The sequence below is a fragment of the Copidosoma floridanum genome, unplaced genomic scaffold (assembly GCF_036245765.1).
Source record: "Copidosoma floridanum isolate Cflo_tuat_1 unplaced genomic scaffold, Cflo_Japanese_pri ptg000030l, whole genome shotgun sequence".
Lineage (NCBI taxonomy): Eukaryota > Metazoa > Arthropoda > Insecta > Hymenoptera > Encyrtidae > Copidosoma > Copidosoma floridanum.
The window spans coordinates 13,134,389-13,278,567 of record NW_028321907.1 but is presented as its reverse complement, the minus strand read 5'-3'; the positions used below and the strand labels follow the sequence as shown (position 1 = coordinate 13,278,567).

General features: G+C 39.3%; 8 protein-coding genes across 11 annotated transcripts in view; 4 read left to right on the top strand and 4 right to left on the bottom strand.

Annotated features, from left to right (window-relative positions):
- The first annotated feature begins 39,588 nt into the window (after nt 1-39,588).
- Nucleotides 39,589-47,025, top strand: LOC106642836 (cationic amino acid transporter 4). The gene is made up of 10 exons (XM_014357729.2): nt 39,589-39,664; nt 40,373-40,516; nt 40,587-40,835; nt 41,356-41,682; nt 41,766-42,012; nt 42,421-42,883; nt 42,966-43,212; nt 43,299-43,469; nt 43,575-45,716; nt 46,496-47,025. Exons 2-9 carry the CDS (start codon nt 40,375-40,377, stop codon nt 43,775-43,777), a joined length of 2,049 nt encoding a protein of 682 aa, XP_014213215.2. The 5' UTR covers nt 39,589-39,664; nt 40,373-40,374; the 3' UTR covers nt 43,778-45,716; nt 46,496-47,025.
- Nucleotides 47,026-47,760: 735 nt separating this feature from the next.
- Nucleotides 47,761-56,117, top strand: Sra-1 (Cytoplasmic FMR1-interacting protein Sra-1). Of its 2 annotated transcripts, XM_089596290.1 has the most exons (19): nt 47,761-48,666; nt 48,750-48,929; nt 49,077-49,258; nt 49,342-49,866; nt 49,953-50,157; nt 50,231-50,445; nt 50,525-50,655; nt 50,733-50,903; nt 50,972-51,054; nt 51,278-51,346; nt 52,076-52,149; nt 52,229-52,634; nt 52,733-52,932; nt 53,005-53,534; nt 53,607-53,701; nt 53,776-54,014; nt 54,098-54,245; nt 54,467-54,502; nt 54,956-56,117. In XM_089596290.1, exons 1-19 carry the CDS (start codon nt 48,457-48,459, stop codon nt 55,166-55,168), a joined length of 3,912 nt encoding a protein of 1,303 aa, XP_089452416.1. In that variant the 5' UTR covers nt 47,761-48,456; the 3' UTR covers nt 55,169-56,117. The 2 variants fall into 2 exon arrangements, with proteins under 2 accessions (XP_089452416.1, XP_089452417.1); XM_089596291.1 differs by lacking the exon at nt 54,467-54,502 and having other exon boundaries at nt 47,762-48,666.
- A 4,209-nt stretch (nt 56,118-60,326) lies between these two features.
- On the top strand, nt 60,327-63,940 carry LOC106643090 (protein SPT2 homolog). The gene is made up of 5 exons (XM_014358079.2): nt 60,327-60,787; nt 60,873-61,002; nt 61,217-62,662; nt 62,750-62,962; nt 63,055-63,940. The coding sequence occupies exons 1-5, from the start codon at nt 60,590-60,592 to the stop codon at nt 63,150-63,152; spliced, it is 2,085 nt and encodes a 694-aa protein (XP_014213565.2). The 5' UTR covers nt 60,327-60,589; the 3' UTR covers nt 63,153-63,940.
- A 515-nt stretch (nt 63,941-64,455) lies between these two features.
- Nucleotides 64,456-70,017, bottom strand: LOC106642717 (Ionotropic receptor 76b). Its single transcript, XM_089596488.1, has 12 exons — nt 69,984-70,017; nt 69,535-69,607; nt 67,225-67,320; nt 67,088-67,151; nt 66,837-67,013; nt 66,183-66,409; nt 65,982-66,091; nt 65,701-65,894; nt 65,509-65,614; nt 65,235-65,424; nt 64,959-65,153; nt 64,456-64,889 (listed from the first exon to the last, which is right to left on the bottom strand). Exons 1-12 carry the CDS (start codon nt 70,015-70,017, stop codon nt 64,577-64,579), a joined length of 1,779 nt encoding a protein of 592 aa, XP_089452614.1. The 3' UTR covers nt 64,456-64,576.
- Nucleotides 70,018-84,607: 14,590 nt separating this feature from the next.
- Nucleotides 84,608-108,190, bottom strand: LOC106643601 (insulin-like peptide 3). 3 transcript variants are annotated; one of them, XM_089596692.1, is made up of 3 exons: nt 108,074-108,190; nt 87,572-87,779; nt 84,608-86,865 (listed from the first exon to the last, which is right to left on the bottom strand). In XM_089596692.1, exons 2-3 carry the CDS (start codon nt 87,777-87,779, stop codon nt 86,657-86,659), a joined length of 417 nt encoding a protein of 138 aa, XP_089452818.1. In that variant the 5' UTR covers nt 108,074-108,190; the 3' UTR covers nt 84,608-86,656. The 3 variants fall into 3 exon arrangements, with proteins under 3 accessions (XP_089452818.1, XP_014214291.2, XP_089452817.1); XM_014358805.2 differs by lacking the exon at nt 108,074-108,190 and adding an exon at nt 94,426-95,699 and having other exon boundaries at nt 84,608-86,859; XM_089596691.1 differs by lacking the exon at nt 108,074-108,190 and adding an exon at nt 94,426-95,678.
- A 4,700-nt stretch (nt 108,191-112,890) lies between these two features.
- Nucleotides 112,891-128,946, bottom strand: LOC106643096 (protein O-mannosyl-transferase Tmtc3). Its single transcript, XM_014358091.2, has 14 exons — nt 127,936-128,946; nt 121,706-121,842; nt 119,057-119,138; nt 118,806-118,905; nt 118,387-118,502; nt 118,102-118,274; nt 116,750-117,005; nt 116,531-116,679; nt 116,055-116,364; nt 115,690-115,980; nt 115,431-115,613; nt 115,077-115,361; nt 114,591-114,993; nt 112,891-113,485 (listed from the first exon to the last, which is right to left on the bottom strand). The coding sequence occupies exons 1-14, from the start codon at nt 128,125-128,127 to the stop codon at nt 113,247-113,249; spliced, it is 2,916 nt and encodes a 971-aa protein (XP_014213577.2). The 5' UTR covers nt 128,128-128,946; the 3' UTR covers nt 112,891-113,246.
- Nucleotides 128,947-135,691: 6,745 nt separating this feature from the next.
- Nucleotides 135,692-137,958, top strand: ND-39 (NADH:ubiquinone oxidoreductase subunit 39). Its single transcript, XM_014362275.2, has 7 exons — nt 135,692-135,867; nt 136,137-136,348; nt 136,437-136,730; nt 136,789-136,955; nt 137,025-137,153; nt 137,237-137,426; nt 137,507-137,958. The coding sequence occupies exons 1-7, from the start codon at nt 135,828-135,830 to the stop codon at nt 137,681-137,683; spliced, it is 1,209 nt and encodes a 402-aa protein (XP_014217761.2). The 5' UTR covers nt 135,692-135,827; the 3' UTR covers nt 137,684-137,958.
- Nucleotides 137,959-140,893: 2,935 nt separating this feature from the next.
- Nucleotides 140,894-144,179, bottom strand: part of LOC106643846 (uncharacterized) — a 7,491-nt gene continuing 4,205 nt past the window's right edge. The window contains exons 2-4 of the mRNA XM_014359132.2: nt 143,390-143,943; nt 141,959-142,232; nt 140,894-141,159 (exon numbers count right to left, since the gene is read on the bottom strand). Of these exons, the coding sequence (XP_014214618.2) occupies nt 140,917-141,159; nt 141,959-142,232; nt 143,390-143,943 (1,071 nt within the window). The 3' untranslated portion in view covers nt 140,894-140,916. The remainder of the gene's footprint in view (nt 141,160-141,958; nt 142,233-143,389; nt 143,944-144,179) is intronic.

Here is a 144,179-nt window from a genome sequence, read left to right as displayed (position 1 = left end):
GAGGCAAGTCTAAGGTATCTAATTCGCGCAAGACAAAACACTCTGCCTTTCAAACAATACAAAAGCGTAACTAGTACAGGTCCCTTCCATCGATCTTTCACGTACAGCACTCGTTCCTCAACTTTTTGTATACACACACACACACACACACACACACACACAGACGCCCAGCAGTACAACAGAAGAAGCATCAACCGTAGTAGAACAACAGCAGGAGAACGAGTGGGTATAACATATATCGAGGGGAACAATCAATTCTGGTACAGCCAGTTCTGATGCCGCTGTATGGTTGGAAGCTCTCCCGCTCTTTCTCGGGCGCAAACTCGTTTACCTGTATATTTATATATCTATACGTGCCACGGAGCACAGACTGACAGGCCAGTCACGCTACGCCGATGACGTATTGCGAAACGTAGTTCGGAGGTACATATAGCGATGGCCGAGGTGATGCATCATCGGTTAATTTGCAACTGAATCGGTGAAGCAGCGGCGAATGTGAGAATGCAAAAGCGTCCGCGCGTACGTACGTGCAAGCAATGGAATCGGGTTGGCTTCCTGTTCTTTCATGTTTCCAGGGGGAGAGAAAGAGAGAGAGTCTCCCCTGACTCTGATTTCTCGCTAATTATCTTTTGATGATTCTTCTACCGCTCGATGCTTTTTTTACTTATATCCGTGGGAAATTTTCGGGGCTTTTCACCCCTTTATTGAATATTCGGGGCACAGGGAAAGATTTCATCGAATGGGTATGCATCACCTGTAGTTTTACCAAAACCATCCAGCAGCCAGTAACTTCAGAGACTCCGGAAATATGCTTGGTCGAGCAATCGTGGTAAAACAATTTCACGCGCAGCGATCCTTTTTCGCGTGGGTATAAGTACTTGATGCCCATGTGCCCACTCACCTCTAGGCGTCAGAAATCCGGAAAATCGGTCGTTCTGCTGGCAGAGTTACAGTACGACTTCTCGTCATCGTGGTAGTTATGTATTGCAGAGCAGATCAGCGACGCTCGAGAGCAGTCAAGTTGACGGAGATTCGTGTGAAGTGTTCCGAAGCAAGACGGCTTTGTTCCCAGAATAGAAAGAGCTTTATGTGTACGAGCGTGCTTTTATCAATAACCAACGTAGGAGTCGCTCGACGCATGAAGTTACTATACTGGCGGGTGGTATTTTACAGCGCACTCGAGTTGACAAAACTACAGTTTGCACTTCTGTTCCTTTGTTTGCGCACACGTTGTTGGTGCGGTATTACAGTATGTCTCGGGTGTTTGTGGCAGTCCAAATTAAAACGAAATTCATTTCAAGTGCTCCAACGAGTGAGAGTTTCAAAGAGCCCCTCAATTGACTTTTGTCGGTTAAAGTAGTCGATGAAGCGGTGCACCGCCCAAATGAGCTACCATCACTCTATCTTACGAGCTGCTGTACTAAAATGCTTTTAAGAAGCCAAACGTCTTCGCGTTGATGAAGTTCTCGTAGACGAGCACACATCACGCGCTGTTCGCTTGTGCCACTTACCTCGTACGATTACGGGCACCCACCAGCAGCTGCCGAAAGACATACAGCGGCACTTAATATTAATCGCGAGCCCCGATCGATATTAAATATCGACTCGCACGCACATCATTTTGTGTATAGCCCCTTTTTCCTCGCACTCCCCTACTCCTGTACCCTTCCTTCCGCGCATCTCGATATATTTCACTACCCCCGCTCGCTCGCGGAGAGCTCCATAAAAGCGCCCGCGGCACTTTTTCAGCGGGGCCACGGAGCACATAGCAGCTGCTGTCGCTGCAAGCGCATAATTTATCCTAAGCTCCGTGCCATTACTCTCGGGGCCCCCGATAAATCCCGATCCTAATCTTGATTTATCGTCCGGCGATACACTTATCGCCTCGCGTGCATACGCGCTTCAAAGCCGTGCACCTCTTACCTATACACGTGAACGTGTGTTATTGTACGTATAAGGGGAGGGGGGGGCAGTTTCCAGGTTTTGTGGTCGATTTCGCTCGTACCCGTGTATAAAAGATCCTTTTTGAAAAGGTGCAGCATTCGGAGCTCAAGAAGCACGTAAAGAGCGACTCAATGAGAAGCTTGAAAAATTGTTAATCATCATATGGGTAGATGTGGAGCTCTAACGGCATTATATTTCGTTGTCCTTTACCAGCCATCGTGTAATTGGCTCGAAAGACACGCAACATGTTAACATGCTCGTGCATAACATACACCCATACCTAATAATGCAAATCACTCGAGATTACAATCCATACGGTGTATGTGATATGAGTGATAGTTTATTTCTCTCCGGCGTCGTATATGTATCTGAGATTGAAAAAGAACATCACGAGTAAGCGGAGTTGACGTCGGTACGAAGAACATGAATATTCAGATCGGCCGGGACACTCCATAGCGCTGCTAATAGAGCTCGGATTTACGTCGATGAAATTATACACGGCCAATTACGTTGATCATTTCCACAACACCGTGCGCCTCATGTTGCACGCGAGTTATTGTTTTATTCTGTTGTACAGATACTTATGAGTATACACGTAACCATAGTCAGGACGATCGTTTACTTCCACTTTCTCGTGATGAACAAGGATGCCTGTGTACATGTAAATTGATGCTCTAACGATCGACTTAATCTGCACCTGAGCATCATCATTTAGTCGACGGGTAGCTACGTGTTGTGAGTACACTCTATAAACTTGGCTCGCTCAAATTGAAACCTTCTTCTTCGCGCTCTCGAGCATAATAATCATAATAATAATAATAATGATAACGAGAGTAATAATAAAATGACGAAGAGTAATAATGATGACGGGCTGAGTCCTTGGAAACTCGAAACTCAGTCGTTACTTCCCCTGTATATGTGTAATAATACCGCCAACTACGCTGATCCCGTAATTACACAACATCGCTCATCGAGTGATAGAAGCGCACGTCCGTGGTGCCGACGACGATGTATCTGAGTACCGGTGATGATCGATTGCACCCTCATACGGTGCGCGTATGCACACAAATACCCACACGTATATTTCTCGGATAATCGTTCGGTGTCTCGTTGCCGAGAACTCTACTGCACACCTGCCTCGGATACCTATATGTATACATACATATACCACTTAATTGCATTACCATATACTTTTCACGCATATATACGCGAAGAGACTGACAATGTGTATATGTGCACGCGTGTATATAACATGGGAGCAGCTCTCTCGCAACGGACACGTTGTAATTCCACGTACAAGGAAGAACCAACACCCGGAGAACGCCACCGGCTCTACTCTGATGCTGTTTGCCGGCAATTCGTGTTATATCGACACCGTAATAATTATCCCTCCTTGCGGCGTTGAGCTATGGCCTGCAGCGCAAATGCCGTAATGAACCCACGCCTGCGACAAACAGCGTCTTGGTGCTATACCTCACCTGTGCGCATGGTGTATAGATGGATGGTGTCAACTTTATTTACAAACTTTGAGTGCAACTACGATCTGAGGCTGGAAGGCGGTGCAGGGCTTTTGTGAATTATCATTGTAATATGCCTTGGGAAAGGTATCCATTGCCAAAGACGCACCTTCTTCGATGATGTATGAATTCCCAGAGAATCTTGACGATTTATACAGCTTCGGACGAATCTTGATTATACAAAGAGTATGCTCAGCTCGTTATGAGGCTCTTGCGTGAATTTACCATCGTAGCTTTCACCCAACAATCTTGTATCATGTACAGTCGTACAGTTTCCCCAAGTTTACAATGTTCTTCAAAAGTTGGACGTGTACAATTACTTGCGACTGATTTTTCAACTTTCCGAAAATCCGCCAACACTGTGCGAAGATCCGATGATCAATCAGACACTCGATCTCAAATTAGTAATTTGCGTAACCGTTTTTAATAATAATAATAATTTGCAGTACCGGGTCCGTCATGAGTCGATGACGAGATATACGCGGATTTAATATACATCTGTATACAAAACATACCATATAGCACGTATGGGTGCCGCAACGCAAGTCATTAAGAACAGATTTTCAATCTCGTTAATCGGAGGCCCGTCGTTAATAACGAGTAACAAATGGACCCGAGGGACCTCACGTCCGTGGCTGCATGGAAATTAAATAATGATTTTCTAGCCGCTTCACCGAGTGAAAGCTCGCGTGTGGTAAAACCGAGGACTGTAGTTATTATAAACACACCTGTCCCACCACTCCTCTATACTCGCAATCGCTCGAATCGTTGGATTGGCTGGACAACGCGCTTAGCTCGCGTGAAAATGCATGTTATTCATCGCACCAGCTTCCCCGTACCTGTACTATCGTTTTTCCGTGGCTGGCCAACGCTAATGTCCATTCGCCCCGAGCGATTCGATCGGAAAAGAGATGGGCTATCGAGCTCGCGCGGAAAGTACAAGCCAACGAGGGGAAAGAGAGATGAGGCACTTGCTCGTTAGTTTGCAGCCGAGCTCGGGTGAAAAGTATCGATTACACGAACGGAAACCCCCACCTTCTTCTTTCCCCATCGCAAAGGATAGGAGTTATTTGGCTCTTTTTCGCTAAAACTGCACTTTACGGATGCGTGGTATCACCGCACGGCTGAACATTATTTATACTGTAGCGTTTTGTTGTTATTGAGCACCAAAGAAATTATTGCCACATTAGCCATGTTTTGTTGTATCACACAAAAAAAACCTACATCAGTGATAAAAAGTCGCGTGTACCATTAGTTGTTGCGACACGCTGTCGCTTATATCATGCGTCGGCGTTTGTTTCGTCGATTCGTTCTCTCTTTTCTGACAAATTGTTATTTCCAGAGCTTGAGCCGTTCAACGAAAACGAGACCACTACCGGTGCTGACCTTTCAATTGTTAGGTACCCCCCGTCCGAAAACAATCAATTACCCTTGCCTCGGGTTACAGAGGCCGAGGAACAAAAAAAAGGACAGTAGGGTTGGATCGCGAAAACTCAGAGTTTCATTTCATCGTAGACCGTCATTATCGCTCGCGCAGCGGCTCAAGGAAGAAACCCTTCGAGGAGGATCAGGGAAAGGAAAAAAAAAAAAAAGAACATCCATCATCCCCGAGTCGGCAAACAAAAATAACATGTACATCGCCCGACTCGTTCTAGTTTCTCGTCTCCCGTTCACCCTGTAGCCTATGTATACCTGTATGATCCACACGCGAGAGCCGGCGTTATTATTATTAACGCAGGCATGCGCGTACAATGGTGAGGCACGCTTTGAAGTACAACCAAAAAAGAAAAAAAAAGGAAAAAAAAAGGGGTCAACAAATAGGGACCGGTAGGTACACGGGGAGCCGCACAAACGAGCCCGAGAGCGTTTATTGGAGGCGCTCGGCGTAAGATTACATCGTGTCAGTCGACAGCACTGCGCTCGACGTGTCGTGCAAACATGTACCTATATACACACACACGCCACTCGCGCGTATACGTGTATCATCGTACACATTCAACCAAGTGCCTCTCTCATAGTCTCATCTCATTCCGTACAATATATGTACTCCACGTATGGGTGTACGAATACAGAGAGATACACCTATATATACCGAGGGGATATAGACGAAAGAAGAAGGAGGGAGGGAGGGTGGAGTTCACAGGCGGCAGCGGCAGTAGCAGCCGTCTAGTCGTCCGTCCCGAAAGGGGAGCGGCTGTCAGCGTTGTCAGCGATTAGGCACGCATTGTCAGCCGGTGAAAAGGGTTCATTAGATTACGGAACACTTGTCGGCCCGGTCGGGCATGAGCCGAGCCCGTGAGGCTGCAGGCGTCGCCGTCAGCTGTCCCGTCCGCGAGCACCACGACAACGCTGATGGTGCCTCACGCTCGCGTCCTCCACCTCTTCTTCTTCTTCTTCTTCTTCCGTCGTATTTCTCCTTTCCCGGCGCTTTGGGGCTGCTGCTTGCGTCCGCGAGATTTCGTGCCGAGTGAGCCGAGAGGGACGACGAGTGTAGTGCGCGCTCAATCGCACCCCAGACTGGTGTGATTATACACCCGCTTCCCTGACCGACGGCACGTGAAATCTCATGGTTACACGAGCGTGTATTATTATGGTGGTTGTTATTTCATGATTTTGAACACACATCCGAGTGAGGAGGTGGAACTTTTGGGTGTTTGGGGTGTTTAAACGACGGATGCAGCTGCTGATGTCGAATGGGATCGCTGAGGATGATCGTTCATTTTGTTTTTTACTCTCACGGTATAGGCATACGTGTGAGATTTTTAAGTTTCGTTAGATCAACGTCTTTCATAGGTTGATCATCATTTCAGTACAATCTGTCGCCTAAACAGAGCACAGATTATTTATTTAATACCGCCATATTTCAGTTCTCGCATTTCATATGTGCGCACACACGAATTCTGTATTATACCATCAAATTAACCTCTAGATTTATTCGGTTGCATTGTATCCATATTTTACTCTTTTCTCAAAACGAGTAATGCATTCCAGTCGCGTCAATCGCTCTTCTTGACTCATCTATTGATAATAATATACCCTCGAGTATCCAATTTAGAAATCATACGACGCGTCCGTGGTTAAATGCGAGGTTAAATGATAGATCACGCGAATCTGGACTCACGGACAGCCCCTCGTAAACTATGCATCCTCATTTTCTATTTCGATAAGCGACAGATACCCATCCGTCGGTGTTGCCAACCGCGGATCGATTAAATAATAAACCTACTGTCGCGTGCACAAATATATACATCCTTGATTTGGCCACTATAGGAGAAATAAAATGTAGGAGGAGGTATTTACGTCTACACGTTCCACTTTTCACCTGCCAGAGCATCGTCTGGAGTCAAGGAAACGAATTCACGGCGAGATCATCAAAGCTTTAAATTATATACATGAATTGACGGCTATGCTTTTCGTCGTCGTCTCGTTGCGTGTGACGATTAATATTTCCCGATCCTGCGTTAACACATGCACAAGTAAGTCTGACGAAACGTCAGCATCTCTGTAACATGGAAATAAATGGGATACCTCGAAATTTGTCAGTGTCACGCGCATACAACATGTACTCTCACCCTTGGCAGTGTCACGCACGCCTTCTCCTCTCTACCTCTCGGAAAAACGCATTTAAACGAGTGCCAGAAAGAAAGTGAAAAAAAAAAAAAAAAAACGAGAGAAACTTGACAATCGTAAGTCAATCTTCTCTCCGCACGAGCGAGGAGGAGGAGGATGAGGAAGCTCTGGCAGCCGCCCGCCTGCATGCAAAGAGACCTTCGGGCGCGTGACTGACATATGAATCCGCTGCGAATTCACTTTGGCGTTGACTGAAAAATTTCTTCTTTTAAAATACGTACACCGTCCTATCCTCGATCCATCGCTCGTCTATCCGGCGTACGTATAGAGGGGGCTCCATACGTGTGCAGGTTGGTAGTCGTGTCGAGTGTGCTGTACAATGTGGACGGGTCATTGCAGATTTACGCTGCTGTCACGTTCACCGTATACCGCCTCGTGGCTGCTCCGCGGGACTCGCCTATCCCATCGGATGCAGAAATTGCGAGGCGTGCATCGAAAGTTCTCGTCCGCTTTATGCACTCGCGCCATGTGGAAGTGTTATTTATTGGCTTCCTTTTGATGCTAGAGATGGAGGTTTTCCGAGTTTTTAGATATACTCCAACAGCCGGAGGGATCATTTTACCCAACGCACAAATCTACTTGAAACGTTTTAATATTTTACAGATTATTTTGCTTTTAATACCTTGTGTTCAACACTCACTCAGGAAGAAACTCTAAATTACTTTATTTTATGGGACAATTCGAATCTTATAACGCAACTGAACACTTCCAACATAGTTGGCAGCCATTTAGAGTTTATCGTCTGTGTAAGCCCATTCGTGTCTCGTATGACTAGATTTATCCATGAATTTTTTTGACCACAATATGCAACCGTGAGGTATATCAACTTATGAGTGTCCCCATGAACGATTATATTGCTCTTTTCGATAAATTTTTGTAACACACGTTGCAACTGTAGGACTTACACCCGTGTATGGATATACTCATGCCTCTTGAGAGTGTCATTTGTTCTGCAACTTTGACCGCGTCAAATGTGTCCCATATTATTTTTAGCGATGGGAGAGATATTGTTAATAATTTATTGATAGATATTTGTTGAGCTCATGGAGCTAAACAAGTTAGAAGTTTCTAGACAACGCTGATTTTACGAAAATAACGTGCTATTTCGGATGAAAATAAGTAACCAATGATTTTTTTATAAATCCATTGTGATGATGCGTCATTGAATCTTCTTTACACAGTAAATATTTAGGTGCCATCGTACAAGCTAATAGAAGAAATGTAAAAAAAAAAAAAAAAATTCAGTCGACATTCTTTTGTCATTCTACACTTTTTAATTAGATTCATCAAAATAACAAGCACAACATCAGCATTGCACGAATGTCACGTGAACCAAGACCCACTCTGCGTATCCTATTTAAGTACATCATGCACTTCGACAAAAGAAGATTTGATAAAAAAATGTAAACAAAAAAATTTCCCACGCCACACCCGATCCACACTTGCACACTCGATCGCCGGCTAATACTTTGACGTATTCCTTTCAGTCAACGTGAGTACGACAGAGAGGAAGAGAGAGAGAGAAAGGAAAGAGAGAATCCAGCTATCCGACACATTTACCTGAGGACCGTGTCCCGTGTCGCGAAAGGGAATACATAAAAGCTTCTCCCTCTTTATTTCTCTTTTATCAAAAGCTTCGGATACGAAACGTGTATGGGCACCCAGCACGGTATATACATACCTAGGCGTGAAAAAAGATACGTGCAGCGAAGGTGCGCCTAAGCGGGTTAAGGTATCCCGAGCTGTTATATGGGCACACCCACTCGATAACGCGGGTACCTTTACACCAGCACTTCACGAGCTCGTGTATACATAGCGACACTGTATTATGTTGCACGTTGTATAGGTTAGCGAGTATACCTATAGTGTATACATAAGTACAAGAAGCGCATCTGCTTGCGTTGCCATTGGCAGGTCGATATGGCACATACACGGCAAAGTGTCCCGGGGATAGTTCCGCGTGACAGACGCTGCCGTTGACGTTTATGAGCGATACAGGACCAAACTTCTCCAACCCCGTCCCTCTTCCACTCCAGTTTTCCCTCCCGATCGGATGTGTATCTGAAAATAAATACACCCAGCGTTGTCGCTCGTCCTCCCTTTGTGGCGAAGTTACAGCACGCGAGCACCCCTCCGCTATCTTCCCGTTCCAGCGCTCACGTTTTACGTTTCATCGGCATCGTGATACCTTTACGGCTCTTTTTTTTTTTTTTTCTTTTTTTTTCCCCCACCAAAGAACCTTTCGACCTGTCGGCTCTGCTGATACTCTCCTTTTACGATGTTCGCGACCCGCAATGCTCTTAGAGTAAGTGTTTTTTTTTTCGCCCTCCCATCGGGGTAGAAGGTGGCTGTGCGGGTTTTAGAGCGAGCTGCGATACGGCGAGGTGGCTCCATCGCCCAGGGAGAGGGGGATGTAAATTATCCGAGTGCCATGAAATTGGGATTGTGCCACCACTCGGCGGGCGGGAGGGAGGTAGATAGCGGCGTGTGTTTTATGGCCGTGCGTATACGGGTGTACTCGTGTCGTTTCCAATGTACCAGGGGATTATCTCTCAATCCAGGTGATGTAGCTTTCAGATCACTTGGAACGAAAATCACCGCACAGGGTATACGTGCATATACGCTCAATTGATAATCACCCTTGTCTTCACAATCGCCCGTTCAAATGTTACTTTGTTGAGTTCTCTTTCAAGTGTGATTGGAATTTAATTTAACTTTACTTTGAAAATCTTTCAATTCGACCGCCAACACACTCTAGTTTTACCTATATACAGCTATTTTTTGTTTTCACATTTTTTGGTGTATGATGTGCACTTATTGTAAGTCTAGTGTTGCTGCCTCGGGGTTATAGGGACCACAAGTTTGTTGCCAATCAATAATAAACACTCGACTCAGCTCAAATTTACGTGATGTAGTACGACTCGAATACATGAATATTTTCTACCCAGCCGGGAGTATCGAGCGTACCGAAGCTCTTTGAGCCGGGGATGATTCAATTGGCCAACTCGAGATGTGTCTCTTTCACAGCGCACAATAGCCACTCATCTCGAGGAAAAAGCGATAGTCCCGAGCCTGCATATACATCCACTGCAGCTGGTGGCTCGTCTGGGTCTTTGATTAGGTGCTCGAAAGCTGGGACAAGGCTCGAGTTACCCCCTTCGGCTTGACGGTGAAGCGAAATAAAAAGCCAAAGCGTACAAAGGAGAGGGGTGAAAGTTGTTCCAAGAGACGAAGGGGATAAAATTTGAGGGGAGACAGTCATGGATCGAGGAATGAGTTATGTGCATGTTGAGTATAGCTTTTCCCAAGAATGGAAATGTGAATTCGAGCCGCAGTTGTTGAAATCAACGATTCAAGCCGGGTTGGTGAAGAAAACTGTAGACTGGTATAATTGGCTCTGTGTACCAATAGCCACTGTAATTCACCTTCGAATGAGCAAATACTCAGAGTTGGATGGTGGTTTTATTTTTTTCGTTCTAATATATCTCAAATTAAGGTGGCAAGGAAGTCGTGGAGCTGGAAGGAGATAGAGAGAACGAGGTCCGCAGTGCCGCGCGGTAGCGGCCATAAAACAACGGGTCGCGCAGAGTCTGCTTGTTACCCCGGCAGTAGCCGTAAACTCCGGGTATGAATCTGAATTATGGAATTATATGGCGCAGTAACTCATATCCTTGGCGCGCGAGCTCGCGTCTGCTCGCCCGCGTACGTATACCACTGCCGGAATGAGTGGGAGTGGGCGACGGGCCATGGGCTCACCTCGCAGGAGCACCCCCTCTTAAATCATGGGCTACATTCGTTTGCAGGTGCTGTGCGTCTACTCGCCCTCGCGTGTGCATGTAGAGGGATGGATGGATGCAAGGGTGGGCCGGCTCGAGCGGACGTCGGTACGGAACGTTGGGAATCTCGAAGTCACCACCTTTGTATGCACATGCAGGGTCCATGCAGGATAGCTTTGTATCCCCGTTACCATTTACGTCCTTTTACTCTTGCATAATAATATTTCGTTATTGGGTGCATACGTACGGTTTGGATTTTTTCACGCCAGAAGTTTTGTGAATTGCTGCCTGTTCAGTTGGAAATATTTCCAATTAAGAGTACAGATTGCATTATTGTTGCATTTGTATAGGTGTTTTTTTTAAATTCATAATATAATTTTGTTTTTTGAGGTCTCAATGTGACAGTCAATATATTTGCACTGTGTAAGGATTTGATGATGGTAATGTAAAATAAAATAAGCACATACACTTTCAAGAAAACATTTTTTAATGTACACCAATAAATCACAAAGTTGCAATAGCTTGTTGAGTATCTGAAGAAATCCATACCGTGTATATTACCAATCGATAAAAAGTTATTTCACCCGTGCACGCGAATTAAAATACACAGTACAAGTCAGCATACGCTGTCAAGTTATTTATCATCTCAGATGTGTCGATTATGATGTCGGCAACTATCGTAATGGGATCGATTGTTCTACCCCGCGTGTATTAATTATCCATAATATTACGACTGCGAAAGACTCGTTGATCTCGTTCTACTTCAACTTGCACATACATACGTATGTATAATTTGCTGCAGCGTAGGCATAGTCATAAACAGTTTTTTTTTTTCGTCCAGTTGTTAATCAACCGATTCAGCTTGGATTTTCTTGAGCAACGTAATGCCTCTCGTCAATCAAAAGTCCCATTAGACGGAAAAATAAATAACATTGTTATTCAAACTCGAGATTGCCAACCCGAGTTCGACCCACGCGGAGCAATCAGCATCACGTCCTTTCCATCGAGTTATTAATAATCTTCCAAAGTGTATATGTACTCACATATACCTATACGTCCCATCCCCTGCATTGTTACAAAACTATGAAATCAGCTCATTTTTCCTTCGTCGTTCAACTTGAAGAATCGTGAATAATACTATGCCGTATGTAGACGTATCAGCACCAGTTTCGCACAAAAATGAGGTGCCTCGCAGAGGCCACGCTTCCCCATAATTCACATCCCTCGGCCATTTCGGCCGATCCAGCTCCGTGTTCCGTCGACGCATGAGCGGTAAGGCCGACTCTGCTCTGGACATTAATGGTTGCCATAAAGATGCAGAGGTCCAGTTCTCCGTACACGCGCCTGTACGTGCTATCGCACATGTGCCGTGGGTACGCTCTGCGCCACACATACAGCTGGGCGGAGAGGGCAGGGATGATGCATGTGGCCGCCGTGTTTTCTGGCTTTGATAGGCCCGGTGATTCACGAGCTCGCGCTGGATGATCGAAAAGTACGAGACCCCCTCCCCCCCTCTTTTTTTCCAGGGCTGCGGTGTTTTGCTTCGAGCAAAAAGAAAAAGGGAGGCCTCCTGTGTGCAGTACGTGCTTTTGGCGGCCCTCTCCTCGCGCAAGACATTCCCGGGATAAATTAGTGGCCTCTGCTTTGTTTTGCTTTGTCCCTATCCTCGTGGATAGAATGGTTCGCGCGAGAGCCTGCAATTTTTACCGATTGTTTCCCCCATGCGGGCTCGGCTTTTGTTCGAAACTTCCGGCGGTGAAGTTTTCACATCCACGCTGGTATTCCGCAATCGCCTGCAGCTCGTTCATTCTGTAGACCAAGGCGTTAGAACAACAAACGCATAATGTACTTACCGTAACGATCGCACGCAGATTGTTAATTTGTTATTCCGCTCCAACAGCATTTAACCCACGACAGGCGTGTAAAATCGATGAGAAGTGCACCGTGGAACAACTGGTCCTCGTTTATCTTCCCTTGCCGTTGACTGCCTACTCCTTTTTCGTTCGACTCAATGGCACTCAATTACGTTATGTGTATACACTTGTGCTTTTTTTTTACATTAAAATTTAAAAAAAAAAAAAAAAAAAAAAAAAAAAAAAAAAAAAAAAAAAAAAAAACGAGGAATCCGGTGCTATTAGCACGCAGGCGTGCCAACATCTAATCTCGATAAACCACTGCGCAGCAGTAGGTGTATCAATAATGCCAGGAGGTTGCAAACTCGCCATAAATCATATACTACCCTGGCTTATACCCATTACCACTTGTATGTACTCTGGTGTGCAGAGGTTTTGAAAAAAATCCGCTGAGAAGTTACGAAGCTGCGACGCCCACGCGCCTCGAACGAATATAATACACCTGCGCGTTCTTGGGACATCACCAAAGGCTCCTCTGTATGCGTATCGTTTCATCATATCTCATCGTCTGTTGACTGATAATTTGCCGTTTGGCGTAGAGTTGTGACTCCATCCGCGTTAAAAGCCAACACCCACGAGCTCGTAAACGTGCAATTTTCTCCGTCTCGCTGGTGTTAATTTATAGATTTGTTCCCCGGCTTTCTGTCAATAATGTGCGCGTAAACATGTGTTGATGGCTACACGATCGAGATAATAATATTATTTCCTTCGTTGGTCCGTACCGGCACAGTAAAGTGAAGTTTATGAATTCTATTGTCACGATTGAATGAGTCGCACCACCCGGCTGGTGAGAGCTCTACCCGTGATTTGCATATTGTAGTGTCTATTCAATTGTCTTTTTTTTGCGATAGGCTAACATGTTGCGCGATGAACGTAGTCTTGCGAAAGAAAATATGAAATCACCCTAATGAGGATGATCGTGTCTAAGTGATTACTGTCGACAGCTGATGGGTTCTACGTACCTTATTTGGATGAACTGTGTACTACTCGGGATGAGTGTATGGTAAATAATAATTTATAATTGATAAAAAATAGATTTCCATCATTTCTCATCCTAACAATCATTGATATACTCATTCATATGTTTTCCATACCTGATGACATTCACGTTTTAGTCTTCTATCTTGCTGATAAACAACTGTGTTACTTATAATGCACATTTTTACCATCAAAAAAGTACAAATCCACTTTTGGCGGTGTTAAACAAAAATTGCTAGTTTATGAAAAATATTGAAAAATTTTTTTTATCATTGAGTTGTTATTTAGGTTTTAGTCCCTGGTCACCTATTTCTGAGTATGAAAAAAGGTTTGTGTGCTCTATAATGTTGCTATTGCTGTTGGGGTTATAATAACTCGAAGGATTACACAATTAGATGAAACAAAATACGTTACTTATATACATCAGAATCATCCTATATATACCATGAAAAAAATTTTAAAGTAAAATTCGATTGTTCGCGTAACGTACATCATCAATCCATCAACAGAAGGCTGTATTAATCGAAGTATTAATGCCTCTTATTCTGTCGTCAACTTGGAAAAAAAAAGAAAAAAAAAAATGTCCTAAAAATAATCGGGCTGTAAAGTCTCCACTCCACGTGTGGATTCATGTATACAGCAGAGGTTGCATCTCAATATTGCAATGTTGACGACACACGGGAATGTCGTATGTATTCCCAAGCCAGCGGGCATAAGCCTGTCGCTCGTAAAGATACAGCCGTCTAGACTCCGCTCCGAGTGGGCGAAAGGAAGGAAGCCGTGAAAAAGAGAAACATCGAGGGATGCCGTACAGATATCCGGCTACTTTTATGCCGGATATATTCGCAGTTTGCACGTTACTTTGCATCACTTTATTTCTATATTTTAAAGCATACTTTTCTTACACTATTTATTAAAATACGCAAGACTTTTTCTTTCATGAAAAAAATCGTTGTATGACAATTTTACAGATGACCATTTGCTGTTCAATCGGTCAGGAATCGTTTTAACGTGCCAAACAAATTTTTCAAGATCAAGAAAACAAGGGAATAAAAAACAAAGTAGAAGAAAGCAATCAGTGAAAGAAACCTCTCGACTTTTCTTCCCGACACGAACCGTATAGTCTTAGCAGCATCAGCAAGCTCATTTCATTCTTGCCTGGCAGTATACGTATATTGTATACCTATACGAAAGAAAACGAAGAAAATAAATAGTGACAAACAAGAGGAGGATTAAGAGAATGAAAGTAGGAAACGTCAGGGAGCAGGGGAGCCAGCTATAGGTGAAATGTAAGCGATAGGTCGGGCGTGCGGGCCCCGGAACGGTCTGAGCGACGGAGCGTCCTTTATCCTTGTCCGCGTTTGCCCAGCCGAGTTGCCTCCTCGTAAGCTTCTTCCCCGTCTGCGTCTCCGCGCGAAGCGCCAGCGGAGGTGGGGGATGAAAGTGATGTATGGGCCGACGATTGCAGCCAGACTTTGACTATAAATCCCTGCCCGGTCGCTCTCTCCCTCTTACACACTGCGCGCGCGCCTCTTTCTCTCTCTCTCTCTCTCTCTCACCCTGAAACTGTACTCCTACGCGCGGCAGCCTCGCGCGCGGAGATAAATAGATCGGTGCTAAAAGATCAAGGAACGCGTGGTAATGTAAGAGGCTGCCTCCATTGGCTGAGCCTTTTATTTTCGACCCACTTAATCGTTTTTTTTTCCAGCTTCAAGATGAGGGTATCCACGTTTAATGACCACCTACATGTACAGGACCTACATGAAATTTAATTTTGTTGCGAGCACGAGATTTCGACTTGTACAACTGCAATGTATGTCAGTCTACGGGATCAATCTCAAGACGATTACACGCGCCGGTGACAAGATACAAGATACAGAGTACAAGGTAATATAACACTAGTTGCGTATTTAGTTGCACGTGTGCAACTTAGCACCAATGAATTTTTAAACATTGAACAAGATGATGATTATTTTTTTTTGTCGAATAAAGCTTTGATTGGTATTGTTTAAGGCGATTTTTGTAGTTATGTATAAAGTAATATTAAACAAGTAAATAGTTAAGAGACAGTTTTTTCACAAATAAGCAACTTGTCAGTCCAAATAATTGAGTGACAAGTTTAGAAATTACGTGCAAGCAGACGTTTAAAAAATATGTCACTATTTTTATCTCTATTAAGTACGATATCTTGTATCTTGTCACCGGAACATGTGGACCCAAAGTACAAAGTAGATAATGCCAAGGCAAGTCAGACCAAAAATAAAGCATTATCACGAAGACCCTTTTATTTTCAATCTGCAGTCTGCAGCATCTTTCACCAATTACAACGAAATACTCGAGCCAGCACGACAAGGGCAAAATCGCTTTGAGAAAATGAAGCAAAATAAAAAAGAGAGCGAACACAATGCGTTTCACCGAGAGAAGAAAAAGCATCAGCTATCTGGGACCCGTAAAATGAATAATTAAGGAGCTGTTTGAGTAGGTATGCACATCCACACACTGATTAGTACGATACGACTAATTTTTCTACTAAAGGCGCATCTCTTTTCTTTTCTTTTTTTTTTGTAAACTTCTTTCTTCCAAAACTCATTATCCCCGAAAAATCAGTAACCCAGTGTTGTGGTACATTATATATCAGGTAGAGGCTCAAACTTGAGAAGAAAGATCGAACTTTCCGAGGGATGATCGATGTTCTTTATTCCTCCGTTGCACGTAACATATACACGAAGCTCTTGCCCGTATAACGAGAACAACAATCGTTAGAGCCGCACACATAGGACCGAGGAGCGAATCCTTCGTTGGGATCGCCTTTTCTTTTTCTCCCTCCGAATGGGTACAACAACCGACACGTGTACATATACGTGTGTGTATATATATACGGCAGGTGACAGCGGGCTGTCGGATGGAAACTAATGGGCGGGCTGTCCGGGTGCGGAGGTCATCCATCCATCAAGCGCTACCACCGACGCCAGGGGTACGTAAAGCACACAACAAGCCATGGGAAGAGGCGAAACGAACTACGTGTATGTGTCTCTGTGTTTACTCGCGAAAACGAACGCCCCATTGTCGGAGCTTTTCCGCGTATAGCGTGTGTACGTAAGCGAGTTGGTTCAGACTCGTGTGGAATACGGGACAATTTTTTTTTTCCTTAGGTATATATACGATCGCGCTGAGGTAAGAAAAATTTGAGACAGTCTAGAGGATCTTTTTTGTTTTTTTTTTTTTTTTTTTTCCTTTTCTTTTTCACTTCAGACGTCAATCGCGCGTATCTGAGACGAAAACATGAGCGGCAATTCATTGCAGCTGTCACGGTGGCTGTCTTTCCACCTGTTGGTCGGTACGAGTGCGTCTTACGTGTTACGTGATGTATTGATGGGATTTACCATTAGAAAGCAACCAAATGACGCATTTTCTTTTACCATAAATGGATGCCCTTCGAATAATTTTAATCAACCCTGCAGTGTCTATTTACTTTTTTGATTCATCGCGTACAGGTAATTTTGGGAGTTCCAAATCGTTCCCTATAATACTCACACATCTTAAAAATTACAAGAATAGGCGTTCTCCGTCTTCTTCTCCTTCAAACGTACGTTCAAGAGCGCGTTTCGTTTCAATATTCGGATCGTAACTCAGACGCAGAGCTCGAATGGAACAGCACACGCGTAACACTAAATTTCTCACCTAAAGTCAATTATAAGCGATATCGAATTGAGTCGTTCCCCCTGCGCTGCCTCTCAGCAGGGGGTGGTAAGCATGAAGATACTCTAATTCACGTGTGTGCCCTTTCTTCCTCTGGTAAGCTACTCGACGATGATGTATAAGCGCTTCTTCTGGCCCAATGTGTATGTATACATGTTGCGTTTATATTGCTGTGTTGCGTGGCGGGTGAGTTTTTTGTATCATAGGCACTCGTGTTTTTCCTGCATTCTATACAGCAGTGCAAGAGAGCCCAGTGCGTGGAAAAAAAAAAGGAGGGAGTAAGGACGAACTGTGTACATCTCGTTCTCCCTCGCTTTTCTCTCATGCATTCATGCATGCGTGTAAGTGAGTGTGCCGCAAACAGGAGCAAGAGGCGACGGCAGCCATCGTATCGGTACATGGGTACGTATAGGGCGCGACAACGCTGCATCGTACTCTCTTGTCTCTCGGCTACCTATGGTGATACGCTGCGGTATAATAAGAATCCAATGCCCCTGCATGTGGCACGGTATATGCATGAGCGGTGTATAACGTCACGAACCGAGTGTGCAGCACCGCGCCACTTAGCGCGCAAATAAATCTCTCTCTGCGCGTCTCTTTCGTTATAAATAATTTATAGGGAGAGCAAGCCGGCGCGCACACGCGCCACACAAGATGCAGCAGGGGCGCGTATAATAAACGCGACGCGATGTCTCGTTTGCTCGGCTTTGCTTTGGCCTCTTGCAGCGGCGATGCTCCTGTGACCGGGATCGATTGCGTTTTTTCAACAAAACCGGCTTGTATACTGCGAGCACGCAGTGCGGACAGATGGGGATTTTTATGATCGTTAGCGATCGACTGCGATTGGGATCTGTTGGTGCTGTATCGATGTGCAAACAGAGTACGGCTCTCTGGACGATTGTTATTGATATTTTATTAACGTGATTATTTTGGTATATTGGTAATTACGTATCGTCCAGCTAGGCAATTACTACACTTTGCTTGTTAATTTAATCCGATCGGAGAAAAAGCCAATCGTGCATACGCTCTTCCTTTCTCCGAATCCCATGCAGTCACCTTTTGCACAGCTATACCCAAACGTCGATGACAAGAAAACGAGAGCGAAATCGCGGAAGCGTGCATTTGGCATCGGGCCCCGTGAACCGCAACGGGTGCAAGAGAGATCTCGCGAGGGCACTCGTGCACGTACAGGGCAAGCGAGAAAAAAGATCATCCGTGGCACAATGCGCTCGCACCCGAGCGAGCGGAAAGAAAAGGGCAGCTCTCTCTCTCGGGGGCCAATGAATGATTAACAAGCAAGATAAAAGGCAGGACACGATGTTAATGCGCCGTAACGAGCGGCCCGAGCTCCGCGTTAGTTAGACTCGGGCATCGGGACACCCTCCTCGCGTGCATTGTAAAACGCCTCGGGAGCGAGAAGAGCAGCGAGAGATAAGCCGGGGGACTCTCCCCGTCGAATTACGCGATATCCATCGCGATTCGTGGCTCGCGCGAGGATTCAGCCCGTCTGTGCGCGCGTGGTGTCGAGCGTGTGTTCCCTTCTTCTTTGCATCCCTATTTTTTTTCTCTCTTCTCTTTCGATCTCTCTTCTCTCGTTTTGTTCTGCTCGGAGATCCGAGATCTCGGTTTGGTGGACCGAGTATTTATTAAGAGCCAATTGTACCGTGTACACACTATGACATTCTTGGTACTTATAGCCCCAGAAAAGCCATCCAACCTCGGTATCTTTGGCTTAAATGCATAAAACTTTCAACTTTCCGCTTTAAATATTCAATCGTTCAAGTACAATAATTATTTACACGCGAGTATCGTAGAATATATACTTTTATTTTTCACCTGTTCATTATTTCTTTCTTTTTTCTTGTTCATCATACAAGCGAGGATAATACGAGTCATAAGTGCGAAAAGTACATCATTAAAATTCGCATCATATGGGGGTACGTAGAAAAAATTCATTGCAAATAACTCCTCGAGAGCGTTATTAAACTCTTATAAATATATAGCAGCTGCACCCCCTCACCCCACCCAATAACCACCACCACCATCACTGCCTACACCACCGCGTACGATCTCATAATTTCATTAAGGACCACATTACGAGCCTATAATACACACCCGAGAGCGCTTACGTACTACGCTCCCCTCGCGTTCCCGGGGCTATAATCCGAAGCTGCCGACAATCGCCTCCACCTCCGCATGGTACCTATATAGTTTGCCGTTGCTGTTTTCCTCGCGTCGTTATCTGTTCGTACCGTCGCTTCGTTAAGAGCCATTTTAATGCTACGCAGAGCCGCTGCACGCAAAGGGCCAAAAGCTCGGGCAAAGGGGATAATAAGAGAGCGAGAAAGCGAGCGAGGTTGGAGGGAGGGGGGAGGAGAAAATAAACGGACGAGCGGGTGTAAGCTGTTGGCTGGCTGGCGGAAAAAAAATAATGCCCCACGAAGATAATTGGCGGTGGCGCGCTGTCCTTGTTTTTTTCCTTCTCTCGTTCGAGGGTCTTGAGCTTTGCGTGCGTGCCCATCGAGGGAAGGACTTACGGGGCTCCGAAAGATGCTGTGTTTGCTGCTGCCGTGGTGATGATAAAAAGGGGGACTATATCTCTCTTTCATGAACTTGCGTGTAATTTTGTATTCGTTTGCTAGTGGAATTTTGCGGTTAATTAATCTTTTTTTTTTTTTTTTTTTTTCTTCTTCTTCTTTGGCTGCTGGTCCTCTTGGAGAGAGTATACAGTTTCACCGAGTTTCTCGTTTTTAGTCACGATTATGAGTCGCAAGATGTTGGAAAATACCGTCACTTTTATTGGTAAGCTGACATTTTGAGATTTCGCAAAAGAATACAAAACTACAACTTAGCGAGTGAAATGATTTCTGATTCGTCTGTACCTAATTTACCTCAAAATCTACAATCAGTCACATTTGTAAAGGACTTTTCGAGTGTAAAAATTATACAAATCTATAACTTTAAAGACTCCAACTATATGACATAAACACATGCTTGGAATAAATAACCTGACGATTAAAAAAAAAAAGTCATGGCTGTTTAGCGAAAAAAAAGACGCAATAGCATATACGTGTAACAAATTAACCGAGCAAACGTAAAGAGAGACAACACGCGTTGAGCTTTCCCCCCTTCGGATGACCCGGATGCCATCAGTTGACGGCACTGCACCCCCTGGGCATAAAGAGAGCGACGTAATTTCGTCCGTACATGTCCGTACAACACACATCACCAAAAAACCGACCAAAAAAAAAAAAAAAAAAAAAAGATAGATCGAGCGTCCTGGCTTTTAACGAGGGACTCCGAGCTCTTCCGCGTACGATTAGGAAATTAATCATCCTGACGCTCCGATGGACCGTACGAGAAGGAGCGGGAGGCCGTAGGCTGGCTTTTTCTTGAGCGATCGTTTCTTGTCGAAAGAGCGTGCTGTTGTATACTACACGGGACACCCTCACGACACGACTACATACTCATGCTGCGTGACAAGACAGTGGTGTAGGTATCATTGCACTTTCGAGCTCTCGTTAATCAATTTTCGAGGTGTATCGTGACAAGGGCACCATTTACGTGGATCTTCCTCTTTCTTCTTTGCTTATTTTTTAATTAGCTCTGTTTTGATTTGGGAACGAGAAAATTGCCGATCGAGCTAGAACGAATAAATAGCCCTTATCGAAAAAATTTGTTCTGGTCGATTGGTACAAGCTATAGTGGGTTGTTTTCATGTCGTCGATTCGTTTTTTTCGAACCCATGGGTCTTGGGGAGAATTTTTCATCAAAGAAATGGAATTATTCATCGAGCTCTTAACTGACAGCAGGGGGTGGGGGGTTGTATTTTGAGAAAAGTCGAGTTGATAAATAATTGTAATTTTGCTCGGGCACAGTTATTTCATGGATTTTAAAACGCTTTAACAGAAAAGTTTTATTTTCTTTAAATAAAATGCATTCTTTTTGTTGGCAAAATTTTTACTAAGTACTATTCACAGTACAGTACTAAGAAAAAGATTTTTCTGATCTTAGGTATGTGCGATACATTTTAAATATTTAAGTTGATCGTTAAGTGTTTTAAATCAAATATTTGAATGATTTTTCATATATCTTGAATTTCTTGTCTACATTGATTTTTCATTTAAACTGCCATGCATTCAATTTGCTGGAAAACATTTTTTGAAGCACTGTATTATAAGTTGTGTTAAAAAAAAAAATTTTTTTTTTTTTGCATACATAAAGCTATTTTTAGCTAAAAATTATTTAAAAATAAAACTTAAAAAAGTATCCGTGTCCAAGTCTAATCCCGACAAATCGTGAACCTAGAATAATGTAGATGCTTTGAAGTACTGTATCCATGTCTGGAGTTGATTCGACTCACGTCACTCCGAATTTGATCTGTTGGATTCACTGTTTTATTCAAGAAGTTTTAAATACAGTTTATATCTTTAGGCACCTCGTCAAATATTTATAATCCACACCGAGACTTTGTAATATTTTCCCTTCGATGTAGATGAATTAAAAATTCAAACATCCGATGCATAAAGACAATAATGAATAATTGAGGGAACTCTTAATCCCATACCCTTATTTTATAGTATCGTGCTGTACAACATAATTATGAACTGATTCATCCATTATAAGAAATTACTTTTTTCATCCTCATGATATGAAAACAACAAATACCCCAAAGTGTAATATACAATATACCCAAAGCTATATCTCTACTTTTTCAGCCCCCAACTTTAATACAACCATGTACACCCACAAGTTGCTCACTTAATCACCTAAAACACAATCCACCAGCCCCGAGAGCTTTCCCCTGTATTATACGCATGTATACAGGATATAGTTGAGAGCACAGGCGCTTGAGTGTAATATACAACACGAGTTGCAGTTCAAAAGCTTACCAAGTGCTTTGTACATACATTAGGTAATCACCAACCACATCGCGAACTTGAAAAGCTCAAAATTGATCGTCGAGCTTTGCGAAGTGCAGCTCTGGTACATATATTCACTTGTATATTACCACCTAGCAGTTCGGCTACACCCAAGGTTTTGTCCATGGGTATGTACATTGTTGGGCGAGGCATGTAATTCTACCACGATCGTCGCTGGTTCCGGCCTGTTGATCAAGCAGCACGCTGCTAAGCGGTCGATCACGTTTGGCGTGCACGCCGGCGGCCAACCCTGTTGGCGTTCGCTTTCTATCTCTGCATCCCTCTTTACTTTTTAGTTTAATCAGAGTTTTATCTAGAATTGTATGTGTACTCTGGTAGAAAATTACCATACATAAGCTGGCTGGAAACTCTTTTACGTGTAGGTAAATGACCACGTTGACGAGTTTTTTTGTGAGTTTATGTGGTAACGTTTCTACAAGGGTGCTTTTATTTGGTGATAGTTCATTCTTCTACGCATCCTAGTAATGATTTACCCAAACGTGAACGAGTAAACATTAGTATGCAGAAACGTTCTTAAAAAATATTGTAAAATGTAATGAAAAAAAAAACAAAATAAAATGCTACCAATGACGTGTCGCTGCATAACGAATTCACTTTCTCATGGATCAATGTATTCTAATGTACGCACGACGAGTTTATTTTGACGTATGTCACCATGTATGCCAAAATGATCATTATTCATCATCACTACTCAATTGTCAAAAATCTCCTCAAGTTTCCTCATTATTGTCTACTTTTGCGTAAAGAGACGGAATATCGAGGCAAAAATCAGCACTAGCTAATCGACAAGTAGGAAAAGCCCCAAGTGCCAGTACTTACACGTAGGTGTACACATTCTCTCTCAGAGCTGGCGTAAGCTCTCACTTGCTCTCACCGTACACACTCGTTACCCTCGCACTCGATTCTCTCGGTCATTAAGTACAGAGTTTACACTTCCCTTCCCACCAATGTTTTCCTCCGCGCACCCCCTCTTCCACATCCTTTTCCCTCTGGATTAGCGCAGCTTAAACCCAGCAATATTGATTTCCCGCCCGAGATTAACGTGTATCATATTCCTCGCTCGAGCCCCGGTATTTTTGGCGAGTCGTTTGATGAATCGTTAAATTTGCATTGCCAGCAGCAGGTGCCACCGCTGTCGCCGTACAGCCCGAGATTCCAGAGGCTTATCGCCGAGATTTAGGGCCGCTCTCGCGTTCAACGCAACTCATGAATAATTGAAGGCCCGAAAGCTCGCGCTTTGGAAACGCCGAAAATTAACGAGCCACGGATTCTTAGCTCCGACCAGACCAAAATAGAGGGATGGCTGACACCACCGCGACGGGGATTATATGGCCGGGTGAATTATACATATACATACACACAACAGCCCGTCAAATGATAATAATCCAGCTGACGGGGCGTTTCTCTATTAGGAATGACACGCAGACGGATATGCGGGATCAGGCGGACGAGAGAAAAAAAAAAAAAAGGAAAAAAAAAAGATAGAAGTGACGCGGAGGTCGCATTAAAAATGTGCGCCAGCTCTACCCCGGGGTTAGTTGGACTGCGACAGTGAGTGACGCATGGCCTCGATATAATGTATTATGTGTCGCGAGCGCTCGCGTCGACGTCAACTGCTCAGCGGGAGGCTAAGGGTTTATTTTCGGGGTGGATCGACCCTCCTCTCTCTCTCTCTCTCTTCCCCCGTCGTTTCCTATCCGATGCATGTAGATACTTTGGCTTTGCGTACACACGAGCGGCCCACGCGTGGATCTCATTTTAATTTTCACTTTACGAGTCTATATACTTGGCTCCATTTTTTTCTTCTTCTTTAACTACTTGCTCGAGCTTTTCAATGCTTTTTCTCATCGCTTCTGTATACTTTCTACGGACCCGCATATTTTACCAGACCACCGTGAATCTTGTTTTCATTTTCTCACAACCCAAACCATCAATTTACACCACCATTACGTCGAAATTCATCAAAATTAAAAGTTATCGCCTAAATTCATTGGATCCCCGGGTCTAACACAATAATCATCCGAGCCATGCCCTTTGCATCAATCAAGAACACGATGTCCATTTGTTCCATTAGAAATCCACGTGACACGTTTCCCGGCTGTAACACAGCTACTCTTCAAAAACATACTGTAATAAGTTGGTGTATACTCTACACATTACCCGTAAGAGTACGATGGTGGTCCTGTGTACTTAAGTATAAAATAACGAAGGGCAGCCAACGCGCAATCAGGACCCCGATAAGAGTATATACTCATGCGCGCGCGTGTGATGCTTCCTGCTGGGACTTTGTTACGCGGAGACACGCGTATGCGCCTCGTTATTTTCACGAGACTTTGCGTATATATGTATAAGCGAATGAGGAAGAGCTGTAACAGTGATCGGCCGATGTGTATATACTTTACAAGGCTCGCGTGTCTGTGTAGAGCATAAGTGGAGGGTGGATGGCTATTATACGCGCGAGAAGGTTTCACGCGGCTTTGCCGATTGTGCGTATATAGACACGAGCGTGCGTGCGGGCGGTTGGTTGGCTTAACGATATGCGCCGCTGAAAGGAAGGAGATGGGACTCGGCTCGTTGGGATTTTGAATTATTGAAGAGTTATTATACCGTGCCTATTGGATGGGCCATGTATATTTTACCAGAGGGGATGTGTGGCAAGGTACTATTAGTTGCAGGGATTATTTATAGTCCGGGATAGGATTTAGGGGGAAAAACGAACTTTGATTGTTAGAAACAAAGAAGATTCTTTGAATAAGTACTTTTTTTTTTAATTATTTATAAATACTGTTGCTGCAAGGGAAACTTTTTTTCAATCTGAAGCTATCGTGCATTAATATTAATCATTAACTGATAAACAAAAAATGTTTTTTGAAAACCATTTCTGATGGGGGTTAAAAAAGTCGAGGGATATAAATAAAGGTATATAAGAACGTGCCCACTTGCAGACAGACAGTCATGCAGACAGATGCTTGCTTGCCCTCTGCGGATGTGCATAAGTATCATAAAAAGTCACATGTGCCCTGAGCATAACATATATATATACATTTTTTTTTTTATATTATAGTGCTCTACGTCCCGCTCCTTTAATAAGGGCTCCCGCGTCCCAATCCACGACCTAGCCGACTGAGCCACCACGCGCTCATATATATATATATATATATATATATATATATATATATATAAAACATATATATACGTGTATGCATCGAGGTATGCATGTAGAGAAGGTACCTACACACACATACTTACCCGCGCACACAAAGAGCGGGTGCGAGCAAGCAGGTCCTGCCGCAGAAATTAATGTCCCGCCGTAAAGACAATTGCCGCTCGTTAATCTTGTCGAGGCTGGCTGTGCACGAGTCGGGCGGGCAAACAGCGGCAGCGCGGAGAGACTCCAGAGAAGTGTGGAAGGGAAAGGTGCCTCGTAGTACACCTACCACCTAGTACCCCCGTAACATCTCAACGTATGTACGTATATACGCGTATATAAATGTATATATATACCCATACAAGGGACGGCCCAGTCAGCCAGCGAGGCATTCGCGCTCGTGCGTGAGCAAATCTATAAATTCTGAGCTCCCGCGCGGAGAGACACGTACAACATGTGCACCGTGTCCGTGTGTGTGTTTGTATATGTGGGTACGTACACGCGCTCCGTAATTACGGCGTCGCGAGGCCCATTAATCTCCGCTGGGCCTCGGACTTTATTAATTAGTCATCATTTACACTCTCTCCCCCGGCTGCTCCCCTGAATCGCCGGATCCTTTTTTTTTTTTTTTTTTTGCTTTTCTCTTATCTCTACTTAATCTTTTCCTCCTCCAGCCCTACGGCGTACAAGCCGAGGCGCTTGTCCTCTCTCTCTCTCTTCCCATCTGCTCTGCAGTTGTTGCGATTGTCAAAGGCCATTAATAACGCTCCGGTCGCGTAATTATGACAGCCGAGCGGGCGGCTTTTCTCTCCCCTCCCTCCCTCTATTCATCTTTTTGCGTAGCGCTGCTGCCTTTATTGAATTCCCGATGATCCTTTTCTCTCTCCTCCAAAGCTCGATTACTCATCCGCGATTCGGCGTCGCGGGGCTTACACTTGTTCGGCTCTCCTTTCCGCGGCTCGTAGATCACCACCTCCTCTCGTGCGCACGTATATAGCCGAACGGAATGCGATTGTCGCGCCGCGTTCGGTATGCGTTTGCGCAAGCCAGATCTGCCTGCTTAATTAAACCTCCGTGATGTTTGCAATATCGCGTCCTTGGCGCGAGCGTGATTTATGCTTTCTCCCCCCCCCTATACGCGTCCGATCTCGGCTTCGCGTGTTATACCGTTAATGGCACGCTGTTACTTTCGGAGTCGCGTGAAACGTGGGCATTGGTTTCTTTGCACTTTGTACAAAATTACGCGAGACAATTCTACTAGCTGAATCATTTGGAGTTCGATGGGTTCCGGGTCTATTATTTGCCCATTAGACGCGCGACAACCAAAGGAACTTGATCAATTTACGGCATTCGAAATGATTTGCGAAAAACGATAACATGAGTTGCAAAAAATGAAAAAGAGTATTTCGAAAGATACCTGTTCGGGCTTATTACTTGTACACAACGATTTCCTTGCTGACTGAGGAGAAAAAAAAAAAAAAAAAAGAAAGAAAAAGAAACTACACGTGTCTATCTCGGCTTACAGTTCCGAGATTGGAATCTTTGACTCCATTATGATTATGAACACGCATTTTCTACACTGGCAATTAAAAAAAAAGCTGCGAGGGAGCTTTCCCCTCTTGGGGCGTTGGCAGACTCCTAATGAATTCTTCACTATCAAGATCTCACTGATACTCGTTGTACATCGTGATTGTTATTTGTGTGTATACGTGTGGGCAAAAGAATATGGGTATTTGTGTAGAACAACAGCTAATGTGGATTATTTTAATGCGCACAAAAGGCGTTAATCTCGCGATCGGAGATCTGTTGCGCTCGAAATTGATAATTACGCGAGTATAACGTATAGTAAAAAAAAAAAAAACGCACAACGTAATTGTTGCCCTCGCACGATTTGTAACACGTAGAGTGAGTTTGATAAATCGTATACGGGGAGCCAATGTAAAGCAAGCTTGGCTTGATTAATGGCATTGAAAGGGGCGTTTGTATATTTTGTAATTTCTAGAATAAAAGGCATTATGGCGATGTATACGTACACAGATTCACGACTCGAGCTGAACTACTGCCACCCAGTGAAATCACAAGACCGCAACTTCGGGTCCCCCCCCGTCAACCGGTCCACGGGATTAGGCGACCGCAAACCCTGAAAGATGCGACGGTGGACAACTTTTCCGACAAGCTGTCCCTCCCTTACTCTTTGGTCCGCAAAAGTATTAGGGAACGAGGGTCACTGCCTGTTTCGTGGTTTACCCTCTTCTCTCACTCCCTTTCTCTTTCCTATACGTTTCGCAGGTTTTTTTTTTCTCTTTTCCTTCTTCTTTTTGCTTAGCATGCACGTCGTACGCGTCGGTTTAGCGAATCCCCCGCGTATCCAATATAAGCAGCTGTGATTTATTATCGTCGCAGAGCTTGCGGAAGCAACGCAGGGGGGAGTCAGTTCAATGTGGCCGACAGTTTTTGGTGAAAGAGTCTTTGTCGGTGGATAGATTTTTAATTTTTGAAATTGTACGATAAAGTCGGGGTGACACAGTCTTTACACAAATTATGCAAAAAAGTGACAAGTCTCCGAGTATGTCGATAAGTACCGATGATCGTAAACTTGGAAAAATAAAGAAAGAAAGAAAGGGAAAAAAAAAACAATTTTTTTATCAACAAAAGCAATTCATTAGCAATGGATCTTATCGCACGAAGACCACGATCAATCAACCGCCATGCCTAACGCAGTATCTGGAAAAAAGCTCCGCCACGCCGAAACACAGAGCTATAAATTACAAAGCACGTGCACCACCCACTCGATCAAGTTCACTTCCACACCCTCGCGTGTCTACATACCCGCAACAACGCCTTCAATCGATAAATCGCGGGCAGGGTGGGGAAGGGGTGGCTCGTGCTGTCATTTCTCAAGACGGGAAAGCTCGCTCGATCCCGAAAACCCACCTGCCAGCCCGAACATTATTAATACTCGAAGCGTCGATCCCTTGCACTGGAAAATCGCAGTGTCGGATCAAGCGTTAATAGAGAGAAGGAGAAAAGGGGCAGAGCCTTGAAAGTGACAAGTTCAATTCGAGTAGACGTGTACGGCGAGACCACGATGATGATTCCTACTTCTTTCTATACCCAGTTACTCAACATCAAGGGTGTATTGACGCGGTTGTCGGGACGCGTTTGCCCGGCCATTATTCGACCCGGAAATGCCCGAAAGTGTTTGCTTCCTCCGCTCTCTCGTTCTTTTTTTTCCTCTCCTTTTTCCTCTCTGGGAGACAGGGAGTGTAGGGGAGTGATTTATTCGAGCCAACTTCCAGCGCGCCCAGTCGGTCCGTTCCGGGACGTCTAGCTCTGTTCAACTTCTTCCCGGCTCCTTTGGCTTGGATCCTTTTACTCGCGGGATTTCATTTGCTCCATCACCTACGTACTAACGAGTGTCAGTGAAATCTCCGACCCAACCAATTGTTTCATAACAACAATAATATATGTAATGCCAATTAGGACCCGTGTCTTGCCGATTGTCACATTTTCCACTTAATTTCCGTCCCGTAAGATTGCACTTGTCAACTATTTCGGCATAATTTGTAATTACTTTCACCAGTGGCTCGCGAACCTAAGTTTATCACCACCCACCAACAGTTGTACGTATACATGTATACAATACATTAGTGGAGAGACAGTCAGGCACGCGGAAGCAATCGATATAGCCTCCTGTCTCTTTTTTTCCCCCTCCTACGTGTTCAGCAGCTTAAATTTCGGAAGAGTGGAGCAGAGAACTGCCTCGTGTGTGTTTATGCAAATTCATTCTAAAAGGCTGTAGTGTACCTAAGTATCCCCGGCCGGGCCGTCGGCGTTGATTATCGCACCGTGTAAGCCCAGAGAGAGAGAGAGAGAGCTCGCGGTCCGCTGCCAAATCGTGCGCGGCTTTTTGCTCACGACATCGCGAGGGGGCTTTGGCCATTATATGGGTGCACGGCCACGTAACGCTTTTTAACGTTGCTAAATGGCGTGCAAGAGGCAATGAAATGCCGCGGCTGTGTGCAGGCTCAACTTTGCTTGCTGCAGCGTTGGCAAAGCGATGCTGTATACGGAAGTTATAATTAACTCTTCCCTCCCTCCTCCCCAGCTCTGGGCTCTCCTTCTCTTTGAACCCTTGATCATTTTTGCTCGTGTTACTCGTGTATATTATGTACATAGGTACGTTTACGCTTGCACCAAAGTATTTATATTTGTGGGCACGCCACTGCAAAATTTTCTCTCTTTTTTTTTTGGTAAGGGATGTTTGATTGAACTTCACGTGACGCCGATCTAACTTATACTATTAAATGGCGTCTCCAAAACTACAAAATCTCTTGACAAATCAGGCAGCAGTACGGGATGACTCTATTTGTGTTTTAAATTCCGTTAGAAAAAAAAATATTAACAAGTTTAAAATAGTACCGCAGTGATCGTACACGTTTCATTTTTTTTCTGGTTATCATCTTATTCAAGTTTTATCGAAACACCACATAGTTTTTACAATCAATATGCAATGGAATGTATCAATTGAGCTGGTACGTGAATCTGTCGTTAAATAAGATCGTTTTAAGATAATTACCATGGATGTAGAACTTTTTTTACCGTAGACGACATTGTAAAAAATGTTAATTCTACCCACACGTTATTTTCTTCTTATGATACAATCAGTGTAATTCAAAAAATGTCCATATGATTGGACTATCTCTCAATACTGTGAGTTTACAAGTGGCCTTTACAAAATGCGCGCATTAATCGAAAAGAAAAAAGAAAAATAAAAACATTTTTTTCTCCTCGTTTAGGACGTAACGTATAATCAAGCCAATCAAGAGGTATTAAAACGTCAATTATGAAAGGCGTTATCGAATAAATAAATTTTTTTAGCATCTCATTTGCGTCATTGCACACAAAAATGATTGAGTAAAGTTTTCTTTTGTTTTTTCTTCTCTTCTCTCACTCTTTAATAATGCATCCATTCACAAACTTCTGCCGCAGTCACTCTTTCTGTTTTTCTTCCTCGAGCTTGAAACGCTTTTCACAACGCGAAATGTGCCAACTCGACGTTACATTATTATTTCTCTCCCTACGGTCCGCGTATACATTATGTATGCATAAAATATACATACACTTCGTAGCCTTTGTTCGCGAAAACAGTTGCGTATAAATGCACTGTGCATCGAGTATTTCATACGTATAGTAGTTCAGCCGATGTAATGTACTTCGTTTACATGTAGCTCTCGCTATGGATACCCATACGTTGCAACAGCAACAAGAGAAGTATAGGGGAGAAGAGGAGAGTGACAGATAAATTTATTGCACGCGAATGCAAGCGATGATTATAATGATACTTCACGCTAGGGACATACACATTTATGTACGTATACGTACACACAAGGGCGCGCATGTACACGTCGTACAAACGAGCTGCATGGAAATCGTGATAGATACCATGTATGTATCGTGAAAATCGTGCCGATGTTTTAACTAGCTCCTCCAACGAAATGCTTTCTCTCGAATGTGTGTTTGTACGTTTTAGCGGTTGAAATTTATACGATACGCGAGCTATTTTGATGTATTTCGTACCAGTTTCTCGGAGTAAATTGCATAACTTTGCGCGACTTTTTGAAGAAAAATAATAGTACGTAACGATCCGACCCCGTGAAACTGCGAAATTACCCATCGGGAGAATCATCTCGACAATAGCCCCGCGCTTTCACCGCGTACCAATCATCCTCGAGCCGCGCGTGATTTAGCACAAGGCCAATTTATCCCGCAGGCGCGTAAAGTACACACAAAGACAGCGCTTGCGTTGTAATCACGCCTCCGTTCGCTTATATATTATATGTACACATTACACACTCGTACACGTGCTCCATGCGCACATAATCCAACTCACAGTGCACGAGCGCTACGATTTACAAGCTTTCAACGGCGTCACGAGCAAATCATTCCGGTATGTGTGTGTTTTTTTTCTCCACTATAGGTACGTTTCGTTCGCGAGTGAAAATACATAGAGGCGGAAAGCCTCTTTGTAGGCGCCGGGGCACGTACAATACAGGCGTTATAGGTTTAATCATTTGCGCGGGTCGAGATTACCGAGGGCGGGGTTGGTTCGTTTGCGTTTCAGCTAAGCGCGGACCCGAAGGAGGGGTGCAAAGTTTTTTACATCTCCGTGGCGACTATCTGCCCCTACCGGTTATTCGAGTTTTACGATTTTGACCCACTTGCCCCGGTGGGCACTCGTTTATTGATTTCGCAGTAAAATCGCGTGGTAAGTGTGTGTGATAACTATTGCGGTCGATGCTCTCTGTGCTAATGCCTCTCGCGTTTCGGGGATTTATCTCCGCGGACACTGGGTGCCCGTGGAAATAAAAGAAGCCAATATTTGTTTCGACTTTGGGAGATTTATGCGCCCGATAAATTCGTTAACAGCATTTAACATAAAACAAAAAGGGAAACGAGATAAGATTATCGTTAGGTTTGAGTGAGTAATCGTGTGTGCATGTTTTTGTTATTTTTTTTTTTTTATTTATTTTTATTTTTTCAAGTACTTGCGTATACTTCAATAAATAAACAGATATGAAGGTACAAATTGTTTGAAACTGTTGCTACGACATTTTTTTTGCTGAACACTTGTTTTCCAATAAACAGAAGACGAACCATCTGGTGTACGGATGGCCAAGCTTTTTCAAAGCTGTACCGAGGGTAACTACGAAACCTGCATCAAGCTTTTGTTGTAGAGAAAATATTTTTAAGCCGTAAAAAACACACTCAATCCGAAATTGTAATGTATCGTTTTTTATCAGCTATCGTAACTACCAACCCGCGTGCCATGTAATAGTAATAAAAGAATCAATAGCCGTTCTTTCAAAGAGTTGATATAATTCGATTGGGGAAGTTCGACTCGTAAATATATATATATATATACACACATACGCGCGGTAAGTAGTCGGCACGTCGAAAGTTTGAACAGAGGAAATATGACAAAAGGATGTTAACATACTTGGTTGTACGGTTGCCAGTGCGCGGCCCACGTGCCTTCGTGATTTACTGGGAATGCTCGGAAATGTAAGGAACGAAGGGTATTTCTGACCGACCCCTCTTCGATTAGTTTTGGCTCGCTACAAGAGAGAGAGAGAGAGAGAGAAAGAGAGGAGCTTGCTCTTCTGATGCTGCACGACCGCTGGGTCGTATACCTTATACTATTACTTTTAATTAAAATAGTTGATGTATATGAGGCAATAAAAGTACTTGGCGGGCGCGCACGCCATCGGTCCGACACATATATGTATATATAACGGGCTATAAAAGTCAGCGGTGAGTGATTGTGTGTATAGGCTTGCGTGTGAGTGTGTGTTACTCGTGTAATTGAAATTTGTATCACTGTATATACGTTCGATAAACTGCACGATTGCTCTATCGGGCTGTGCAAGTAGAAATGGTACGATTTAGACTTGAAATGGTTTTTTTCTTCATACTCACTTTCAAGCTCTAAGATCAGCTTAAAACGAAATTCGTATGATCGTCAAGTCAAGAAATGATAATAATAAAAAAAAAAAGAGTTAATAGTATTTGGTAACTCGATTCGTGATTGGGAATAACCTGAGATCAACAAGTAAATGGTTTATACCTCTCGATGCCTGAAATCAAACTAATATGTACAAGTTCCTTGGCACACATATATATCAAGGTTTACAATACTGTACAGCACACTTTCCTGCTTTTAGGCTCTGAGACATTGTGATACGTACATACTCGTTTTATTGTTATGGCAGGCATTGTCGGTACCTACAGCACACATTTAGATCTCCATCTCTCCTTCAACTCGGTGATTTGGAGTCATCTAGAGCAGCCACAAAAACACTCGTTCTCTGATTGAAAAACAAACATGTAAGTCTCGGATCGAAATAGATTAGGAGCCATCTACAGAAAACCAACTGGACTTTGGCTCGTATTGAGATGTTGACTCGGAAAAACTGACAACATTACGCAGTAGTAACGATGAAAATGAGCGAAATAAATGAAACAGCCTGCACCAGATTCCACCTTTTGCGGCGTTATAACGTACACTTATGCGTATACAAATGCGCCATAATCGTGTGCATGCCGCATGTAAAAGGGCCCCCATATCTGCGTGGAACGGCAGTGGCAGAAATAACGTCGGATGACCCGCAGAGTGCGTGTGCAAATGTACACGCTCTCGCGTGCAGGTCATATTTAATATCTTAATCTGGGCGCGATCTTATCGGCGCGGTATTAACTTGGCTGCGATATATCATATGTATGTATATATATGTACGTATGAACGCAGCAAGCGGCGACGTAGGATGGTTTTAGTGGGACATAAATTAAGATTAGTCAGTCGGCACTTGCCATTAACATTTGCCATTACGGCTATTAACATTAATTATGAGCCGGGGACTTCCAGGCAATAAACCACGGTGAGACGATAGGCCTGCAGCAGCAATATCACCTCGTATCTTGCTCCTACAGCGTCCCCTTGACTCTACGACGATGACAATCGCGGCTGCTTAACTTCCTCCAACTCATCCCCTTCTGTTTCTATATAGTTTCTTCTTCTTGTAGCTGCTTCATTATTTTGGACCATCGTTTGCAGCAGCGTCAATTATTCTGGTGATGGTTTTTTTATTGCGCACCGAGGCAACGTCGTATACTCGCTTTCGTGTGAATCGATGCTTGGGTATTGTGCACGTGGATCAAGTGAGTCATGTCGTATGGTTGATCATGCCATAAAGTGCGTTGTGAATAGTGTGGGATCGTAACTAAGAATTTTGCATCGATTTTTTTTTTCATTGCTGTAAGTATAAAAGAAAAAAAAATGGACGTGTACATATCGGCGTTGACTCGTGGGTCGTGGGATCGATTGTTATTAAGATTGTACGTGTACTATTAGCTGAACTACAAAACTATCGATGCAAGGAAAAATATCAACAACCGAGTGCATGGATCAGAAAAACTTAATAAATCGCGGTCATTACTGTTTATCTAGTTTGGAAATAAAATTACAATTAGTCAAGGGTATCCAGCGAATGATCTTGGTATGTTTTGCTTTATTTCGAAGAGAAACGAAACAAATTGCTGCCATAAATTCATTGATACCATTTATCAAGCCATTAGCTCTAATCTGAGATTTTCCATTTCTCGGTCATGTAAAAAAAAACCAAGCATCAACGACTTGAAATACTTACAACAATTTGTATTTCGATAAAATTAACAGTCTATTATTAAAATGGCGCCCCTTTTTTGGATGGTTGACGTTAAAACGACGACATAGATTCCTCGACATTTTCATCATTACTTCCTGTTACAGCTGTTGGATATAGATTTGAAAAAAATTCCCTTGTACGTATCTACATACCACAGTTGCACAAGTTAAGTTTTTTTTTCAAAAATCAACAGGTTTTTATGTCTTTGGAGAGCAATAACAAAAAAAAAAAAAAAATTGCTTTTTAAAACTTAACGAAACCAAATAAAACCAAATAAATTTGCCGGCATGATATCCATCAGCCACGTATAGACTTTACAGTGTATGTATACATATGTACAGGTGAGTATTACCTATACAGCGCGTTATCGCGATCGCGGATGCCCGCGTAATAAAGTAATAAATAACACATCTTGCGTGCACCCTCCTTCCCGTGTGTATATGTGTGCGCGATGCCGATAATTATCGCTCGTCGCTCCGTACGAAGGGACCCATTAGAGACCCATGCGGTGCATTGGTATTATGTTATATGTACACGTTACATGCGAGTGCGTGTCGCGCACACGTATTTCTTTTTCGCAAACGAGCACAAGGGGAAATAAGAAGAAGAAGAAGGAGATGAGGGAAGAGGCAAGGTGTTTTTCTGGTCCGCGGTGCACGAGGGTCAACTCTGCGGACGCGGATCATTACTGGTTTTACGTCTTCGTCGGTGTACAGTAGCAGCGGCAGTCCTTGTTTGGGACGATCGGCCTTTTATTTATTTTTTTTTTTTGGTCTCCTTGCCGGCAGAGTTTCCTGCTGAAGGCACTCGCTCCTTTGACCCTCCCCCTTGTCGCGAGCCTGTTCCGAATTTTAAAAGCACGCGTATACTTTATGCCCTTCGTCCAGCCGCACGTGGAATGCGTTATGAGGTATACGACATGTATACGTGCATATACACCGAGGGATAGTTGTTTTTTGTTGCTTCTTCCTTTCTTACACTGGTGATGAGCTGCCGAGTAAGAACGACTTTGTTCCTTCATAGCTAGTTACTAGCTGCCGATGCTACGCTGCGTCGTGTTGTTTCGACGTGCGATCCAAATAGTTTTCAATGTGTCTCCTTTCCCCTGCCCTCTCCACGTCCCTTACTTTGCCCGCGAGTCGAGTTTTTTGTGCTGGCCTCTTCGAACGGTCTCGCAACTCTTGTTCTACTACTGGGAAAAGCTGATGAATTAATCAGAGAGCGAGAAGGCTCCTTTTAAGATGCGATCGTTTCGGTGGATCGATGGCTTGCGAAAACTGAGAACTAATAAACGAACTCGCAACAATCACAACTGGTTTACTTGATTTTGTAAAAACGAAGCGAGGTTTTGTGACTTTGCGACGAGTCATGGAATTATTTGCACAAGTTTTAGTTCTTTGGTAATTTTGCGAAATGTTATCATTGATCTGTACAAACAAATCATTGTAAACAAAGAAATCCTCCAACTTTAATGGTTTAATTTACGAAGGCTGCATATTCAATGCAAAAAAGGGATATCGCTTCATCATTTGTACGCGTAGTCACGAGAATCGACAATAAAACGAACCTCACAATGGACAAACAAATATTTTTTCGTAATTTATTGATTTTATTATTTGATTTCGCCGATCTTGCTATGACTAAGAAGAGCTGCCAGAGGGAAATCCAGATATCGCAGCTGAAAAGAGTAGATCGTCAAGATTAGCCTCGGGAGGCCAGTTGCCACGGCCAATCTGTAAGTAAAAGAGAACTAGAGAAAGAAAAGTGTGCAGCTGTCATTGAGGATATTCCTACGTTCGAGGAAGCTGCTCAAGTGCTGCCATATAATCCTGATTATTTACGAGCTCCGACTTCAGTGTATAATGCTACTAGTCTGTGTCTCTTCCGTCGTGTACTCTTGCCCGGTGATGTACGCAAACAGGCAACTCTGGTGTAACGAAGATCCATGGGTTTTTAGCTGGCCCGTCCCGGAAATCGACTTGTACATCGATTGCAACATTTGCAACCCCTCTAACGTTTTATACTGAAAAAAAACACTCGTGATGTTTTTTATTACCTTTGGTCGTTTACTGCGCCCTTGGTAGAAAAAATAGAGTTTGCACCTGGTGATGGACATCCAACCAAGGCAAGCATAGGTACGAACACTACTATTTCAGCGTCGAACGACGAAAAAGCGAGATTTTTTTCTTCCTCGGCGTGATGTCGGCCGTCGAGAAATTTCTCATTCTACAGACGGCTGCAGACACGATGTCGGAACTATACAGGGGTTGACAAACACCTGTCAGCGCAACAGTAACAGACTCTGGAAATCAGAGAGCGAACAATCGTGTTATATACGCATTATTGTATCAAGGGGAAGAAAAAAGCCGAGATCAATCCTGTACGTACACTTGAGCCAAATGGAAAACAGTGATTGTTTGCACTCGCGTAACTTCAAACGCGACATGTTTACATTTTATAAGAAAATGTGACTACATGAAAAGAGAGGTAAAATTTGTATGAATGAAAACTAAACTTTGTGGAATGCACGGCTTTTATACTATTATTATTACCGAAACGTGAATTATAATTATTATATTTACATTTAAAGTTACTATAATATTTTACAAATATTATATTATGTCTTCTGTTATAGAGTATTTCCACAAAAGTCAGACAAGAGTAAACAAATTTTTTTTCTGTCATTGTTGTCCTTAATACCTACCATATCGCTAAAATGCAAACTTTTGCACGTAAGGTACGAATGCTACGATTTTTACCAGTGCAATAGTAGATTTACCATAAAACTCGAATCAATAAAATATCTTTTTTTTTTTACTAGCTTGAATTTAAAAAAATATACGCAAGTATTTGAAGCAAAATCAATATCAAACGAATTAAATGTATAATTTTTGAGTTGGATATCTCTCAAACCACCCTTACATTAGGTTCAAAATTTGTTCAACACCAAAAACCGGCGATCCATGTATTGGTCAGCACTTTTCGTTTGGGGGACAATATAAAAGACACGCCTGTAGAATGGTCGTGCTTAAAAACGAGAACCTTCGCCCCACAGGCTCTTTTCACCGGATTGCCTTCGATGTAAGCGCAACTTTCCATTCCAGCAAGAATAATAGCGTCGTTATCCCCGTAGTAAAAAAACATACGAAGAAAATCTCCGCTGCTCCGTCGCCCCTTCGCTCGATCACGCCCCACCTTCTGTCCCCGAATTCTCATCTCGCTCCGATTTCCAACCCCCACGAACAACTTCCCATATTTATTGGATCGTCAATCGTCGTCCGAGCACGGAGAACTCAATCGCCACACGCAAAATGTGTTAAAACGTCCCTCGGGCCGGGGGTGCGAGAAAGAGCTCTCGAGTCCCCTTGACTTTTTTTTTTTTTTTTTTTTTTTTTTTTTTTTTTTTTTTTTTAAAGAAATGTCCAGGCAAATGTGAGGTCACACATCCCCGCAGAGACTCATCACCAAAGGACAAAGAAATATGCCGAGGGATGAATTCGGATATACTTTTTTTTTCAAGAGAAACTACGCACATGTCGATGCCAAAAGTAAGATTGAGAATTTCAAGTTTTCTGCTCTGAAGATGAGGAAAGTAAAGATTGGATAGGGGAGTAAGGGGCCAGCAAAGTTGTTACGCTTTCTGGTAAGTATCCGTATGGTACCCTAGGCTATTTTGATTTTGTTTTCATTTTCGTAAAAAAAAAAAAACTTTTAATCGCGACGAATAGCTTTTGGCTCGTGTCCAGCCTCTTTGGTCAAACTGACCCCTTTTTGCTCAGTACATCGAGTTGATATCTTTGATGTCGTAAATCAGTTTCTTCTTCTTTTTAGTTGACGGTGTGTACGCGCTTTAAATTTAATGTTTCCGACAGTCAGTATTGATTCTAAAATTCAAAAAATCCTGATTACATAAATTAAAAAATTGTTGTATATCATATCATATTTTGTCAATTCTGAATGACAAAAGACAAAAAACCCATGCTGCAGAAAACACAAAAAACTGGCCATTGTGTTAAGACAGTAATACGCTACCTGCAGCGATTCTTTGGAACCTCTCTCGCGCGCCCGTCGGTATAGGTAAATGTACTTATCATCCCAAGATAATCCAAACGTTAAAGTCCAAACTATACTCTGTAGTTTTGCTCAAATCAAATAATTAATGTCTCTATTGGCCCAACATTCCTGTATTATTATTAAATGAAATGAAAAAATCACGAAAAACCCACAACCAAATAGATTCGACTCATAAATGTGGTAGTTGATGTAACTCGTTGTCAGACGAAATCAAGTAGTACACACCCGTTTCGTTCAGACGTACTCGATCGCATGAAAATGTTCGTCCCTCTGACAACTGTACCAATCTACCGATTAATCACAGCCTCCAAAAAAACCCACGGTAGCCATTCCACGGGTAATCCTCATCTGTGTATACAATAAACGTGTGAGGATTCCCCATGGCAGCTAAACCGCTTAGGCTACTCTCGATGTTTATGTGAAAAAAGAAGAAGGAAAGCAGCAGCGCAGTCCAACATGACGATTCATTTGCCCGACACGCGTATCCGAAATTTCTCCTGCGACGGCACGTACAAGGTTAAAGAGAAAATCCATGTGGATAGTCGCAACTGGTGTGGGATGATGATGATGATGATGCAGACAGGGGGGATGAGAGCTCGATCGATCGGGGCATGCGTCGTCCTCGCTCGTCGAAACAAGCGTGCGCCTCTCGATGAGGGAACCTATACGTGTATGGGACGTGTACGTCAGCTGCGAGGGCGCCGTCGCGCTGACGACCGACCGAGGCGTCCATCTGGCCTTACGCGTGGGTGTGTGCGTGTCGCTCAGGACGGGAGGATCGACGTAGACTTACACCAGATAAGGCCTTGACAGCAGCAGTGAGTAGCATATGTATTAGTTTTTGGCTGTTTTGTGGTTTGTTTTTGTTTTTCCTTGCCCTTTTTTGACTCGTTTTTTGTAAATTTATTTATTTTTTTTTTTTTTCGTCACGGACGAGCTAATGACCTGCAATTATAACTTGTTGCTCTTGTCACTCGACCCGCGAGGTGTTTTATTTGTCAGCGAAGGACTAACGAGCCTAGCTGGATTAAGAGGGCGAGAAGAGGGTGGTCTTACGTTGAGAAGTTTTTTTTTTCATCAATTGATGTGCTGTACTTTGTGTTAATTTACACAGTTAAATAAGAGGTAAAAGCATCGTTTTGTGATTTTTACTTATTTTGAGTAACACTCGCTTTAATTTACCTTTAATCGTTTAATGGATGGCACGTATTGTTTCTTACTAACGTTTTTGATATCTCATGTGGTTGCGTTTGCGCGTATCTATTAAAGAGTTCTGTGCGTACCTACGTGTAATTAGATAAATAAAAGCAACTCTGCGTAATTGCTAAATAAATGTAAAACCCATGAGTCACGTGAAATAGATACCTGCTTGGACGCAAATTAAATAAACAGTAGAAAGTTGCGTTGTGGATTATTGAGTTGTGGAAAAAAAGCAAGTCACGTATTACATTTACATCTGCGTACGTGAATGGGTTGTAAGCAAGCGGGCAGAGTGAGTCGAAGAGTGAAGATGTATAACTTTTCAGAGATGCCGTCGGTCAGGCGTATGATATTGGGGCACGTGGTGTCAGAGACGTGCGCCAAAATAAATCGCAAGAAAAAGCTGGAAGGCGACATGATGAACACACCACTCAAGCGATGTCTTTCCACCTTCGACATCACCCTCCTGGGTACGTATATCCGAGGAAAAAAACTACGAGTCATTTTCAACGCCCACGAATCATTGATTCCTCCCCTCAGGCATCGGACACATGATTGGCGCTGGGATCTACGTGCTGACCGGACCGGTGGCCCGTGATACTGCTGGGCCCGGTATAATGCTGAGCTTCCTGCTGGCTGGTCTGGCCTCACTGCTCGCGGCCCTCTGCTACGCCGAATTCGGCGCCAAAGTACCAAAGGCTGGCAGCGCCTACGTTTACGCCTACGTTTCCGTGGGCGAGTTTTGGGCCTTTGTCATCGGCTGGAACATCATTTTGGAGCACATGATTGGTAAATACTACCGTTACAGCTGTGCGATTTGAGTTTTTGGCTCACATTTTGAGAAAATGTTAGAATTAAATACACACCGAGATAAGGGTCTTACCCGTGTCTTACCATACTTGACGTGTTCTACTGACAATGTCAACTTGGCACTTGGTACCTTTTTAGAAAAGGTTTCAAGTTTTTATAAAAACACTTGCCTTGGTAAAATAAACAGTGAAATACAGTAAACGCATGCTCTTACCCGCGTCTTACCATACTCGACTTGTTCTACTACCAATGTCAACTTGGCACTTGGTACCTTTTTAGAAAAAGTTTCAAGTTTTTATAAAAACACTTGCCTTGGTAAAATAACAGTGATATACAGTAAACGCACGCACTTACCCACGTCCTACCATACTCGACTTGTTCTACTGCCAACGTAGCATTAAACCGAGCGATCCTCAAACTTTTGAGGCTAAAACACACGTATAGCAGCATGGAAAAAATGATGCATGGATTTCTAAAAAATGAACCACCAAACAATTAGGCGCGGCATCGGTGGCGCGCGCTTGGAGCGGCTACGTGGACTCTCTCTCGGGCCGGGCGATCAGCAACTTCACCAAGAGCCTCGTCTCGGGCTACGAGTCCCTCGGCACAGTTCCCGATCCCCTGGCCGGCGCCCTGTGCCTGGTGTACGCTCTCCTACTGACCGTGGGCGTCAAGTGTTCGGCAGCCGTCAACTCGCTGCTCACCATCGTCAACCTCGGGGTCATGGGCTTGGTCATCGGGCTGGGCTTCTACCACGGTGACATCGCCAACTGGAACTACAATGGCAACGGCTTCCTGCCCTACGGGCTGACCGGTGTTTTCGCCGGTGGGTTGACTTTCTCGTTCGACCATGCACCCGCGTGATTCACCGATTGGTTGTGTCATGCATTCTTTGTGTCCCCTGTCCAGGTGCCGCAACGTGCTTCTACGCGTTTGTCGGCTTCGATTCGATCGCCACGTCGGGCGAGGAGGCCCGGGATCCCGGGCGTAGCATACCTCGCGCCACTGGTCTGTCCATGGCCATCGTGACCATTGGCTACGTGCTCGTGGGCGCCGCCCTGACCCTCGTCGAGCCTTACAGCCGCATCAGCCGGACGGCGGCTCTGCCGGAGGCCTTTGACGCCCGAGGATTGCCGTGGGCGAGATACGTCATCAGGTACTATTTTTGTCGTGGGGGGTTGTTGGGGGTGGTAGTGATTTGAAATAGCCGGGCGTGAAGGGATTGCTTCGTGCGTTCATCGTGATTGGTTTTAGTCGCTGATCCGATTCGTTGGGGGGGGGGGGGATCGATCGACTGATAATTCTTTGATGGATTCGCGGGAGTTTATTTAATATAAAAAGTAATTAGGGAGGGGGGAGAGAATCAACTGAAAGTTGGGCTAATATATAATAGTTGACGATACTTTTCTTAGACTCCTGGAATTGTTATAAAAATCGTAGGTACTGTTTGAGGGTTATAGCCATAAAAATCTTAAGTGTATAGCCAATCAAGAGGGGGTGGGAAATCCGAGAAAAATGATGTGTATGTATATATATATATAACGTAAAACATGACTGAAAACAGCGTGGGCGCGCTGTGCGGCATGACGACAACGCTGTTCGGCTCGCTGTTCTCGCTGCCACGGACAATGTACGCCATGGCGAGCGACGGTCTGCTGTTCGGCTTTCTCGCCCGAGTGAGTAAGCGCACCCAAGTGCCGACCGTCAATCTGGCGATCAGTGGGGTCTTCAGCGGTCTCATAGCCCTGCTCTTCGATCTCGATCATCTGGTCGAGTTCATGTCGATCGGCACCTTTCTCGCTTACACCATAGTCTCGGTGAGCGTGATCGTGCTGAGGTACAGGCCGGCCCCGCCACCCTCGCAGGCCATGGACAACACCCTGTCGACGGACACGACGACGAGCATGGCCGGTACTACGGGTCCGGGGACAGGTGGCTCCAGTAGCCACCAGCTCGCCTCGCCTGCCAATACCGATCTCATGGCCATGGATTCGAGCGAAAGTCTGTGCACGCCAGTCGAGTCCCAGGTTAACCATTTTCATGAATGACCGTCCTACTATGCGGTAATTTGGCAAACGTCACATTGATTGTCAAATATTGGTTGAGCAGCTCACCCGGCAGCTGATACAGGGCTTCTGCACGGATAACATCGGCAGGGTCAGGCCGCGCTACACTTGGTTGGCCAACCTCTTAGCGGACTGCGAGCCGGGGACCGCGGTCACCATGTCCATCGTCTTCTACTCCGTAGCGTGTGCGTCATTTTGCTCCTTCCTGGTGCTCCTGTCGCAAAGCACGTATTCTCCCCCCTGGTGGGAGTACATTATGGTCATGTTTCTCGTTTTCATCCTCGTAGCAAGTGAGTGGTGTACTTAGAGTTTTTTTTTTCTTTTTTTTTTTTTCACCCAACACATTTGCGTAACGCGAGTGCTGGCATGGTCGCAGGTATCTTCGTGATCGCTGCTCACCAGCAAAACCCACCGAGCCCGTGCGGAGCAAGTTTCAGAGTGCCGATGGTCCCCTTCGTGCCGGCTCTGAGCATTCTCCTCAACATCGGCCTGATGCTGCACCTGTCGCTCTTGACCTGGTTGCGGTTCGTCGTCTGGATGATAGTGGGTGAGCATTCGCATTGGGAGAAATAATGGATTTTTATTTTCCGTGCGATGAATGAAAAAAAAAAAAAAAAAAAAAAAAAAAAACAACAACAACGTTGCAACGCAGGTCTGCTGATCTACTTTCTGTACGGGATCCACTACAGCAAAGAAGCCATCGACCCGACGTCCTACGCCGTGCTGATGGAGAGCGCGGAGGCGGAACGGGGAGCCAAGTGGGGCTCGTGCAATCTCCGGATGAACCGAAAGAGCGACGCCTCGCCGATCCTCGGCTCCGAAGTTGGGTACAACGGTAGAAACTTTGACCACTAGGCGAACGAGTCCTTGTACCCACAATTGTTTCTTAATCACGCGAATTTAAAAATTGCGACGATTCAAGATGTACGAGAGCTCCATAGGGCGTTGAGGTGCAGAGTGAGATGGGTTGGGATTTTAATTTGGGTTGTTTTTGCGAGAGAACGAGAATCAGTGTTGTGCCAACGATACATGGGGTGGAGTGAAAAAAAGACCTCCCTCGGCGGATTTGATGACGAATCTTCCTCCCTTATGTACCAAAGAGAAAGAGAAAACGCCCTTTTGATTTTTGTTATTTTATTTTCGTTAACCAAATCTCACTATAACTATTATGTACACTTAAGGATAAATTACGAAGAAAAAATTATAAATTCAACTGAACTTTGAGTGATTGATAATTTAAAAATAAGTTGTAAATTTTTTATGGTTTTCAAATTAACTCATGTTGACTAATCAGTGAAGAGTACAATGTCACAAAAATAATGTGTATGATTCGTGAAAAATTACTTGTCTTGTTACAAGTAAAAAATCTACAAAGATTAGATTTTACCCGGTACAAACAATAACTCACGTCAAAGCTCAGTAGATTAGAAAAACTTTTTTTTCATGATTCACCTTAATACGTGCAGATGCAAAGTACTTAAGTGTACTTTAAATCTGTGCATATACATAAAAACTGTTCATTGTTTAAAATGGTGTGCCTTGAAATTTATCGGCATCGGAATCTTAATGGAGAGAGAGATAGAGGCACGTGGTGCTATATTTACATAAATGTTTATCGAGCCAGTCCGTGAAATATATGTACGGCACATTAGTTTTACGTATGTTTAACATTTACGAGTTGATGATCGAATTTAGTATAATTTATCGACTAGCAAATATTTTTGCGAAATTTTTGATTTTTCGGCCTAAATCGTATTTTTGCATAGTGTATACGTAGATATTTGTTCAATATTGTTAACAACTGCTGTTTGAATATTACTCGGGCTGACTTTACGTTTACTTGACAATACCTTGTTGCAGATGAAAAATATATAATGAATAATAATAGCAGTGTACAAAATAAAGATAACACGTGTATGACAAGTCTATATTATAAACTACGAAAATGTGAGGAACAAAAAACAATATACATAAATAAACAATAATTTTTGCGAAACGCTTGAAAAAAAAAATATATTTATTCATACAGCACAACACATGTTATACAGCAATGCGAGAGAAGAAGCTTGTAAGAAGAAGTACAACTATTACATTTGTCGTTACGATTTACATTGTATAATTAAATTGTGGGTGTATTATTATTAAGTTATCAATGAGTAATGGTGTAATTGTTTTAAATAATTTCGAAACTATTGTTCGTTTTCTGATGTGATGTCATTGATTTTTAATAAAAACGAGAATAAACAAAAAAACTTCCTAAGATGAACAAAAAATAACTGTTCGTACGAATTTGGTGAATCAGAAATCAACGTTTGCTGAAACTCAAAGTAGAAAAGACAAAATAAACCAGCCAATTTTCCAGTCGCTCGATCAATACGACCAGTTCCCTGCTTTACAAACAAACCGTTGGAAAATCCGACAACAAACGCGCCACTGTAGGCAATAAATGGCAATTTCGCTTGTCAAACACGAACTTGAAACAACGACATACCATATCGATTATAAAAAAAAAAAAAAAAAAATCAACAAAGCCAACCACTATTCGACAACAACAAATCGCCGATAAGCCTCTGCGACTGCCCAGTCACGTGACTCGAGCGGATCGGTTAAATACCGGCAGTGCAAGTCTCAAGGATCACAGTCGAACACTTTCATTGATCAATACCACGTACCGTCCTCGATTCCTCTGTACCTAAAGATGATGTTCAAGTGCTTTCTCGTGGCGGCTCTTTGCAGCGTGCTCGTCCTTGGCGCTGAATTTCACCGCCGTGACGCCGAGATGGCATTCAAGAAGGTTTGTACGAATCGTGACTAATTGTCTTCTGTCAGATTCCTTATAATTAACAATCGTGCACATTTACATTTTTTTCTACAACTTTTGTAGTTTATTTTTACACCGTTGAGGAACTACCCGGAAATATTGGGTCTTATCTGCATGAAATTTTCTTTTTCTGTTTTCCTAAGACAAAGTTTAATTAAACCGGTGAAGCTTGCAATAAATTAGTAATTTTATGATAAAAAATATAACTCAATAGAGATGTTGATTTTGCGTTCAATGTTGATTTTTTTTATTTTCTAATTGCAAAGAATTAACATTACATGGGTGGTGATGAAACTGTGAACATTGGCCCTGACACCTCGATGTTACAAAAAATAAAAATGAATAAGAATAAAAAACCCTCCTAAAACGACCTCACATGCTCTAATATTCAAGATATCGTATATTTTACGTGTACCTGAGCCGCGTGAATGATCAAGTGCGTCTAAAGTTGACGTTTTTGATTAAATTCTTTTTTCGAAAATCTAGCGTCAACCCCTGAAAAAAGTTACATCGGTCAACTGAAAAAAAATATTTCATGTAACCATCAAAGTTTGATGCACTTCATTCAAGTTGTGTTACTACTTAATCGTTGAACTGGTGTGATTTTTGATGGGAAACGTAAAATAATATTTTTCCAATATACAAATAAACCTCTCGTATCGTTACCGATCGAAGCCAAGCCAAATCACTTGATCTTTTTATAATGAATGTTACGACTGACGGTCACTCAGAGTGTGAATATTTTTCGACAGGACGACAAGCGCGACGACAACGCTGTGAATATCCTTGCGGCCGATGAAGCTCCGGTGGCCCTCGATTTCGCCGAGTCCCGTCAGAACGTCCAAGTCGTAGACGCCGGTGCCGCCCAAGTAAAGAGCTTTGGCGAGAGCCACGATGAGAAACAGAAATCTCCGTGCTGCGGCTAATCTGCTCGAGTGTTGGTCGACCGGTAGAATTATATACGAGGACGAATCGTCTTACACCGAAAAACTTTATTGCAGAATCAAAAGAATATTTACTAGAATACCTAAAGTGTAAAGTTAATCACCTCTTGAAATGAGATTATATTTTTTCACTTTGAGAAAATATGTTTTTGATGTAAAAAAATAGTATTTTGTTTCAAGAGAATATTAACTTGGTATTGTTTTAGTAAATAGATTTTCTTGCTTCTAAGAAATTTTTTTTTCCAGTGTAATGGATGATTTCGTTCAACCGCTTTAAAGTGAATTAATAGATGTATTCTCTGTTCTCTTGACATTAAATGCACGATTCAATTGAAAAATGTTATTTAGTCATTTTATCAAGTATGTTTTTCGTCTGAACATTTAATCAAAATCCAAAACCTTTTTAAATTTGGTTTCAATTTTTTCCATCGGATGGTCTTGGAAATCTGGAAAAACCGATAACGCCTTATTTTTAATATCCTCTTCCCCCATGTAAATTCAACCCAATTTACTTTGAAGAATTTGAAATAGTAAGTAGTGTCCTCTTTAAGCTTCGTTAATTTATTGAGATGGATTAAGCAATTTTAAAAATTACATGAATTATATCCATTTTTTGACCTAGGAAATTTTCAAAACTCGTCGTTTTCTCAAATTTAAAGAATTGGTTGGGAATGAATTTGCAATCGTTCGACATGGAAATTTCAAAACAGATTTTTCACTCCTTACATCATAATTCTACTTTTTTTAAATTTCTGTTCTGTTAAATCATTGAAATCGAAATAAGTATAAGTATAATCGACCGACATTAAAAACTAAAAAGTTTCTAAAATCTAAAAATTAGTAAAAATTGGAGCTCAGCTAAAGCGCCACTTACCCACGTAAATTTACGTAAGGTGGTGAATCTCGGAAGCTACGAGAGATGAGATCAGCGCCATCCCTACCCCTATGGTTATACATTGTGGTAAACATTTGAAGCTCCCAGATGTATTCCAATACCTCTGTATACCTATAGATATCCCCGTGTCAGTCAACACAACACAAGACAAGAGTCAGCTTCACCGCCATGTTGATGCTCAACTAATTTTATTTATGTCTCGTCTGTGTCTGCGGATCATGACTCACCAGTGACATGATCTAGTACCACGTTTTCCACTTTGTCATATTAACTGGTGTATGATATTCCTCGTCTTAACGATCAAGTGCGTAGAATTAGTCAAGGTGTGGAGTTTACCGCTAATTATCTCAAAACAATTTGATATAAACATTAAAACACACCCACGCTGTTGAGGCTTGTATATATAAGTATATACAAGTAAAAGCAACATTTTCGTCTGCATCGGGCGTCGTTGTGCTCGTTGTCTGCAGTGTCTGCACGCCAATACGCCATTCCTCTTGTCGGCGTTGCACTGCTGCACTGACAGTTTTTTTACTTGTAACAAATCAACAAAATACAACCCTTTTGTAATAACCCGATCACTACAGGAAATGTTAGTCGGTATAGGTGTACGTGTACATACTTATGTTGCTCATCGCAAATCGCAATGGATTTTTAAATGATGACGTGAACGTGAAGTGTACTCGATTAAATTCCAGTTCTCGTGCCAATATAGTCACGTACTGTTTGTATGCTGCATATACTCGTAAGCAATGTTCTTGTAAAGTCAAGTGAATGGTGTTTTTATGGGTAAACTTTTACGCACTGTAGCCCATCGCGACGTCATTGTCTATTGACACTGTAGTTCAGTGGATATTTACGCCAGGACGCGGTCATGGCTACTGACAAAGTGACATTATCCGACGCCCTGTCCAACGTGGACGTCCTCGACGAGTTCAATTTGCCCTACGAGCAGCCCTGCATCGAGGCACAGCCTTGCTCTGTCGTCTATCAGGTTAATTTTGACACCAACTTCGAGGACAGAAATGGATTTGTCACTGGCATTGCCAAGTACATCGAGGAAGCTACTGTTCATGCAAGTCTTGTGAGTTTCTTTTAATTTTTTTTTTTTCTTCTAATCGAAACATTTTTAAGGGTTCACGTTGCTAAGAACAATTTTATTTTTAGAACGAATTGCTGGAAGAGGGTCTGGAGCATGCAGTTATGCTCTATACATGGAGGTGTTGCTCCAGAGCTATACCACAGCCAAAGTCCAATGAGCAGCCCAACAGGGTTGAAATATATGAAAAGACTGTTGAGGTGCTAGCACCAGAAGTTAATAAATTACTCAACTTTATGTATTTTCAAGTGAGTCGTATTTTTGTTGTTGTAATTCTCAAAGTATTAAGACAGGCTTGTTCATCAATCTGATGTCAAATTTGATAATTATTATTAAAAAAGTCGATATGTAGGGATAGTGTGTATATAACTTAAGCAAACAATTATTAATTTCAGAGAAAAGCAATTGAAAGATTTTCAGCAGAGGTTAAAAGACTTTGTCATCAGGAAAAAAGAAAAGACTTTGTTTCAGAAGCATATCTATTGACACTGGGTAAATTTATTAACATGTTTGCAGTATTGGATGAACTGAAAAATATGAAATCTAGTGTGAAAAACGATTATTCTACTTATAGGAGGTAATTCAAGGCAATTTTTTGACTCACCATACCAAGTTAAGTAGGAAATATGTAACATAATTTCAACTTTACATTATTTTTAGGGCTGCCCAATTTTTAAAAGTCATGTCTGATTCTCAAACTCTCCAAGAATCTCAAAATTTATCAATGTTTCTGGCTACTCAGAATAAAATTAGGGATACCGTTAAAGAAAATTTGGAAAAAATTCAAGGCTACGAAGAGTTGTTGGCTGATGTTGTAAACATTTGTGTTCATATGTATGAGACTAAAATGTATCTAACGCCTAATGAGAAGCACATGTTGGTGAAAGTGATGGGATTTGGTCTTTTTCTGATGGACAGCGAATTGTGCAATATTAACAAGCTAGATCAGAAGAAGAAGGTAAAGTTAGATAGAATTGATAGAATTTTCAAGAACTTGGAAGTCGTGCCACTTTTTGGTGACATGCAAATTGCCCCGTTTAATTATATCAAAAGATCAAAGCACTTTGATGCTTCCAAATGGCCGTTATCCTCTTCTATCACTAGCATGAGTTCTCAGGCAGATTTGATGGTACATTTACCACAAATCCGCGAGGATCACGTTAAGTACATCAGTGAATTGGCTAGGTAATAGAGTTTTTTAAGTAATACATTTAATAAAACACATAAAAATTTTTTTTTTTTTTTATGGCCTTAAAACTTCTCTTGTGTAGGTACAGCAACGAGGTTACCACAACTTATAAAGATTGTGGCAGTGATACTGAGAATAGAGAAACTGCTGAATTGGCTCTGCGTGGTCTTCAGTTATTATCCCAATGGACAAGTGTTGTTACAGAATTGTATAGCTGGAAATTATTGCATCCAACTGACCATCACATGAACAAGGAATGTCCACAAGAAGCTGAGGAATATGAGAGGGTAAGATATTACTTTAAGGGATAAACTTTTGAATACTATGAGTTTTTTAAAATACATGAATTTGGTTTGGTAGGCTACTCGGTATAACTACACTGATGAAGAAAAGTTTGCCTTAATTGAAGTGATAGCTATGATTAAGGGTCTTCAAGTTTTGATGGCTCGTATGGAGACTGTTTTCGTTGATGCAATTCGTCGGAATATTTATGCTGAACTGCAAGATTTTGTACAGTTAGCATTGAGGGAACCTTTAAGAAAAGCTATCAAGAACAAAAAAGATTTAATCAGAAGGTACATACATCCATACAGTTATGTAAATTTTTATGAACTGAGTTAAGTAAAATATATTTTTTTTTTTTTATCATCTTAGTATTATTGTTTCGGTGAGAGAAACGTGTGCTGATTGGCATTTTGGAGTGGAGCCCACACTTGATCCTGCATTGAAAGGAAAGAAAGATCCAGATAATGGATTTGGTATTAAAGTGCCAAGAAGAAAAGTCGGTAAGTATAGTTAAAATTTTCTTCGAGTAACATTCATTTTAAAGCATTATGAAATAAAATTTTTTTAAATATTTAAGGGCCATCCTCAACTCAACTTTATATGGTGCGTACGATGCTTGAATCATTGATTGCTGATAAAAGTGGTGGTAAACGAACGCTAAGAAAAGACATCGATGGCCAATATCTTGTTCAAATCGATCAATTTCATAAAACCAGTTTCTATTGGAGTTACCTTCTAAATTTCAGTGGTAAGTACATTGAAGTACAAAAAACTACAACCATAAAACTTTTAAAACAATAATTCGAAATATTTCAGAATCTTTGCAAAACTGCTGTGATTTGTCACAACTGTGGTACAGAGAATTCTACCTTGAGATGACTATGGGCCGCAAAATACAGGTAAAAATAAAGCAAAGACATTAGTTTTATTCACCTAAGGAAAACTTACCGGAATAAATTCTTGATTGACAATTCTGTCAAATAATTAAACTATTTCGTTTCTTACTCAATTCTAATTCTTTTCTGTTATGAAAATTCACATCCTGTTTCATGTATGTCGACGCCTACGCTCCTTCCCATACGTTTATTACCTACTTTTTCTCCGACTGATTTTATGACTTAGAAATGCCAAGTGCGACACCAGCACAATGAGGAATGCAGCGATTTGATCACCATGGAAAAACGCATTCAGGTACTACTCTATTCGACTCAAAAAAAAAAAAAAAAAATCTGTCATCAACTCATTTAGTACCTAGTAGACGTATAATTATTTATGTATTCCTAGTACCATATGTATATATTTATGGTGTTGCACGACAAGGGCGAGTGGGACTTTGTTCTTACTGCACCACGTAGTTGAAATGTTTACACCAGTGTTTTAGTTGTATGAGTAATGTTGAAATATAATTTTATTCCTTAGAACAGGTCTGTAGATTAAGTATATGTTAAGATTGATCTATCAAAACAGCACAGAAAAGATAAACATTACGTTGATAGCCATACTTAGATTTAATTTTCACAAGCATAATCCAACCATATAAAAATAACAAAACTTCATACCTGCAACATAATTAGTGATAAAAATATTCGGAAGCAAGTAACTGAAGTTTTTTTGCTTAATACTTTTTCTCTTTGCTGTCTTAGTTTATTTATTGTACGTAGTTGATCTAAACGTAATGTAGAATTATTCTTTTCAACGTACTTTTTAGTAATTTAGTAATTTTAGTAATTAATTACAAGATGTGTGGCAATAATTGAACAAATTATTATGAGTGCAGTCTACACACCTTTGCACTAAAGCCAATGTAAAATTGTGTATAAAAATATTTCATCATGGATCATTGTTTTTCTCGTCGTACTAACGTGCAACAAAGTTTTTTTTTTTTTTTGTTTTTAACTGAAACATTTTGTTTAATTACAGTTTCCGATCGAAATGTCAATGCCTTGGATTCTAACAGATCACATTTTAAGAAGCAAAGAGCCATCAATGATGGAGTGCGTACCAAAGAAATTTTTGAGTACAGATGATTTACTCTTGACGCTTTCAACTAAACATTTGGCCTAATTTTTCTAGATACGTCCTTTACCCATTGGATCTGTACAACGACAGTGCGCTATATGCCCTAACGATATTCCGCAAGCAATTTCTGTACGACGAGGTCGAGGCTGAGGTAAATCTCTGTTTCGATCAATTCGTCTACAAGCTGAGCGAACAGATATTTGCCCACTACAAGCAGCTGGCATCCAGTATTTTGCTGGACAAGCGATTCCGAGTCGAGTGCTTAGCTGCCGGCGCCTATATTCTCTCATATCCGCGTGCCAATCGATATGAAACGCTTTTAAAACAGAGGCACGTACAGTTACTCGGGCGCAGTATTGATTTAAACAAACTGATTACGCAGCGGATTAATGCCGATATGCAGAAATCGCTAGATTTGGCCATCAGCAAGTTCGAGTCGGGAGATATAACTGGTGTTATTGTAAGTCAACTGCTGTATGATTTGTTGATCAACGATCTTATCTTATGATAAAACATAGTTTCTAAATTAATGTTTTTTTTTTTTTTTTTACTATACAGGAACTCGAAGGATTGCTACAAGTTAATCGTTTGACGCATAAATTATTAAGCAAATGGCTCGCACTCGACGAGTATGATTCTATGTTTAGAGAAGCAAATCACAATGTCTTAGCGCCGTACGGTCGCATTACGCTGCACGTCTTTTGGGAGTTGAATTATGACTTCTTGCCTAATTACTGTTACAATGCTGCTACAAACAGGTAGAGTAATTTTTTCTAATGTTCTTCATTATCGTGCTATGTGCATTCACTCATAGACTTTCTTCTCATTAGGTTTGTAAAGTGCCGAGGTTTGCAATTTGTACAACCGGTTCACCGCGATAAACCACCACAAATGTCCCATCACTACCACTGGGGTAGCAAACAATTAAATTTGGCCTATAACACGCAGTACGGCCAATACACGGGCTTTGTTGGTCCGCAACACTTCCGCACTATGTGCAAACTTCTCGGCTATCAGGGAATAGCAGTGGTGATGGAGGAACTACTGAAAATCGTCAAGTCCTTGATCCAAGGCAGCCTCCTACAGTTCACCAAAACTTTGATGGAGGCAATGCCAAAAGTGTGCAAGCTTCCACGTTACGACTACGGCTCTCCTGGCGTCTTGGGTTACTATCATGCTCAGCTCAATGACATCGTTCAGTATCCAGACGCCAAAACCGAGTTGTTCCACAATTTCCGTGAATTCGGCAATATCATTCTATTTTGCCTACTGATGGAGCAGGCTCTCTCTCAAGAAGAAGTCTGCGATCTTTTGCACGCGGCGCCCTTCCAAAACATCCTACCGCGACCTTACTGCAAAGGTAAGTGCTGGTTCAAGTGTTTACGTCAATCCTAATTAATCATATAAAAAAAACAATCACGTTCCAATTCAGAGGGAGAAAAGCCAGAGACCAAACAGAAGAGACTGGAAGCCAAGTATGCTGCGCTTCAAATTGTACCTAACGTTGATAAACTTGGAACAGCTAAAGTAAGCGCAAAACGTTTTTCGTCTACCAAGAGGATAATTTATGAATTATATTGTCAAATTTTTTCATTTTCCAGCAAGCCATGATAGCCAGAGAAGGAGATTTGTTAACTCGTGAGAGGCTCTGCTGTGGCTTGTCTATTTTTGAAGTCGTACTTAGCAGATTGCGTAGCTTTCTAGATGACCCAATTTGGGTGGGACCACCACCAGCTAATGGTGTTATAAACATTGATGAATGTACTGAATTTCATAGACTGTGGAGCGCCCTCCAGTTTGTTTATTGCATTCCAGTTGGAGAGACTGAATTTACTGTAGAGTAAGTGATTTTTTAAACTGTCTGGATTAGCAAAAATTATCTCGGAGCAAAGTAACATTGAGCATTTTGTAAATAATTTTCAGAGAATTATTTGGTGAAGGCTTACACTGGGCCGGGTGTGCAATGATTGTTCTTCTTGGTCAACAGCGACGATTTGAGACTCTAGACTTTTGTTATCACATTTTACGAGTACAACGAGTTGATGGAAAGGATGAGAACGTCAAGGGAATTGTGAGTATCATGTTCTTTTAAGTAATTCCGTATTTATCGATTAATAAAATAAACAATGAATGCATTGACAATCCAAGTATAAACATGACTAACTTTGCATTAAAATTGAAGCCCTAATCATAAGTAACGTCAAAAAACGTTAGTACATGTTTATCAAAATGCTCGACCTTAAAATATATATGTAAGTGTAATTTGTAATTTTGTGTATTTTGCGGAAACAGCGGTTTGATGGGAAAGATCATAACAGCAAAGGAATTGTATGTATTAAAACCGTTGACGTAGATATTACAACTTAGATTTATTGTGATTTTTCAAATCATCATGCTAGTGTCTCATCGTTAGTGTGAAGTCATGATTCAATCATTCGTAATCAATAAAATTTCCTTTATGATTTTCGTAAACTTCACCTTACTAAGAAAATTATTATTCATCAAATCGATGTATAAATGGATGCCCAGATTAAAATTTATTTCTTAATTTTTGTTTACTTGTTCAGAACAAGAATACCAATGCCTTTGGTATTCAAAGCAATGAACATAAATGTAACGTGCTATCAGTCAATTCAACACATGGTTTCTTCCAAGATATCATTAATAGCAGCTCATTTTTCCGATTGCTCGATCTATTACTTTTACTCGTTCATTTGAAAATGTTGAAGCTACATGCGCTCCAAAAAAATGTTTACCAAAAGTAAAATCATTGATTTTCAGCACTTGAAGCGCATGGTGGACAGAATCAGGCGCTTTCAGGTTCTGAACTCGCAAATCTTCGCCGTGTTGAACAAGTACCTGAAGAGCGGCGACGGTGATGCTTCGAGCGTCGAGCATGTAAGATGTTTTCCACCCCCGATTCACCCATCGTTGGCCCACATACAACAACATTATCACACACCCGAGTATATGAGACAAATGAATCAACAGTAAAATAAAAACAAATAACAGTCGTCAATACCGGACCACGAAGAATTCTTCCTGAGTTAGTGCAAATGAAAGTGGCACTTGTTTTTCTGGAGGATGCGTTTTATAACTTATATCATAAATAACTGAGTTATTGTCTCTATGACTTTATTTATGCATAAATTTTACACCTTACATCTTATAATGTGCACAATTAATTTTTACGTAAATTACTAGATTTTAACACAAAAGTATTAAAATAGTGTCTTTTATGAATCGTTTACGGTTGAAAGATTAAGTTTATGTTTAACAACTTGTCCCTCAATCAAAAAATGTCTTAAATTTATGTTTACAACTGTAGTGATGTTACTACTATCAAGGCTTCAGTAGCTTATTACCGAGGCCAGAATCGATAAACATTTATCGTTTCTTAAACTGTTTTTCAGTTTTTTTGTGCAAGTGTTTGAATCAATTCGAGAAATGGAAAGAAAAAAAGACTACTAGCTAAGTCTGCTTTTGGCATATTGATTGAAATTATTTTCTAATATGTATATTATTAATCGAATTTGTTATATTTTGTTTTTGGATGTCGAGATAAGTGTCATTCAACAGACCAATCGCTTTTATACATTAATAACAATCAAAATAAATGCAAGGAAGAATAAGACATGTTGGCATATTTAAATTCATTCTTTGAATAATCATATTTGTTCAATAAAATGCTTGAAAATTTAATTTATTCTTCAATGCATCCTATAATAAACAATACAGTTAAATCTTTGCTTGTGTACGCCAACTGGTTCCACTTCCTATTCTTCCTTCTTTTAAATCAGATGAAATAAGTACTAAGAAGTATTACCTCAAATCAAAAATGGGAAATGAAATTTTTTTCAATGAGAAATAATTGTTAAGTAATTAAAAACTGTAAATACATTCATAAAACTTCCAGCATTAAACGTTTTTAATATCTTGGAAATGTAGTTCATTATTTATTTATTAGATCATTATATGAAAAAAATTAAATGTAGTATATATTGCATACATGTAATAAACTTATTCTTGAATTTATTTGAAATTCTGTATTTCAAACAATAGAAAAATACTTTGGATTGATCTATCACTATCACACTATCTGATTATTATGACATGGTTGTCACGATCATCCTTCCCAGATTTTTCTTTCATTTTCATGCCCCGGTTTTTATAACTAATTAAATGGCTCTACTGTAAGTAGTAATAATATTTTGGATCAGCGCCATCTAGCGTTGCGGATTTCTGAACTAAAAAGTGGCCCTAAACTTCTGAAACCGAGCTTTAGCGCGTAGAGCCATTTAGTAAATTATAAACCAGCCGCAACTTAATATGAGAGATATAAAATGAAAAAATAACGAGACATGTGTTTTTGGCGGCAAGTTAACAATTTATCTTTTACTCGAAAATTCATCTTCAAAAGTATAAATACATATTAGGTCAATTTTTAGTAGAAAATAGATTGTTAACTTGCCGCCAAAAACACGTATATCGTTATTTTTTCATTTTATAGCTCCATCATGAGTTGCGGCTGGTTTATAATTGACTAAATGGCTCTGATCCTGATTGCTCTGATTCAGAATTTTAGGAGCCACTTTTGGCCAAAAAACAAAGACCGCTAGATGGCGCTGATCCAAATAACTAATACTATACTTACAGTCGAGACACTTTGTTAACTATAAACCAGCCGCAAATAATCTTATAAATAGATAATAAATAGTTGACATTTTTTATGCTACTTGCGGCAAGTTTACAATTTATCTTTAAGCCAAAAATCGACATGTAAAAGCATAAATATTCTAATTATCTTATGTGGCTTATAAAATCAACAATATTCACAAACTTACAATTTACATCGACTAGTCGATGAGGAACGATCCCATTTGTATCATTATCGGTATAGCGGGGACCTAACTTACCTGTCACAGTACCGACGGTCCGTAGAGCTTAGTAAACGAAATCCTTACTATGGGTGTATTCCGCAAATGCTGCCAGCAGTTAAGTTACGTAGGTCGTGGTAACGCCGCATGGTCGGGCAGCGCTAGCGTCAACCTGTACTAACTGTCGGTGGGTTCCGCATGTCAACAAACTTTGATATTTTTTACTGTTTTCTCTCCCATGCCATCTGATATTTCGGAGTTTGTTGACATGCGGAACCCACCGACAGTTAGTACAGGTTGACGCTAGCGCTACCCGACCATGCGGCGTTACCACGACCTACGTAACTTAACTGCTGGCAGCATTTGCGGAATACACCCGTAGTCCGCAGGCTAAGTATACGTCCTTAACCGCCTTTTTCACTAACGTTTAGAATAATGATTGAGACAATCAATGATTGTCTCATGAGTTTTTGTATAAAGTTCAATTTATACAAATAAGTTGGTAAATATAGGCACACATGATTAATATTTAAACATTTTAAGCTGTATAAATATATAACATAGATTCCAAATATGCATTATTACCGCTGGAATATGCTAACAAAACCAAATATCCGTCTTTCTCACCCAGCAAAATAAACGGTATCTGTGTAATCCTGTATCAATTTATTGCACACATGCGAAATGTTCAATGACAGTAAACAATGACATAATTTCAAACTTTACTTTTAACTCTTCATTTCACACGTAATTTTACAATGCAATTGATAAATTATTATTCATACAAAAGTATTAATATTCTTATAGGAGGTCGATTTTCAGGCAAAAGATTATTTGTAAACTTGCCGTAGACAGCACAGCCAATGTCATCTTTTTATTTTCTATCTACACAACTAGTTGCGGCTGGTTTTAGCGTTTCAGATTTCTAAACTAAAAAGTGGCCCTAAAATTCTGAAGGAAAGCTTTAGATATTTTAGGCCCTAGAGCCATGTTGTCAATTATAAACCAGCCGCAACTTATTTGACAGATACAAAATGAAAATTCAACATTTTTTGTGCTGTTTGCGGCAAGTTTACAATTTATCTATTACTCGAAAGTATACATATATAGGAGGTTAATATTCGTATAAAACATACACTGCAAACTTGCCGCAAGTAGCACAAACATCGTTAATTATTTATTTTGTATCTATTTCAAGAGTTGCGGCTGGTTTATAAGTGACTAAATGGCTCTAGGGCTAAGCTGCCTAAAGCTCTCCTTCAGAATTTCAGAAGCAATTTTTGGCCAAAAAAATCACGACCGCTAGATGGCGCTGATCCAAATGATTATTTTACTATACTTATACTAGAGCCATTTAATCATTTGTAAACCAGCCGCAACTAATTTCGTAGATACAAAATAAATAGTTAAAGATAATTGTGCTACTTGCGGCAAGTTTGCAGTGTATGTTTTATACGAATATCAACCTCATATATATTTATACTTTTGGGTGATAGATGAATTGTAAACTTGCCGCCAATAGTGCGAACAATGTTCACTTTTTATTTTGTATTTATCAAATTAGTTGCGGCTGGTTTACAAATGATTAAATGGCTCTAGTATAAGTATAAACATCGTTAATTATTTATTTTGTATCTATTTCAAGAGTTGCGGCTGGTTTATAAGTGACTAAATGGCTCTAGGGCTAAGCTGCCTAAAGCTCTCCTTCAGAATTTCAGAAGCAATTTTTGGCCAAAAAAATCACGACCGCTAGATGGCGCTGATCCAAATGATTATTTTACTATACTTATACTAGAGCCATTTAATCATTTGTAAACCAGCCGCAACTAATTTCGTAGATACAAAATAAATAGTTAAAGATAATTGTGCTACTTGCGGCAAGTTTGCAGTGTATGTTTTATACGAATATCAACCTCATATATATTTATACTTTTGGGTGATAGATGAATTGTAAACTTGCCGCCAATAGTGCGAACAATGTTCACTTTTTATTTTGTATTTATCAAATTAGTTGCGGCTGGTTTACAAATGATTAAATGGCTCTAGTATAAGTATAGTAAAATAATCATTTGGATCAGCGCCATCTAGCGGTAGTGATTTTTTTGGCCAAAAATTGCTTCTGAAATTCTGATGGAGAGCTTTAAGCAGCTTAGCCCTAGAGCCGTTTAATCACTTATAAACCAGCCGCAACTATTGAAATAGATACAAAATAAATAATAAACGATGTTTGTGCTGTTTGCGGCAAGTTTACAATTTATCTGTTACCCGAAAGTGTAGATATAAGGGAGGTCGATATTGGTGTAAAACATACACTGCAAACTTGCCGCAAGTAGCACAAACAATGTTATCTTTTTATTTTGTATTTACTAAATTAGTTGCGGCTGGTTTATAATTGATCAAATGGCTCTAGGGCTAAGCTGCCTAAAGCTCTCTTTCAGAATTTCAGAAACAATTTTTGGCCAAAAAAATCACTACCGCTAGATGGCGCTGACCCAAATGATTATTACTACTTGTAGTAGAGCCATTTGATCAATTTTAAACCAGCCGCAACTAATTTAGTAAATACAAAATAAAAAGATAACATTGTTTGTGCTACTTGCGGCAAGTTTGCAGTGTATGTTTTACACCAATATCGACCTCCCTTATATCTACACTTTCGGGTAACAGATAAATTGTAAACTTGCCGCAAACAGCACAAACATCGTTTATTATTTATTTTGTATCTATTTCAATAGTTGCGGCTGGTTTATAAGTGATTAAACGGCTCTAGGGCTAAGCTGCTTAAAGCTCTCCATCAGAATTTCAGAAGCAATTTTTGGCCAAAAAAATCACTACCGCTAGATGGCGCTGATCCAAATGATTATTTTACTATACTTATACTAGAGCCATTTAATCATTTGTAAACCAGCCGCAACTAATTTGATAAATACAAAATAAAAAGTGAACATTGTTCGCACTATTGGCGGCAAGTTTACAATTCATCTATCACCCAAAAGTATAAATATATATGAGGTTGATATTCGTATAAAACATACACTGCAAACTTGCCGCAAGTAGCACAATTATCTTTAACTATTTATTTTGTATCTACGAAATTAGTTGCGGCTGGTTTACAAATGATTAAATGGCTCTAGTATAAGTATAGTAAAATAATCATTTGGATCAGCGCCATCTAGCGGTCGTGATTTTTTTGAGAAAATGAATACCGCTAGATGGCGCTGATTCACATAATTTACTTTTTATTATTTTCAATTAGCTGACTGCTGGCACTGCTGGCAGCGCTAGCAGAATACAACCAAAAAATCGTCCAATGTGTCAGTCGCGTCAGAGTCTTTCATTATAAAATAAGGTAAATAAATACCTTAAATAAGTGCGTTACAATCAATGTGTAGAAAGGCCAATTGTATACGGTAGAAGAACATCTGTTGAACGTCAGGTCGAGGAGTCGAGCTCCAGAAAGCGGTGACCTAAGCGACAGCTGGTTTTCTGGCAACGTGAACAAAGCATACAAGATCAACCACTCAACCAGACTGTCAGGATGGATTTTGGTAAGCTGCTGACTATTGCTCAGCAAAACAGTAATTATAAGCCCAAGGCATCTTGTGAGGCCAAGTTAACTCCACCTAAGAAAGAGTCCAAGAAGTCTAAACAGTTGTCTGACAACATCAAGAAGTTCCTGGCTAAGAGAGAAGAAGAAGATAGACTGAAGGCTTTGGAGGAGAAGAAAAAGAAAGAGGCAAGTGTTTTTTCCTTGCTTCATCGTTCTTCAGTCTGAATGAGATTATTCACAGTTGTCATTTAGTATGGTCTTGTAATTGTAGGATTTTTTGGCTCTGAGGGATCAGAAGGCACATAATCGTATCAGTAAGCATTTAAAAGTCTGTAAAGCAGCCAACAAATCTGTTATTGCTGATGCTATTGACAATGAAAACACCGCTATTACAATTGCAGGTGAGTTATTTTATATTAAGAACTAAATCAGCAATGTTTTAGAGATTCATGTTTATTTATTTATTTATTTTTTTGTTGACCAAAAAGTAGATATATTTATGTAATGGTCTTCATTGTTTGAGGTTAGAATTGTAGTTATGCCATGTTATACCCATATGCAAATCGAAATTTCATTAGGAATTTTTGTATTCATTCAGTGCTTTGTTAATTTAAGGACCAGCACAGTGTGACGAAGATGATTATGGATATGTTTCTCAAGAAGCATCTGCGTTGTATGATAAATTGATGAATAAATACAATTCTCTGCCTCCGGAGAAGCCTTTATTCAGTAATGATGGTAAAAAAATTGTAAAAGACATAGCGTCAACAAAGGACAGAGTTAAACAAGCTCTGAAGCAACAAGCAATTGAAGAATCTCAACCGCACAGGAGGAAAAGAAGACATAAAAATTCTGAATCTGGTGGGAAAATAAAAGATGAAAATGAGTCTGAGGATAGAGAAGGGGATAAGGAAACAGAAAAAGATAGAGACAGAGAGAGAGAAAGAGAACCAGAAAAAGAAGAAAAACCTCGGCCTAAAAAAAGACGCATGCCCCCACCTTTGGAGTTTACAGAGCTTCTAAAAATTGCCGAGAAAGTAAAGAATGAGCCAATTAAAATTGAACCAAAACCAAAACCTAATCCTGATGCAGAAAGATTAATGACCAAAAAGCAAATGCAAGAGTATGCAAAAGAGAAAGAATGGCGAGAAAGGAAAGAACAACGCCGTTTGGAAGGTCAAAAATCAGCACATACCTCAAATGACAGTGGTTCTTGTAAGCCTTTGTCTTTTGTTAAGTCTGTAGTAAAGCCAAGCAGTAGTAAAACTGCTGGTGATGTTCTCGAAAAGACTGCTATAAAATCACTGCCACCAATTTCTAAAAAACCAAGTGACAGACCTGCTGATAGGAGCAGCTTTACAAACAAGCCTATTGAAAAGAGCAACAGTATGCAAAGATCCACCGAGAAAAGTAGTAGCATGTACAAGCCTACCGAGAAAAGTAATAGCTCATATAAACCAATTGATAAAAATAATGGCTCCTACAAGCCTACGGAGAAAACAAATGGCTCATACAAGCCCACGGAAAAAAGTAACACTTCATACAAGGCCACCAACAGAAGTAATGACGTATCCAGGTCTGCAGATAGGAGTAAACTTCTAGAAAAATCTTCCAACAGTAGCAGAACTGCCGAAAAAAGTAATACTATCACTAAAAGTGTGCCAAAAGTTTCTGAAAAAGACGAAATAGCTGAGGAACGCAGAAAGTTGCAAGAAGAAAAACTCAAGTTGGAAGAAATACGGCGTTCCATTGAAGAGGAAAAGAAGAAACTTCAAAAAATCAAAAAGGTTGAAAATAGCAGGCCAAACAGCTTTGCCTCACAAAAATCTGCAAGTGGCCACAATAGTAGTAAGCTCAAAGAATCAGTCAAACCTTCCTCATCGTTATCAAAGAGTGGTCCATCCAAGCAAGTTTCGTCAAGTGCCGTAAAAACAAGACCTTTCTCACCAGCTGATGTTAGACCAAGACAATTTCCTCCTGCTGATGTTAAGCCAAGACAGTTTCCACCTCCAGATGTAAGACCATTAAAACCAAAATCTTCAAAACTCAAAGTAAATAAGCGTAAGTTTTGACAAAATTTTAGTATTAATAGATACTTTTTTTTTATAATAAATTCTTTTTCTAATATATCATTTAATCCATACGCAGGTCGGATTTATGATGATGAGGATGATTATGATTCGGAGTTGGACGACTTCATTGATGATGGTCCAATAGACGAACATGAAGATTACAGCAAGTACATTAGTGAAATATTTGGGTACGATAAAAGCAAATACCGAGACTTCGATGATGATGACGCTGTCATGGAGAGTAACTTTGCTCAACAGTTAAAGGAAGAATTTGTATCTACCAAACAAGGTATACATTTGTTTGAAATAGTGATAATGTGTAACATTTGTTATATAATAAAATTTCATATTCATTTTTTAATTTTTTCCATTCTATTTTAGGAATACTGGAAGACTTGGAAGACATGAGAAAAGAATCAATGGAAAAAAAACGGAAAAAACAGCTTCTCGAACAATTAAAGAAAAAACGGAAATCGTAACAAACATTTAATGCAAGACAACCGCTGTTTTAAAGTATCTGGACAAGTAAAAAAAAATATTGATAAATGAGTATTTTTATACGTCATGAATGATATTTCTTTGAAAGTACTTTAAATACTTTTATAATCAAGTGTAGGATGACATCTAAACTGTATTATACGTGATGTACAGAAATAGTTTTTACTTTTTTCAAGGAAAAAAGAATTATTAACTGCAATCATGTTAACCAACTTTGCTTTCAGCTGATACATTAAAATACTGATTTATACACAATGATGTTTCGATAAGTTATACTAGATACAGATAAAGTATTTTCAACTAGAATAAAATTGAAAGGGTTTGAGAAGTTGTTAAGGCTGCAAATAAAAATAACGAGAGAGTAAAAATCTCACAACCTATACAGATTTTTCAAAACTTTATTCAAACTTCAACTTATTACACTTTGAATTTATTTCAAGTCACAAAATTAATCTGTAAATTAATATATTCATTGAAGAAAAATTGTATACGAAATTTTAAAACTTGATTTATTACTGTGAAATATTTTTATCTGAGGGTCAAGTTATCAACTTATTGAAATTCATGAAATTTTCCAAATTAAAATCGTTAAACGCTTCAGATGAAATGCACAAGTGCAATAAACATTGCACGTTCCTTAACAGTCATTATTGTAACTGTTTATTAAATATATTTTTGACTTATGTGATAAAAGATCAAAACTGTTCTTAGTTGTATCGAAATTGTTAACGACCATTTATTTTATGGACGGATTAAATACTTTATTGAATTAAAGACAATTAAGTACCTAAATCTGCGTTTTTTATTTCTAGATTAGAATTCATGTAACGTAACATTTCAAATCAATTTAAAATTCATCAATAAATATACTCTTGCTTGTTGCACGAATAAAAATAATAAGTGTTTAAAAAAGACCCTCCCCAAACGAGTGTCAAATTATTCACCAATATACATCCCAAGTGGCTGATATGTATAGGGAATCGAGTGAATGTTTAGCTGCGTGTACACAGGTGAACAAATACTACGAATTCCGGCCATTGAGACGTATTACTTACTCGTCTAGATAGTCCCCGAGGAAGGCACGTCATCAGTTAAAATAGTTAAAACAGCTATGGTTGTTTTAGACTTAAAAAGTAAAGTTCGATGTAATGAAATTGTAATCAAAGCGGGTAAATCAAGAGCATGGACACTCGAAATTTCTAAAAACACAATCTTATTCCCTTCCTTCATTATTGCATATGTTGTCTGGAAAAAAAAAAATGTTCAAACCAGAGATTGGATTAAAAAGAAGGAAAAAAATAACTCGAATTCCCAAGCGACCTTACGCTGCTCGATGGGCAATCAAATCAACAATCAAAGCAACGCAAACTCAAATAACCCCAGCCCAAAAGTAAAGCAGCGAGATCTAGTGGAGGTACTGAAACAAATTGCTCGTCGAGTTCTTGCTGGGTATCAAGCGCCGAGCACCGGATCCCTCGTGAACGACGTCGTACTCACGACCCTGGATCGACATGGTGTTGTTCTGGAACCCACCAGCAGCGGCAGCCTCGGTGCTCATCTCGTACGACGGTGGCGGCGACCTCGACGGCCAGCCTTCCTTTGCCGACAGCAGAGCCGGTTCACTGGCTCCGTAGTCCCGGGGCTCCGTGTCCTCGATCTGGCCCACCTTGGACAGCTTCCCCTTGAACTTGCCGCACTTGGCAAACTTCAGGACCAGCCTACACGGGTGAGAGAGGTTTTTTTTGTTTTCTGTTGGACGGAAATGGACTTTTAGAAACGTGTATTACCAGCTCAAGACCTCCAGAGCCCAGAGACAGCCTGCCGCGGAGTAGGCGTAGAAGCAGACCTTGTAGGTGACGTAGAGATCGGAGACCTTCAGTTGGCGCTCAATCATCATTATGTCGAGCGGACAGACCTGCGACACGGACGTCATCCTGTTACGGTAGTGCTCGACGAAGCCGTTCTCGAAGGCGACCATGATACTGCGAAATTTGGGTGGTCAAAGTATACGTGTGGCTTGAAACAATGGAAAATAAAATTTAAAAAAAGTGCTGGAGCCTCACTCGCGGTGAAAGTACTTCCGGAGGATCGATTTTTTGGGAAAAGCGTAGCCGCGAAGCTTTTGAAAGACCCTCTTGTCGCTTATGGCGTAGCGACAGCGGAAGTTGTCGGGTATCTCCTTCAGGGTTTGGTTGATGTAGTCCTTCTGGATCGCCAGCATGGCCACGGTCCGGTCGACTATGAAGACCCGCTCTGCGACATTTTTGAAAATTACCCCGTTACTCTTTGTAATTAAACGTTCGTTGGCACCTTTCATCGTTAAAATCGTTAACTCACTGTCCGCGTGTTTCAAGATGTTGGTGAAACTCATGTTGTAATCAGTGGAGGTGTAACCGTAGCCCCATTTTCTCGAAGTTATCAGCGGCTGCACCGCAGGATCGTTCTGTACAGCAAGGACGTTGTGTTTTCTTAATCAAGGGTCAAAAAATGTCGTAAAAAATGGACGCGTGATCTTGTTATTGTGCTTACGTGTTGAATGAGGGCGTCTACGGATCGGCCCTCGACTATCCACCACGAGTACCTCCAGTACAGCAGATCCTCGATCGAATTTATCCACAAAGTGAACTTGTTCAGGGTGAAAAAGGCCGTCAAGTTGGCCGTGTAAAACGACGACAGTATAGTTATGTATATCCACCAGAATGAAAACGATATACGAATGGAGTCTATAACGAATGTGATTACCGATCAACCGTAAAGACACACATAAAAAATATGCGGATCAATGGTGACTATGAATTTTTGATTTTTACCTCCTGGCGGCGCGACAATGGTGCCCTGCTTCACGAGAGCTCCGTAAGCCCACCACAAGCACATGAAGAAAGTAAACTTCTCGCTGCCCTCGCACTTGCTGAGTCTAGATCTGCAAAAAGCGCGCGGGATGCGTTTGGAACGCGATTCTCGACATGAATCGCCGTACTTACCTATTGAATTGTATTGATCCGTGGGCTTACCTCAGAATGATAATGATGTAAATGGCAGGTCCGATTATGAAGATGGAGAACAAAATGGCCCACCAGACGCGCTCGTTGAAGGGAGCGAAGAGACCGGTACCGGTAGCCGATGTGCCGGGTCGAGGGATCAGGAAGGTCATGTCCATCAACTCGATGGCGTCGCTGAAGTCGACGTACTTTGTCAATTCGGGTATTATCGGGATATGCGAAACTGCCATGTCGACCTCCTGAGGCGCGAGAGGAGTTGTATACGTAGTGTGGATATTTAAACGAAAGAAAAAAATTTGTTTTTCTTCGTTACTTTGAGCTAATGTGTGGAAATGATTACGATCGACGCGAGCGAGGAATCTGTTTTCATCAGACGAGAGAGTTGGGGATCGATTACATCGGAAAGCGATATTAAAAGCCACTCTCGCGAACTTTTCGGATCTTATCCAAGATAAGAGTGAAGAAAATAAAAGGTTTTTGTTGTAAAATTTTGAAAGATACTCCTTTGGATTACAAGCTAACGATGATCGATCGTAGCTATACGCTTGTGACACGCGTGTGATGGAGGATCAAAACTTTTTTATACGACTTTTATATGCTGTTACAATGAAAATGAAGATCGAACTATTGATATGGAAAATTTGGGCAAGAAATCCGAGTACTCACGTTTTTATAAAGTTGCTTTATCATGCCAGTGGTACTATCGCCAATGACATCTTTTTCCGGTGGTACGATTGTGTAAGTAAAATTGAACTTTTTCATTAATTCGTGAAAAAAATCAAAACACAGGCCTCTGCCGACCAACGTCCCATTCTTGTTTATTATTTCCGAATACGGAAAATCCTGGTGAAAATTTTTTTTAAATTTTTTTTTAATTTTGTTAATTTTGACAACTCTGTTTTGGCGTTTAAACTTACATTAATAGTGGTTATGCTGATGTGCGAGGGAAAAGGTGGCAATTTTTCCCGCATTTTCGTAATTCTAATGTATTCAGTATCGAAAAATATTTACTATGAGTAATTTTCAGGAACAATGGTATCATTGGGCGACGTACAGCTTTTCCGAGTTGTCCTCCATTTTTATAAAGTCCATCAGTGACGCAATAATGTAAAAAGCTATGCCGAAAAGTAGTTTTCTATAGAACTTTTTTCTATAGTATGATATATCAAAACTTGTCATCAAATCAAAATCACTAGTTCAACACAAATGAAAAATTAAATACATAAGTGTAATATGTTTAAGAAATTAAATGATGCACTTATAGCTTGCAACATCACATTAACATTGTTAATTTTGGTAAACTTCCACTACGAATATTTGATTATTTAATGATCAAATTGACACATTCAAAGTTATATTTTTTTGTGTCTCGAATTAAAACAGTTTGATGTAAGGTCATCGAAAATCGTTGGAATAAAAAAGATAAATAAAAATACAGCGATATTATGGATATTTGCACAATCATACAACGTAAGTAATCCAAATAGGTGTTGATGCTGATTGGTTAGCAAACGATATAAATCTATTGTTATATCATCGAAGTAATGATAAACCTATGAGTTATTTTAAATCGGCGTGAAATTACCAAAATTTTGTCGTTAACAGTTACTTAAATACGTCCTTTTTGTCGTAAAATTTATGATTAGAAAACATAATAAAATTAATAACCAAGAAGTAACGATGAGCAAGCATTTGCATAAACCGTGTTATAGTTATTATTACCGAGTACAAATAAAGTTGTGTTGATTTTGAATAAAAAAAAATGGTAAAAACGTAGCACCACTAAAAATGTGTTTACAGGTATTTGGTAGAAAATCAAATGGATTTGGGATCGTACAATTTTTAACAGTAAAATTTAATGCACAAAAGCATGAGGATACAAAATGTCCTGTCACAGATTAATCAGACTGGCAAATTCTTTTTATCCGTGAAATAAATATACGTCACTTTACTGTAGTCTTTTTATGCTGATAATTTGAGGGAAAAAAATGATTCAGCACAATAGACCTGGTAAAATCGCTAATAATAAATTGATTTAATTCTTCTTGAAAACGCTATTAATGTAAAAAATTGTAATGTATCTTATTATCTTAAGACACTCGGACGCAGTATTGCATATTTGTGCAAATTTTGTAAAAATGTAAAACTATAATAACCAACTTGACAAACGAAAAACAGATAAATCTAGATTCATTTCCTTTGATCAAAGCCCCGCAAATATATTCGAGTGGAAGTATAAATCGTACGTAAAATGAAAAATTTAAAAAAAACCGATTTAGATACTCTTCAAAGATAAAAAAAAGCCCTTAATCTTACTGGACCACCCGGAAAACTGTCCAAAACCACCCAAGTGTGAAAAACGTGTTAGAAGTAGACGTACGAAAAAACAAAGCGTACAGATCGGTAGGCGCGCGACTCGGCACTGACACCTCTCGTTCCGGGCGTTCTATAATCGCTTCCACTTACCAGCCCTCCACCTTCCCCGACACCCCTAAACTCCGTTCACGCGTCCTTTCATTTTACGCATATACTCCTTTTCACGGGCACCACTACGAGCACCAACCAATCGACTGCTCGTACGTGACTTCGGTTCGAATTTATTGGAAAAAAAAAGTAGTAGCCGTGTATGAGAGAGACCGAGAAGGTCGGGCAAGTGTGACACTCGTCACACTGGCTCTCATACATGCCGAGATGGTTAGATAAACAGATGTTATCGTGCAAACGGCGGGTTTGCGGCTAGGGCGGTTCGAAGAAATAGGCTCCCGATTTGCCGGGGAATCACCATAGCCGGAGCCCAAATGCCAGTTACATATACACATATACGTAAGGAGCGAGGGGTGTAGCTTTGGATGGATTGAAAGTACATAAATACGTTCTCTTGCGCCACTTAGGCTCTCATATGGTATGTAGGTGATGCCGATTAACCGGGTGAGACGTGTGTGCAGAACGAGTGCGTATACGTAGGTACACTAACGCGTGGCTGTCCCTCCCGAGCAATTATGCAGCTCGATCGATCCTTTTTTTTTCCCGCTGACCCGATGATGATTATTGCCCGCCCGCCTGCTCTTTTTTTTCCTTCATGTATTGTTTTTATCGATTTCTGGTATACGCTTTTCCGTCTGCTCTCGTGCGAGGGGTTTTTAATTTTTTTTTTTTTCCAACCTTTGCGTCAAGGTTGTTCCTCCGTCCATGTGCGCATTGCAAAAATTTTGTGCGCGTGGTACTCTTAATTTATGAAAATTGCTACTCTCGGGGTGCACGTACCGGTAACGATGCTTTCTCTGTGTATACGCAAAGGCCAAGCTACACTGACGTGGAAAATTCTAATTCTCTTCATTTTTCAACAGCGCGTATGTATACTTACTTTTGTCGCGATTGTTGTTGTTGTTGTTGTTGTTGTTGTTGTTGTTGTTTTACAACTTGCTCGCCCCAGTTTTCTGTTTGATTTAGTATACTGCGTTTGAACAAACTAACGTTTGTTGCCGTTGATGTTTAGAATATATACATAAGCCATTCGGTGGAAGGACAATATCAACACAACTGTATTTTTAATATGTTTTGTTTGATGTAAGTTTGCAATTTTTTCGAAGAAGAAAGAGTTGATTTTTGAGTTCGGGAAGCTCGAAAATTATTGTTGGAACCATCTATCGTTATCTCGATATTTTATGACATTATAAATGTTCAGAAGGACATCGATAACCAGTCGCTTCGACAGCATGTTGAAGTTGTTTGAAAAAAAATCTATCGGTGCGCATGAATTATGCAAATTTTTATCGATAAACATGAATAAAATATAATTGAAAATTTAAAAACTTCTGGTAAAGCTTGGAAGGTCGAACTTGGTCATGGATATAGTATACTAAAAAAAAAATTCGTAAAAAATTTTAATATTATGTACTAAAACGCTGTTCATAGTAATGTCTCTTATTGTGTAACAATTGATCAATCAACCTATCACATCTGTGTGAACTAAGAACAAAAATAAAATTTCTTTGTGCTATTACAGTTGTCTAGTAGGAACTTTTTGCTATTTGTAATTAAATTTTTATTTTGCAAAACAACAATTTTGTAGGTAGAAACAATAAAAATGACTGTACCAAAATTATAAAAATTACTGCTTAGCACAATAATAAAGTTTGAATTGTGCAGTAATTTTACGTAAGGTGAATATCCAAATAAATAAATAAAACTGCCATTCGAAACAAGCCTCTCGAAGCCAACTTTCCGTAAAATTCACATTATGCAGTACCACTTGAACGAAAACCTTTCCTCCTATACTTTTTTCATCTCGCACACACCGACAATTTAAAGTCGCGTGCGCATCTTGATTTGTCTGTACGAGCTTGCGCTGTCACGTCTCCATCAGCGTTTTCTCGAGAGAATTTTCAGACGAAAGATGTCTGCCTATACGCATGGCTCTCGTAAATCGAGTTTGGCTTATTTTTACGGCCATAGCGGAGTCAGCAACATTCTTAGTTTATACACAAGATTCCAATTCCAAAAGCCCAACGCCATGTAGCATCATCAATTGTTGTCGTGCAAAGTGTATAGTACTAATAAAAATACTTGACTGACTTTGCCCTTAAAAACAGTTTTTTCATCAGCAATACAAGCAAGCATTTTTACAACATTTTCACTTCACCTCCTTGTATATATACATAATCATTTTGCCCGCGAAGCCATAGCTATCGCGTGGGCTCCTTGCGTCAACTAATAGTTCCACAAAAAAAGCCGTACACTTGCGTCACAAGTGTACATTAAAATCGATCGATCGAACTCAATTTTTTTATTTTTCCTAATTTTTTTTCTCAATCTAAAATGACTACAGTATAGCAGCAGTGGCGTTTACGAGTAAACAGCTTCTGTATCCCGCTTCATTTCGCGAGCCATCATCTCGAGCGAAAATGACGCTTTCTTTCGATCTAAAAGACAAAGCGGAACGTTATACCTAGATAAGAGGCGGAAGAGAGTGTAATAACAAAAGAGGGGGGAGGGGGAGAAGATCTCGCACATCAATTTTGCGAGAGGATGGGGAAATAGTAAGCAAAGGAGGAGCGAGCGCCAGCTGATAAATCGCGCCCACCACCCATCCTGACTACTCGTTAATTGAAATCGTCTACGGAGGCTTCGCTCGATGGCATCGAGGTGGAAAGATAACAAAAGGATTTTTTTTTTTGGTCTCTCAACCACGAAGAAACAGTTGGCTTTGCTGTGATGATGCGAGGTGATGATGCGAAAAGAGCTCGTTTTTTTTTATTATTCCTCGCGCTTGCAGCACTATTGTTCGATATTGAAAGTGAATGGGCCACAGAAAGGTGATTCGAAAATAAAGTGCAAGGACAAGGAGCAAGATTAACAATGAGATTTTTCTCTTTGTAGTGTTTCCCCGCTCAATTATTCCGTTCATCAACGTCGAGGATCGAGCGAACGATGGAAATAGGTACACGATACACGATGCGATTCAATAAACATGTACATTCCGTACGCGAGATTGGCTCAGCGAGAAATACTCGAAAGTGTATTACATATTTATTTCGAGCTCTGCAGTAAGTCCTAAATAATAAAAGCAGCCCTGATGATTTCTCCGGTCGAAATTAATTAACACGAAGTATGTGTCAATGTAGAGGCTGGCACTCCGTCGCAGGAGTATACATGGATCATTATACCACAAGTTTTGCAACTATTCAGATCAAAAACCCCTGAATTCTAAAAGGTCATTTTTAAAAATTTTTCCACTTGGCTTTCCATCGTTATGAAATCATAAGCAAACTTGAAATTACCTTCAGCCCGTCATTGTTGCAGGTTCAAAGACATAGTGTTTTTTTAACGCTCTCTGCGGGCCCAAAATAAAAATAAAATGTTATTAGAAATTTTTATTCGTGGTCAATGTTTTTTTAATAAAAAGTGCGTACGTTTTAAAAACAAAACAAGTTTGTATGTATATCCAAATTTTTATATTTGCGAATGATAAACTTTGTTGATATTAAAATATAATATGAAAAATATTGATTTTGCAGAATATTATCTCAAAACATTTATCACAATTTTTGGCCAAAATACGATAATGATTGTCATTTCTCTACGTTCTTTGTACAACATTAACTCAACGAAAGCGAACAAATAATTTAAGCAATGGTACTGGGCAATTACTTGACCGACCAAACAATTTTGTATCTAGTAGTGAGTCGCGGGTATTCATAGATTGAATCCAAAACCAAAGAAAACATTTAGAAAATTTTTTATAATTTCAAGTGTTCTCTGAAAAGTATTGACTTGGTTTCTTCTCTGTTCCACAGAACATTTAAAAAAAATTTCTGTTCAAATCAAGTTAAAAAATAAACGTTGATTCTAGACAAAATGGTACATTATAAAGTCTACTTTTAATTCTATGTATCAGGTATATGTAGGTAAGAATACTACATCAGGTACTTTAGAACCTCGTTTCAATATTAAAACTTTCAATGGAATGACCCATATATGTATGTACACCTTGTACCTATTTGTATGTTTTACATTTATTTTACAGCAGCTCCACTCCGAATGATTTGGATTAATTTAAAACTATGCCATGAAAATGAAAAAGAGATTGCCTGACGATTATTTATTATTTATTGTTATTTTTTATGATTTATATTAATTATTTTTTATTATTATCACTATTTTTTTTAAAACATATTGTTTTATAGTGTACCATTTTTTGTTACTGAATGCTGTACTTTCCGCGTTATTAATAATATTGGAATAAACTGCTAAATGTGCAGCATAAATATGTATACGAGTGGAGTGGAGTAGCTTGCAATAATTAATGTGACGTGCTTGCGAGATAATATCTACTGTGAATAAATTTCTGGAATGGAGCAAGAAGAGGAAATGTTGAAAATATCAACTGTACCTGTTTGACGAAAGAGCATCGGACAAGTCAAAAGTTCAAAAAAACGCGAATTCGTCAGTTAAATAAAAAGGGGACAATTTTCTCATTGAAAAAACGTGCACTGGCTCGTGAACAACAATTCTAGAAATGATTCAATTGTACGGGCACGTAAGTATTATGTCAGACATACACTATATTTACAAGTAGCACATAATCATTTTTATTATTGCAAAGTAAATATACACATCAATTGACTCTTGGAAGGTGTTGGGAAGATCAGTGTCGTCGAGTTGAAAGGAAGTTAAGAAATGTTGGGGGGTAGCGTCATCCATTAGGGACAAGCGCGATAAGTGTGGGATAGTATTAATCCAAAAGCGCATTTACGTTCATAAAAAGACAGACGTGAGGGTGTTCGAAAATAACAGCCCGCGCGTTTCACTTTAGGGAGGTATCTCTCTCTCTCTTTGTCGTGAATTTTTCTCAGGTCAAGCTCAACTACACGCACTGCTCGTGCACACTGGTGTATCAGACGATGAGGCGTGCTTGAATTTAAATAATAAGCGTACATAGTAATGCTGTTGCTGTATTGTGGATTGCTAGAGTAAATATTGTTTGTATAGGATGAATTCAACAAAAATTATACATTTCTCATCAAAAACAGATAAATGTGGAGCAAATAACTTAAAGTAAGGTTTTTACGTCGGCCTCATTGAATCAAAAGGTAACACATGCAAATAGATTGCATATGATTTAAGTGTACATTTTTTATTTTGCAACTTCCGTCGAAATTCATTAAATATATTTTTGCAATGGAATATAAAGTAAATTAATGCTTGTATAAGAGTTAATTATGCTTGAAAAGAATTAAATAAATAAAGTAATTATCAAATATTACACCGACTAAGCTTTTACGTAAGGCTTGTAGCGTCGAACGATAACATTCTTATTGAAAAATACAAGCGGTTTATTGATGTTTTGATTTGATGTGGGAACAACCTTTAAAGGCTGTCACGTCAGTCCTTATTGTTCATTAAAATTGTTTTCAGAACTAAATCATAGCGGATAGTTCTGATGTGGAAATATCCATGTACGTATATACATGAGCACGTCCTCAGGTTGCGTGATATTCCACACTTGTAGTAGGTATATAGGTGTATTGTTGTAACATCCTCGAGCGGCCCTCATCTCTTATCTTGCGTCACTTTCTCCTGCTCCCTTTGTCCCCTGTTCGAATAACTCACTTACGTGCTGGAATCGTATGGTAGAGGAATATTGCATTTACACTCTGATGGTGAAAATTTTGCTAGACGCCCTCTCCAATTGTTGACGAAGTGCTAAGATGATCATGATGATGATGATGAATGATAGAGTGGGCGTAAGGCAATGATAATTTTCGAGGGGCTGTCCACGGGATTCAAAGATTCAAGAAACAATAACGATTCAATTAGGATTTGAATCTTGAATAAAAAAAAAAAAATTTAATTTAATTAAATAACCTTTTAAGCAATCAAGCATCGGCGATAAGAAACCCAATAGTTTATCAGTATATTTATGAACAATATCTGCCTTGGTGAGTAAGCAGCGGTAATTAAAAACCCAACTGTTTTTTTGGAATTAAATATTAAAATAATCTTTGAGGCGAGTAAGCATCGGCGATTAGAAACCCAACTGTTTTTCACTAGATTTATTAATAAAATAATCTTTTAAACGATTAAGCATCGGCGATTAGAAGCCCAACTATTTATTTGACAATTAATTGAAAAAAAAATCTTTGAGGCGCGTAAGCATCGGCGATTAGAAACCCAACTACTTTTCATTGGATTAATTAATAAAATAATCTTTTAAACGAGTAAGCATAGGCGATTAGAAACCCAATTGTTTTTCACTGGATTTATTTATAAAATAATCTTTTAAAAGAGTAAGCATCGGCGATTAGAAACCCAACTGTTTTTCTCTAGATTTATTAATAAAATAATCTTTTAAACGAGTAAGCATAGGCGATTAGAAACCCAATTGTTTTTCACTGGATTTATTTATAAAATAATCTTTTAAAAGAGTAAGCATCGGCGATAAGAAACCCAACTGTTTTTCTCTAGATTTATTAATAAAATAATCTTTTAAACGAGTAAGCATAGGCGATTAGAAACCCAATTGTTTTTCACTAGATTTATTTATAAAATAATCTTTTAAACGAGTAAGCATCGGCGATTAGAAACCCAACTAATTATTTGACAATTAATTAAAAAATTAATTTTTGAGGCGAGTAAGCATCGGCGATAAGAAACCCAACTGTTTTTCACTGGATTAATTAATAAAATAATCTTTTATTGATTTAATTATTTAATTTAATTTTATTGATTTAATTATTTTATTGATTTAATTATTCGTGCACTCTGATAGGGTATTTCTTTTGATGAACGTTAAACTAAAATTATTTTTCCAACAAATAATCAGATATTTTGTTTAATAAATTAAAACTGCAGTTTCAATTGACAAATATATACTGACGAGCAATTCGTGTTTTTCTGAAAATTGTCCAGTACTGCTCGTAAAAAGATATTCCGTATGGTTATCCTGCCAGTGGAATCGGTATCTATTTCAAGAATGTGTGGAATCTGCAACAAAGTCAAACAGATAGTTTGTATACTCGCTCAAGACTCTATCGCTCGGACAACGAAAAATTTATTCGTGACAAGAAAAGACAATTAGGATTCTTTCATGACAAGCTTATCTCCAGGTATTCACTAATAACACGCATAAATGGGAGAACAAGATAAACAGCATGTCTAGATCTCTATATTACTGTTGTATAACTCTTTCATATTTTAATTATTTATTTGCGTTGAAGTACAGTATTAATTGTATAAATTATACCAATTTAATCAACCTTGCATATAAAATATAACTCCTATTCTGTTGAAAATTGTCCAAATTAAATTATTCTAATATTTCAACTACTCGCTGTTACATTTAATCATATTTAAAGGTGTAAAAAATAAAATGCATAATTCCACAACAAGGTCAAACACACATTTATTGATATCGACAATAACTTGTATACTAAAGAATTTCTCGTCAAACAATACATTTCATTATTTTCTACCTCTTTATGATGGTAAAATACCTTGAAGCAACCAACTCGGATTATTTGTCCTTGAAGATCATTTCTGCGCTGATCAAAAGCCAGATTAGTTGCCCTTAATCCTTTCTTTTCATCCCAAGTTCCAAAATGACTTTTAATCAATTCTCGATCCCTTGCAATTTGGTAAACTTCGCTAAGCTCTCGAGCATTTATACCCGTAATTTTCTGCACTACGAGAAATAGGCAGTTGAAAGGAATGTAGTTGTTGGAGAAAAATTCATCAGCTTTTGTTTTTTCACTCAAAAAAATCATCCATTGAATGTTGTCCGTTACAAACCACAAGGATATTTCCTAAAAGCGTATCGCACACTCAATTACTGTGATTACAAAAGTAGTATAAAAACGTATACAAATAAATAAAAACTGCTTAGCAAAAACTATCTTCAGATCGTGAAATCTGAAAAATGCTTCTTGTTTCTTTAATCAAGTTCACGACTACAAACATTTTTTATCAAAACAAAACAACCAAAATTAACATAATGCTAACTTTAAGAAACTGTTTCATCTCTTCGGAGTCATTCATCAGCACGATCAAGGTATTCTGCAATTCAGGAGTATCAATTTTCATCTAGAAAAAGAAGTATCAGAGAACGTTAGTGGCATATAAATATTTTAATTAATGATCAGTGATTATTACGAAAATAATTAAATAATTCTAGTATGATTGTCTGTCAAATCATGCATGTATTAGATGAACTGAATGCATAAAAATGATGGTTCTTCCTCGAGTATAAATTTTTATGTTTTACCGAAATGTTAAAGTCATATATAATAAATTATAAGGCCATCATCACACGTAACAGCGCAATGCATAAAATATTTTTATGCTTGCAGAGCCCAAAGATTTTAATTCAAGGACTATCTTGTGTACAAAAATACAAATAAAGCTGTTTTTCTTCTTATGGACCAAATGATCAAGTATATAATCACTTTCATACGCAGCACAAGACAAACTTGACTTTTTATACTAATAATTATTTTTACCCCGTCAAATAGTAATGTAATGCGTCTAACTACTTTTATTTTTAAATAAAAGCCACTGTGTACTGATAATGCCTGAAAACGATCTCGGTGATCCTTTTTAAAATGTACAATTAAATAATATTAAATGTTTTGTTCAGAGATTTTTTTAAAGTCAAAAAAATGTATCCAGTTGCTAACTAAAAGTTTTGTTTCATTACCCTTGATTTAAAGACTTCTATCTGATTAAAACATATTTTTACCATCCCCAAATAGATTTTCATGGTATCAATAAGTTTATTAAGCACGTGGTATGGATTGAAAAAAAAAATTTCAAAAATTTGGGTGCGCACAACAGCGCTTGAGCCAGGTATTAGCTGACCTGTCATCCCTAGTAGTTGTTATTACAATCTTCTAACACCCTAAGTGAGGCTCCTGGCTCAGTTTCCCTATCCTACTTTCTATCTGACCCTACAACCCCTCAATGTGCTACTTATGATTCTACCTTAGATCTAGGATTAACTCTATCTTATTTCTATTTTTCTTATTCTATCTTACACCTATTTTTTTATTCTACGTTATTTCTAATTATTATTCTAATTATTCTACCTTAAGATCTACTCTTATTGTTCTACCTTACATCTAGTCTTACTACTCTACCTTAAATCTACGATTTTTAATTCTACATTAAAATCTATTTGCTTACTGACTAAGGCTTATAGATTAATTAATTTCTACCCAACACCGCTTAAAAACTACGTCGAAGGTTGGGTCTCGAACCCGGACCTCCTGGCAACTCAATATCTGATAGCTAAAGCTTTCATACGCATTTAACCACGCAGCTACTGAGCTCTTAATGCCCGGCTTGTTTAATAGTAAATTTCAATCATTAGTTTGGTATAGATAAAAAAATGCCTGTAAGTGAGATACTTGTGTATGTGTTGATTGCTTGGCGTATCGGTAAGTATATCTATATGCCCGACCAACTTGACTGTAGTCGGTTATACAGATATACTGATATCATGCTAGGCCCACATAGTTATCAAATTTCTCGTTGGAGGGCGCCGTTTTTGCAACGCGATTGAGGCCCAGCTGACACATAATGATGTGAAAACGTAGCCGTGGGTGTTTGCTTAAAATAATTACAACGTATCATCTTATAATATTGCGAGATAATTTTTGACTGAGCAGCTCTTTTCGGAAGTCTACGTTCGTATAGGGAGGGAAGAAAGTTTCACACCTCAGATACTTAATCACTTAGGTTGAAAAATTCATTGCGAAAGGCTACCATCTGTCCATCCGTTATACGACTCGACGTGCGTGTACTTTCTCGTTAATTTGCGAGGAAGTTACTTTTTTTTTTTTTTTTTTTTGTCAGTGTCCTTACCTCGTCGTACTTGACTGCTCGACGCTTTGAAGTGTCGACTTTAAATCGATCGCTTTACTGAAATGTATATCGATACGCTGTTGATTTCGTTTCAGTGCCAAAGAATATCGATGTACATTAATGGATCATAAGAATCTATATTTACCCAATAAGCTATTCAGCTGCTTTGGCGATTTGAGAGTCTGCAACTTGAGCTGCACAGTTTACCTACGTAGTGCGGGGTTTAGGACTCGTCTGAATATATTCTCTCATACACTGTAAAAGTGAACTTGTAGACGAAAGTTCGTGGATATCATTAATTAACAGTTGAAAGGGTTCTCGCTCGTACGTATTCTTTCGTGCAATTTTCTTACACATCTTTAATATTTCCGTTGAACCGTTTTTTTACATCATCTGTAGCTGAAGAGCTTCTTGAATACGTTTGTCTAGTGTGCGAGTTTAAAAGCCAAAGGGAAAATTTTTCCTTTTCTCTGGTGCACTATAACTTGCCACTTACATAACGTTGGAGTCTTTTTTACTACTCTCAAAAAACTCGTAAACGATACTTAAGCCGCAAAAAAGTGATAAGTAGAGCAGGTGTGATTTTAATGGATTTTTTAACAGCTGAGTTATCTTTTTTACCAGTACAATCGACAATTTTTTTCAAAATTTGAGTGTTTCAATGATTTTTACACATGAGGCCAGTTTACTGGAACAGTTTTTTTTTGTCAACAAAAGAAAGGGAAAAACAACCATTCTAATTATTCGATCTATTCGAATTATAGTTTTAAATAATCTTGACATTAAATACCAGAACAAAAAATTTTCTCAAAAGGGACTTTAGCAGAACATATTGTCAATTTCATTGGGACTCTTTGTAGACACAAGTTGGATCTCAAAGTTGTTTAATTACGTATCAGTTTCTTCCTAGATACACATAGCAATAAAGAAAACTGTCGCTCACAATTTTTTCAATACTCTTGATTCTTATTGTTGTACGATACACAAAAGGAGAAATATTAAAAAATAAAATTTTTTTTTTCGTACCTTCAGAAAAAATTGAGACAGCTCAATTATAATTTCAAGTAAATATACACTGATGGGGCTGTATCTGATTTACAATATTATTTTGTAGAAAATATTTTGTGCTTCAAAAACCTCTCGATCAAAGTATCAATATATTTGGTCTTTTATTAATGTCTATTCGTCATTTTGAATTTTATGTCTAAACAACTCTAAATTTGTTATGAATTAAGTATAAATAAATTTGTACTGTATGGATTGAGAAATCGATTAAATAATTGTTTTTATTGATGAAACCGTTAGTGTTTGATTGTTTTTACAAAGGTGCGATTTAGTATTAGGTAGAAAAGAGTAAAAACGTCAAACTTCAAGATTATTTTACTAATAATTTTTCTAGATGTTCTAGGAGACTTTTTGTGTGTCGATACTACTTTGGTCATTGCGACAATAGTAGTGATTTGACGTCCATTTTATTGCAATAATAACGACTCACTTGCAATTCTAATAGACCAGGAAACGTAGGTTTTAATTTACAATGCATCCAGTAAGGTGAAAACTTCATATAGTATGTAATCGACTCCACTGATCACGAAAAAAATATAAAAACAGTCCTCACGCTTGGCGTACATCAGAAAATTGCATTTAAATTGTTTTAACGCTCGTGTCTCAAGAACGATAATACGCAGCGTGAAATGGTTTGTATCATCCCGAAGGGCGCGCGAAAATCTTCCAAAAACAAATCATTTTTATATTTTGGTAAGCGTGAAATATTGCGATAATTGGCTGCAAACATCATTTATAAACAAGAAGAGACCAGAAGCGCAACTGAGCTGTCCCCACCACAGTGCTATGCCTTTCCTTTCATAGCAAGAAATCTATACGCGGATCTTGATGCCAATAGCCATACATTTTCTTAATTTACATATATTTTATTACAACATTAGCATCGGTGCTTGAAACATTTTTGCCATTAAGGTGGCTCTCGCAGTTTTCGATGACATGAGAAAAGTGTCTTGTTATCGAACAAAATCTTTAAATAATCGGAGACTAAGTATACATGCAGTTGCGAGTGCAAGTCAGCTCTCAGCTGTCTGCATTCTGCAGAGTACATATATATATAGGTATAAGTACTCTTGAACTTAGGAGCGTACCGTAACAGTTCATCAATTAGGGCACCATAAAACTTTTTTGTTTTTTATATTAACTCACTAAAGTAACAGATAAAATGTAGAATATGGCTTACAACAGTCTCTACGATAATTTTATACCATATTTTAAAGTAAATAATGATTAATTTTTAGTCTCGCCATTTTGATACGGCACTAGGCGCTGGAGCCACCTTAAATATGCGTTGCACATATAATAAGAATAAAAAAATATTCAAACAGTAGATGATAGTTGAACTAAATCTCATTTACAATGTGAAAGCAGAGCACAGCTATTTTGCCGATTTTACTGCAGACATCATTTGTACACGTAACAGTAAAAGCAACATGTCACACGTCAGACACGTCCTTTATCAGAGAAAAAAAAACTTTGCTCATCTCCCTCGAATTATCCAGTCCAATCGAATAAGAAGTGCGTATGATCGCATGCTATCGAGTACACCGCGCTCTCGGTACCTTTAAATACTTAATTAGCGATTCTCGTGTCAGCCGTCGGCTCATCTCCGACGATCCGCTCCCTCGTTACCGCAGCTATGAATATTTAAAAACTAGCAGCCATTCGAACAGAGATTAGCATACCTACGTACGAGTGGTGTGCCTATTTCACTCTAAAATGTGATATTCTCCTATTTTCTCGATCCCGTGGGAAATATGAGAAAACGACCCACACCCCTCAAGTAAAGGATGTCGTGATTCACGTGTGTTCCGGGAGCGCTCCTTTGTACGAGAAGCCGTATGGGAATGGATTTTGTGTAAATACGTACGCTTTTGTCATATATTTGTTCATAAAGCCTCTAGGCGTGAGTTTTTCTGCCAATGTCGTTCCTCAAATGAGTCAATCAGGAAATTGGCCCCAATTAAACTGAAAGAAAAGAAACCACACCACGGGGAGAGACTTTTGCGTGACGTATGCTCGTTTAGGCTAGTGCAAAAACAAACCATTCGCGGCCTGGATGGATGATTCGCCTTGACTTTGCTTGAGTGCGAGTGATGTAGTGAATAACTTATCGAGTTAGCTCGTGTTTTCGTGGAGAAGAAGGGCTTTTTGTATTGGCGGATGGATTATTATTTTGAGGTTTTGGGTTTCATTTCTCTGCGATTGGAAGTGGAACTGCTTATTCACTTAGTACTTGCAACATTATTTCTACTTTCTATCTTGAAATTTTGTGCAGTGAGTACACGATCTCTAGAGAATTGGTATTACTAGGGTATGAAAAATGACCCCAACAACGCCAAATTCGCTTATTGGTGTACATTTTTGGAGATACTGACGCATAGGGAAAAATGCGAGATACTTCACCGTTTAGTATAATGGTCACATGTGGCTCGCGAGTTGTAAACATTTCAACTTTGACGTAAAAAATCTGAAAAAAAGCTTTAAGTGCAAGAGCAAAGTAACATTGGATTTTTCCGCTGTGCGCAAGGAAAAAAGTATCAAAGTTAAAAAAAAAGCACTCTAGTTGAAAAGTCGAAAAGTAAAGAGCTTAAAACGAGAGCGACGGGACGCAATGGTTGGGAAGGAAAAAAGAGGAAAAGAAAGAAAGAAAAACCATCAGAGAAAGGCTGGCGAAAACTGAGAAAAATAGCGAGTGGAAAGTGAGAGAGAGAGAGCAGATCTTCAAATCGATCATTGTTGGGGTTACGTATACGACGGCCTTTGTGTGAAATGTGCTGCAACCCACATTTATATACGTATGCGAACGGCTGTCGATTTTCCAGATCGACGTCGTGGCTTTTCAGAAAACTTTGGGCTCGGATTTTTCATCCCCCTTTTTCTCGCCCCGAGCAGCTTGTCGATGCCTGTTGTATAGAAACTACTTCGCGTGATACGCTTTTAGCTCGCGAGCTTTGGCCTTTTTTTTGTGTATGTTTGAGTATCGAATCGTGAAGATGGACCATTTTCAGATTAAAATAAAATTCGTACGCGTGAGTCTGCACACAAATATATACTGTACACGTACTCTGTACTGTGGGTTATACTATGCAATCTGCATTCGAGCGTGTACCTACGACTATTTTTTCAGGTTTCTTTTCACGCCATCACTATTCTATTTTGGAATGCACGTTGAAATTCAATGAATGTTGCTTCCTACCCATATTCGTTTTCGAAGAAAGTTTACCTATACCCCTGTTTCGAAAAAATCGACAAGCAAACAATCGTGTATTATTCTACGCGTGTGCCATGTAAACATCATACCCATGTATATGATCTTCTATTATAACGATTAAAATATGATAGTAGGGTATACGTGGCTCGATTAGTCAAAAATCGTCTAAAATTTTACTAATTTTTTTACAATTATCGGTTGGTTTTGACAAATATCTAGCTGCATATGATAATGTTTACGATATGCTGGGTATATCATATTGACTCCCCCTGGTAACAACGAGGCTATTCTAGCAGAGGGCACCGAAAGAAAGGGAACAAGGGTATATAAGGCCCAGCGAGCCTGAAATCGGGGCACTCGGAAGGTGGCAGTCGAGCACTATCAAGGCAGTGGAGCATTACCGGGCGATAATTAGGGGACACACGATGAGCTTTGAACGGAAACACACGCGCGACTTTGCCTTATAAATGTGGTATCTGGAATAAAGGTCTTTAAGAAATTAGGTATTGATCATTCTCGCGATGCACCTCCTTATCAATCTCTTTCCCACGTAACAATAATATCTTTAAGGATGATAATTATAATTGGTATCAGATTTTATTCGTGCAACCATTGGTAATAATTATTGATACATTTATCGATCAATACCAAAAATATGTTGTTGCATGTCTGATGTGTTGAGAAAATTAATCATATTTAATACGATACTTCATGGATAATAATAAAATATTTTTAGTCGTACACAAAACTATTTATTTTCTGTCAAGTTTCATAAAATTAATGATCAAGTTTTGTACGTTACAAGTACGTAAGAGCTTTGTTATGCAACTTTTATAAAAAAAAAAATTAAAAAAATTTTTTTTTTCGTATTTAAAAAAAATTTTTTTCATATTAGAATTATTATATTTACTATTTACTTGCTCAAAACCGTCAATACAATATTAATAAATAAAATTTTGATCCCACAAGATTATGAGTACATACTTGTGATAAATGATTATATTTTTGATTTTTTTATTGAACCCACTCTGAAACTCCTCAGTGATTGACCGATTGACGCATACTAAATTAACGCTGGACTTTTGAAAAGCCTTTGTCCTTAAAATAATTCGATTTCATTGTAACGATTGACCAGATTGACATTTAATTTAAAATCTGTTCCGTACTTTTTCGATTGTCTATTCGTTTTCATGACGAATATTCATTAACGACCCAATTATACGGTACAATTAAATTGTTTTACAACGGTAAAACAATGGGATCCACTTTAACATAAACAAACGGTTTGGAAGAAACATTTTACTAGAAGTTAACTTAAAATACCTACGAAAAATAAAAACAACATATTTGAGAGCATCCTTTTTTTTAGAACCACAGCCTTTACAAATTAATTTCTCGGCTAAGTTCTTGAACTGCAGCCTGATCATGAATTCCAAATGTGTAGTTTACCGAAAAATATAAGTAAATCAAAAATCATTTCCAATTATTTATTACCTAAAGTTTTTTCAAAATATTTTTTACTTCTTTGACAAGTGAAAGAAATATCTTCCCTAATTTATTTCATAAGTTTTTATCCATGTAGAGTGGGTGAAACATTACCATCTAATTTTTTAACTTTTACGTGTATCCGATTATACTAAAATTATGCACACAAATTTGGCTACGGTGAAAATACAATATAACTTACCTCAAGTTTCAACCCTTTATTGTAGGTACATTAAGACAATTTTTTTATGATGGTTGGAAAAATATGCGGAAGTATTTAATAAGAATTTTTTTATTTATTTTTGATTATATTTATTTCCTTTACTTACAAGAAGAGATAATGTAACAATTTAACTGTCATAGTACATTCAGGTGATTACGAGTAAAAAAAAGTGTGGTAATAAACGTGACAGCGCTAAACACATTTATCGTGCCGAAAACGTAAGTTTTACGTGAATAAGATAATTATGTGTATGGTGGATTTGAAAAAAATTGTGGGACAAAAGTGTCCACTCTTGTGTTGGTGATGAGAAATCAACAAAAAAGTTTACACAAAATCAATCTTGATTGTGCAAAAATTGATTGAGCTAAAGTGTTTAAGGTATTTTTCTAATTTAACTCAATTTTATCAATTTTATAATATCTTATTTAACTCACATCAAAGTAAAAACATCTTTTACGCCTTGCTTTTAAAATAAACGAAAACTAGAACGTATTTAAATGCCTGTAAAACAAAGATGTGTTGAAAATATTATTTGCATAAATTTACGATACACATTTGTTAACTTTTTTTTTCATATTTCTTTTTTTGCTTCTTTTTTATTCGTTAAACATTACATTCAATTACGTTTTTATCTTGTCACAGCCTCTGGGAAAGAAAACGAGCTCACATACATACTTAATTAACTCTAAGCCTAAACCACTTGTTTGTGTGCAATAAATTTATTTTCAATTTTGCTACACTAATATACTGTAATGTTAATACAAGAAATAATCATGGAATTCAATTTAAAAATCACTAAAAGCATTGCTTTGCCTTTTTTCTTTTTGCAAATCACGCAAAAAAATGCATATTGTGACTGTGTATTTTTTTATATGTCTTATGATAATAAGTAATGTACGTGAATGCATTGATCCACTCGTATTCTACTAGATTATTCTTGTTTACATAATGATACAAAAAATAAGGATTATTGTTTATTTCTGCCCATTCCATTAAAAATTAAAAAATTAAAAAATACAAAAAAGCTGCTGCATTAAAAACTAATGTTACATAAATGTAATATATGTACGTGAGCTAAAAGCTAATAGACTCATGTAAATTTTCCTTTCATGATCTACTGCTTTTTTTACGAACTATATTATGATTTTCTGAAACATTCTTTAATGATTTATACAAAATATGAAAATACAGCTATATAGTATTAAAATATAATAGCTAAAAGCTAATAAATTCATGAAAATTTTCTTATCTTGATCTACAGCTTTTTTCACGTACCATGTTATGTTTATTTGAAACATTTTTTTGTGATTAAAAAAAATAGAAACATACATTTGTGATAGTAGTTATTTCATATCAATTTTCTTCGTATATGTGTACACTCCTTTTTTTTAAGCTCGTCGAAATAAAATCAACAACGAAATATTGATTTTACTTCCATTTCGACGAATTTTTGGCTAAACAAATTCAATTAAAGTCGAAAAAGTAGGTAAACAACCGTCAATCACAAGTAAAATTAATACGCTTTTCATTAAATCATTCTACTCCAATCAACGCTATCACCAATAGCTTATTTCGAACAAAGGGTGATGAGAAGAATTATTAAGATTAAATTTCAATTTGAAATCTTTATTGCGAAATTTCATTGAAGTGACTTGCTGAATATTATTCTTGGATACGTCGAAAAATTTTTGATGTCGTAAATTGTTACGGGATCGATTGATTGATACGATTAAAACTGTTTTGAATATGAACATGCGCTATTAAAATCAAGTTGTATGTAAAAAAAAATTTTTAAATGATAGAACAAAAATTTCAGATCCAATCCTTAAAGTTCATCTGAAAGACAAAATTAAAACGTGTTCCCAGAAATTTTTCACTTAAACTTGTACGTCATGATATTATTAAAGTAAAGAGATCTTAAAGTAAATGAATGCCATGCATGTACATTAAAATTGATGTGTGATAACATTTACATTGTGTTATCCATTGCACTTCGCATTAAACAGTATTCGTATAGTAATAATAATAATAATAATAATAATAATGAGAAAAATAATAGTAAAAAAAGTAATAATAATAATAATAATAATAATAATAATAATAATAACTATAATAAAATATCTGATGATCAATGTGAAGTGCCTATTTTTTGGAGGGACTGTCCGCACAGTAGCTGAGCAGCTCGTCAATCGTGCAAGGTTTCAGACAGCACTCGTTGTAAATGCCGTTTGACTGATCCTGACGACGACTCCGGCGGTATGCGAGCCGGGCCAGTAGGTTGGTGGCATCGTTTCGTCGTCGGAAGGGCATGCCGTCGTCGTAGTACTGATAGTCGTCTGAACCCGCTGGAACTTTGTCAAATAAGAAAGATATTCCATTAGATAATGTGTATCTTTTTTTTCTTTTAATGAAATGTCACTGTAAGAATATCACGACAAAGTAAGTGCAAATTTCAAGAACGGTCTTTGGATTTTTTTTTTTTTTTTTTTTTACTGAAAATAGTTGAAACGTTTCGGATTTCCTGTTGAGATTACCCATATTTCTCTTTTGGTATTGTCATGTAAGATCGCGGGGAGCTTTTAAAGTCTAATTTTTCATACCTTGATTCTTTCGCTCTTTTGGTTAGGTGTAACAAGTCACTTGTTATTAATTTTTTTTTAAATTAGCTTAACAGCTATTAAATTAAAAATTCTCAATAAAATTTTTTGAAAGTTAAACTTGAAGTTTGAGAAAGCAAAGAAATAGCTCACAATGCTTTGAAAAAATTTGACAAGCCCGTGCATAGAAGAAATTAATTGTACGGAATCGTTGACAAATATGAATAAATAAATATTAAATATTTATCCATAGTTCGACTCGCCAGAGCTTCGAGAGGCAGCAACAAAACAAGGAACTCAATTTGAGTGCTCGCGAGAAAAAATGGTTCAATTTGTAGGAAGAAAGATAAATACAAAGGAACGACTCCAGACTATAGTTGGCTGCACGCGTAACAAGATAAGGGAGCTGGCAAAAAGAAACGGGGGGTGAGGAGAAAAATTGCCATCCTGCAAAACGTACCTTGGTTACCGTCCTTCTTGAACATGCCGTTGTAAGCGCCATTGCAGACGACCGACAAAGTATCAGGGATCTTGTGACCGCAGTACTTGTCAGCCCCGAGCCGCTTGTCTTTGTAAGACAGGTATGCGTCTGGTCGGCACATCGTTTGCTTCATCAGTAGTGCAACGATCACTACGATGGCGAGGATTTTGAATACTTGGGACGACATCTGCAACACACAGAAAGAGACACAAGTGGTGCTATTATTGCACATTACGACGTATTGCGATGCATTGTTATTATTAATTTCATGATTAGGATGTATGAGTGCTGCAGGGAAACGCCGTGATTTTGTCACTTTTTCTTGAAATTTCTTCAATTCGAACTGTTGTCAATTTCGAAGTGGAACTTCTAGACTGCTACGTGGACTAGTTATACTTTTGCGCTACTATCATGCACAGAAAGAGGTGAACGTGCCGTGCCATCAGGGTACAAAAAATGTTACAGAACGAAAAAAATAAATTATATGAGAGTTCAACTATTTTCGGTGTAATTTTGAAATAGTTTATTGTTAAGTTAGATTATCCGCCCGAAGAGCGACTTAAATTACCTACTTAAAACAAGCTTCGGCTTATGCTTCATAAGAGTGAAAAATGTAATCAGATCAAAAAAATGTAGTCAGATCAAATGCGATGGTTTCAATTTTTTTTTCCTCTCCATCCCGTGATTTATTAAAAATTTCGAAAAATCTATGGTAATACATGCAATGTGTCCCAATACCGTGCGTGTCTCTCTAGCATGTATCTACACCATTGTGTGGTACAGGTATGTCTTTCCTTTTAATTCTAGCTATCTGTTGAGTGAACTGCACCAGGAGGCATCGTAGCGAACGATCTGGCGATTGCTAGTTACGTTTCCGACTATGTACGGACAATTTCCCCGCTCCCGATTTCCAAAGCTTATTCCGCGCTCTAGTGTGCTATTGTACATGTATACTCACATACAGTATTCATGCTATACCCTATACATGTTTCCTCTGAACACGAGAGTCAATGCGCTCTCTCGGCGTTGTTGCACAGATAAACGGATTTCACGCGGAAATGAAAGCCTTTCCTTCAACGCTGTGTATGTATATATATACATGTACATTTGTGATATCGTTATCGGAGGACGTATCCAAACGACTCAATTCTGGCCCGTGAAAATCGAATGGCTCCATTGGCGAAACAACAACAACTATTGGCGAACATAATCGACGCCAATTCCTTGGCTCCGATCGCTTTTATTTCCTTTAAATGGACAGTGCAATCATTTGTAGGCTGAAACGTAAGCTCAATAAAAGATATGTGATGAAAATTAAATTCCTTGCCAATTCCAAGAGATTTCTGTTTAGAGTTTTTTTTTTTATTAAATAACTTATAGAGCTTTCAGATGTTTTGATTGTTGTACAACACTTTGCATAGATATACATGGTGCAATTAAAAATTAAACACATCTCAACTGAAAAAAAAAACATTTTTCCAATTATTGAACGGTCATAAATTTCAAAGATTGTGGTCCATTGGTACGGATCGAGATACGAAAACAAGCAGAGTAGTGAGTTACTCGAAATGAGAGAGAGAGAGAGAGAGAGAGAGAGAGAGAGGAAGAAAAGACGCCGAAAGGAAACTATGTGTTGGAAAAAGTTTCTTTCCTCGAGCGACAAATCACGCACCGTCGCGGGAGGCGAATTCCGGCGAATTCCGATAAAGAAAAGGCGTAACGACAAACACACGTGCATCGACATTATTTATTACCCTCGACTTTTCGGTTTTGCTGTACCAAGCGTCCTTCGTATACGATGTGTACATAATATATGTTCATCAGAACAATTGATCCCAGTGAAATTAATGCTATACTACGTTGAAAAGTTTGCGAGAAAAATGCTCAATACAATCACATAATTTCGGTTAGTTATCGTATTTTGTGAAATTCCAGACTGGAGCTGGTACTGCACAAAATTACGATGTTTACCCACAAAGTCACAGGTCTTATATTACGGTATACCTGAAATAGTTTTAAACTGAAGAGCTTCTAGAGAGTGATCAGAAAAAAAGGCAACACTATCTTACTGATTGTACGTCAAACTTGTAGAAAATTTTTAGAATAAGATGAAAATTATTTTTTGATGGTGGTTAGATCCCTATAAAGCACCCTCATCACTAACACAGTGATAAAAAAGCCGGTATATTATGTTTATAATTTTTTAATTTTGAAGCTATCACCATGTACTACGTTTAGATTATTTGTTAATAAGATACCAATGAATATATTTGTTACAGCAAGCCAGATCACAATAAAATTTGATCTGGTCATCAATGGCAGCGCAACAGTCGATATCTTCATGCTTAGCTGTTTTATGTATTCGTAAGTTACTTAAGGAAATATTAAAGTCCCATAAAAGAAAAAGTTTTTTTTTTTCCAAATCGATAGTATAGTATATCTGGAAAACATGTTTGTGAAGACTCAAGCCCATAGAAAAAGCCGCCCCGATTAGTGTCCGCACGCGTCGGATGTGCACCTGAACACTTTCCTTCCCGAGCGGCGCACAGCGGGCCACAAAGCAATCGGTGCATCCTCTTTTACGGCCCTTTTCCCCGCAGAGTATTCCCAAAGACGTAAACAGATGATCATATAGTACGTGCTCGTCTCTGGGCCTTCGTAGATTCAAATCTTTTTGAAAAAGGGCTTAAGAACGGGTAATAAAAATATAAGCTGGCAAACCACATCGTTAAGATTAGGGGAAGCGGGCATAGACACCCATACTCGACTTTGCAACTAATAGAAAAGGACAAACACCGCGGTAAAAGAAAACATTATAATCTACCGTCGGCTCGATTCAAAAAATTAGCAAACATCATTGGGTTTTGCTGGATAATGAGCAATGCTCATTTATAGTCGTGGGGTTTGAAAAATAGTGTGTGCTTAACAGCGGCTCATCTCGTCCCCTCCAATGGAGGAAAGAAGATTGGCCTTGTCCCTAAGAAGGGGAAAATTTGGTCCTGTGCTACAGAGGAGAATCATTTGGATTATTCACTAGCTGGATTATCTCTATACTTTCATTAGTGAGAAACCTCTAATTATCAGTTAACATTTATTTATATAGCAGTTAATTTTTTCACTTGATTTTAAAATTTTTTGTTTAGCCTTACCACAAACATTCATTTTCGAAATGAACTCACAGACGATTTATGCCGATTTATCACTGTCACACTATCTATCCCAAACAATTATATTATTATAAAATATTGTATTAGATATTAAGTCAACAAATCAAAAAGTATAAGGTATGTTACGATTTCAAATTCCCAGACTGATTCAGAGAGCTAATTGATTCCCTTTTTTTTTAGCACAAAGATAAACCATTTCTATACTATTATTAAAAAACACAATCAGAACACAAATTGAAGCTTCTATTTCGCGGTATGTCAGCTTGCTTCAAAGTATCTCAATGCGAGGAGTAAAACAATGGAAAGAAATTTTTTTTTTTTTGTTTTCACCAGAAATTAATAGATTTAAATCACATTATACATGATCAAATAATGACAAAAATACAATACATAAGAGCGCTTTGCTTTGCCTCCTCCAACGACTTGCTCATAGTTACAGTATAATACACATGACTTGTAAGTATTTTGAAATAATTATTTATGTGAATTTTTTGCTATAAGTAATATAATATTTTACTATATAGTCATCACGTACCCTTATTCTGCTTAATAATATGACGTATACTGCATGGGCCTTTTTGATTTTCAATTTAATATATTATCTAACGTAACACTACAAAATCCCTAGTATATTCCAAGATTTTTTCGTAATGTACCTAACTTTTTATACTTTAAACCAGACAATATGTAAATTTCTTCCTGTTATAAAAAGTGTAATTGAAGATGAAATAAATAATTTATTTATACATAACAAATATTTTTGACGTATATCGACAACTTTCATGATGAAATAAAGGAAGATCTTGCAGAACGAACATGTTTTAATTAACATTTCTCTTAGTATAGGTCTTCATTACGTTCCTCGGGCTTGTGATATGTAATAGCTATCATCATTGTTCCATCTATATCGTATAAGATCTTATTTTTGGATGGAGTAACTGGAACATGGTGAAGATGTATACTAACTTTAGATATTTTTATCTACTTTAATAACAAGAGCTAATGTTAGATTTTTTTCGTACAGTCAAGTTTGATCAATGTACTTGCTGATGCTTCAACGTGCCATATGTCACATGGTACATGTTATGTATCTTTGCAATGAGTGAATAATTTAAAATTAAGCTTATTTAATCCCGTATAGTTTTGTTTAAGTTGCACCCAACGCGAGACATTCGGACCAAAACAATTTATATGCTACATGATTGATACCACCTTGATGATAAACAGTTAATCGAAATAATCTTAAATGCTAAAATCCATAAGTTTAAAGCTTTGTTTACGGACATAACATTGGTATTCGTCAAGTTCACATCTTATTATAGAGGAAAAAGTTTGAAGAGAAATAATGATATAAGATTTTTAATTGTAGTTTATAAGATGAATTTGTTTTTGAAACACTTTGGTGGAATAATTTCTGTTGGTTAAAGGTAACATTTGTATGTTACTGTCAATTACCCTGTACCCAATATTATTTTCGATAAAAATACGAACAAGAATTAAAAAATCGTGCAAGTTACTTTAAATACATTAAATTCAGTTTATCAAATTAATGTCCAGACAAATTAATTCTAGCGTTAGTCTCATACACATGTCTCTTAATCATGTTTAAAATACATTTTTTTCGGGTGCAAACGGCAAAGGATACACACTTTGTGCTCAATCAGATGTTGTGAGACATAATACGCATACATGCGCCCGAACCGCAATCGTAACCACCTACGCTTTTTTTTATGTAAAAAAGGAAAATATGTAATAAAGAACCGGCATTCCATTTATAGGTAGTTTTACGGGGCGCTCGTCGCTCGTACTCCAAAAATAAAGCCTCAAGAGAAAGAGAGAGCAGAGGCGCCATACGCGCACACCTTATACTTAGGATACCCACGCACGTTGTCACGCAGTCTTTCCTTTGCATTCCCCTTTTTACCAAGCGTGCGCTCTCCTTATCTTTTCCTGTAGGCTTGAGGCTGCTGTTGTTGCATACAGGACAACAAGCTTACACGGAGTAGGCGCCCCTTTTTCTTTTCTGTTTTTTTTTTTTTTTTTCATTTTTTCTTGCATTCTTGGGAGTGTGAATCAGTTGGAAAATGATCGCGGACATAGCGTTATGACTATACATGTACTGTGTACAAATATCTCTGCGGTTAGGGGGGAGGGAAAGGGAGAGAAGCGCCAAGTCTATAAATAGCCGGCTTGCATTTGTTTGCGTGGGATGTCGTGCGCAACGCTATTCACGGAGTGTACATGTAAATATACACGCTCCAGAGCCGATCTTTATCTTCTCTTTCTCCTCAACCTTTTGGCCCATTGTACCCATAATTGACTCAGACCCGTTTTGAAAATTTGCCTTCTGTGAAAGTTGCCTTTTTATATTTTTGTTTTTACTGTTTATTTTTTAGTATTTTTTTTTTTTTTTTTTTTTTTTTTTTTTCAAGCTAGTAAAATGATTCGAGTATACATTCACTTTTCTGTAGCATTGTGATTCATCACATGGAATACTGTTGTGATGAATGAGCTTATAAGTGAATTAATTACTTGTATCATGAATTGTGTAGTTTTACTACTAATATGTAATTTTTTTTTTGATCAACATTATTTTACAAACCTTGTTTTCTCTATACTATGCCAAAAGAAGGAACTTTTCTCCGGCTCCGTTAAAGGAAAACTGCATACAACCCACGACAAGAAACAAAGAAAGTCTCAGAACACATTTTTGTCTAATGCCTGTGATCTGAGACTTTCTTTATTTTTCCGTCCTAGGTGAGTGCTGTACTGTTACGTCAAAAAATTTACTTTTATGAATTTTATGTTACAAATTATTTGGTTATCTTTGGTGATCTCGAACAAATATCTTTGGTGTTATAACTTGGAAGAAAACCAAGAACCGGCTAAAAAATTTTCGTTAGTGAAATGCACGTCGTTTAATATCTGTTCCCACCTGCAGATATGGTGATAATGGACTGAATAACAAGTGGGCGAGATAACATGTTACAAATATGTTCTCTTTCGTTGACTTAATTACATATTTGTTTGTGTTTGTACATGGAAGTGTAATCAGTTGGATATCGGAATTTTTCCAACTAATGTTGATCAAGAACCAGGCGCATTTCGTAATTTTTTTTTCATTTTTCCTATTGCTTGAAATCGGTGGTAAAAATATGCCTTTTTTCAAAACTCTTATTATTTTCAAACGAATTTCACAAAACAAAAAAATGTCTCGAATAAATGAAATCAGATGAGCCGTGTTTAAGTTATGTCGACCGTAAATCTGTGATATTACAGAGTACAGTATAGAGTACAGTATTTCAGAGCCAAATCGAGGAATGGCCTAACTTGTGACGAATATTTGTAACACCATACAGGGTGCAGTCGTATACAGTAGCACGTTGGGTTTTCTAGACCAGATTGCCTTGTGGGCCATACATTTTCTCTGATCCGAATGTTGTTGTTCAAGCCGCCCGGATGACGGCTATAAAAAGTACGTACGAAATAAAACTTAAGGAACGCGGGACGGATTTTACTTTCGAATATCAGTGACTCACAAGATCGATCTACGTAAAATTTCCCGAGCCAATTGCATGAACGAGGGCTATAAAAATTATCCAATGTGTAGAAAGTGTCGAGACAAACAGAGGTGTTAATAGAAAACAACAAAACAAAACAACTTACTGGGCACCCTCAAATGAGATCCGAGTGAAGAGTGTACTGCTAAATACGCGTGCGTAATGTACCAAAAAATCCTTTTTCGCTCTTCTCGCGGCAGAGTACCGAGTCCAGCTTGCGCTCGAACTCTTTGGTGGAAAAGGTCCTTCGGCTCCAACGTATCAGTGGAAGTTTTTGAAATGCCGCACGATCCCAGCTTCGAAGCTTGAGGAAAGAGGAAAAGATGGAGAAGGTAACGGTGGGGAGAAGTTTGAAGAGTCAGGGGGAGAAAGACAATGGGTCGCCAGAGGAAAAATTAAGCGAAAAGAAGCCGCTGAGATGAAAAATCCGAAGGCAATTATAGTTCAGCAATAATATATGTGCTCGCAGGCAGGGGAAAGAGAAGGGAAATCGGCGATTGTATCGCTTGGAAAATATCACAAAGGGAGGGTCAAGGGAGGCGGGATAGGTGTTTTACTGCAACAGGCCGTTGTTGTTGTTGTTGTTGTTGTTGTTGTTCCTTCTGGACCTCTTTTTCGTTTTCTCCTCGGTTTCTTCCCTTTTCATTGAATGCTGCGTTTGCTATCTTGGTTCTTTCACGCTCGATGATCGGTATACTTCTGTCCGAAGATCAACCGTAGCCGATGGATGCACTTTTACCTGATGTTATCCCCAACTCTCCTTCTCTTTCGCTTCTTTTACTTCCTGAACAAATACTCGGCTCTACAGTCCAAAGCGTGGGTAAGTCTATTACCTGGTGCGCGAGTTTTTCCTCCCTCTTTTCTCAGCGACAACAGCAACCTCGACCTTCCTCGTGTAAAATACTGTTTTCCCACTTTGCTCTCACTTTTTGTTTTTCCACTTTTGCTCCCTTCGCTCCGGGACTCTAGCCGTTTTGCCTCACACCCTTCGCTTCTATCCTCGTGGTCGGTTTGCCACTTGAACTACTCGCTGTTCCTCGATAATTTTACTTGTGCCTCGATTTCTGTTTACCGGGGGGAAGTTACGCGTGACAGCAACGCGCGAACTATGCACTGCTTATCTCAAGATTCGAGAGCCTTGGTAGCCGAGGTGTTGAAAAACGGAGAAAATTCGAGAGAGAGCCGTGTGAGTGGTAGGGAGAGGGTGAGACGATCGAGAAGGCCCCGCGCACTGTGGGACGTGTCGTATCGGGTCGCAGGCGATCTTAGTGTCGGTTGGTAGCAGAGAGTGCTCGTGAAAAAGGTGCAAGATCCTCAGCCAGGCCAGAATCACCTCGAACTGCGGCCACAGGCGCAAGCAGAGTTCGCTTACATATACGGCCCCGACACGCACTCTCTCTCTCTCTTTCTCTTTTGTCCCCCTAAATGCTGCCGGCCGTCCAGCAGCAGAGAGTACGGGTAGGAGGAAGAAAAAGAAGAAGAAGAAGAGAAACTGCGCTACCGCCCTAACGTGGAGCATCTCTCAAATAATAACAAGCGTTTTAGAGAGACGGAGATAGAGAGGACGGGAGATGTGTTGTTGATGGTGGAAATAGGAGATCCGAGGGCTATATAACAGAGAGAGGGAAATACATAGTTTGGCCTGTACGGCTGGGATTGGACGATTGTTTTCACGGGATATGGAAAATGGCTCCTTGGATTTTTTGTTCGTGTACGCTCGGTGCCCGTTGTTTGTTTGGCATTCCGGTTGGTGAAGCTGAATTTGAGTTTGAACAATGTTATTTTGCCCTTTGGATCTTCTGGCGTTGAAAATTCGGGGATGGCAGTCGATCGGGTTCTGCAACTGGGCATCGTCATTCGTATTAAAATCATTTGTTAGCTTTCCATTCTTAATTGCTCATTCGGCCAAATGAGCTGTTGTAAATCTCGGTGGCTTCGATAATTACATATGTGTATATGCAGAAAATGGAAATTGATGTTTTTGATGTCACGCATGTTTTTTTGGTGATTAATATTTATGACTCCTTGAAAGTTGGAAAAATAATATAATTATGTAGGCAGTGAAGGCTTTTATATAAATATGGTAGTTTTTTTCGACTTGCGGTGTATATTAGCAATAAAAGCGAAATAAGGTCAGGTTTTTGTTTGTAATTGATTCCTTTATCAAGAGCACTGAAATACAAGACTCGTGTGTTTAGGCCCAAAATGGAGGTTGGTTACCAAGTTCAGCACGGTTTGGTGGTCCACGTGGAAGATTTCTCGAGCTTTCCATCTCCTTGTTAGTTTTTTTTGGCACATACGAAAACTCAAAGTTCTGATTTGATAAAATTTGATTTGCATGACATAAAATAACAAGGGCATAGGCAATCGTACGGAGATAAAAAAAGTTAACTCGTGATTTTTTTCTCGCATTTAATCTAGTTTTTTTCGAACAAGACATCAAATGACAACAAACAGTTTGCTATCGGGCTGTTGGTCAACGGATCGAAGCAATTGGTGGCGATTGATTAGCATCCGTTATTGCAAAAAAGAGCAAAGTGAATGAGGAATATAAAAATTCTAAAAAAGCATGATTGAGTTTAATTAAACCGAAGGCGTCCATTAGCGCACACATATACATAAGTTATACAATGGAAGACATGTACCTCGCAAACAGAAACTGGAACTGTAGATCGATCGCCGCCGGCTTTGGATTTTAATATTTATTTACCTCTCTTTTTTTCTAACAAATAAAACACATTCCTATCAAATTCCAACTCTTCTTGAAATTGTTCCAACTAATCTTGAAATGGAATTCGATAACCGTCTGAAGAAGGTACTGTGTACCGAAACAGCTGTTATTATCAACCACTAAATCCAGTGTACTTTACTTGTTATAAACATGAATCTTCATCAAGTATCGACCAACAGCATTAATTATTCTCTTTTCTTTAGGTATCTCAACTTTTTTGTCTCTCTCTTTCTCTTTCTGCCTTGAGCTCAATGTACAATAGTCGTTTCGTTAATTATTGCTCTTTTTGTCTTCCATTATTCTGTGTGCACTGTCTCCTATTTACTTTACCCGTCAATGATTCTCTTTCGCTCCATGTTTTTGATACATTTCTCGTAAGTATCTCCTTCTCGGGAACACCTTTGAATCTCCTATTTACATTTCTCCAACAGTTGAACGAATGACGTGGAAACAAAAAGTTTATCTTGAGCTATTCTCCAAGTATTCATTGTACGAATGCATATGACACCAGCAAATTTTTCATCCTCACTACAAGCATAAAGCCGGCAACATTTTTTTTAACGGAGCCCCTAAAAATTAAGATCAAACATCCAAAGGGTACATTTTTTTTCAATTTAAGAATTAATCGAATATTCGAAATCGACCAGTGGGCTAGTCAGAGACAAAGAGAGAGATTGTAAAATATTGACCACGTGTAAGCTCGGCTCGACCATCCATTGCTTCGTTTAATCGAGCGCCCGCGTGCCTACTCGGCTCGTTAAGCCGTTACTAGGTCGTTGTTACGTACACACCCTTACACGCACGTGTATATCATCTCTACCTATGCATGATCGTCAGCACCTCTGTATACATATACCTCCTTGTTACAAACGATTCCTCCAGTAATGGGCCATGAAGCCATTTTCATGATATTTTTATAGATTTTTTTATCAAATACAACGCATATATCAATTACAAAGGTTTTTGTTTTCCCCCTTCCATGTAAACAAACAGACGTAAATGTTATGAAACCAATTTGAAATGACAAAAATACTGTAAGGAACTTTGGTACAATTGGTATGCTTAAAAAAATGAAAAAATACCGGAAACCAATAAAAACTTATGGATCTTAACACATGTGTACGTTGGCGCCTCGGTTCGGCACAGAGAACGTCTTAAACTGCTGTAAATCATCCAAGAGAGAAAGAGAGCAAAAGCACGAGTCTCCAGTCACAATTACAAATCGTTTATTTATTCAATCTTGCTCGTTGATCGTACAGTCTCGTAATCGCATAAAGTATTTAAGCGTAAATTCAACCATGCAATGGCCCCGCTGACGAATGGATTCTCAATTAAAAGAGAAAGAAACAGAGAAACCGCGTCTTTTTTCGCTGGTTCAACGATAAACAAATCAATTGTGGTTGACGGTAGATCTTCTGTACTTGCAGACGTACAAATGTACACATGCACAATACGCGGAGCATAACAGAGCGCGAGTCGCCAAGATTCATTGCACTTTTCCGTCGTTTGGCGCGACTTTGTATTGGCACATTTGTACGTAATGCATCAACGACGCGCCGCACAACTTTTACATCTTTGCTGTACCCTGTGTCTCTTGCTCTCGTGGACCGGCCAATTGATTTTTATTTATTATTTATTTGTTTATCGGTTAACATGTTTTGCATCGATTATCCACACGTACAACACCAGCAATTAATAATAAAGCAAATAACATTTTTAGTGGTTGTTACCAATTTTCTCAAAGGCCCACGAAATAATAACAATTTCTATGAAAATCTTGAAATCCCTGCCTAGCTTGAATGCCTCATAAAACAAAAAAGTTTGCCATGTCAAATCGAAGCCCATCGCGAGGCATCAATAATTAAACAAATTGATCGATCGACCGATTTTATTTTCCGCTGACCACTTAGCCTAATTTATCAACCTCGTGTACAGTAGGTATAGGTCTAACGCAAGTAGAGGCTGCAACGTACTAGTACAAAATTGTTTTTTTTTTTGTTTTTTTTTTTGTTTTTTTCAAACTGTTCTAACACAACTATAGCCCCAATCCACCCTCCTTCCTTTGATCTCCGACGCTGCATCCGTACAAGCATCTCAAAGATGAAAACGCGAGAGCGACAGGGAAGGAAAATAGTGTCCCAATTTCATTAGGCCCTTACGAGTCGGTCTTTAATATTAATAATTTAATGCTGCCAAGAGGATCTTATACTCGCTCTCTCATTGCCATTTTGTATACATGTTGTACGTGTGCTCTACACGTATATACGCAACGCATCTGCAGCCGCGAGCTTTTACGCGTGCACTCATCTTCCACGTGAATCTGCACACAGTATATATACATGCAACATCGCATCTGATCCCCTCGACGACGATCAAGGCGCCTTTACGTCGGAACACCCATGTGTATATACATATAGGTACAACGTGTACGACACACAAGTCGAGCTTGCACCTCCGATGGCGTCGACGTAATTTCCTTTGCATATATGTATACACATACGATACGATACGTATACTCATAAGAGACGCCGCTGACGCCGTGGCGTTTTAAGAGCCTCTGTCGGTCCCAGCTGTACCGCGGTGCTCTTCGTTGCTCCATATATAACGACTGTCGCAAATAATTAGCCGCCTAAGCGACGACGACGCGACAAAGATATACATATTAGTACGTACATCGGCGCGTCACCGCAAATCGGTGCAATCGGCCGTACAACTTGTAAGCTGCTTTACCTATATATACGTAGGTCTTGTTATCTTCTCTTATTTTTCTCCCCCCCCCTCTTAGTTTCCACGCGAGCTACTTAGCATCCTTCCTTCCCGTTCTCGGGAGGATTTTTTCCCTCGGTTCGAAGCGAACTTAAGCTGAGCCAGCAGCGCGCACGACACGCCTGTTTACACGCATAGGCACACGCACTCGAGGTGCTGAAATGATTTATCACCGGGCGAATGCGTTCTTTGCACTCTGGCCGCCGTTCCCCGCCACGGATACCCTGCGATGCTTTGATCTCTCGGGTCAGGGCGGCCAGGGGACGGAAGGTAATAATATGTTTACGAGGCCTTATGGGGATCGATGGGATATTTGCATTGTGTTGTTATTGTTGTTGCTGTTGTCGATGTTTGTCGATGCGGTTCTGTTTTTCCAATGTTTTCGTGGCTCCACTTTGCATTAGGTCGAGGTAAATAAAGCTCCGGGAGGAGAGAACTTTTCGTGTGTTATCGAGTCCCCCGTGGCTTTGTGCGCTTTGCTCTCGGATGGTGGAAAAACAGGATTCATCAGAAGTTCGCGAGTCGTTGTCGTTGTTGTTGTCGACCGTGTCGAAGCGTCAATTTATCAGCCGGAGTTTTTCGATTTTCGAACCACGCCAGAGTAATTTCGCACCGAGTTCATTGAAAATTTCCGCGATCGGTGAAGCCTGGCTGCTGGCACGTGTAGGCCGTGAATTTTTTAAATACGATGGTTATTGATTATTGATAGAATTCGAACCATCGATCGGTCAAACAATGTACTTTCATGATAATGGACAGACAAGTATTGTTTTTTCATTATTATTTTTTTTTTCTTTCAATACTTGTGACACAATACACAATACTTGACAGAATATTGCTAGAGATTGTAGCCTCTATTAGTATTTTCAATAACTCTGACAATTTTTTTACCTAAATTTCATTCCTTATCAACATACCACGCATTTTTGTCATTGGAAATTTTTTTAGAAAAAAAAGGTTGCAACACAAAGTATTTAAAAAAAGTACCTATCCATCCCCATGCAGCTGATGTGTATCGATTGTACCCAAGTATCGGACGCTGGTGGACAAAAAGCATAAAAACTGTGACAGCCACCTGAATAAACTTGAGCTGCAAACATTTTGCAAACATCCGAGCTCGAAGATCGAAGCGCGATAGAGTTCCCATAAATCCAGATAAGGTAATTTTACATAGAGCTGTAGTAAAGTGCGGGTAGTACTTTTTTTCTTTTCTTTTTTTTTTTTTTTTTTTTTTTTTTTTTTTTTATGTGCCCGCAACGCGCACACGCGCTCGTAAAACTCGACCAGCCGGGCACAGTAGGTATAATATCCGTAAAACCTTTTGCTGACACGTCCACCGCGAAATTTATCGCTCATCTCACATCTCGTCTCTTACGCGCGAAATTAAAGTCTCGACTGTACTCTTAATCAGGTTGTCACGCCGTAGCGGCATGATTTAGGTAGCTGTCCTCGGGGAGAGCAAAGTTTTGCCTGGCTCGAGCGTGAAACTACTCTTAGCTCAAAAAACATCATCGGAAGCACATAATTTACAGCGCTTCAAACCCAAACCTTAAAATTGATGTATTATGGTTGGGAAACAAAAAAAAATAATAGTAATGAAAAAAACGATAATAAAAATACCACTGGCCTCTTTTCGCGTCTATTTATAGACGGGCTTACAAACGCCGTACGTTTCTATTGTGATGCATCGCTCAGTCTTTCTTCCTCGCCGCTCGTTGGCGATTGAATTAAAAAGCTCGCGTCCCTCTGTGCGCTTCTCTCCTGACCCTTTTTCTCTCGCTGTCACTTCCGCGTGCATGTATATTCACTTGTTTTCAAACTCGATTCAAATAAAAACAAGAAACAACTGTTTTTGAAACAAGGTACTCACGGTATCTAGATCTGCCTAATACAATCAGCGTAAATTTTATTAGGTATCTGTACTTTATTTAGCTGTTGGTCGATTTTAACTCGTTTTAACAATCAATTGAAAGAATGTTCTCATTAGCTCCCCAAAAAAAAAAAAAAAAAAAACTCTGTGACATGCAAATGTAATTAAAAATCAATGAGTCGTTATTTAATTGTACTCTAGGTCAAAATAAGTCAACCAGAATTCGCGGGGCCGCGTGGTGGTCGATTGAGCACGTGTACACGTATTTAACGAATGAGGTATTCCTTCAAATTAATACTTATAAGTATTTTTTCATCTCTCATTTTCATTGAACGAATAAGAAAGTGGGAAGAGGATATTGTTCGTGCATTATGAGCATAATATTTTTACAAAAATGCAGTCGGAAATTGAAAAAATGAACGCTCGAAATGTGAGAGACAGCTATATTGGTATGATTTTCTTCAAGCCCTGAATATTTGTTACTTGTACGGATATACGATAAAAATTATCTAATTTATTTAATTTATTTTAATTAGTCGTTTTAAGTATCATAAAAAAAAAAATCTCAATGGTACATGTAATCATGAATAATAAAAAATGCTTGGTCACTGCAAGCTCGGTATAGTAGGTAGTTATATCGAATCACAACACAATCTAATATTTATGAGAGGGACAGTATTCAATTCGATCAATAAAACGATATTTCTAATGTACGATCAATCAACCAAACTGTCATTTAATCAATATTTACACGAACTGAATGAAACTTTTCTACTTATACTTAACATGCACATAACATGTTTCAAAGCGTATACACAGAGTAGCAATCTCGAGACGTAAAAGTATATACTATACAGCGATTGTGTCTCGTAGACCTTAAATATATGTATGCTTTTTCTCTCTCTTTCTCTCTGCGTGTTATACATACACAACATTATTGCAATGACGTAAGTATAGTGTACTCACGAGAAAGCGCATTGAGCTACTTTTGTTGGCGACTGATGACTGTGTTTGTCCCTATGTACCTACAATTTCATTTAATTTTCGCTTGATCTGAAGGATATATTTAGATGTGAAGTAGTACGTGCTGGCGTAATGGGAGATATAATATTTTATGAATTAGAAGAGTGAATTTTTTAACATTATCAACGAAGTATCAGATTTTTCAGAAACGAAAATTAATGAAAGTTTTCCTTCAAATATTCTAGACTTATCGGAACTCTTTTTTTTTCAGGAAACATCGCGTCAGTGTCCAATAACAGTCGAGTTATCAAATTCATCGAACTGTTTATAAAAGCTTCGTTAAAAAAATACAATTCTGTCACGGTTCCGAAAAAAACACTGTGTACTCTCAATTTTTTATGAAACTAACGAATAACAATTCGTGTGTCAAAGGTTTCGCATCGGAAATCAAATTCTAAAAAAAAAAAAAAATAAAATAAAATAAAACAAACCACGAAAAAATAGGGAAAAATGTTTGATTTAGGAACCTACAGTTAGAAAAAAAATTTAGTTTTCTCAAAACTACTTCCAAAAAAGAGAACTTCCTTTGAAAGAGTTTCGTTTCCATTTCCTCGGTTTCATCAACATGCCTTCGTGAATTTTTCACAATCTATAAAACGAGCCTTTTTCCATTTCATAAAAATGCAAACGGAAAATTAAAATCATAATACCAGCATCCTTGGCGTTTTTCTACCCGGTGTAATTACTGAAGTAGTTGCTCAAGTTTAATCCAAAGGCTGATCGAAATTACACCTCGAAATGTTACATAGCAATAAAATAAACACAATATAACAAAAAAAGGTTACATTGGCCTTAACACAGCGTGAAAGACAAATGATATCTCTTTTGTCGAGAGAGAGAGAGAGAGAGAGAGAAAAGAGGCAGAAAATTGGACTGATGTAACCCAGCGCTCCATGCCAGCGGTAGTCAGAGGCGAATATAGTCGAATTAAAAAGTTTTCAGAGCCGAAAGAAGAGACAAAATAAACGAGGAGTATACACAGATAAAATGCGGAACGGTATAAAAACTGTAAAAAATTGAAGTAAAAAATAAAAAAAAAAAAAAAAAAAAAAAAAAATACGACAACGATAGACAGTGTGGGTTGACGCTGCCACGAGCACGTATTCACGTCCCATCCACTCGGAGAGGATGTATAGGAAATGTGGAACTACAGACGAGCCGGAGGGGTGTGGGTCGAATGGTTTGCTGTACGGCTGCAGGCCTTTTTTTGGGAGAGCCGCAAACGTTGTCAAGTTAACGGCGCATTCCAAATGAGTTCGCTTGCCGGATACCTGCACGGGCTCTACTTCTTTTTCCGTCTGCCCTTTTTTTCCCTCCAGTGCTTCAGGGTTATCGGAAAAATTAGAAGTTGGCAAACCGTGACGATTTGTTGTATCAGCCGCTTCGAGGGTACATGGTACATGCGAAATAAACTTTACTTCCACTCACTGGATGCCATTGAATCATCTGTGTCTACTTTTTTTTATTTTATTTATCAACTGTACAGCTCAGCTCTTGTTCGTCGGGACTAAAGTTTTTTCGAATGCTTTTTTTTAAGTGTCAACTAGTTTGATATAATTAAAAATTCCTATCCACAGGATGAAGAAATCTCGTGCATCCATGTCTAAAATGTTGTTTCATCTCAAATTAAAAAAAAAAAGTTTAAAATTTTCTCCCAAAAAACGGCAAGAAATTAAAATTTAATCTAAAATTATTTATCAAATGCATGTGTATGGCACCTTATTAATAGCACATTTATTCGTGTTCCAAAAATCTCGATTCCAAAACTTTCGAGAACTCCGGAGTGGGTATTGGTTGCAGAATAACTCGTACACTCGACACGGAATAATGTAACGATACAATGTTCTTTTGTACTGCCGTAATATATCAATACAAGATGGTGGTGAATCTCATTGTTTTTTAATCATATTTTGTTAATAAAATGTAGTCGTGTATACGTGCATGTACAACGAGGACTATCAGGCACAACTTCGTTTAAATTAAAAAACTTTGGAGCGTCATATAAAATCGAGATAACTGAGAAACTATCGACCGTCAAGCGCAATGCCCACCATATATTGGATCAAACGACTACGACGAAAGTAAAAGTCAGAAAATATCCCGAGCGAAGAAACTTTCACGGTGACGCATTTGAATGAATTTCGCAAATACACGTAATTCAATGCATGAGAGGAAACGACTAACAAGTGCATAAAGTGTACACACATTATCTGATGATGTTTCGCGCTGTTCACGTAAACACGCCAATAAAACATTATCTGCGTTAAAATTCGCACAGGTTCTTCGTGGAACTCGCTCCTATTGTTAACCATATATATACACATTGCAGTGAGTACTCCCTTGCTTCTTGTGCCTCGTAAATAAGTGTACGTAACCAAAACCGAGCGAAACCTCCCATCAGCATCAGCAGTATCAGCGGAAACTTTGCTGATGCTACTGTCTCGTCTGCGTAAACACACACGTACACACATCATTATTCAATCGTCATCGTTTCTTGCCTCTTGCACAGTCCTGTATGCATACCACCCCCATTCGAAATAGGTACAAGACCGCAATCACTCTTTCGGTCAACATATAGTAGGTACATGCACATGTATATACCGAGGTAAGTATGAAGCTCCGAGCTTGCAATTAGTTTGCGCGACTTATCGGTAATGGACGCATGGGAGAAGGAAGAGAGGTAGCCGCGGTTCATCGCGATAATCGATTGGCCGCTTTCTGGATGAAATTTCGCTCCGTTCTCGAACCCGTACGGGTACATGTTCCATCTAAGTAGGCTAAAGTCGAACTTTTACGCGGTGCGGCAGGGATTATTTATTCGAAATCAATGGTGGGTCAGGTTTCAAATGCCAAACGGCTTATAGGGAGCTCGTTAAGTGGTGGGTGTCTCCCTCTCTCTCTATCTCTCTCTCTCTTGGCTTTTCCTTCATTCGAGAAGTTTGAAACAATTGGTTTCGAGACAATGGACGGCTCCAATGGTTAATTGGTAATGGCCCTTTGGAAACATTCGTCGTAGTTTACTATGTACGAAGCAATCGAATGTTACGTCAATGAGGTGTAATTTGGTTGGTTTTTTTTCTCTTTTTTTTCCAGGCTATAGTATTTTTATGAATATATGTATTTTATGAAAAATAGTTTTTTATGAATCTTTCTCAGTTTTTTGGTGTTACTTTTCAATAATACCATTTGTACTGTTTTAAAAAAATGTAAAGTTTTAAAGTATAATTTTGTTGGGTTCAAAAAAAAGTTTCCTTATATTACTAGTACTATAATAAGCAATATTTAAAAACCAATCTTATGCTTAGAACGACATACGTGTTACTATTTTAATATATTCATGGAGGTAATCGGTGCTTTTCTTCCGCAATTTTATTAGTCAAATGGGAAACGTGACACTACGCACTTTTCCAACTGTTAGACCATGTACCGAGGAATTTGCGAATTGTTTTTTTTTTATATCGCGTATCATTTGACAAATAATAAAGTAGTGTGGAGAGGTATGACAGCTTTTGACAACAATACTTGATCTTTAGATGTTGCTATAGTCAAACATAATAGCTAATAAAGGTTTTTCAAATAATCGAGATATCATAAATGATTGAAAAATAGGAGTACGGGTGTTTTGGGGTGCCAATGATTTACGAAATAAGATTTTAGAGCCTCTTACTTTGACTAAAAATACTTCTTTATAATATACAATATCATCATTGATATATTTAATCCTTCCAAATCATTTGAAATTTTACTCCTTGACGAAAACTCGTTTAAAAAATCTCCAAGTTTTAATGGAATCGATCAATCAATATTTTGTAGCCGTGATAGTGGTAGCCGAGAAAAAGTACAACTTCAAAAGTAACAGACACTCTAATGTTCACGCATTATAAAATATGCTACGGGTAAGATTTATTTGAGTACTGGTTTTTTCATTTGCTTTGATAGCTCTTGATTAAATCCATTAGCCCGTAGTTTTTGTTGATAGTTTAAAATAGTTTAGAATCGTACAAGCTTTCTTGGATAAGGTTCATGTATTTATCATAAAAGTATTTTTTTCTTTTTTTAACAGAACATAAAATATTTTCTCCTCTCTATAATAGTCTACCTATGTCCAAAACTCAATTTTCAAACTACTTAATCTCGAAATCCTTATCTCTAATTTTGTATGATGGTGTTCCCCAGCTGTATAAGTATCAAAATGCAATTGTAAAAGACTTTCAATTTCCTTCAAAGCATCTTTAAGATAACATTATAACGGAACCTCTGATACATATCGATTTCTATGAGGCCGACGAAATTTTAGAATTACATTGGAAAGTTGACTAAAGGTGCTCGGAACACACACATGAATATACTATATACTATAAATATATGCCGTGCAAGTTATCAACTGCCTGAATACATATCTAACCAAAAAGCAGTTACTTGTGTAGCTTACAACGTTGCAAACCACACGAAAATCGTATCAAAATTTTTGAAGTAATACTTCATGTACAGTGTACGTTTGTGTATTTGTACGTATTTTAGTGACGTTTATTCTTTGACGAACTATCAAAAACATATTTGATTGTATTAATCAAATGATTATTCACTTTAATAAGAGAAAAATAAATAGGACACCATTAATTTTCTTAAAAATTGTGGGTTCACAATGTACCGCGAGAACTACACTTACTCAGGACTTTTAGGAACTTTGATTTTAGTGAAGCCTTTTATGCAAGAAGTGACGATGGCACATTCAATGGAGCTTTGAAAACTTTTTGTAAAGGTGCTTCCTACTTTATATAAATTTATAAATCTCAACTCCCAAGGTAATAATATAGACAAGATGACGTGTAAACCCCAAGCAGTTCTTTCCATTTCAAGAAGCCGATTTTCCATTCATACGATTCCTCGTAACTTTCTATGAATATAGCCGCGAGGTTCGAGGTGCGAAACGATCACCTATGAATAATACGAGAGTCGAAACTTTTAACTGGAAAACTTGATAAAGTATGTGATATGGTAAGTTTTTCACGGAGTTAAAACGTAAATACAACAATAAGAAAGTCGCTGTGCGACTTGCACTCTGAAAAACAAACTATCGGCGTTTCAGAAGGTTTTATTCCATCTGCTTTAACTTTTGCTCATTCAGAGGATTGTAGAATGGCAGTAACGATCGTTCGAACTCCATGTGACCCTTTGCACACTTCCACTCGAACAATTGAGCTGCTCCCGAATGATAATTCGTATAATGTCTTCGTATAGTTTCCTGCAAATTGTCCAATCGAACGACCAAAGGGAGAATTCACAAGACAAAGAGACTGATGTGTTTTTTGACGAGACTTGCCTATACGGAAAGTAAGAGACGGAAAAAAAGGAAAAACTCACGCTGTGCTTGGTGTCTATCGTACAGGTGCTCTCGGTGTAGCAGGATTATTATTATTCTTATTATTATAATCGTGGATGGTGATGGTACTCAGCGCAGTGATGAAGTTATGATGACGAGAGAAGCACGGGCACTGACCAAGTGGAGGACAAGCCGAGCTTTTATAAAAGATTGAGTCACGGCCGGTAGGGATGCTGCTGCTGTTGTCAACTTCTCCGGCTTTTTCAACCCCCGCCCCCTCGTCAGTGTACTCGTGGAGTGTTTAACATAATGCTGAGCAGCCGAGACGTGATCATTAAGCACAAATGCGGACGTCAGCTCCTTTAATTGCTGCTTAATACACTGGCCTCCGGTGTAGGTGGTGCTGGTTGTGTATTATAATAATCTGCCACTCTCGTATCTATCTACCGGCTTACACCACGTTGTTTTCATCGTTGAGCTCCGTCGAAGCCGAGAGAAAGGAAAAAAGACAGGCGAAGGGCGCGCTAGAACTGCGCGCTACGTTAATAATAGTCTATACGCGTCCGTACACTTCCTCGTGGTCCTTTCCTGCTTTTTATTCTTATTTTTATCATCATCGATTTTTTTTTTGTTATTCTTAGGAGAATATTATAACCCATATTTGTATTTTCGGCAAGGGGAGGGGGGCGTCCTTACGCTTCCTGGATGTTTACAAGTGGTTATACGTTGCGCTTACTGTTTGTGACATTAAGTGGGCGGGCGGAATCTTGATGCGTAAAGTGTATTGGATTTATATTTTTTAAATTATTACAACTTATTCGAATTTGTGCCGGGAAACAACTATTTTTAGTACGGCTTCCGTCATTGTGTATCAATCAATCAGGGGTTCGTTACTGAGCTATAACACAAATTCGAGAAATGCCGTAGAAATTTTCTTTATCCAAGTACTCGAAGGCAAAAAGTAATCAAGTATTGAATAAAGCTGTGTACTTAAAGTAAATGATTCGAAAAAATATTTTTTTGGATTTTTCTCAATTTTTTGGTGTTACTTTTCAATAATACCATTTGTACTGTTTTAAAAAAATGTAAAGCTTTGAAGTTTTAATGTATAATATTGCTGGGTTGAAAGAAAAAATTTCCTCATACTACTAGCACTATAATAATCAGTGTTTGAAAATCAACTTTACGAGTGTAAAGGCATACGTGTAAGTTATAGAAATTGAGGGATCAAATCTTTGTCATAAAGTTGTGATTTACTATTTTAATATATTCATGGAGGTAATCGGTGCTTTTCTTCCGCAATTTTATTAGTCAAATGGGAAACGTGACACTACGCACTTTTCCAACTGTTAGACCATGTACCGAGGAATTTGCGAATTGTTTTTTTTTTATATCGCGTATCATTTGACAAATAATAAAGTAGTGTGGAGAGGTATGACAGCTTTTGACAACAATACTTGATCTTTAGATGTTGCTATAGTCAAACATAATAGCTAATAAAGGTTTTTCAAATAATCGAGATTTTATAAATGATTGAAAAATAGGAGTACGGGTGTTTTGGGGTGCCAATGATTTACGAAATAAGATTTTAGAGCCTCTTACTTTGACTAAAAATACTTCTTTATAATATACAATATGAACATTTATATATTTAATCCTTCCAAATCCTTTAAACTTTAAGTATACTCCTTAACGAAAATCTGTCTAAAAAACCTTTAAATTTGAATGGATTCGATCAATCAGTAATTTTTACAGATCTCTTTAAAAAGGTGAGCAACATTAAAGCTGAAATATAAACAAGAAACAAATAAAACTCCTTAATCTTAAATTATCATTAGACACTAAAATATAGTATCGTTAACTGTATGGTCGTAAATTTTTAAAGTATTTACTGTATACGGCTGGATTTAATGTAATGGTAAAATTACGCATCAGTTTTGATATGAAACTATTCAATAAAAATTAAAACGTATACATGTACATCAGTTAAAGTCTCTTATGTTCTACTGTGAGCTAGAGAATGATGATTTTGATACAAGCGAACATACTAGATTTTAACAGAAAATATACATATTGATCTAATAATTACACACTAGAAATAAGTTCCAAAAAAATTTTTCTGATAAAGGTAACGTAGTGCACATTTGCACTTATAATTACAACGAGATAATAAATAAAATTAAAAGTACAAAATAGTTTTCCACACTCATTCAACCAAACCATGTTTACATTCATTTCAAATAATTTTTTTTTTACCAAAGTGGAACTATGTTATTTCATACAAACGTGCGAAAGGGGCATTTATACAAGAGATTGATGTCTCGCAAAGCCCCAAACAGCGCTGAACCTCCCCACACAGGGCCAAATGGGAAAATCGCACACCTAAGCAAACTCAAAAGGAAACTCCTACTCAAAACGAAGCCTCAAGCAGTTCTTTCGACTTTGATGAAAATTACCAAATCTGCATTCTTTGCGCGAAAAATTTTAGCCACTTCAAGAATTTCAAGAAGCACTTGAGTACCTGCCACATAGACCTATATAACTTGGTCTTTTCTTTCGAAACTTTCGAAAAATACATCAATTTTCTGAAGCTCAAATACGTCTAGTACTCACAGAAAGAGTTTGATCATATAGTGATATGGTATGAAGACCTGCTATCATCTCCACACTCCATGGAATGTTTGAATGGATCAATTAATTATAATCTTTTGAATAAAACTATTACAAATATATATGTATTTTATAAGTACTACAGTATAACTATTTGTTTCCAGTCACGCGGCTTTGCCTGCCATAATGAAACTAATTAATTTTCAACTAAAACTTTGCCGTTGTTATAACTGATATAGTATTTTAATTGGCACTTTTTAATACTTTGTGGTAAAAAGAAATATTTATTATTTTGTTTACAAAAAATGAATTGGAATATATTTTGTCACTATTTGCCATTAATCAGACAAATGAATAAATTTATATGTATTATGCTTTAAAGTATATTCATTTCTAACCACACAGCTGAAATCACGTAGGCTATTATTTTTTAAATTCATTATTATTAGTTTTTTAAATTCATTATTCTATAAATATTTGTTATGATGAATTGTATTAATCGAATGATTATTTACTTTAACATGAAAAAATAAAAAAATTTACAGTCCTTTATTTATATATTACAGTCGTTTGGAGATCAAATCGTAATGAATAAAAAAAAATTGATTCGTAAAAAACACCAATTTTTTTGTAAACTGTAAAATTAAAAAAAAAAAATCCAGCTGAAATCCTGATAATACATTAGCACCACCAATAACACCAATCAAGTGGTTCAAAAACTAACTACTGTATGTGCACGTACATATACACCTACACGTATCTCGTTGGTGCCGACAAAACTCCCAAAATTTCCATCAGAATAGCCTCAAGCCGTACGGGAAACGAGCATCGTTGTGAGAGTTTCTGGAACACGAATAGTCCACCAGGAAAATGTTAATACAACGAGGATCATATTCCTTGCGGAGGGAGTTCAGGTGTCAATTGGAATTTTTCCGACAGTCGAGCGAGGGAAAAAAATTAAAATTTTAAAATGCAACCTCACGCCGTCATTATCGCCCACACACAGCACGCATACCCTCAGCCGGGTAACATATAAACATATACGTAGTAGTGGGTATGTATATTATTCATTCTGGAAAGGCCGCTCGTAAAAGTCCGCTTGATTCACAACCCCTCGCGTATGTACATCGTGTATTATACGAGCACGTACGAGCGTCTAGCCTCCGTACTTGCGAAAATTACGAGGCACCGCCCCCCACCCCTTCCCTTTGACGATATCTCTCACGGCTCGTGCTGCCGCTGAAATCGAAGTCGGCGTGTTTATGAGCACGGGAAGGATATACCTAGGCAGATAGGCCCCCTACAGCTTGCGAGCTTTTGTGCTTGCAGTTTGGCGAGTGTGCTTTCGACCACACAGCACTGAGATATATATTACATCGCTGTTGGTGTGCCGAGCGGGTATAGCTGTATACGTACGAATTGTATGAGCCGGCGATTACGTCCGCGTGGACGGATCATCGCCCGGTAAATTACTGTCGATAATTTACTCCTCTCGCGCCCCTGTAGTTACGACGATTCGACAACGTGGCTGTTTGCGTCCTGCCTCCAGTCTCCCATTGCTGCGTATACTTATATGTGTAGGGTTTCGTTGCTGGTTGCTGTTGATTTACGGTCACCTCCGAGTTTCATTTAGTATTTATATGGCTGTTTTCTTATTGTTTTCCATGATGAATTGCGTTCTTGTTGTTGCATAGGAAAAAAAAAAAAAAAATGAAATTGACTCTGTCAATGAAATAGAGTACCTATGACGAATTTTCAATTGAATCAAAGCTTTGTATTTTTACGGCGATGCTCACTTTTGATGCCAGCAACGTTAGAGCGATTGCTCGAATTCGGTATACCTATTCAAATTGCCTGATAGTAATAAAGAATATTATGTATAGAGTTATCGTATTTGAAATTTAATTAACTGCCTCTGTATGTATATTCATGCATGTCCGTGCAATAATAATTTCATCGATTTTCAATCCAGTCTGCCCTGGATTTCAACCGTAATTAAACAAAGTTGAAGCTTTCCTTGATTAAAATGAATTAAAAAAAAAAGTGTCATTAAGCGATGTAAATTTATTGTGAAATTAAATACTCTTCGCTTCATAAATTTGGATGACAAGTGAATAATTCATTTCTTCAGCATGAATGCAGGAAATGGTGTATTGGTACAGGTAGGGAACGTAAATACGAATTCGTTTTCTTTTTTTTTTTTTTTCTTTTAAATATATTTTATAAAATTTTCTATTTATACAGCATATAAAACAATACTCTGTCATTTATTCAATTGTATATTCACACCAGCGCTACATCAGGCTACGCGCCATCGTAGCCACATCCCTTAAATATATATAATATATATTCACGAGTATATATATATTTTTTTTGTGTGTGTTATAACTTTACATTATTCGGCAGGGGTTTAACATATTTTTCTCCTTCTTTCGCCCTTTGTATTCTTGATTCATCATTTGTCATTCAATCTTTTTTTTTATTCACTTAAAAAATCGCTCCAAAAGAAAAAAAAACATAGAGTAAAAGAAAAAAACAGAAAAACAACAACTCCTCCATTGATTATCTATTCATCCCCAGTATCTTCATCACCGGTTTCTTCTTCTATACTTTGCTCCTCGTAGCTGAGCTCGTGGGTGGCGCCTTCGTGGTCGGGCCACTGCGATTGTTATTCGCGTGCGAGGCGATCTTCGCGCGACTGGTGCGCTTCTGCGTTATCTCGGCGTGGGCCACGTCGGCGCTCACTATCCGATCGAGGACACCTCCACCGCCCCCGATGACGGAGCTCTGATCAGCTGCCAGTCGGCTGAGCTCGCTCGCGCTGTTGTGCTCTTGAGATGGATCTGGATTTTTTTTTGTTCGTTTGTTTTTTTTTGCAACAAATAGTGACACAAAATTTTATTAAAATCAGGGCTGTGGTACATGGATTTTCTTTATCGCGTAATCACAAAGTATAACCCTCGACGATTAGGAAAGGGAAGATTAAACTGCTTAGCGAAGGAAAAGAAGCGATTTAAATGCAAATGAGTCTTCACTCCAGTTTCTATTTTGAATTTTTTTCCCCTCTCTCTCTTTCTCTCTTTTTTTCCTTCGCTATACCTTCCCCCGGCCCAAGGAAAAAGCCGCTCCGCAGACAACAGGAATCGATAATGAGCACTACGTACAGTACTCTCACGTTTTCCAATGACAATATCAGGAATTTCCACTATCGATTTTCCCTTCCGTTTGAATTAAACTTTAAATGGATTACTCGGCCCACGAGTGCTCGGTCGCTTCCCTTCGGAATAAAAGCTTTTGAATTATATCTACGTATCCGAGTGGTCATATTATAAATGTATGCATGTGCGCGATGTAAAATCATGAAATTTTTACGCAATCAGAAAACGATTGTGTGCGTCGGGGTGGGGCAAGGAGATCAATTTAATTTAGAAGAGCGCGTCGAAATTGCAAGCCAAACAAGCGAAGCTCGTACACGTAGTTTAATTAATTATCGATTTTCGTTAAATTTTCCCTTCCCGAAGCTCATTGTTCCAGCCTTTCCGCGCTTTGCAGCGGAACTTTTAATTGCGCGCGCAATCGTTACAAGTTTCCATCAAACCACCGAGTCGTGCGCTCAAGCATCTTATATACAACTTATCGAAATTCCCACCCTCCCTCCAACACCGCCTATGGGCAACCATAATGACACAACTCATCGATTCCTAAATACATACAACCAACGGATCACAAATCCCCGCGGAGCACGCCTCCCTTAGTCAGACCAAAGAACAACTCTATATAGGAGCATTACAACCGCGGAAATAAATCGTAGTGGAAGCTTAATTGCCCGAAATCGAAAGATCGATCTCATTCCTCTCCGCCGCGCTTAAAAATCCGAGCCGATAACTTGCCCGTCTCCCGCGGTGGGGTCCGTTCATCACGTGCTCTCAATGAACCCCGATCGCTTACCTTTCCGATGAACGCCGAGCCGAGCCTCCGTGGTCCCAGCATCAGCAGCCCCCGACTGCCGGTACTCGTTCCCCAAGTGATGATTGTTAGCCTTCGCCTCGTTTGCGCTCTTCGGTGCCGACGGGGTCGTCGGGGCCGACGACTGCTGGGATGCCCTAGGGTCGTCGTGGTCGAAGCTGTCGTCGAGCCCCGCGTCGGCGAGCTCCTCGTGCGAAAGGCGGCTGATGCGTGCTCGGACAATGGCCAGGTGCCGGTGCACGTAGTCCTGCTGGGGGGCCAGGGCGGCCGTGCGCTCGAGGCACTTGGCCGCCTGGCCGAGTTTGCCCCGCTCGACCATCACGACGCACAGGTTGTGCAGGCCCTGGACGTTCGTCGGGTCGAGTTGCAGGATACGCCGGTAGCACTGGAGATTATATACGTACATGCATGCTCAGGTGGGTTTACTGATTGGTAATAATGGTGATGTATGTAGGGGCGATGGCTTACGTTTTCGGCCGCGTCGAGATCCTTGATGGTGTTGATGTAGATGTCGCCGAGGAGGATCAGGCCCTTTATGTGGTCCGGGTGGAACCTGACCAGCTGGTTGAGGAAGGGCGCGGCCTCGAGGGGCCGCTGCTCGTCCGCCAGCAGCAGCGCTAGGTTGAACAGGGCCGACCTGAAGTCCTCCTTGAGAGCCACCGCATTTCGGAACCAGCGCTCGGCGCTCTCGCTGTCGTGGTCGTCCATAGCGAGCATGCCCAGGTTGAAGTGGACGCGCTCGTTGTTCGAGTCCTGAAAAGCGGGTTGTCGTTTTATTACTTTTTGTTTTGTCGTCGCTGCAACAAAGCCATCGATACCGACCTTTCTCAGCAGCTTGAGGAGCCGCTCCCTGGCGACTTTGCGGAGCTCAGCTCGGCCGAGCTCTTGCAGCAGTATGGCCGAGTTCAGGAGCGCCTGCTCGTGCTCGGGGTCGAACTCTAGAGCCTTGTCGAGGTAGGCCAGGGCTTGGGAGGCTTTGCCTTGCTCCAGAAAGACCACGCCCAACTGGACAATGTATAACGCCAAAGTTACTCGCCGGCTCGTTGAAAGGATAAGAGATGAGAGAAGGGGTGGCACTCACGTTGTAGTAGATGTCGGGATTGTTGCTGTCGTAGAACAGAGCGCGCTCGTACACCTCCTGGGCCTCCTTGGTGCGGTTGAGCTTGATGAGAACGTCACCGCGATTGATGTAGGCCAGCGTGTAGTCGGCTCGCATGCTTATGGCCTGCCTGTACAGGAGATCTGCCTCCTCGAGTCGCGTCGCGTTCTTCGCTATGAGGTTTGCCAGGTTGACGAACACGTTCAGGTGATTCGGGGCTATTCGAGCCTGGTACGACTCCCCGGGCTTGGCTTTCGGCAGTAGGGATTTCGCCTGATTTCGCGTCAACGAAGCATTAGTAAATTCCGGTTTATCGATCGTTACGCGTGTATACATGTATACTATACCTTCAAGTAGGCGTCCTCGGCCTCCTTGAACATTTTGAGGTGGTTGTAGGTGCGGCCGACGTTTATGTGGGCCCCGATGTCGTCGCCCTGCACCTGCACGGCCATGTGAAAAAAGCTGAGCGCCTCCTTGAACCGGCCCTGGCTCTCGAGCGCGTGGCCGACGTTATTGAATAGCTTGGCGTTGCGGTCGTTCACTTTCAGGCCCGACATGAAGATCTGGTACTCGTCCGACCAGTCGTAATTGCGCACGTACGTCTTCGTCGCGTGCGACGCCAGCAAAATCAGCAGAAACGCCGTTGTCAGCTTTTTGCTAAGCAAACCACGGAACAGTGGGAGCACGTGTATTATACATACATATAGAGCGTACCTTTTATGTATATACACGTGTATATATACAGGTCGAGAGACACTTTTGTACACGTGGAAAATGGTGTATACTATATGCGGTATACAGATAAAGGGAGGCATCGACTTACCTCTTCTCGAGGAGTATTTGACAGCCGTAGCCGACGAGCATGCAATAGCCCATCGACGGGCAGTAGAGCACTCGCTCGGCCACGACGAACCCGACGGGGAAAAAGAGATTCGAGGCTGGTAAAAACGGGAGGATCATCATGGCCAGGCTCTGAAACGAATAAATCGAATCGGTGATGATCATTGCCGTATATGTACCTATACGGCACCGGTGCACTTACCATTATGATGACGATGGAGGTTTGCCTGCTGCGCGTGAGCAGGGCGGTGGCGAGAAGCACGACGACAATGGCGTGGGCGGCCAGGGTTGCCAGGTTCCTCGGATCCAGGAAGCCCTCGACCAGGGGTATCGTACCCATCGTCCAGTCACAGCACAAGTCGATCGGAAGGAAGAGCAGCCGCAGGTTGACGGCCGCGAGGTAATTGTACGTCAGTTGGCGCGTCGGCGTCGAAGCCACGGACGCGGGATTGTCAAATCTGAAACGGCAGAGAAGGGGGGAGGAATGAAAAAAAAAAAAAAAAAAAAAAACAAGAGGAAGATACGTTGTTATTGTCCTCGAACAAGCGGGATTTGGGGGAGCCACGATTAGCAGAATTTACATATGAAAATTAATCCGTGTCGATTGCGATACGTTGGACCTTGGTGTATGTATGTATCTACCTGCGGGGCGTCTGTTGTAGCTTTGGCTAATACGCTATATATGCGCGTACACGAATTTCCATGGAAATCAATTCTGACGATGGGAATTCGTAATACGGCGCTGTGCATGAATTTATATTGAATAATCCAAAATGGCAATAGAAGTATATAGGTACGAGTGCCCGTGCGGGCACAACCCAGTTAACGATAAGCTTGATATGACAAGTTGGTGTGTGTATAGGGGGCACAGGGAGCGTTCGTCGAGTTTAAGGGGAACAAAAAAAACCAGCAGTAGCAAAAAAATATACTGGTGTGTATATTTATTTGAGAGGACCCTTGTAGCTTTTTATAAGGTTTTATAAAGGTCTTTTTTACTTTTGTACATCGGTCCTCTTAAACAAGACATCTGCCGTAAGGCGGGGTCGATCTTTATGGACAATTTGTAGAGACAGGAGTGCTAAGAATAAAGTTTTTTTTAACAAACCAGAAATACTCATGTAGGTGCCACGCAAAAAGGGGTGGACCCTTGTTAACTTTTCATGAGATGCATGTTTTTGGGCGGGAAAAAATTTTTCAAAAGTTTTGTCATTAAATCATTGCGCATTGCAACAGAGGAGTTAAAACTTTGATAATGTTTTCAACAAAAGCCATGCATTTTATGAAAAAGTTACAAGAGCTCTTTTTGTTTTTTAAATAACCCATCAAATCTAGAATCATTTTTTTATCTAATAAAAAAAACTTTACGGTTCGCATTGTTATCCATACAAATTGTTAACAACACCTTGCCCTGCCACTTTTTCAACTATATCAAACCGTAAAGTTCGTGTTCACGAGATCCTTAATGACGTACAAGGTTACAAATAATTGTGAACTACTAATAAGTGAAAAAAAAAAAAAAATAAAAGAAATTGGGAAAAAAAAACTAGGACTCACCTTGTAAAAACGGGCAGCTTCGAGCCCATCACGTGCAATCTTAATATTAATAAACTAAACGTGACGAGGGTCACGGCCGTAAGGCGCTTCGTGCCCTCGCTTGACCAGGCGAGCGATACCTTTTTGCCATCGAAGGCCGATCTCGCCGCCAGCACCAGTTCCAAAGCTCTAACCTGCGCGGGTGGACGAAACACAGCAATAACCACAAAAATACACGCATCGTGAAGCAAAAAAAAAATTTATCACTAAAAAGTGAAAAGAAATGAAAAAAAATCACCAACTCACCCTTTGTACAACGAATATTTCATACAAAACGCAGACCGCGGTGACGGTGATGCCCTGCTCTTTGCACAGCATGGCGATGAACACGAAGAACATCGACATAATTAATGACCTCCAGCCTGCGAACCCAAGATCAAACAAACGAAAATAAGCGAATAATTGTGCCCGAGTATTAGGGGTGGGAACAAAAAAAAAAAAAAAAAACAAAAAAAAAAAAAAGGGTAAAGCTGTAGAATACGAGAAGATAAAAAAAAAAATTCTAAGTGATAACGTGAAAGAAAATATTTCCATACGATGTATACGTATGGGTGGGCATGAATCGCGTGCGAGCTTCGATAACGCGTACCTCTCGTTAAAGAGGGTATATACGTGTGTACACGCGCGTGCCTATACACATGTGCAATGGATATAAGCTGACTTACCTGTGGATCTCTTGCTCCTACAGCACTTGATGTAGGTCGTGAAAGCCGCCAAATAGAAGAGGGACGATAACGTCTCTGCCCTCCCGACTACGCCCGTCACCTGTGAATCAGCAGTTAAACCCGGTTTCGTGTTTTCTTTGCTTTTTTTTTATCTTTTTTTTTTTTTTTTTTTTTTCTGCTCAATTTCCATTAATCCGTATGGGAGGGAAAAAAAAAGATTGAGCATATACACATAAAAAAGAACTGCTTACCGCTTCCGTGTGGATTGGATGGACGGCGAATAGGAGAGCGGAAACGAAACTCGCCACGTCCGGCAAAAACATCAAACACGTCCTGAAAAAAAACGGGTGAGTGCGCAATTAAAACTGAATCACCCGGTATCGATTTTGTTTTTTGGTGGGCGGCTCTGGTGAATCTTCAGTACTAATTTATTCCTGCGACTTATTTCCCAGGTCGCAATGTATTCGCTGAGTTGTGTTTATTATGCTCTTTGAAAGAGCACCGCCTGAGAGGAGTTTTATACTCGACAGCTCGAAATATACATACGCAGAGGCATATGGGTTAAACAAAAATAATAAGAAATTATAAATATTTATCTTTAAAATGCGCAGAAACAAGGAAATTTACATCAAATACTTCAAGACCTACTGTTGTTCAGTGGTAAGTTTGACTCACTTGCTCTATCTGCAAAATTCACGTATAATTATAATTTACGCATCCTTACGAATTCACGTACCTACGTTTCGGGAAGTCCAGTAACTCCAAGCATCAGATTTGTACTATCAAGTGTCAACCTTTTAATTTTTATTCCATAATATGTTATACCTATTAATCATACCAGTACGTACGGAAAAAAAGGAGTTGCAGTATAATTTTCACCGTAAAACTGTACTTCAAAGTTGGTCCGTCGTGTTGCAGTAACTACAAGTGCTTTGATAATTTTTAATGCGTTTCGCTATGTCATTTTAACCTTTTTTTTCCAGAATAACTTTTATACTCTTAGTTTTACAGCGAAAACTCGCAAAAGCGCGCACGGCATTACATATACAACTCAACCATGTAATTGTGGTCCAAATTAGATCAACTTTTTTACTCCGTTACCGAGTTCCATCCCGAGTATACCATATACCCTGTAAATCATCATTTATTGCTGTAATGATGATGATGATGATGATGATGATGATGATGATGATGATGATGCACATGTCATTTTCGAACCGAGCAGTTTTCATGCGTCGCATTATCGTGCTTTTCAATTATAATTAGTTCGCACCCAAAGTATAATTACTGCGCTTTTATTCGCGTATCATCACGACGTATGTAGAATGCGTTGCCGTGTGAACCGTGCTAACAACGTTACTTCTATCTCGTATACCCACGCGTACGCGCTATTAGCTGCTTGGTTTTTCTGTGATACAGCTGTAGAAGGAGAAGCACGCAAATAAAGGATCTTTATTTCGCTCGACATTATTATTGTAGTAACGAGACTGTCCAGTTAATGAAACAGCTCGAAATTACTTTTCTCTGTCTCATGTATATACATGATCTCGCATGATCCTATAGTGGACGCAGACAAGGTTTTGCGAGAAGATTATGCATTGTTAATTAACTTGGAATAATTGCAGTGGGAAAACAAGTAATATTACTCTAATTAGCGTTGGGCGATGAAAGGAGATATCTTCTTACGAGATACCTACCCCCGCGCGGATTCGCTCGTTATATCAAAGAATGTCGCGAATTCTGTGATTTTCATGATTTTTTTTTATTCGTTATTATTATTATTATTATTATTATTATTATTATTATTATTATTACTATTTTTTTTCTCTTACCTAACATGGCTTGGCTGCTCTGAATAACCCTGGCGTTGCAAGGCAAATAAACATATACTGGCGAGCACTTATTCCTCTCAATCGTACGAGTACGCGTGTATACGTAACGAGAGACCCAAAAAACGTGCATATACAAGCCAGTCCATTTCTTTCGCCGCTCTTGCATATACATACGTACAGTGTATCGGGTACGCGACAAAACAACCCTTGCCGTGTACCTATAGAGGTACGGCGTAACCCGTGATACGTATATTTATATACCCGTACGTATATACATACAGGAATGAGGAGTGGAGGCAAGAGGGCAACTTTTCAATTCGAATTTTTCCCTTTTGATGTGAAATTCTTTTGAAATTAGGAAAAAAAGAAGAAGCGCCGTGGGCCGGCTCGCTCGCTAGCATATATATATATACCCCTCGCGAGTGCCCCATCCCCCGATCGAGGCTGCCTTTTCCTCTTGCTCTTATTATATATACGCATGTGTACGTACGCGTATACGCGTATATGTACCTTCATTGCGCTGCAGTCGACGACGACGACGACTTTTGATCGATAACCCCCTGCGCCTCTTCATCCTCTGTACTCAAAAGGGACGGATGATTGGATCCATTCAACTATATATACTGGAGCGCGCGGTGGCTCGGTCGGCTAGGTCGTGGATTGGCACGCGGGAGACCGTGGTTCAATTCCCGGCCAGTGCGACTTTTACGGGCAAAGTACCTCTGTGTCTTTCATATGTGCTTTTTCACCACGCAATGCTCCTCGAGGAGGGTTTAGGCGACCTTCTCGCAGCAAATTTGCCTAATTCCCCCTACCCCCCTCCCAGTGATGGGAGGCCTCCCATCCCTTTCCTTGTCCCTTTCCCAAGTGCTAAGTGCCCATAGTAGTGCCCTTATTAAAAAGGAGCCGGACGTAGAGCACTATAATATAAAAAAAAAAAAAAAAAACTATATATACTGCACGCAACCCTTTACCCGAGTGCATGGCATTGATATCGAGGCCCATACATACTACATGTACGTGTGTGCGATAATTATGATCGTGAATACAAGAGTGTGTGGTACCAACCTGAAGTACAAGAGGCATACGCCGACGTGAAGGAGGACGTTGAGCAAGTGGTAACCCATTGGGTCCAGCTGGTGTATCATGTAATTCCAACGGAATGTGAGGACGCAGAGCGGTCGGTACGATTTGTGCGATTGTTCCTGCAATCAATTTTTACGAGCTTTTATTTTCACACGTTGTTTACAAAGCACAAGTATTATGTTGGTTTTTGTAAATAACCGCCAAGGAATCAATTATTTTTTAGTGAATCATTTTTTATGACACCCACATCGTGACTTCAAGTCCCGCGCATTGCATGGGTATATAATAATTTGGCTTTGTTTTTTGCCCTGAATAATTATGTGTTTCAGAAAAAATACAATATAGAACGAGCTTTTACGTGAGCTTTGGCACGAGAGTAAAAAATGTACTTATAAGTATATACAAAAGTTAGGGGGTAATTTTACACGGGGCTGAAAAATAAGATGATTTTGTCGAGTATCCAGCAAACGAGGGTAATTTTCATCATTTTCTTGGAAACTTATGGAGTCAAACTTAAATTAACATTTTCGACTCCACTGGAGCTCAAATTAAAGCTCATCCTAAGAGCTTGCAATTATTTTATACGAGCTGTGTTACAACTGAAATTGTAATTTTTTCGCGTTGACGACTTTCTTCTTACGTGCCATTCTATACGGAGGACAAAAAGAAGAGTATTTTTCAAGTGAGCCAAAGTAAGGCAAGGAAATGAACAGCCTTGCACAGTAAATGCATTTTTGTATATCTATTATAATTGTAATTTCACGTAACTTGCTATTTTTTTGAAATCTACGTACATGTGTGCAAACATGATGGTGGAGGCTGTGATGGCGATGATGAAGTAAACGTAGCACACATAGCTCATCTCTCGATGCCTACATAGATATAATATATGATACACGCGAGAAGGGGTTAATTAGTGCGGACGTGGGACACATTCGTCACGTCACGGGACGGTGGCTGGGATTATATTTTGAAAAATTGAGGGATGATTGACAGCTGCATGTGGCGCGTACGTATACGTTTCGGTATGGCGTGTGGAGCTCTGATCTACGCGCGCACCGGTTGACTTGTAAATCCACACAGTGGCGGGTACACGCACCCGATCCATTTGAGTTCTAGTGATATTGGCTCGAGCTGCATCGGGTGGAAATTTATTATTGATGGGATGACGCTATGCCACCTATGTGCCGTGATTATTTCATGGATTGTGCGGCTTTTCGAATTATTACCAGGAGAAATTATTTGGCTTTTTGTGCTTTGATCGAACAAATAATTTGAAAAAGGTATTTTCATTTTATTCGTATTTTATGAGCGTAAAAGTAAAACATCGTGATCAGTTTCGATGAATATTTGATGAGAAAAATTGAATATCAGTCATGAATACTTCATTCGAGCACTATGAGTTTCATTTCATTTTTTTTTTTTTTTGGTTTGTATTTGGATAGTTGTAGTTACGCTCGTACATTATTTGGATACTCACACTAAAATCTCTTTAAGTTAATGCTCTTACTAACATATTTTTAAACAAGTACGATAACTTGATTTAATTTGCATGTACACAAGGCATTTGATGCATTTTGTGTTTCAAGGGACGATGTAATTTATGTTAATTGGATTTTTTTTTTCATCTTTTGTTTAGGATTTCGCTCTTAATGTCGTTTATATTGTAGGGGTATAAAACAATTTCTAGAATGCACTCTGAGTAAACTAACTAAAGTTGGTTACAAAAAAATTCAGCCCAGCGCTGCATCTCCGTTTTTAAATTCCCTTTGTATACACGTTTCAACAATATTACATTCATCGTCATAATTCAATTACTGCGTGTATCATCAACTGTAATTTTCTTCAACAATAAATTAATCCTATTATTTACATGCATTTAATCATTCCGTGCATACATATAATACGAGTTTTTTTAGCGCAGTACAGGTTTAATAAAAGTATGAATAATAAACAAATTGAATTTAACGAGTAAAAGTTATTTTACGTGAAAAAATTTGAGTAAAAATATTTCGTAAAATATTGAAACAAAAGATCCTTCTACGTTATAACATATGAAAGAGTAAAAGTTTGATAAAAATTTATTGATAAAAATTTCAAAGCCAGTTATGATTTTTCAACCGCCGGAGAGGATTATGAATTCAAAGAGCGGAAGAAGCACGAGCCGCAAATACACGTGAATCTTGGAGCGGGTTTTGCTCCCCACATCTGAACTGCTCTCTATTTATTGAGTTAAGTGGCGATGTCAAGCGCGGGGGATTAAGAGTAAGTGCAAAGTTTAAACGCGCTGCTTTTTTTCCCCTCGTCCTCTCGTATATGTATACATGTCTTCAACTTTTTCTGTCACGATGCGCCCACTCGTGTCTGGATTAAGTGAAATTAAGAGGTATTTTTACAAAAAAAGTGCAAAGTTTTCCGAACGCCGCCGCGCGCGGCTGAATTTTTCAAGTGTAAGTGCAAAGTACCGAGAACACACTCGACGTTTATTCCGTATACACGCGGTGGAAAATATTTCGCGAAGGCTTGCTCCGCGCTGACCGGAAGTTTTAAAAGTTTTTTTTTTTCTTTTTTTTTTTTTTTTTTACTAGTTGCCCGTTATATATGTATTCTTGTGCTTTCATTTGAGGAAAACTTAATGTATTTCATTGAGCACATCACCCCATCCATGGTGGTAATGAAATAGCTATTAGGAACTATTCGTCCCCGCGAGGAAAGTTTATTTAGCGACCGGAAATCATAATCAAACGACATTTAATGGTTTATTTGTATGCCGAGTAATTACCGTAATGCTTTTCCAAATGACATAACACACGGAAGGCAAGAATTTAATGGGATTGTGTTTGATCAAATACATCCATGTGGAAGTAAACGCTCGCTCGAGCTTTCAAGTTAAGTGGGGCTCAACCGGGGGGAAGAAAAAACTTGGCTACATCCGAATCAAAACGAAATAATTGCTTCACCGCGTTGTTTCAGTGACGCAGGAAACGCGTAATATTTATACAACTTTGGTTTTCACCATGTACACTCAAATTGTAAGGGAGAAAAAAAAAAATGTACAGTTTCCAAAAATTCCTTTCAATTATAAAAAATACGGCACCGCAACTCTCAACGAGTCTCGAAACGCGGGTGAACAAACACGCGCAGCGTGTTCGCGCGGCAAACAACGGCAACAAAATTTTTTTCGGCAAAATCACAAAACACGAGCCGGGAAACGAAAATGGCAAAGCATCCGGGGGGTGCGCAGGGAAGAAAACAAACGAGCCAAATCTCGGGTGGCCAAACAAATCCCCGAGAATTATCATCGACCCCGTTACGTGTATCTCTGTACCATTCGCCCTCGTGTATACATACATGTATAAGGTACCAAATTGGATTACACGGTCCAACCCCTTCCCCACCACCCACTTGCCCCTATATCGCCGGGTATTAAACGGCAGGGAAAATGAAGAAAGTTTGCATACATGTGTATATATACAAATACGAGCTTCCACGTAGCAATCGAAATCAATCGAGATAACACCGAGGAGGAGGACTCTTGATGGTTAACGAGCGCACCAGCCCCCGATAATTTGCAGCCCCGCGCAAAGTTGGCTTCCTTTCCCCGCTTGCAGGCATTAGCGTAAATTTCGTTTGTTGCGTGGGCTGTGAAAATCAAGTGTTTGTCGGCGAAAGCTCGGGTGTATATGAGTTGTGTCGAGTTGTGTCGTAGAGGGTTTTTCGGGCGACGAGCGGGAGACTGGAAATACGAGGGGAATGAGCAAAAATAAAACGAAACGGCGACGAAAAAACAAAATAATCACGAGTGGAAACAACAGGCAACGTAGAACAAAGAAGGAAGGTGTAGAGGTATATTATATATAGTATACGTGTGTGTGTACAATAGGTGTAGCAGTCGAGTAATACCTTGGCGCGGGGGAGGAGACAAAAGGTGCCGCAAATAAGTAGCAGAGGAGGAAGAAAGGGTTCACGGAGTATAGTACAGCCCCGGTACAGCGTGGTGGCGTTTTTCCACTGCTTATACTTACGGAAAGGGCCAGTGGTGGTGTAAAGAGATAGAGAGAGGAGGGAAACGACGATCACTGCGAATGAAAACGGACAGGCATCGGAGTCAAGAGAGAGACGGACTGTCGGCAGGTGCTTCCTTTCTCTCTCTTGCTCGCGTGCACCGCTGCTGCGCGTGGATCAATACGCTACTCCAGCCATAGGCGCCACACCACCACCACCAGCAGCGCGAGGGCAGGAAGGGGAGCGAAGTTATCGTCCTCCCTCCTTCTCTTCGCCCAGCCGCCTCTGTACCTATATATATGTACGTGTGTTGTGCGTATACCTGGCTCCAACCCTTTGGTTTCCCCTCCGTCTCTTCCCGAGCTTTCTTTCTTACCTGGATTGTACATAATATGTATATGTATGGGTACAGAGTGCTTTTTTTTTTTTTTTTTTTTTTTTATTTTAACTTCGTTTCAACCCTCCGCCTTGATTCACGCGAGGATCATCTCTGCCTCATCCCGAGTGTCGTTGTCCTTCGCGTTTATTTTTCAGCTTTCCCCCCCGACGAGGGGTGTGCGAATTCACGAGATGAGCTGCATTAACGCCCGTGCGTCTCAAAATTAATGCCACGTGACAATACATCCCGGCTATACACCCTTGTCCATTGTCGTTTCGTTTCTTAAGTGTATACATGTATACATTGGTATATGGTCTAGACTCTGGGCAGGGGGTGGTTGCGAGCTCGCGGGAGGAGCGCCCGGCGATTTTAATTGGAGTGTGTGTCTACATTTAAATGCGAAAACGCGCGCGTTATCGAGGACACTTGCGCGGAATCGCGCGCTCTTAATTGGAACGGCTCGCCTTGTGTTCTTGTATTATATTTGCCGTGTATTGTATAGTTGGTGTGTGATACAATTGTATTTTTATTTGTTATTTTTTTTTTTTTTTTTTTTCTTCCCAAGATAAAACAAAAGTACATGTATGAAAATGAGAGGGGAAAAATTATTTATCACCATTCTTCGGGAGTGCAATGGAGGTTCGGGGGGGGGGGGATGAATATTCTTGGGAGCGAGGGAAGAAAAGGAATTTTCGCAGCCAGCCGAGATTGCGATCTAGCTGTTGACGGCAATTAGAATTTCAAATTTCGCGTGATCTGTATACGGGTATTGTGGATGTGAGAATTTATGAAACTTTCAACGAGCCGTGTATACCTACTCAATCCGAGTGGATGAAATGTATACCAATGATTTTGCCGGCAAAAGTGTCATTTCCATTCCACCCCATTTTGTTTTTTTTTTTTTTTTTTCAATTTTTTTTTTAGTAATAATTGTGTCCATTCACCCATTAAAACAAAAATGATGGTTCGCTTATTTACAACTAAACAATTTGCAGTTATTCAATAATTTACTTGTTGCAATTTACTTTGAAACTTGAATGTTTGCTGATTTACAGTGATATATATTATTTACGTTCATCCAACGCATTCGAATCAATATATCACCCAATTCTTTGAAAAAAAAAAAAAAATTCGCGACTCGAGCACGCACAATTTTTACCAAAGCATTTATCACTCGTCAACGATAAATCACGTTCGACTCCGACCAAACCGACGCGGTCCCGTTCGAGCGGTGCAAAAGCAGCTTTTGATCCCGAATACTCGAATTATACCGGCACACATACACGCACACGCGATTGGGCTGCAGGAGGAACCTTTGATGCGAATTAAAATACGCACGGTGGATCGAGCACAAAGGTTATTATGCATATGTCAGGCGCTGCGAGCGATTTTGATCAGTCAAGTGTAATTACGGGAGCGATTGCCGATACACTCCACCGCTCTTTCAATGAAAAATACGTAAATCATGCGCGGAAAGTTCAACATTTGCAAGCTCGAATGAGAATAGAAAAAAAAAAAAAAAAAAAAAAAAAAAAAAGCTTGAAAAATCTGTAAAATCTCTGTTTTCGCGGGGAAAACGAAAACGAATTGATTGCACGCGACGACGCAGGGTCAACGGCACTCATACGTACGCTGTACACGCGTGTATACACACATACCGTGCGCCGTTCACTGCCACTTTATACCGTATATGAGTTACACACGTACTGCACAGGGAAAAGAAAAGAAAGAAAAAAAAATCGTTGAAATGTACAAAGCCTCTCTCGCATATATGTATATATGCATTAAAAAAAAAAAAAAAAAACAAAGAAAAGATATGTAGTCTTACCTTGTGCATGGGGGTGCCCCAGAAGTCGTTGAAAAAGACATTTTTGAGGGGCGTGTGGGGCCTGAGGTCGCGATTGTCCTTTATCGCGGATATGTCGTCGAAGACGAAGCCGCAGCCCAAGCTGTTCAGGTAGACGGCGAACGCGGCAGCGGCTACGAAAGCCGCGAGTGCTCCCCGCGCGGGCACTCCCATGTCATGGCCCGTACCAGCTTATGATGTGGCTCCGCGGGCTCCTGCCCCTTTTTTTTATTTTACTTTTTTTTCTTCACACGACCCCGTCGTCAAATCATCGCCGTCCACCACCCTGTTGACGAACACACGGACTAAAATTCAGATGGGGCTGATGGGGAGCAAGGGATAAGCAAAACTCCAGGGGGCGCTTGGGCTCCGCCGAAGCATCAGCCCTCCGGCATCACGACGGGCACCCCGTCCTCGGAGTCGCGGTCAAGGCTGCAGGACAAAGTTGGTCGACGCGCCTCCGGTGCAGCTGATTCGCGAAACCACTTCCTCATGCTAACAGGTGCGTGTGTGTGTGTAGTGCTATATACCGTCTCTTTCTCTCTCTCTCTCTCTCTCTCTCTCTCTCCGGCGTCTCTATTTTCAGACGCGCTTCCTGCCTTCGTCCCTCCACTATCCGGACACTTGGTCGCCTACGTCTCGCCGAGCTGGTCCATGTCTACCGCTCCTTTGAAGCGCTTGGGGGAACTCCAGATCTGTCGGTTGCACCGAGAGCGGCTCCTATGGCTGCGTGTATATACCTGTGCCCCGAGATTCTTTTTTTTTTTTTTTTTTTTTTTTTTTCTTTTTTCACCATCGACCACTCGAATTGGTTGTTCTCTCTCTCTCTCTCTGCGGAGCACTCTGCACGGGCAAAATAATGTCACAGGTGTGCACCAGGAGGATATTTGGGTGGTATACTTAGGTGACGCCAAGTTGGGAAGTTTGGATGATGCGCGCAGTGCCGAGTTTACGACGGGTATATCTGGCTGACTAGCTCCTCGTTTCGGAGTCGCGGATCGCGGAGCCTCTCTCCGCGTAAAACATGCACATGTAGGTATAGCCGGGATCGCATTGAGCGTGCGCCATAGTCGCCGCCGCCACCGTTGTTGGTGGAGGCTCCGAGTCGAAAGGTCTTTTATATACCTATATATATGCACGCAGTGGCGGAGGATTATATATATTATATGTTTGCCCGCTTTTATTAGGCGTCCAGTGCCGTATTTGCGCGCACGGGTGGACCAGGGGCTTCAGGGGTCTTGCGTACAGGGAATCGAAATAATAACGTATCTTTTTTGGTCCTTTTTTTATAATAATAGTACTCGACTACTTAAAGGAAACGTGGCACTGCATTAACGCGTTTTTGTTGTGCCGAACCCAACCAGGATCATTATGTGTGTTCCCGTAGCCGATGGAGTACCGAAGCTCTTCGAAAAGATCATTTTTTTTTTTTTTTTTTTTTTTTTTGTAGTTTTGATAGCAGGTACGTGGAAAGTTTCAAAAAGCAGCAAAATGAACAAAAGACTAAAGTACTTTTTCATCTAGTTTTTGGGACATTGACGCTCCCCTGAAAATTGGTAATCGGTGAGCCAAAATTGTATACATCAATGAAATTCACCATTGCTTGACTGTAAAAGAGTCAAGCTATCCCCTGCCATCAATTTCTCTATTTTAATATCTACTTTGTTTACTCCGTGATGTTTCGTATAAATTGACCTGTATATCAAATACCATTTGCGCCCATGATTTGTACGTAAGTGTTGTATCTGCTGCTCCATATAAGAATAATTTTGCCAATCTGCCTAGTTCTAGTTTTATCGGAAAAAACATGCATTTGAGTTTTGAAAGCATGATAAATAGCTATACATAAATAAAAATTAATTTTTTTTTTACAAATTGAAGCCACCGTTTGATATATTCTCCCAAGGATTTTATGAGTTTTTAAAAGTTTTGTACGTGCATTTGAAAGCTTTCCTATTTTAATTAAAAACAGGAGATACTGTCAGAATTTACGAAACGAAAAAAATGATACTTTTTTTCTAGATGGATATATTTGTTTTTTGTTTTTTTTCAATAAAATTGGCTAAAAAGCTTTTTTTCATGCTACCATTGCTATACGTGCAAGCGGCGTATATATATGTACGCGCGAGTGGCAGTTCGATGCGATTTTTGATGAGGGAAGAAACCCTTTTAATCCAAAGTTCAACACCCCGAGATTATTTTTGTTAGATTTTTTAAAATATACATTTTTGTATGAAGCCGAGGAGCCGTTTGGTCTGTGTAGCATTTGATTGGCAGTAAATGATCAGCTCTTCGTTCTTTTAAATATTGGAAAATGTTGGTGAAAAATTCGTGCATATAAAAATCAAAATGTTATCCCTTGCATATAAAATTCTACGTATGTACAAATGATTAAAGTATAAAATAATGTGAACAACTAGTTGGGCTTGGAATGCATTTTTAAAAATATTGCTTGAAAAAAATTTCCCATACATTTTATCATCAGGATTTTTCATGGTATCATTCGCTTCCAACGACATGAGGAAACCCATTAGCTGACAAAACCGAAAGTTGGGTTCAAAAGACACAAGAAATTTTCTCTCCTCGCGAGCGCAATTTTATTGTTATTTTTTCTTTTTGTCCTTTTTTCTTCCTTCCATCCCTTTTAAATTACTCACAATCCTCCTATTTTTTCTCAATTCACGGGACAAATTAATTCTAGCTTTTCCTGAAAATTCGCTCATTTTGCCTTTTCCTTGCAAATGAAGCGTGAAACTGTTTTAATTTGTAATTAAAAATTAATTTGTCATTTTACTTACGTACGGCATTTCACAAACACTCATTTGCTGGTTCAAAGTAAAAGGGAATAGCCCACTTTAGCTTGAACATTTTTATAATTTAACCATTTTATTTGAAAACATTTTTTTTTATCCAATTGTTTTTACAAATTTTTAGGGTACTCATAGGGTGTGGTTGCAAAAATTGCAATCATAAGTTGATTACCCCTAACGTAATAACACCTTTTTCATTTGTAATTTTTAACTAAACATCGACAAAAGTATGAGGTGCTTCGTTTTAATTTTAAATTACAAATTAAAAACTGAATGAGTAATCAACGTGTAAAATAATTATCAATTTATTCAATTATTTACAAGCCTCCGTATAAGATGCAAATGTTCAATATTGTTTGAAATATCAAACTGCGAAGTACAAAAATTAAATCGTGCACCAAAGAATTAGAAAAACTAGTTTAATGCAACGTGTTCATCCAACGTAATAGTACCGTATATTTATTGTTATTTAATTACAAATCGTATATATATATATATATATATATATATATATATATATATATATATTTGTTGACTTACTGACCTGACGGTAACGTATGGAGCGCAAATTTAAATTACTTGCTGGCGACGACGATTGCGGAAAACACCCCAAGCGGCGTTACCACCACGACCTACGTAACTTTACAGCCTCTGATTTTATCATTCTGGTAAAGAGAGCACGGTGTAAGATGTACGTGAAGTTATGTGAAGTAATTAAAGAAATTACTACTAAGTAATGCCATATGGTCGATTTTATTAAACCATATGAATACCTCTATTTTTAGAGGTCGACTTTTGAGTAAAAAATAGATTGTAAACTTGCCGCAAACAGAACAAACAACGTCAACTTTTTAATATCTATCTATAAAATTAGTTGCGGCTGGTTTATAATTATCAAAGTGACTTTGCTGTAAATAGCTATTAAATAGCAATAGTTGTTTGGATCAGCGCCATCTAGCGGTCTTTATTTTTTGGCCAAAAGTGGCTCCAAAAATTCTCAATCAGAGCATTCAGAATTAGAGCCATTTAGTCAATTATAAACCAGCCGCAACTCATACTAAAGCTATAAAATAAAAAAATAACAATACATGTGTTTTAGGCGGCAAGTTAACAATCTATTTTCTACCAAAAATTGACCTCCTATGTGTTTGTACTTTTGAAGATAAATTTTCAAGCATAAGATGTATTGTTAACTTGATATTTTTTACTGTTTTCTCTCCCATGCCATCTGATATTTCGGAGTTTGTTGACATGCGGAACCCACCGACAGTTAGTACAGGTTGACGCTAGCGCTACCCGACCATGCGGCGTTACCACGACCTACGTAACTTAACTGCTGGCAGCAATTGCGGAATACACCCATAGTCCGCAGGCTAAGTATACGTCCTTAACCACCTTTTTCACTAACGTTTAGAATAATGATTGAGACAATCAATGATTGTATCATGAGTTTTTGTATAAAGTTCAATTTATACAAATAAGTTGGTAAATATAGGCACACATGATTATTATTTAAACATTTTAAGCTGTATAAATATATAACATAGATTCCAAATATGCATTATTACCGCTGGAATATGCTAACAAAACCAAATATCCGTCTTTCTCACCCAGCAAAATAATAGGTATCTGTATAATCCTGTATCAATTTATTGCACACATGCGAAATGTTCAATGACAGTAAACAATGACATAATTTCAAACTTTACTTTTAACTCTTCATTTCACACTTAATTTTACAATGCAATTGATAAATTATTATTCATACAAAAGTATTAATATTCTTATAGGAGGTCGATTTTCAGGCAAAAGATTATTTGTATACTTGCCGTAAACAGCACAGCCAATGTCAACTTTTTATTTTCTATCTACACAACTAGTTGCGGCTGGTTTTAGCGTTTCAGATTTCTAAACTAAAAAGTGGCCCTAAAATTCTGAAGGAAAGCTTTAGATATTTTAGGCTCTAGAGCCATGTTGTCAATTATAAACCAGCCGCAACTTATTTGACAGATACAAAATGAAAATTCAACATTTTCTGTGCTGTTTGCGGCAAGTTTACAATTTATCTATTACTCGAAAGTATACATATATAGGAGGTTAATATTCGTATAAAACATACACTGCAAACTTGCCGCAAGTAGCACAAACATCGTTAATTATTTATTTTGTATCTATTTCAAGAGTTGCGGCTGGTTTAAAAGTGACTAAATAGCTCTAGGGCTAAGCTGCCTAAAGCTCTCCATCAGAATTTCAGAAGCAATTTTTGGCCAAAAAAATCACGACCGCTAGATGGCGCTGATCCTAATGATTATAACTACTTATAGTAGAGCCATTTAATCAATTATAAACCAGCCGCAACTAATTTCGTAGATACAAAATAAATAGTTTAAGATAATTGTGCTACTTGCGGCAAGTTTGCAGTGTATGTTTTATACGAATATCAACCTCATATGTATTTATACTTTTGGGTAATAGATGAATTGTAAACTTGACGCAAACAGTGCAAACAACGTTAACTTTTTATTTTATATTTATGAAATTAGTTGCGGCTGGTTTATAAGTAATTAAATGGCTCTAGGGCTAAGCTGCCTAAAGCTCTCTTTCAGAATTTCAGAAGCAATTTTTGGCCAAAAAAATCACTACCGCTAGATGGCGCTGATCCAAATGATTATTACTACTTGTAGTAGAGCCATTTGATCAATTATAAACCAGCCGCAACTAATATAGTAAATACAAAATAAAAAGATAACATTGTTTGTGCTACTTGCGGCAAGTTTGCAGTGTATGTTTTACACCAATATCGACCTCCCTTATATTTACACTTTCGGGTAATAGATATATTGTAAACTTGCCGCAAACAGCACAAACATCGTTAATTATTTATTTTGTATCTATTTCAATAGTTGCGGCTGGTTTATAAGTGATTGAACGGCTCTAGGGCTAAGCTGCCTAAAGCTCTCCATCAGAATTTCAGAAGCAATTTTTGGCAAAAAAATCACTACCGCTAGATGGCGCTGATCCAAATGATCACTACAATACTTACACTAGAGCCATTTAATCATTTATAAACCAGCCGCAACTGATTTGATAAATACAAAATAAAAAGTGAACATTGTTTGCACTATTGGCGGCAAGTTTACAATTTATCTATTACCTGAAAGTGTAAATATAAGGGAGGTCGATATTGGTGTAAAACATACTTTGCAAACTTGCCGCAAGTAGCACAAACAATGTTATCTTTTTATTTTGTATTTACTATATTAGTTGCGGCTGGTTTATAATTGATCAAATGGCTCTACTACAAGTAGTAATAATCATTTGGATCAGCGCCATCTAGCGGTCGTGATTTTTTTGGCCAAAAATTGCTTCTGAAATTCTGAAAGAGAGCTTTAGGCAGCTTAGCCCTAGAGCCATTTAATTACTTATAAACCAGCCGCAACTAATTTGATAAATACAAAATAAAAAGTTAACGTTGTTTGCACTGTTTGCGTCAAGTTTACAATTCATCTATTACCCAAAAGTATAAATATATATGAGGTTGATATTTGTATAAAACATACACTGCAAACTTGCCGCAAGTAGCACAATTATCTTTAACTATTTATTTTGTATCTACGAAATTAGTTGCGGCTGGTTTATAATTCATCAAATGGCTCTACTACAAGTAGTAATAATCATTTGGATCAGCGCCATCTAGCGGTCGTGATTTTTTTGGCCAAAAATTGCTTCTGAAATTCTGATGGAGAGCTTTAGGCAGCTTAGCCCTAGAGCCATTTAGTCACTTATAAACCAGCCGCAACTCTTAAAATAGATACAAAATAAATAATTAACGATGTTTGTGCTACTTGCGGCAAGTTTGCAGTGTATGTTTTATACGAATATTAACCTCCTATATATGTATACTTTCGAGTAATAGATAAATTGTAAACTTGCCGCAAACAGCACAGAAAATGTTGAATTTTCATTTTGTATCTGTCAAATAAGTTGCGGCTGGTTTATAATTGACAACATGGCTCTAGAGCCTAAAATATCTAAAGCTTTCCTTCAGAATTTTAGGGCCACTTTTTAGTTTAGAAATCTGAAACGCTAAAACCAGCCGCAACTAGTTGTGTAGATAGAAAATAAAAAGTTGACATTGGCTGTGCTGTTTACGGCAAGTTTACAAATAATCTTTTGCCTGAAAATCGACCTCCTATAAGAATATTAATACTTTTGTATGAATAATAATTTATCAATTGCATTGTAAAATTACGTGTGAAATGAAGAGTTAAAAGTAAAGTTTGAAATTATGTCATTGTTTACTGTCATTGAACATTTCGCATGTGTGCAATAAATTGATACAGGATTATACAGATACCTATTATTTTGCTGGGTGAGAAAGACGGATATTTGGTTTTGTTAGCATATTCCAGCGGTAATAATGCATATTTGGAATCTATGTTATATATTTATACAGCTCAAAATGTTTAAATATTAATCATGTGTGCCTATATTTACCAGCTTATTTGTATAAATTGAACTTTATACAAAAACTCATGATACAATCATTGATTGTCTCAATCATTATTCTAAACGTTAGTGAAAAAGGCGGTTAAGGACGTATACTTAGCCTGCGGACTATGGGTGTATTCCGCAAATGCTGCCAGCAGTTAAGTTACGTAGGTCGTGGTAACGCCGCATGGTCGGGTAGCGCTAGCGTCAACCTGTACTAACTGTCGGTGGGTTCCGCATGTCAACAAACTTTGATATTTTTTACTGTTTTCGCTCCCATGCCATCTGATATTTCGGAGTTTGTTGACATGCGGAACCCACCGACAGTTAGTACAGGTTGACGCTAGCGCTACCCGACCATGCGGCGTTACCACGACCTACGTAACTCAACTGCTGGCAGCATTTGCGGAATACACCCTTCTATAGTTGCTCGTCTGCTTCCTCCTGTAGCAGACGCCACGACTGATGGACTGACGGCAGAGAGGCAGAGGAGGATAGAGGAGACGACAACAGCAAGGTTTTGCATCCAGGGGACGTCAGTGCGCGTGCAGCTGCAGCCCCAAGACGTTGAAGATGGCTGCGCTAATACCGAAAACATCGCTCCAAATAGCGAGTAAGTAGCTATAATGTGTGACCTCGTACATCTGACATCCCTTAAACAGGTATCACAACTTACTCCACGTCCCAACACTTTTTTCATCTCACTGTACACACGCACATAATATCACGTACCATCGGCATTCGCGCGTCTCTCACTGCTCTTGTGCCCTCTCACCACGTAAACACACACTTAATTATTTATTATGTAAGTGTCAATCAACACCAAACAACTGCCTCCCAACTGTCGCTTTCTTCCAACTTAACATCGTCAAATCACAACAGAGAGACAGAGCGTGGCGGTAACGAGCGTAGCCGTGCAGTCTTCGTGCAACTACTCGCAGAAGCCCCATATCCTCAAGAACCCGAATCTGTCAAATCTGAAACGAGGTACCGGCGGTCGCAGCTCCTTCAACGGCATCGTCTGCACCATCTTCGGTGCCTCGGGTTTCATTGGCAAACATGTGGTCGGACGACTTGGGAGGATCGGAACTCAGGTGCGCAAGTACCTACGTCGGACTTATCTACATTACTTGTTAATCCTAACTCCTTGGACCGACAGAAACGGTGTGCTCTTGTTTGTAGATGATTATCCCGTACAGGGGCGATCATTATGATGTGGCTAGACTCAAGGTGTGCGGTGATCTGGGCCAAGTGCTGTTTCATCCGTTTGATCTGAGGGACGAGGAGTCGATTGTCAAGTGCATCAAGTACTCCAACGTTGTGATCAATCTTATCGGGCGCGATTACGAGACCAAAAACTTCAAGTATGGAGACGTCCATGTGGATGGAGCTGCCAGGATCGCCAGGCTTTGCAAGGAGAATGGCGTCGATAGGCTCATTCACGTTTCCTGCTTGAATGCCACCGCTGAACCTAAGGTAAGACCGTTTGTTTTTTTGGTTGTTGCATTACTCAATAATTTTACTTATTTTCCAGCCAATTCTCTTGCCTCGAGGCTCCCAATTCTTCAAATCAAAGTGGGAAGGTGAATGGGCTGTCAAAAAAGAGTATCCAGAAGCAACGATCATCAGACCTTCGGATGTTTATGGCACTGAGGATCGCTTTATTGGTGTATATGGAAACAGATGGAGGCAACATTTTAGGTTGGCTAACAGCAATCATGCCAATATCAAAATTTTTTGTTTGTTTTGAATAATACGTTTATCCTGCAGAGGAATTCCATTGCTGAATAAAGGAGAGACTGTGGAAAAACAACCTATTTGGGTTGGTGATGTAGCTGCTGGTATTGTAGCAGCTATAAAAGATCACAAAAGTGCTGGCAGAACTTACCAATTCGTGGGGTACGTAGTTTATTATATTTAAATGTTTGTCGTGTATGAATTAAACATCAACTTTTTCGTAATATTTACTCTTTTTTTTTTAGACCAAAACGTTACAGACTATCGGACATTATGGATTACCTGCACGAACTTTTGAGAAGAGAATGTGCAGATTATGGATATCGTAGGATTGAATTAAAGTATGCACCGCTTTTCATGCTTAAAGTTAAGCTCACCGAAGCTTTAAGTCCTGCTTACCCATTAGGTTACTTGCACATGGAGGGATTAGAAAAAGTAAATTGTCTGAATTTATTTCTTTTCAAAGATATTCGCACCATTAGAATAATATTTTAACAATTATTAACCTTTAACAGGAACATACCTGTGACAACGTAGTCAAAGGTGTACCAAAGCTCGAAGATCTTGGAATCGAACCATTACCCCTCAATGAGCAATTCAGATGGGAGGCGGTTCCTTTCCGCTTCGATGGCTCTTACGAATACGAACACAATGAATTTGGCGATATACAATTTCCTGAACCAATTGCTTAACTTTTCAAATTTAGCATTGTGATAAATATGTCAAGATTACAAAAAGAAGACAACGTGTTCATTGATGAACACCTTAGCATCCAAAAGTTAAATTCTGTATCTTATTGTTGTTAATGATCACTGGTTTAAACATTAAAATGCAGACAAAATGTATTAGAAACTCATTTTTGTAAATAATAAAAATCGATATTATATTATTATTTAGAATGAAAAGAGGTAGTACATGGTCATTGTGAAAAAAATGTAATTTCCAAATTACAGTTGTAATAACGAAATCTCTCGCTCTCTATTTTTTTATTTCAGCTTATTTATTTTTTGTTTTTCTTGTTGAACATTTTAGAACCACAATAACTTACATGATGGAAGGATTAATTTATTACACGGTATTTTTCAATCACTATCAATAAAAAATACAAGCTAGGTGTTGGTCCTTGGTTTTTTATGCTGACCGAATGCCAAGCAAAGTCTTATCAGTAGTATGTCAAGCAAGCATTAAAAATAAAATCCGCAAATTCGTTTGACGAAGCAATTGTTCATTTTTTTATTTTTTACAGTCTATCAATGTGTAATGTTTCACATAAATCATCAGTTCGAACGTAAGAAAAAATGTTTCAAAAAATTACAATATTTTTGTCATTATATATTCCTCGATGTATTCAGCGACATGGGTAAATTGGACATAAAAAAGCTTCTTTCATAATTTTTCATAACTTTGCATAAGAGCAAAAACTACAAAAATTGACACTCGTTAATAGATTGTTCACTTATATTTATACTTTCAGTATTTACTTTCATTTTCGTAGGCTTAATGCATTAACTTTAAACGGTTCGACTCATCCTCCAGTAGCTTAAGGAATACATTTCGGCACAACCCTCGACGAGAGTGGAATCCAAAGATTAGTATTTCAAAGCTCATTGATTCAAACAATACATTATTTGCTATTTTTTGTTACTAATTCACCAACACAAATTTAATACTCATATAATTAGACTGATGAATAAATACATCTGGTTTACATAGTAAATAATTATTTTAGTCGGTAACGGCGCGGCATAATTTATCATAAGCTTTCCTCCAATTATTACAAATATATAAAATCGAAGCTGTAAAACAACGATTCTCGATTCCCACTCTCGAATTCTTAATATTATTAATAATCAAACAAAATAGTATTTCCGTCGAGCCCTAAAAAATAACTGAAGATTTTCAACGACAATAAATTGTGCGGTTGTCATTGCAGTTGGGTGGTTTTTTTTGTTGTTAAACATCATGTCTTCAATTTACAGAATTTTCAAGGACTCGAAGACAGAGTATGCATTTAGCATTGTTTATTACACATATTTCATAACAAATTTCACAAAACGACGCAGCGGTACAAAATACTATGTATAGACCAAACTTTTGAAAAATATGGTAAACTATAGTCATTTTGGAGGATCAATGTTATATAATGCTCGTAAGTATAACAGTTCAATTATATTAATATATATTTTTTTTCATTCAATACTAATACTCCTTGTGTATATTTACTTTAACTTTTTTTTTTTTTTTTTTTTTTAAATTAATGTGAGTGTAGAATGAGATAGTGCGAGCGATGTGTGTATAATATAATTATGCATCTGTAGGCCAACTCGTGTAGTATTTTATTAATTTTTCCGTCCTTTTTAAAAAATTTTTTCACTAAAAGTTACTACGTAGCGCGTACACACGTTCGTTTCAAAGATTAAAAAGTGAAAAAGCATCAGCCCGTGATATTTCGGCATTTACCTTATTTTTTATCTTCGATATGGTACAGAAAATTCATCACCACTTGCTTTAGCATAAGTATTAATCTTGTAATACACAGTTTTTATTTATTAATTTTTTTTCAAAAGATTCAATTTTACTTTTTGTACAAAATATATAAATGTTGTTAATACAGGGCACAAACAAAAAAAAACTATTTGTTGATACACACCTAAAATCTTTAGTCAAAAATAATAAACATTACAGAATATACCCAACAATATGATTTATGGAGGCTTTCAACATTTATTAAAGATACTTCATTGTCAAAATTAAAGTAAGACGGTACAACATACGGTTTACTTTCAATGCGTTTGAATAACTTGGCACATTTTTATTTATCGACACATGCAAGTGTTTCCAAAGTATACAAGTGAAATTACAGCGTAAAGGTTTTTTTTTTTTTTTTTACCTTTTATCCGAAGCTCATTTATAGTAAGCGTAGTCGATGTACCGAGTACAAGTATATACGCATCGTCATAACTTTATTCTTTTTTTTAATATAATAATTTAGTTTTCTCGGTTTCATGACTCGAGTGTAGAATACTAACATTAGATTAGATTAAAGATATACATATAATCACTCATCGAGAGATTACCTCCGCTAATGGGACCGTTTTTCTTTACCCTGATGGTGTTTTTTAAAATAACACTTTCATTCTTTTCGGTACTTTCATTCTTGTGTTTCTATGGGCTTAATAAACACGAGCTCCTTGGACCTCGTATTCAACTTATATGGTAAGCTAAAACAAAATGTTTTCATGCTTAACTCATTTTCGTTTCGAGAATCAAGCCCATTTCATCATCAATGTAAATATCAACAAATACAATACTGATGAATCTGTCCAGAGATCGATGATTCATCGATGAGAAAATATCAAAGTTGGCATCGGGAAAACACATCAATCGATCGATAAATGTCTCGAAATCCTACTCGTTACCGTTATGAATTAAAACAATGTATACATACATATATATCAAAAACCCAAACAGCAATGCATGGAAAAATAGAATTGAATTAATTCGCGTGATACATACACAGTAGGTATAACATACATCGATATTCGGTATCAATTTCAAACTTTGAACGCTTCGCTTGAGTTTCAGCGGTAAACACAACCTCGGTAATATAGAATTACATTGAATCTATATATGTATATTCTCGGTGGAATCGAAATAATGAAGTTCCTCTTGCTAAGTAATAACTTGCTCCCGCAGATGCACTGTACCAATTTACGATGGAGCCATACATTCGAGCCACTGTCGAAGATGAAAGGCAAATAAACGGTATTTGTTTACCTCTTTGCTCGCGAGCACTCGACGACCGAAAAGAGAGAACGAGGGCATTGAAACCGATCGAGTTTTCGCACAACCTTGGAGTTTATGCAACGAAAAAAAAAAAAAAAAAAAAAAAAAAAAAAAAAAAATCAAGTAGAACTATAGCACCTCACGCCAGCACCAGGAGCCTCGAGGCGTAAACAAAGCCGAGGCTGAGAAGGCTGAGCGCGCTGGAGCCAACGCTGACGCCGGAGCCGTAGTTGTCCTTGGTGAGCCTGTCGTGGCAGCTGGCTATGGAGTCGAGGTCGACGCTGCTCATGGGCCTACCGTTGAACTCGGGCGCGTTCGATATGCAGTAGTTCCTGCGGCGAAACTCGTTGGCCGACCCGTTGACAAAGTCGCTGTCGAGGACCTACACGTTTATCAAAATACAACATTTTTCATGCTTGTATGGAAATTATTGCGAGGACTATGTCGGGTGTCGTTAAAATTCTGAAGAAGAATATTTTATGGTCGAATTTAATTTTTATCATATTTCGAGATAAAACTACCGGTGGTCCTGCCTTCGTTTACTCTCGCCTTTTTTTCTTTTTCTTTTTTTTTTTTTTTTTTTCAAACATGTTTCCGACAGTTAAATATAGACAGCATCATGAACTACTTTAATGATTTGTGTGCGTTGCTCAGATTTTTTTAATTTTAAACATGCATATGTGTACAGCCATCTGATAAAATTATGCAAAAAATTTAAACGGCAATTAAAAAAAGCATTGTACTATTTTTTTAAGAAAATTTTAAGCTGTCGAAAAAAAATTTTTGGTGTGCAGGCAAAACCTTGGACTACTCTATCGTTTCATACCAAATGGAAACGTAAATATTGAGAAACGTTCAAAAATTAGAGCAATAATGAATTATTTATTCTTCTGTAGCAAATAAAATTGTTATTTTCATTTTTGTTTTAGTCCACAACATAACTTAATATTTCGCTCTGAATGGCAATATAAATCAGTCTGATGGATTTTTTACCATCATTGAACAAAAAGAACAGTTTGAAATGGATTTTTACCATGTTTAAAACTTTGGATGAAAAAAAAACGTTCTCATGTCCCTTATTTTTCAACTGTGTTTTTTGATAACACTGCATTTTTTTCAACTTTTCCACGTATGCACATAAATAATCAATGTCACGGTATGTTTATTTTTTTCGTACTCACCAGGTGGATCTGACAGTCGCAGGGAAAGTGATTGCCCTCGACGTAGAGGTTCGACACGTGGAAGGCCACGTCATCGGGACGCGGGGCGCGCAGAACGTGGTTCTTTTGGAAGCGAAGGATGGATACCGAGTAGTTGGCGTTCAGGTGGAACTCCTCGATTGCGTCGATTTTACTGCTTATTATGTTCAGGGAGCCAACCTGGTCGAGACCCACGAACGAGTCCTTGCGGATGATCCGCAGATCGCTCGTCTGGATCATTATTTTGAGCACGTGTCTGTCGACCATATATTTATACAGTCGTTCATGGCTCAAACGAGTTTTATTCATTTATTTATTAATTTTACAATGAATAATTTATGGTACGGATCGTAAAACGTATTAATACATCAGTTTCTTCCTAAAAAACTTGACGAATCTTCAACCTCATGTACCCAAAAGAGGGATTATTACTAAAACATTCACCGTATGGATTTTAAATTCAAAGTAAGCCAAAATGTACGGAAAAAATGAATGAAAAAAAAAAAAAAAAAAAAAAAAAAAAATCGCGTAACCTAATTATTTTACCTATTGAAATTTTTTGACGATTAAGTACTGGCACGTGCAAAAAGAAAATCGATTCGTCGTTTGAGTTTGCTGTCACTTGGTACATCAGAGCAAATTACAGAGCCCATAGCCTTTGACTCGCGACACGAGGATGGGAGATAAAGTCCGGCTTACAAAGTTTTTCGTTTAATCAATACGCACGCGCACACACAAACCCCGGAGAGCTTTCGCTCATCCATCCCTATACCACGTGCGCTCCCTTTCCCTGTGGCGTGCAGACGCCAATGGGCGGTCGCTATCGGAGCTTACCCAAACAACCTTTAGCGTTGTATACGTCTATTAACTCCCGCCAATGTTGGTGCTGCCGCGAGCCAAAAGCCGCGAAAGCGACAATATACAAAGACACGGCAACTTTGCGACGAGCAAGCATCGGAAGGCAATTATAAAGTTTCTCGCGTTTTAGCGCGCTCACGGCGCACTGTGTCCTCAATACTCGCGCTTGTGTGGTTTTTTTTTTTTTTTTTTAACTCCAACTTACCTGTATGTACTTTTCTTGATTAAAACTGATGCATTTAGTTTTAACGACAGAACGATTGTTCGAGCTGAATTAAAAGTCGGTCATAATTTAATATCGCGAGTTCGAGATTCAATGTTATACCTATGTGCCAATGGTACGCACAACAAAAACCACGACGGAGCAATTAAAACTAACGACGTCAAAAGTTTTCAATGTAAGCGCAAGTGTCGTGACGTGTATGGTATACAATAGCGGATGGAGCGTCCGAGTCTTGGTTTTAATGATTCTCAGAGCGGAGTTGGGAGGGGAAAAAAAATCGCCGTTGCATTTGAAAAAAAAAAAAAAAAAAAAAAAAAAAAAAGGCAACTCACTTGAGGCCGCGGAAGGTGTTGGCCTTGAGCCCGTCCTTGAGGTCCATGTAGGGCATCTTGAGGAGCCCGACGTACTCGAAGCCGTTGAAGGCGTCGGGCTCGATGTCGGCGATGCCCCCGGGCAGGACAAGGTTCTCGACGTACGTCAGCCCCGAGAAGGCGTTGCTCTGTATGACGACGAGGGGGTTGTGGGTGAGCATGATGAACTGGATCTGGGAGCTGCCGGCGAATGCTTTGCCGGCGATGTAGGCTATCCTGTTGTGGGCGAGGAGTATGGTCGTGACGTTCTGGAGGGCGGCGAACGAGAACTCGCCAATGTGGGCGAGGGGCGTGTGCTGGATCGAGAGGACCTTGAGCTTGCTCAGGCCGTTGAAGGCGAAGGGCTTGATGGCGCTTATGTTGTTGTGGTCGAGCTCGAGCTTGTGCAACGAGCGTAGGTGGGCGAACATGTTCTTGCGTATCTCGTGGAAATCGTTCTTCGACAGGGTCAGCTCCTCGACGTTGTGCGGCAGCTTACTCGGGATGTCGGTGAAGCCACCTGTGTTGCACAGGATCTGGCGCGAGAGAAATTTTCGCTTTTTATATATATATACAGAGTATTTATATTTATTTGTCATTTGTTTGAGATGTTGGCACTTGGCAGGTGTCTGTAAAACGCCGTGTAGAGTTTTCACTCGATTTCACCGACAAAAAAAGAAACGTACTCCGATTTGTTCGCAAAAAAGGGGCCATTCCAGTTGACCGTCCAAATCGAGATAGCCTCGTTTTTTCCTTAGGGAACTCGGATGAA

Excerpts from the sequence above, each read along its gene's own strand:
- ND-39 (XM_014362275.2), top strand. The coding sequence starts at position 135,828 with ATGGCTGCGCTAATACCGAAAACATCGCTCCAAATAGCGA. Across the intron at positions 136,349-136,436 it reads TTGGGAGGATCGGAACTCAG|ATGATTATCCCGTACAGGGG; the intron begins GTGCGCAAGTAC and ends TCTTGTTTGTAG. Across the intron at positions 137,427-137,506 it reads ACATGGAGGGATTAGAAAAA|GAACATACCTGTGACAACGT; the intron begins GTAAATTGTCTG and ends AACCTTTAACAG.
- LOC106642717 (XM_089596488.1), bottom strand. The coding sequence starts at position 70,017 with ATGACCAAGTTCGACCTTCCAAGCTTTACCAGAA. Across the intron at positions 69,608-69,983 it reads CCTTCCAAGCTTTACCAGAA|AAAACTGGGGCGAGCAAGTT; the intron begins GTTTTTAAATTT and ends TAAATCAAACAG. Across the intron at positions 67,321-69,534 it reads CAACAACAATCGCGACAAAA|AAAAAAGTTCTATAGAAAAC; the intron begins GTAAGTATACAT and ends ATCATACTATAG.
- LOC106642836 (XM_014357729.2), top strand. The coding sequence starts at position 40,375 with ATGCCGTCGGTCAGGCGTATGATATTGGGGCACGTGGTGTCAGAGACG. Across the intron at positions 40,836-41,355 it reads CATTTTGGAGCACATGATTG|GCGCGGCATCGGTGGCGCGC; the intron begins GTAAATACTACC and ends CCAAACAATTAG. Across the intron at positions 42,013-42,420 it reads TGGGCGAGATACGTCATCAG|CGTGGGCGCGCTGTGCGGCA; the intron begins GTACTATTTTTG and ends GACTGAAAACAG.
- Sra-1 (XM_089596290.1), top strand. The coding sequence starts at position 48,457 with ATGGCTACTGACAAAGTGACATTATCCGACGCCCTGTCCAACGTGGAC. Across the intron at positions 53,535-53,606 it reads ACCGCGACCTTACTGCAAAG|AGGGAGAAAAGCCAGAGACC; the intron begins GTAAGTGCTGGT and ends GTTCCAATTCAG. Across the intron at positions 54,246-54,466 it reads ATGAGAACGTCAAGGGAATT|CGGTTTGATGGGAAAGATCA; the intron begins GTGAGTATCATG and ends TTGCGGAAACAG.
- LOC106643601 (XM_089596692.1), bottom strand. The coding sequence starts at position 87,779 with ATGTCGTCCCAAGTATTCAAAATCCTCGCCATCGTAGTGATCGTTGCA. Across the intron at positions 86,866-87,571 it reads CAAGAAGGACGGTAACCAAG|TTCCAGCGGGTTCAGACGAC; the intron begins GTACGTTTTGCA and ends TATTTGACAAAG.
- LOC106643090 (XM_014358079.2), top strand. The coding sequence starts at position 60,590 with ATGGATTTTGGTAAGCTGCTGACTATTGCTCAGCAAAACAGTAATTAT. Across the intron at positions 62,663-62,749 it reads AAAACTCAAAGTAAATAAGC|GTCGGATTTATGATGATGAG; the intron begins GTAAGTTTTGAC and ends ATCCATACGCAG. Across the intron at positions 62,963-63,054 it reads ATTTGTATCTACCAAACAAG|GAATACTGGAAGACTTGGAA; the intron begins GTATACATTTGT and ends ATTCTATTTTAG.
- LOC106643096 (XM_014358091.2), bottom strand. The coding sequence starts at position 128,127 with ATGGGAGTGCCCGCGCGGGGAGCACTCGCGGCTTTCGTAGCCGCTGCC. Across the intron at positions 115,362-115,430 it reads TCCTCAAGCTGCTGAGAAAG|GACTCGAACAACGAGCGCGT; the intron begins GTCGGTATCGAT and ends CCCGCTTTTCAG. Across the intron at positions 113,486-114,590 it reads GCTCGGCGTTCATCGGAAAG|ATCCATCTCAAGAGCACAAC; the intron begins GTAAGCGATCGG and ends AAAAAAATCCAG.